General features: G+C 33.5%; 7 protein-coding genes and 2 pseudogenes across 10 annotated transcripts in view; 2 read left to right on the top strand and 7 right to left on the bottom strand.

The window, feature by feature from the left end:
- Window positions 1-4,951: 4,951 nt before the first annotated feature.
- Window positions 4,952-7,507, bottom strand: LOC119642189 (angiotensin-converting enzyme). Of its 2 annotated transcripts, none has more exons than XM_038041196.1 (6): window positions 7,393-7,507; window positions 6,712-7,282; window positions 5,600-6,512; window positions 5,427-5,549; window positions 5,149-5,364; window positions 4,952-5,069 (listed from the first exon to the last, which is right to left on the bottom strand). In XM_038041196.1, the coding sequence occupies exons 1-5, from the start codon at window positions 7,441-7,443 to the stop codon at window positions 5,172-5,174; spliced, it is 1,851 nt and encodes a 616-aa protein (XP_037897124.1). In that variant the 5' UTR covers window positions 7,444-7,507; the 3' UTR covers window positions 4,952-5,069; window positions 5,149-5,171. The 2 variants fall into 2 exon arrangements, with proteins under 2 accessions (XP_037897124.1, XP_037897125.1); XM_038041197.1 differs by having other exon boundaries at window positions 4,952-5,116; window positions 5,186-5,364.
- A 128-nt stretch (window positions 7,508-7,635) lies between these two features.
- Window positions 7,636-13,149, bottom strand: LOC119642284. Its single transcript, XM_038041380.1, has 10 exons — window positions 12,112-13,149; window positions 11,362-11,983; window positions 11,063-11,298; window positions 10,799-11,000; window positions 10,734-10,737; window positions 10,574-10,604; window positions 9,006-10,001; window positions 8,321-8,942; window positions 8,017-8,252; window positions 7,636-7,945 (listed from the first exon to the last, which is right to left on the bottom strand). Exons 1-10 carry the CDS (start codon window positions 13,093-13,095, stop codon window positions 7,730-7,732), a joined length of 4,149 nt encoding a protein of 1,382 aa, XP_037897308.1. The 5' UTR covers window positions 13,096-13,149; the 3' UTR covers window positions 7,636-7,729.
- A 2,103-nt stretch (window positions 13,150-15,252) lies between these two features.
- On the bottom strand, window positions 15,253-17,998 carry LOC119642230 (phenoloxidase 2-like). Its single transcript, XM_038041290.1, has 4 exons — window positions 16,939-17,998; window positions 16,253-16,874; window positions 15,960-16,195; window positions 15,253-15,902 (listed from the first exon to the last, which is right to left on the bottom strand). The coding sequence occupies exons 1-4, from the start codon at window positions 17,920-17,922 to the stop codon at window positions 15,690-15,692; spliced, it is 2,055 nt and encodes a 684-aa protein (XP_037897218.1). The 5' UTR covers window positions 17,923-17,998; the 3' UTR covers window positions 15,253-15,689.
- Window positions 17,999-26,883: 8,885 nt separating this feature from the next.
- On the bottom strand, window positions 26,884-62,130 carry LOC119642221 (putative sodium-coupled neutral amino acid transporter 11). 2 transcript variants are annotated; one of them, XM_038041274.1, is made up of 11 exons: window positions 62,092-62,130; window positions 60,869-61,242; window positions 47,656-47,715; window positions 40,725-41,132; window positions 38,534-38,648; window positions 38,150-38,402; window positions 34,111-34,181; window positions 32,231-32,392; window positions 27,850-27,962; window positions 27,593-27,784; window positions 26,884-27,300 (listed from the first exon to the last, which is right to left on the bottom strand). In XM_038041274.1, exons 2-11 carry the CDS (start codon window positions 60,917-60,919, stop codon window positions 27,049-27,051), a joined length of 1,677 nt encoding a protein of 558 aa, XP_037897202.1. In that variant the 5' UTR covers window positions 60,920-61,242; window positions 62,092-62,130; the 3' UTR covers window positions 26,884-27,048. The 2 variants fall into 2 exon arrangements, with proteins under 2 accessions (XP_037897202.1, XP_037897201.1); XM_038041273.1 differs by lacking the exon at window positions 62,092-62,130 and adding an exon at window positions 62,013-62,043.
- A 6,098-nt stretch (window positions 62,131-68,228) lies between these two features.
- Window positions 68,229-72,488, bottom strand: LOC119642283 (annotated as a pseudogene).
- Window positions 72,489-74,433: 1,945 nt separating this feature from the next.
- Window positions 74,434-74,970, bottom strand: LOC119642282. The gene is made up of 2 exons (XM_038041379.1): window positions 74,868-74,970; window positions 74,434-74,798 (listed from the first exon to the last, which is right to left on the bottom strand). The coding sequence occupies exons 1-2, from the start codon at window positions 74,968-74,970 to the stop codon at window positions 74,434-74,436; spliced, it is 468 nt and encodes a 155-aa protein (XP_037897307.1).
- Window positions 74,971-75,334: 364 nt separating this feature from the next.
- Window positions 75,335-78,732, bottom strand: LOC119642281. Its single transcript, XM_038041378.1, has 2 exons — window positions 78,342-78,732; window positions 75,335-76,080 (listed from the first exon to the last, which is right to left on the bottom strand). The coding sequence occupies exons 1-2, from the start codon at window positions 78,730-78,732 to the stop codon at window positions 75,335-75,337; spliced, it is 1,137 nt and encodes a 378-aa protein (XP_037897306.1).
- An 8,800-nt stretch (window positions 78,733-87,532) lies between these two features.
- Window positions 87,533-92,190, top strand: LOC119642280 (annotated as a pseudogene).
- Window positions 92,191-111,202: 19,012 nt separating this feature from the next.
- Window positions 111,203-121,721, top strand: part of LOC119642181 (protein anachronism) — a 25,702-nt gene continuing 15,183 nt past the window's right edge. For both annotated transcript variants that reach the window (XM_038041188.1, XM_038041187.1), the window contains exon 1: window positions 111,203-111,506. In XM_038041188.1, coding sequence (XP_037897116.1) covers window positions 111,229-111,506 — 278 coding nt within the window. In that variant the 5' untranslated portion in view covers window positions 111,203-111,228. The remainder of the gene's footprint in view (window positions 111,507-121,721) is intronic.

Here is a 121,721-nt window from a genome sequence, read left to right as displayed (position 1 = left end):
TTTTTTTTTTTTTTTTTTTTTTTTAATGTATTTAAAGGAAAACACGTACGGTATCCGCGATGAACACTTTTCGCAATAAACACACAAAAAGTTCAATAAATTTTAATAAGTTTGAAAACTTTTAAAAACGTATAACGCAATAAAGAAATTAAATAGAAGAATAAATTGCAAAAATTTTTTCACAAAGAGAAAAATATGACCACAGCGCTTGAACAGAGTTACCGTTTTTTTGATATATTTATATATTATATATAACGCCCTATTCTGAAAAGTCGTTATATGTACTATATTAGATTGCGTTTTGGGCTCGCTTCTCCTATAATACATACATGAAAAATATGCCTTTATATAGCAACACGGTATAATATTTGTGTTCTATAATCACAATAGGAATTGTGTTAGACAATGTGGTGTAGGGTACTTAATGGTCGGCCTTGCCCGATTATAATGTTCTTCCTTGTTTTTTTTTTATTTTCGGTTTTTTAATTTGAAAAGGTACATTCTGCAGATGTGCTAAGAACTTCAATTGATCATAAATGGTATACGCTTAAATCGCAGTATACCCTCAATATTTACTTTGGTGATTCAAAATTAACGGCTAAAGAAAAAGCTTTAATTTTAGGTTCAGTTTTTTTACTGGTAAGTTAAAAACGACAAAGCTAACGATACTCGGTCCGGATTGAATATTTTGAGGTACCGATAATTGCTACTACGATGCTTTTCTGAATCAATCTGAAGCGATCAGAATAATAAAAGAGCCCGTCTGTCTGTCCTCTTTGTCTGCGTTTTACCTAAGGGCTACAATTTTTGAAATATTTTGATGACATGTGGTACACTGACGTATTTTGATCCAAGAACGAACACTATTAAAGATGGTTCAGATCGGGCATGCAGCCCGAAATGCATTCCGACAATTTCCCACGTAACGTCTTACTTATGATATAGTGTCTTTACTTGTTTTGTATTTTTTGCTTTTCTTCTGAAGTTTTTGATAGATTTTTTTTTAATCACCCCAAACGCACAACTCATTGTCAATTCTCCGTCATGCATTCAAACCTTATCACTATTGTAGAAACTATCATTGATTTGAACATATAAGCCATATATCCCACTGATGTAGTCCATGCTTACTTTCTATATACAAAAAAAAAGAAAAAGATATGTTCAGGACATTAATTCATTTAATTTCTATGTATAACAAATCCTGATAAAGGGAAAATAGATATTTTTTTTATCGTATATAGGAATATTATTTGCGTTTGAATATAAGTATTTCCTCTATTGTAACAACCTCCAAGCTGCCGTTGCTGGATATTAGTGTGTGGGCGAAATAGGACGGACAAACATTTTGACGAAGTATTTCGTGTATGTACTTTATAAGAGCTATGACGTTTATATCGGTTTGTTCGAATGTCCATTTTTTTGGATATAAAAACAAATCCTGAAGTCGGCGACCGTATAATTCTAATCTAACCAACTTTTATTTATTCCAGGAATTTCAATATTTTCATAATAGATTTTAACAGCAAACGTCAACATAATTTCAAGGGAAAAATGCCGTTTTAGAAATTTATAGTGTTGATAGAAAACTCACCGAATCCGAGAGAAGGGATAAATTCCTACTTCCTAAATAAATAAAATCCTCGAACATAAATACGCATGTGCACGCATTTTTTGTAGCCATAATTATTTTATATTCCAGCATAAAGTTTTTGAGGGTGTACCTATACTTATATATCCATTAAGTTGTCAGAACAATGTGTAGCTTCTTGCTTTTAATTATTGCAAAAGCACTTTTAGACAGATATATCAATTGTAATTCGATCTTTCTTTAGCATTTCCTGTATTGACACCAAACAAAAAAATCAAATTTATCCTATCGTTAAATGTTAATTGTTTACCTTAATTTAATCTTTTTCACTTAACTAGGCCCCTCCTTTATCTGTTTAGGAGATGGAGAAATAAACTCAAGCTTTATAATATATTAGCGATATTCGTGATCATGTCTACCTCAGCATTAGAAGTATTTAGACCGTCCTACTCTACCTACACTTAACTCATATGCCTAGAAGTATGCATTATATAAAACGTAATTAATCCTATTATCTGAGACAGCTAAGAGAAACGACGAGGTCTTTTCTGCTTTTCGGGCTGCATTTAAAAATGAGTATCTATCATATCTATATATATATGTATAAGTAAATGACCGAACTTTGAATTTCACAACTTGAGAGAGTACCTAAATGAACGAACTTTGAATTTAGTAACTTGAGAGGGTAACGACCAATTTCAATAAATTTTGCATTTTCATTGCATTTTCAAATCTCAAGTGCAGTAAAGTTTTTTTTGATGCCAGCGCTTTCAAAGAAAAGAATTTATTCTCTGGCAAAATTTATAATAATAATAATAATAATTTTACAAGTTAGCCTAAAATTAGATTGCTATAATTTTTATCAAATTAAACAACGCCCTCGCTAAATTCACTGTTTAAAAGCAAAGCACAGAGTTGCTTTTAATAAATAAATGGTTAAATGCCCAACTTAACAACTTAAATGTTAACACCAATCAGCTATGTTAAATGCCCAACTTAACCGACAAAAGGGATTCAATTCTTTTAAAAAACAGACCAAAGGTACTATTGTGCTTGTAGTTTGCAGACAAAAAAGTAACGTTTAACTTAATACCCTGCACATTGTTTGTGGAAAAAATTGTACAGACACATGTGCACACGTATATAGTAAATATTTTGCATTATTTTCATATTTTTTCATATTTATTGAAGCAATTTTTATTTATAAGCAAACGATCTACTTATATTCCATTCCTTTTTTTCTCTTTCACATCACCTCTTAAGGCCACAAATCCCTTGCGTTATTCTTATTAAATTATAATAACTAAATCTCTATTGATATTGATATACCCATGTTACTCATGTTACATGCAGACAAGCGCGAAATCAATTTGCGAATTATGCAACCTGCGTCACTGGTGACTCTATCAGACGATATATACATGACCAAATAAATTGCCTCGATTGCCACAGAGATTTTATAGCAAGCGAAGGAAAATTTTGCGAGGCAATAAATGGAGTGCTAGTGGCCAAAGATACGAGGAACAACTTGCTGTACAGATCAAAATATCTAAATCCGACTTGCGTTTTGGTTGTCCATGATAATAAAATATAGTTTAATTTGGCATGAAAAATAAATGGAACAATGCACGAGCTAAATTAAACTTACATCCAAGTCTTTTTTTACACGGTAGATGCGCGAAATCCGTGCAACAAAAATATCCGATAAAAAAATACATGCGACATATAGTCATAGTGAATTTAGTGATACGTTCCACAACTTTATAAAATCATGTAAGATGAAAAACTTTAAATATTTTCAAAGCGAAACGCGCAGAAAAAGTAATAATGATATCTATATTAAATAAAAATAAAAAGAAATCAAAATTAGCGTACATTGAAAATTCAGTCCAGAAGCACAAACATAGAAAAATATAAGTGGAAATTAGGAATAAAAATCAATTTGGCTTCTTTAACGAACGCATGCCAATAACAGATGTGTGGGCAAAAACCGACTGACTTCTGGCCACAATATTTCTTCAATCGTATTATGTGGGTGTCTACATAAGTTTGTGTGAGAGAGTGCCAGATTTGGAATTAAAAAACTTGTTTTTATACCCATCACTCGTGGATAAGGGGTATATTCATTTTGTCAAAACGCCCAGAAGGGAGCATCAGTGACCCCACAAAGTATATATACTCTCGATTAGGATCAAATTTAGAATCGACTTAAGCAAGTCCGTCTGACTGTCTGTACGTCTATATAATGTGTATTGTAAATATTCTTGTGGCCGCAAGACTGAAGTTACGGATCTTAAATTTTACAGAAAAATTAGAAGTTCTTGCATGCAGATTAATATTGAAAACGTGCTAAATCAGTCGAAAAGCACGCCTACAATACTACGTAAATTGGGTCACCCCTGCTTGCTCATTAATCATAAACTACAGCATATAAATCTACGACAATTTGATCGTATATTCTATGGACACTTCTGTAGTACCTCTATAAACATGGAAAAAATCGGCCACGCCTATTTATTTGTAATTTTTTAAACTTTTGTAGCGCACAGAAGCATAAATTTTATGAATTCTTGACCGGCTTTAAATTCAAAACTCACCTAAGCATGTCTGCCTGTTCGTCCGTCTACCTGTCCGCCTAGGCAACTGTGTAGCATGTGTGGTAGACATTCTCCCGTTCGCAAAAAAGAAAATGGTGCAAGCTTGCCAAGGAACACACCTACAACACCCACACACGTATGCAACCAAAACTAGAAACACTTTTTCCGGGCGTGTCTTTTGTTTTATGCTTATAACGGGTACATTGTATAAATTTCTACAAAATTATTCTACAAGAATATCAAAAATCAGCCACGCTCAACCAATGTTATGAAATATGAAACTTAATATTTTTCATAGGACAATGGTGATGGTATAAATAATACGATAGCAACCGATATAATTTTCTTATTTGTTGTATGTTACGACGATTGTCTTTTATGTTCACACTGCACCTTTCTATCGCACTATCGTATTGATTTTCATTAAGTAACGAAGGTTAATTTCTTTCACAATATTATCCGAATTGTAAACCACAAAATTTGTATTTAATAGGTGAACGTAGATAAAAGCTGCAAAGTTTTCATGCATATAACTACTGTTTCTTCTTCGTCCTTTTCGTCCAATAACACTCCTACCGTGAGGTAGAATTACGCCCTAAAAAGGAGAAAAATTTGACCACTCATTCTAAAGTTATTTTTTGCTAGAATTTAAGAAAATTTCATGTGTAAATCTTTATGGTCTTCTCCCTCCCACTACTTAAAAATGGTTGCTTAAACTCAACTATCGTCGATCAAGCATTGTTGTCACTATAGACATTAACACTTTTTATTGATTAAGGCGTTCAGTATGTAACTTCTTACGACGTCTAACAATGATTTCTAAATCAAGTAAATACTTTTTGTAATCGATTTATAGTCAGTGCAACAGCGCAATAACAAGCCTGCAAAATTGGAAGGACATCTTTTAATTGCCTCATTTAGATGATTTCTAAAATAGAAAATTTTTTATATAAAACTTACTTCTTGAAAAGGTGATGTTAAAATTAGGAACCCTTACTTTTCTTGGTATTGTTCCAACCAATCTTTAATTTATTCTCTACATTGGAATTATTAATCCAGTCTATAATGGGAGCGTAATATTCTAATAGAGCATCTCCATGCAAACCGGGATTATCGGGTAATATTTTCGCAATAGTGTCACGCCAACTTTCTTTTGATCCCAATGACATCATCGCTCTGTAAATTTATATAAAATAAATCAGGATTAACTTTTAATCAGATACACGAAACTAACTCACTTTAGATCGTGGCCAACTGCGAGATTACTGAAGAAATCGCAATTATGCAAGTGATCGGCTTGACTACTCTTATTGCAAAAGGCTCTATAAAATTGGTAGCCCAGCACTTCGGAAACAAATTTCCTGCAAAAAGCAAGTTACCTATCAGGAGTTTTTGTAAGTTCAGAACTTACTTAGTTTGATAGTTTTGTTCTAAATCCAAGTAGAATCTATATGGAAAATCGATAGCTTCCTGAGATCGATCAGAAGGCGGTTCTACACCTGCATGCTCTTGCATTAAGTACCAATAGTGCTTATTAATACCGTCCATTTCGACGGTACCATTTAGCAGATCATTCATAACTTTGGTGTGCACAAAGAATATCGGAATGTTGAATATAGTATGAATACCCATACGAAATAAACGATTCATCAGAGTTGCATTTGTGAATTCGAAATCTTTTGCTAAACCGATTGCGTCCAAATGTTTAGGTGTACAAGCGGATAATATCACTGCTTCACCTACGGGATATTCTAAGTCATAAGAGCTGAAAACATAAGAGGGCAAATTCTTTTTTTCCTGAGCATAATGCACACGGCTAAGATAACCATGATTTTGCATAAATTTACGAAAATCGACTTTACGACAATATTTCATAAACACTCTTGGTGTAAGATCAAAAATATCGGCTCGACAGTCGCCACTGTTGGCCGTATCATCATGTTCTTTCAGCTGTTCATTAAGAAACTGATCGTCAAAGTCAGGAAAACCTAGAGATTTATAAAATCTTTGAACTTCATCGATCGCTTTCCGGGCATCAAAATCTTTAACAAAATCATCATAGGGTGGCAATTCTTTAAAAGGAAAATATGTCTCGATAACACTGCCTTCTTTCCAAGCTTGAGTTAAAACTTGCTCAAACAAGTGATCCGGTATAGGACCTTTGGGATCCAATACATCATTACCATATTTTTTGTGCAATTCATGCCGAACAAACGCATGAATTTGTCGATAAGCCGGCCTAATTTCTTCCATAACTTTTTCCATTTCAGAAAAGAAGTCCTTGTGATTGTAGCAGCGATACCAAAACTGTAAAACTGGAACCTCTGAAATACAAGACGTGGTTAACTATTACTTCTAAAGAGTTTAGAGGCGTATTAGAGTTGATTGAAGCAATAGGCGAAAAATTATAACACCTTAAACAGTTCCTATTCTAGTTAGCTTTGAAAAATGTTCACTTAAATTGTGTCGCAAAAATTAAGTGCACGTATTTTAACGAGTATGCTTGTCACAACAAACACTTACCCAAAATTGCAGCAGCTTTCCGAAATGCTTCGACAATGGTATAAAAATTTACGGAGGACCACACCAAATTTTTCTCTCTCCAAGTTTCCCAATAATATTTCAACTCGTCGGGATCGTTACTACTCTCAAAAATTCTTTGAATGTCCGGATAATAAGCTATAGGGCTGTCATCATGATCGGGCATATTTATGCCACCCATATAGGGTTCAACGTCCTTATCCGTGGATAGCTCTTTCAAAGACGCCAAATTTATAAGAACTGATGAGAAGTAATCTTCTCCCAAAACAAAAAGTTCTCCTACTTTACGCAGATTTTGTAAAGCTCTCTTCATTTCTGGATCTTGTACCTTATTAAGATCAAATTCAGAAGCTTCTAAAGATATCTCCACCAACTCATTAGCAATCACTTTAACAGTAGTAAGTTTTGTGAATATCATCTCGAAATCATCTTCATTCAAGGAAGAATAAGTTTCTTCGGCAATTTTATTATAAAGTTTATAATAACGCTCACTGGCCTTAGCAGCAAATATTTTGACTTCAAGATCATAATTGCTGGCTGCTGTAACAAAGAACTGCACAAACACAAATTTTATCAAAACACAAATATTTTACACTTTCTCGATATTATTTCCTGTTTTTTTTTTTGTTTTTTTTATTATTACTTTCAATGTATTCAACTTACGCTACAGAGCATAGAGGTTAAAGACAAGATCAAAATTAATCTCATTTTCATCTGAAGAAATCGAAAAATTTGTCTACGCGCAGAAGGTGATACCTTTCTGATGAGATTTGAAACCAGACTAAAAGCTGAGAAATTTGAGCAAAAGAATATTTATTAAAATTGTTCAAATGTAATTGATAAGTAAGCGACTCTTATCACTTACGAAATTGAAAAATATTCATATGTTAAAAGTAAAATTTTCTTTTGATTTAATTTGCATAATTTTTCAATTTTCGCACTTTTACTTTTCAATTTCGAGTGTATTGTAGTTATATCGAATTGTGATCTCATTCAAAATTTAGTTGGTAGCCCGTAAAACGGTCCTATTTTCGTGACGTATGATAACATTAACTACGCTCATATTAGGGGTAAGGAAATTAACCAAACGATCTGCTCCCTGGCGTGGCAGGCGATCGAAAGGATAACCCATTGCTCGACGATCAGGATAGAGGCGGTCTCGTACGCCGCAATAAGATGAGGCATCACTACAATTGCCGACCAGATCTTGTTCAATCTGCGAGATTAATTTAAAATTAAAAAGACCAAAACTTCATATTATCGATCGACATAACAACCGAAATTTACCCGATCGTCCGTATAGTTAGAAATCATTACAAATAATTCGCATTGCAAACCTTCTGACAAACCCTTTGGAATCAACATATGCTGCGGCCAACCGCAGCCACAAAAATTAAATTCTAATTCCTGTGCAGTGCCAGCAGCGGGGCGGTTTTCATCCAAATTACGGAAAGTACGTTCAAACGGTATGGTAACACTGGATTCGGTAGAGCGACGTCTTATGGTATTCATGCCAGGATTCACTAGACAATCGAAAAAAAGTTTATTGCTTAAGAAATTTGATTTTTCTCATATCCACACAATCACTTACATGACACTACAAATTTATCCAACTCTATCATTAGATTTCGCTGGTCTCTTAAGACCATAGGTTGGCCACGTTCATCCATCCTTGGGCCCAAAAAAATACGCACCGTACCGAAACGCTGCACAGCACCCAAATTATTTACGTTTATAGTGTAAGTAAATGGCGTGTGCTGTAAGTGAGTGAATCGAGCGAATACATTTCCCCGGGGTACGAAATCCATACCACGAGACAAATCTACATCAGATTGTTGCCAAAACGTTGTTAGCGTGTTTGCTTGCACGCCATCACTGCTGATTTGTACTCCAGATAACAACACACCTTCGTAGCGAAGTTGCGACACAGTGTACGCAGGCAAGCGACCCTTGTGCTCTTGAAAAATGTCATCAACGTAAGCATGCCATCTATAGAAAACTGGATCACGCATAGCGGTAGCCGCGTCACCCATAACACCAAACGTTTCCAAATGCCGATGATCCGGATCATGGGCGTACGAGATGAACACGTGTGCCATATTATGAAAATCACCATATAACGTGCGATTTGGTGAAAGAATCGACGATTCTATTATATTTCCCAGTATGTCTATACCACGCTGCTCATTCAAATCCAAACGATTGCCGTTGTCCTACAAAAAAAGTATTAGTATTATACTTAAACAGAATTTTGACGTGTCGCTATCAAAACCTACATCCAGGGCGTAGCCCAATTGAATGACCTCAAGTATACGATCTCTCCAACGTTCTAAATTGGCGACATCCATAGTAATTTGATCCGATGTACGCCTTAAGTCACTAATTTTAGTATTGTCAAAGCGTGGAGGCCACGATCTACTCGCTACCATAGAGTCCATTTTTGGAAAATATCCCTCGGCTATAGGTTGACGGAAATCGTTGTAACGCACAACACGAGGCAAACTATTGCTAAATCGTTCTAAGTTGTAACGGGCAATAACTTGTTGATGCATATAATAGAACAATTCACCACGGCGATCCTTGGCCACTATGCGGCGATCGGTAGCTTCAGTTGGATAAACTAAATGCCAATGCCAATGATGGAGGTTAACACCCATATCCTCACGAAAATACCATAAACGATGCTCAGGATTCAAATCAGAAGCTGTATAATCACGTGGTACTGCGATGGCCATGCGAGATCCTTCAGACACCACCGTAGCTTCTTCACGCATTTGTCTAAAAACCTGTGAGTCGACAAATTTATCAGGAAAATGTTGAGCAAACGATGGCAAATTTAATGCTCTAGTATCCGGGCGATGCAACAAAGCCACCGACAGACAATAATTAAATAAGTAAGGATTCAAACGATCGTGGCTAAAAACTGCTACACTTTGTAGATCGTCGATGCTTTGCACTCCCATAAAGATATCAATTAATCGTCCAGCAATTTGTCGATGTCGTGGTATAAACAAAGAAAATTGTTCATTACGCCCCAAGGACATTGGTATGCGTAAATCCGGCAAAGTGATATCCTTAACAGGTATGCGCTTTTCTGCCCGTTCACCAAATCTTGTTTGCACCTCTGTACCAATAGGTCGATATCGATCGGTTAAAAATTTATCGGGCACATCGAAGACTGTAATTGTTTTTCCCTTTTCCATAAAAACCGGTTCATTGGGATGCTCAAAAAGCAACAACAAATCATTCCTGTTAGCCATTATTATACGTAACTGGTAGCAAACGATTTATAAAAAACAAAAAAAACTACTCCGAGTAAGTTTGAAGAAAACACTGGTAAATTGCCAAAAAATTCTTCGACTATTTATACTAAATTATTCCACTCTTCTAAACTAAGGTTTTTTTTCTGGAGATATACGCATGCTATTGTTTTTAAATATAAATAAATGCGTACGTGTGGTTATAGAACTTCGTGCGGTTTTCAAATTTTTCTTATCATGAAGTGCTGGTTGGTTTTACGAATGTTTTGGAAGTTCTAATGATAAGCTCTTTATGCCCTAAATCGTTTGTTTATACAAAGATAAATTGAGTTTGCGCAATTGTATGCGTTCAGAATGCCTCGATTTAAAATGATCTATCCGCCCGTCCGTCCCATATCTGCAGATCGCAATTGTTGAGCTATTTCGAATAAATTCGGTACATCTACATATTTTGGCCCAAGGATGAAGTCTATGTAAAATGGTTCGAATTCGACCACCTTTACGACTACTTCCTACATAAAGACTTGTTTGGAAAAGTGATTATATGAATATGTGCATTAAACATAGTGGTATAGGATATTTACCGTGGACGTTTGGCGGTGGCCCAGCATAATGCTTTTGTATATTTAAGTTAAATTTTAAAAATTAAATTATTTTAACATTTAATTTTTATATTTTCATATATACTGTGTGTTATATATAAAAAATATAAAGAAAACGTAGAGATTACAAATTTTCATTTACTATTCTGTTTATATATCATGTTCATTTACATATCGAAAGGCGTCTCATTGTTAATTAATTCGGACGCACTACTGTGCGGTCTTCATGACGTATATCAACATCCACGGTGGCCATGTTGGGAGTTAAGAAATTCATCAAATTGTCAACACCACGCCGTGCCAAGCGATCAAAGGGATAACCCATCGAACGACGATCAGGATAGAGACGATCACGTACCCCGCAATAAGAAGCTGCAGTACTGCAACTGCCCAACAAATCTTGATCAATCTAGAAACAATAAACAGTTTTATTTTCATTTGCTTAATAAATGATTCCTTTATAACACTTACACGATCATCTTCGTAATTTGAGACCATAACAAATAAAACGCACTTGAAGCCTTCAGGTAAACCTTTCGGTATTAGTAAATATTCTGGCCAACCACAACCACAGAAATTAAATTCTCCTTCTTCCGGGGAACCGGCAGGAGGACGATTTTCATCTAAGCTACGGAAAGTGCGTGCAAAGGGTACACTAATCGAAGATTCAGTAGAACGACGACGTATGGTATTCATCCCGGGATTTACTAAAAGGAATAATAAACTTAAAATATTTTTATTTCATGATCTACATCGGCATTGCAACTTACAAGACACTACAAATTTATCCAATTCAATCAATAACAAACGATGATCTCTAAACGACATTGGAAGGCCACGTTCATCATTTTTAGGGCCTAAAAATATACGCACTGTGCCAAAGCGTTGTGCACCCCCATTATTGTTTACATTAATCGTGTAAGTGAAAGGTGTATGCTGTAAGTGGGTAAAACGTATAAACACGTTACCACGTGGTACAAAATCCATGCCACGCGACAAATTCACGTCTGATTGTTGCCAAAAAGTATTCAAAGTATTAGGGCGGCCACCATCTGCAGCGACCTGAAGCCCAGTGATCGTAACGCCTTCATAATTTAATTGGTTTACCATGTAAGGAGGCATGCGTGTCTTATGCTCTTGGAAGATATCGTCAATGTACGAATGCCACCGGAAGAAAACAGGATCACGCATTGTCGTTGCCAAGTCGCCCATAACACCGAATGATTCCAAATAGCGATGATCCGGATCGTGAACATAGGAGATTAAAACATGGCCTAAGTTATGAAGATCGCCATACAAAGCACGATTTGGTGATATAATTGAGGACTCTACAACATCACCTAAAACATCAATGCCGCGATTCTCGTCCAAAGTAATGCGATTTCCATTTTCCTATACGATTAAACGATGCAGTCATTTGCATTAATCAAATATCTTGTAATTATATTGGTAAAACAATAAAGATTTTGATATGGTAAGTGAGGATATTCTTACGGATATTACCTTATAATTTTACTTACATCAACAACGAAACCTTGATGAACTGCTTCATAAATGCGATCACGCCAACGTTCTAAATCGCCCACGTCGACTTTTAATTGATCCACACCTCGACTTAAATCTGTCATTTTACTATTTTCCGGACGTGGCGGATACGCTCTGCTCGCCACCAAAGAGTCCATTTTTGGGAAATAAGCCCCTGGTATTTCCTCACGTAAATTATTAAGACGAACTACACGTGGTAAGTTATTGCAAAAGCGTTCAAGATTATAACGGGCGATAATTTGTTGATGTGAATAATAAAATAATTCGCCACGTCGATCTTTAGCTACAATGCTACGATCACTAGCCTCGGCTGGATAAACCAGATGCCAATGCCAATGATGAATATTCAAGCCGATGTCTTCGCGAAAATACCACAAACGATGCTCTGGATCTAAATCAGAGGCGGTATAGTCACGTGGTATCACAATTGGCATACGTGAGCCTTCTGGTACGACGGTAGCCTCTTCGCGTACATTTCGAAAAACTTTCGAATCTACATACTTATCGGGAAAATACTGCGGAAGAGAAGGTAATTCCAGGTCCTTAGTTTCTTGGCGATGCATTAACGCCACCGACAAAGCATAATGAAACAAATAAGGATTGACACGATCACGAGCAAACACAGCTGCACTTAATAAATCGTCGACAGTACGCATGCCCAGAAAGATGTCAATTAAACGTCCAGCAGCGGTCTTGTGCTTCGGTATAAACAAAGAAAATTGTTCATCCCGTCCTACAGACATAGGTATGCGCATATCTGGTACCCGTATCTCGCGTACAGGCACACGTCTTTCGGCCTTTTCACCAAAACGGGCCCGCACCTCATTGCCAACAGGACGATAACGATCAGTTAAATAACTATCCGGTACATCGAATACAGTCGAAGTGTCGCCTTTTTCCATGAACACCGGTTCATTAGGACGATCGAAGAGCAGCAATATATTTTTCTTGTCTGTCATTATCTTTTCTTCCCGCTTTTGGTTTTCTTTGCGAAACTTAGAAAGCAATATGAAGAATGAGAGAGCTTTTTAGAGTTGTGCACTTTGGGCCTTATAAAAGACACTGTTGAAAAAAAAGAACAGTCATGACCTTTTTATAGAAAAATGCATTTTCGAAAAGAAATAAGATGTGGTCTAGGGATTTTCCTTAATTTAAAGCATACCTCATGTTGAGGTTTAATTAAAATTCCAATGTTTTTGTTTGATATTTTTTTATTATTTTTATCGGTCATATTTATGCTTGGATTAGAAAAATTTGCATTTGTATGCAATAAATTTTCACATGCGATCTTTTTAACTTAATGCACTTTTATCTATTGTGGATGAACGTGTGCTGTGGTTACGTTTGCGCGATATTTTTAAATGATCAGAAAACGAATCCAGCGGGTGTGTGTGTCGTTTGAATTTTCTCAAACCATAAATCTTAATTTAATCACTTAATTTAATGCAATGGAATTTACATCAGTCGTAGTCATAGTGACACTTACCTCCTTCTACTTACCTCCTATTACCTATTACCTTCCTCTCTTTTCTCGCTTCGTTCTATCCGTCGCCTTATTACACGAATAGGTAACTTCCCCACTGCACTTGGTCGCACTGTAAAGAAAACAATCAGTTAGTATCATGCAGATTATAAAGCTGTGAGCCAATGTTTAAAGGTTGTATTTTATTCTGCTCCTTGTTAATATTCAACCAGAAAAAAAAAAAAAATAAAATAAAAATAAAAACGCTGCAGTTGTTCACGGCCCATTAATAACTACCGTACGTTATCCCAGAGTTACTCATACAACGACTAGTCAAAATAAGCATCGTACGGGAAGTGGTCCGATCTGAACCATTTGCAGTAGATTTCACTATTTAGACAAAGCAGATTAGTGTACCAAATTTCATCAAAATATATCATAATAAATGCTAAGTCGCTCCCACATTCTTTTTCCTTTCTGGTTGTCTGCATCCGTACAAACGTAACATACCATACCATGTACCACAAGTGGTGTAAGGTATAAGGAATGTTATTATATTGGTAAAAACTGTTGAAGGTGTTCAATACTTCTCGTGGCCTAAGCATTCCTGCTTTCCGTAACATTACTCAACATTGTTTTAAAGCCTTAGGCGAATAAAAACTCCCATAGATCCCTTTTTTCATAGAAAAAAAAGGCCCTAAAAAAAGACCCCTCCCAAGCACAAAGAGTTCACATACTGTACCTAAACGTCCTAAAGCATTATTTACATATTACGACATCATATTTTTAATTTTCTTATTTTATTTATTTACATACGAGAAACGCAGCTAAAAAAGAATAATCATCCGAATTCAATTCACTTTAGGAATTAAATCTCATACTAATTATAACCAAAAAATAATATAAAGCAAATAAGGAGAAGTAAAAACAAAGACTTATAATTCAAGCACAAATAAATCAGAAAGAAAATCGCATATACACACATTGCTGATGCCAACGTCTGGTAATGTAATTTTAAATTAGGCCTAACTTTTGAAAAAGTTTTATATATATGTTTCAATTTGGAAGATCAAAAATTTGCTAAAAATCAGAAACTTTTGTAATGTCAATCGATCTCTAATTGGTTTAAAATCCAAATTGATGAAATCATTTTAATTTCTTTCAAAAAGGAAAACTTTTCCTTTAAGATTAAAAAAATCGTTTGTTTCCGAAGTGTTATCTTCACAATCTGATACTGACAGGTTATTTCTACTTTAACCAATTTTAACTAAAAATATGAAGCTCTTACTTCAGTTAGAAAACTCAGACGCCGCTGCGAAAAATTCGAAGATTATTATTAATTAATAGCTATAGTCGGCACGTTTGAATAGTATTCACTACAAACGCTGCAATATAGATCGTTTATTAGAAAAGTTCTCTTTCTAAACGTTCTCTTTCTGCTTCTTTATTCTGTTCTCTGCTTCTTTATTCTGCTCTCTGCTTCTTTATTCGCGTTCTCTTTATTCTTTCATTAGAATGTAATTCTTTCTTCTGTTTATTCATAACCTAAACCGCTTATGATACACGGTACGGGATACCCCATAAAAAGTTTCTTACGTAACATCTTTGACAAGAAAATTAATTTTGTAAAATTTGGGCCCATCAGTCTATGCTTTAAACTCCCTCTCTATAAAGGCTCAACAAGAAATAATTTTCGCCATCTTTTTTCAGGAAAATATATGAAGAATTGCATTAGGTGCAGGCTATTTAACCTAGGTGTAGGCTACTAGATCTCAAAAATACATTAGAAGAACTTGATATGGTTCTTGGAGAATTGAATCTGTTCACTTTCAACTGATATATTGGTTTTAATGTCTGACCGGTTTCGTTCAGTTTACGTCAAAGTAACTTCACGTTTCCGTTATTATGCCATAGAATAACATTTCCGCTTTCTTTTAGCACTTTCCTGCATAACAAAAGATAATCTTCAAATTCTTGTTCATGCAAAGTCTTTCCATTTATTACAATTCGTAAAGGAATTAAGTCAAAAACGTAAAATTTCGTGGCTTAGAATCAAAAGCGAAGTATTCTTTCGCATTCAAAAGCCACGAACTAGTTTTGACGTACAACGGTGCGATCGTCATGACGAATAGTAACGTCAACTATGCTCATATTATTAGTTAAGAAATTCATCAAACTATCAACACCGCGACGAGGTAAGCGATCAAAAGGAAAACCCATAGGACGACGATCGGGATATAAACGATCACGTACTCCACAATAAGAAGAAGCATCATTACAACTACCCACCAAATCTTGATCAATCTGCAAAAGCCAACCATGAAAAATAAAATTCCGAACTTATGCCAAAAGATATCTTACCCGATCATCTTCATAATTAGATATCATAACAAACAACTGACAAGTTAATCCTTCGGGCTTGCCCTTTGGTATTAACATATGCTGAGGCCAGCCACAACCACAGAAATTAAATTCAAGCTCGTCATCAGAACCAACAAGGGGACGATTTGCATCCACGTTTCGAAACGTACGTTCAAAAGGAATAGTAACACTAGATTCTTCTGAACGTCGACGTATAGTATTCATACCGGGATTCACTAAGGTCAAGAAGTGAAATAACATTTATAAAACTAAGAAAATTTTTCAAAACTTACACGAAGTCACAAATTTATCTAATTCAATCATAAATAAACGTTGTTCTCTAAAAGCCATAGGCAAACCACGTTCATCGATCTTAGGACCCAAAAATATACGAACGGTACCGAACCGTTGTGCTCCACCTTGATTATTAACATTTATGGTATAAGTGAAAGGCGTATGCTGTAAGTGCGTAAAGCGAGCGAAAACATTGCCACGTGGTAAGAAGTCCATACCACGCGATAAATCGACATCGGATTGCTGCCAAAAGGTGTTCAATATATTGGGACGTCCACCATCAGCTGCCACTTGTAAACCAGTCACTGAAATACCATCGTATTGTAGTTGCGGTAAGGTATAAACTGGCAAACGGTTTTTATGCTCCTGGAATATGTCGTCAATATAGGCATGCCATCTATAGAATACCGGATCGCGCATGGCTGTCGTTGAGTCACCCATAACACCGAATGCTTCTAAATAACGATGATCAGGATCATGAGCATAAGAAATGAATAAATGTCCAACATTATGAAAATCTCCATAAACGGAACGGTTTGGAGATATTATGGAAGACTCGATCATATTACCCAACGTATCAATACCGCTATCTCCCGCCAATGATACACGATTACCTCGATCCTAAAAAAAAAGTTGCAGTTGGTAAATTAGAGGAGTTGCCACGCGTATCAGTATAAATGCTTACATCCGTAGCAAAACCTTGCTGAATTGCTTCTATAATACGATCTCTCCAGCGTTCTAGATCACCAATATCCACTTTCAGTTGATTGGCAGTACGATTTAAGTCACTTATTCTGGTATTTTGAGCACGTGGTGGCCAGGCTCTGCTTGCTACCAAAGAATCCATTTTGGGAAAATAACCCTCGGCAATAGGATCACGAAAATTGTTAAGACGTGCGACTCGAGCCAAGTTATTACTAAAACGTTCTAAATTATAACGAGCAATGACTTGCTGATGCATATAGTAGAATAATTCACCACGGCGATCTTTGGCCACTATACTACGATCGGTAGCATCAAAAGGATACACCAAGTGCCAATGCCAGTGATGAAGATTGATTCCCAAATCTTCTCGGAAATACCAAAGACGATGTTCAGGATCTAAATCAGAAGCAGTATAGTCACGAGGAATTGTAATCGGAATACGTGAGCCCTCATCCACAGCGGTTGTTTCTTCGCGAAGTTTACGGAATATCTTGGAGTCTACAAATTTTTCGGGAAAATATTCAGCTAGCGAACGTATATTCAAATCCTTAGTATCAGGACGATGCAATAACGCAACCGAGAAAGCATAGTTAAATAAGTATGGATTCACTCGATCCCGAGCGTAAACAGCTACACTTTGAAGATCATCAATCGATCGTACACCCATAAAAATATCTATTAAACGACCAGCAATTTGTCTGTGTCTGGGAACGAATAGTGAGAAAATTTCCTCGCGACCCAAAGACATGGGTAAGCGTAAATCTGGTAAGGATATCTCGCGAACCGGTATACGTTGCTGGGCTTTCTCGCCGAAACGCGTCTGCACTTCATTGCCAATAGGGCGATAACGGTCAGTCAAATAGCGATCTGGTATATCGAACACTGTGGAAGTTTTACCCTTTTCCATGAACACCGGTTCATTTGGCCGGTCAAATAGCAACAATAGATTTCTCTTATCAGCCATTATATGAAACTTTTTATTTTAAATATTCAGACAATAAATTTTTATGCAATATCTGCAATCGTTTCGTTGCATTCAAATTTCTGTTTTGCCTTTAACTTTTTTTTACGCTTTTATACTAAATTTCTCAGTCAATTCAAAGCAGAGGTATTTTTTCTTTTGGTTTGTGAAACAAATTTAAAAAATGTGTTATCTTTTACTTAATTAATTAAAATGATATATAGCAGAACCACCACCATATCTGCAAAAATAAACTATGTTTATAGTTATGGTGAGGAGTTCACACACTGAGGTCTGACAAATGCGAAAAATGATCGGACTTATTAATTTTTCCTCAATGTTTTTTTTTTAAACGAAAATATATAACATTCAAGTATGCTTTGGAGTACCGACATACTACGTACAGTTTGTATAAAAAGTATCCGGAATTATTAAACTAAAAAAAAAAAAATGTTTTTTCTCATCCTTAAAGTAAATATTTAAGGGCGATAGTAAATACCTTGTACCATTTCACAGAATTCCCCATTTATCGGGGTAAAATATCAGAAATAATGTCTTGTTTTCCAATAAACACATATTTTTCATGGAAGCCATTATATGGGTCGAAAACATCAACTGATATGGTCGTTTAAATAAATTAGTTGCCTTGTCAAAGATCCTGTTATTCGTAACTTATACCTTCCATAAAATAATAAGATACGACCTTGTTGCCATACTATTGTCGAGAACCCTTCTATAAGATGGAGTACACAAAATAGACATATCTGGTCAACATTTGGTCTAGTTAGTCTTGTTGAAAATAAATAAAATATTAAAAATTTATCTTTTCTACAATATAAGCAGGTTTGCATTTCGTAGAAAAGGTTACCAGGTAATCGAAAACATTTTTATATTATGTGCTAAAATACCACATCCTATCCGTATAGATCGTATTAAACTTGGATCGATTTGTGGAACACCCGAAAAGACTTGAAACAAATTCGTGTTACATGTTAAATAATATGTCTATGGATTACGAGACATGTTCCACTTAAACCTTTCGCCGGTTCGTCCGCCTGTCTGATGCCTGGACAGGTATTTTTGTACTCAAACTGTTTTCGGAGTAAATTGACGAAATTTGATATATGCGCTATTAAAAATTGGATTGGATCGCAATACTTTTACTTCAACAGATCCCCTTACAAAACGCCTTTTGACCTTTTTAAATGGGACCTTAAATGGGGAAGGATCGAGGAAATGGTCGGATCCAATTCCAATTTGCAATAGCGTTTATTGAGCCAACACACCTCAAATTTCGTGAAAATATCTCAAAAATTGCAGCCTGTACATTGAACACAAAAATGCAGACAGAAGTCAGGCGGGCAGGCGGACAGACAAGCGTGGAATCATTTTCTTAATTGATCGACATAAAAAGGTGGGTTCATCTCAAGTCCTTCTGGGTATTACAAACGTCCACACAAGCGTAATATATCGTGTACCACAAGTGATGTATACTAGAATAAGTGTAAATAACAGATTTAGAGACTGTATCAGTATTACTGAAAGCATTTCTCATCGTCAAATATTTAAGTCTTTTAATTATCATAAAAAATATCTCAAAAATTGCGCGTTGTAGACAGGAGATAAACACAGATGGGCAGAGAGCACACAGGCGGAAGGGCGACAAAAGTTGCATTGATTTAGAAAATGTTTTTAAATCGATCGGGCCTATCATCACCTTGTCTGGGCGTTAAATACACTAAATACATCCTCTAACATAATGTAGAGTACAACTAGATTCGGGGCTACAGTCGTCAGTCCTTTCGCCCGTTCATCATTTGTCAAAAAGCTTAGCAGATTTCAGATAAGTATGTAATTAATTGCCGTCGAGATAGGAAACTTTAGAAGAAATCGCACGAAACGAAAGTTGAAGTATACATGAAGGATAGATCATCGTAGATCGTCTTTCATGCTACGTTATAACAAACTTGAATACATATAAGAATAATGATAGTTTTTAACAGTTATTTTAGACGATATTTTATTTATGAATTATGTCTTTCATAACATTTTCTACTTATTACATAACATATAACCAATGCATACATAGACATATAGATACGTACAGAGCAATATGTATACGTCAGTATATGTATACATTTACATTTTATTAATATATATATAAATATATATATTTGTTTACTCACATTTAATGCTTTATTAAATTCTTTCTAAGGACTTTTACTTTGATATATATAGTGATATATATACGTAATTATTTTTCATTTTCTTGTTTTTGCTTTCTTACTTTTTACATTTTTCAAATATTAATTTTGATAACGAAAATCTTTCCATTCATTTATTAACTGGTTTCTTCTCTTACCTGTAATTAATTACATATATCTTATGTTTTCGGAAAATAGCCAACAAATGCAAATAAATGTCTATAATCGTTTTGTGTTTTTTTTTTATCGTCATAATCTCAAATATATATATCAGTGTATATAATACAATATAAGTATTTACTAAAGCTTTTTCTATACAGGTTGTTTTCTTTTGCTATTTTTCTTTTACTAAATAGCTTAAAAACATTTACAATAATTTACTTTATTTGTAATCGCTTTTCTCTTGTTTTTAATGTTTTTCCCTAAACTGGATTCAAAAAAGTGCTTTTTATCCATACAATTGCTTGCAATGAATTTGAATGAGGAGCATCAAGTAAAATCGAATTTCATTAAATTTGCTTTTATTTTATCGTATAGTCATTTTAATAGTTATTTTGTATATTTATAAAAAAATAAAAATCATTTTACATTATTTTGTTTTTTTTTCTTTCTGTTTGTTACTTATATCTGTCAGAAAAAATATGTTTTTCTAAAAAACTGTTTACCTTTTTTCATAAAATTTTGTTGCTATTAAAAATTAATTCAAAAATTATTTTGTTAGTAAATAATGAGTTAGTTTTGTGTGTTGCGCGTAAACTCTAAAAAGAACCGCGTAGAGTTATGATATGTGTAAGTTGTAAGCTCTTTAACGTGTAAAGGTGAAAACAAGTAAATTAAAAAAAAAATTGATTTCGTCTTAACGCCTAGCAATCTACGCCAATTTACATCAATCTGATGAGTTTTTCTACAAGGTATATTAAGTTTGTATGCAACCGCCAGAGCAATTTGAGATTATACCGATCTACTCAGAATGACGTTGTAAATCATTTTAACCTTTTCTGTCCGTCCTTTTTAGTTTCAGCCCACTGACTGCAATTTTGGGTGAAATTTTGATGAAATTTGATTTAAACTTATCTGTCTCCCTGTTCGTCTTGTATTCTTGTGTTCAACCTAAAGACCGAAATTTTCGAAATATTGTGATGAAATTAGATCCAAGCTGATCCATCCGTCTTGTATTCTTGAGTTCAATCTATAGACCGCAACCTTTAAGATATTTTGATGAAATTGGATCTAAGCTTGTCTGGACGGCTTTTCGTCTGGTATTCTTCAGTTTCACGGACCGCCATTTTTGAGGTATTTTAATCAAAGTTTGTACACTTAGTAATAGTTTAATAGTTCGAACATTTTCCCTTATACAAGCCTTTATTGTGAGATATCGTTATATGAATCATTGCAGTGTGGTGTGGGGTATATAATAAGGCACGTGGCCCACCACAGTGTCTATACCCGCTTGTAAAGTAACCAAAAAATTTGAAAATTTATGTTTCAAGTGCCAGTTTTTGTTTTAATTATCGCCATTATTTCACGGACAACTTTAGGGATAGGAACAAGTCGATTAAGTGGACGGGAACCTTACATTGAGGGATAATATGTATATAAACGTGCATATATTTCAGAGGATATATTCCTCGGTATTCGGTGATAGATAAAATGATTAAAGATAAATAAGCAAATTTTAATTTACGAAAATTCAAAATTGGGGAATCCTTTTGTGGACCGATAAGGAAATTTATATTTGAGATAGTTCTAATAAGAACTCAAAGGCAATTAAGTGCTTTGAAATATTGAAGTTTTCCTCAACTTAATTAATTACCATTTCAATGTGTCAATAGTTCTGTGGAAATAACGTGCAGCTGAAAGATTTCTATTAAGTTTTACAATAGATTCTTAGTGAATACACAAATGAGAATAAACGGCAATTTCAAGATTGTATCAAAGTTCGGATTTTTGCACGCAATCTAATTTAGCTTGATTTTATATTAAGGCTTAATTTTCTTATTCTACTTTCAAAGTATCAAGTACGAACGATAGACGTATACAGGGACGGACTCACCTACTTATCTCGTTTCGCAGGCGTAATAGAATAGTGGATGGAGAATTATTTTCTAATGCCCAATCTATCCGCCATACTATATATCACTCGTATTTTCTACGTACTAATGTCGTATACTTATCTCCATTCTTCTCCTTAAATAATTTTTGGCCGATTTGCGCAAATATCTGAATACAACGATTGCTTTTTTTTAGTTAAAAAATATATTAAAGGAACACAGTTTCAAACTACCGCCATTAATATTTAATGCAAAAAGAAAACATTTTCTGCTCCCTTTCATTCTTCTATGAAACGTTTAAAGAGATACCTCTTGATATATGCTGGCTTATTTTAAGTAAAGTATCATAAGGGATCAATTCTCCCTTTAATTGAGTTCGGCAACACAATTTTTTAATTTCATTTCGTTAATAATATAATTATTAATATATGTATGTTGGTTCTCTCTCTCTCTCTCTCTCTCTCTCTCTCTCTCTCTCTCTCTCTCTCTCTCTCTCTCTCTCTCTCTCTCTTCATCTCTCTTTCATTCTTTCTTTCTTTCTTTCTCTTTCTCACTCTTCTTCTCTCTCTTTCTCTTTTTTTCTCTATCTCACAAATAACATAGGGTACATTTTAGAAAAATTACAAAAGAATAACATAAAATGATGTCACTTGCAAGTAAAGGATTATTTGAAAAGCAAATACTTGTGATATTATTATTATCGTATTGTGTATCATTATTATCGCATTACATTGTATATTTCTCTATTGTGTATGAATAATTTCATAATTTAGTCATAAATGTTGTAAAAACAAAAAGAACAGTTGTAAAAGTGTCTTAAATAACATACATAAATACACATTATTTTAAAGGTACTTGCTTTAATAAAACGTTTATAAAATTGGTGCAAATTCGCTTGATTGGCTAAATTTTGTAATCAGAATTGCTATAGACGTATATATAAATATATATATGTACATGATGTGATGTGTGTTATGTTTCGATTTGTAATACTTTCTTTTTTTGGCTTTCTTACAGCTAGGAACTTGATTAGCTACACAATATTCATTTTCACTTTCCATCTTTTCCCGGGTTCGATGCTTAGTTCTTGATTGCAATAATTTCTTGTTTCTTTTAGTTGCCTATTATTTAAATAATTTGCCGTTATTATATAGAAATTTATAAAGGAAAATACTTTCAGGGAATAGCGTGCATCTTAATAATTATTATTGTGTAAAAATATATTTGCTCTCATTCAGATGAGGTGAGGGGTTTTGGTAATATTTTTCTTCAAACATTCAAACGTAAACCAAAAAATAATAAATATTGAAATGATTGGTATTGAAAAATCGACAGTCGTAAGCAAGTAAAAGAGTTCGTCAATATAGATTCCTGGACCAATAACAATAGTCCCGAAGATGTAGCTCGAAAGAGAACGGGTATTTTAATATCGAAATACTTTTACAAACTTTCTTCGTGTGGGTTTTGTCTTTATAACTATTGAAAATATATTAATAGTCTTACCATTCTATAAATATACACGCGAAAAACTGTGCATAGTGTATAGATTTTTAGAAGGGACGAAAGTATGAGTAGATCCAGCGTAGAGGGCTGAAAACTCCTGCTTAATAAAATCTCCTTAGGCTCAAAATGATCGCAAACGTGCCTGAGAGCTCATAATATTTAAAACATTAAGGCGGCAAGTACATCGTCATGGAAGTCCTAAGTAAATTCTAGTAAGAAAGACAAAGTTCTTAATCAATTTTTATCTTCAACATGCAAAATATTGCAGAGAAAAATCTTTAAAAAAGTTTAAGTAAACATTTTTCCAAGCCTGCTTTGACGACGGAATTAAACGACTTTCGTAAAAGAGGGAACATACTAGCGTACTACTACCAGATCTATTGACAAAATTCCTTAAAATAAAAATAAATTCCGATACATTTGCTTTCGTCTTGTCCTTCGTCCCATTATACGTAAATATTGATTGGCCAATAAATTTCAAATTCATTTTCTCAACTATAACTATAGATATTTGTTGCTTGATTAACGCAAAGGATTTCATACGTCTAAACGAATATCGCTTTCGATTGTTTCCTTAAAAGGTTTCAATTTTTTTTTTATGTTTTAATCTCCCTTCTTGGTTATTATTTTTGGCTTATAATTTGATATTCAATAGGTCTAAAATATTCTTTCATTTATTATATATTTGGTCAGGTTAATATTAAATTTTTGGTCAAAGTTTGGATGCATGTTGTTATAATAATGTGGAAATTGCTTTAACATTTTTAGTTTTTGATTTAATTGAAAGGAAAAAAAATTTTTTATACTGTACACCACTTGTGGTAAAAAGGTATATTTAGCTTAAGCAATCACTAAGTTAAGCTTACCTACTCGTCTGACTGTCTTTTCTACTTTTGCTCAACATACATTGTCGTCATATCGTCATTGTTGATATATTTTGATAATTTGGTACACTGACCCAAGGAGGACCACTTCTACGGCCACTGTTCATATAACGACTTTTTGAGATAAGTGGATAATTGAAGGAGATGTTTTGTTTGTTTTTTGGTTGTTTTTTAAATAAATATTAAATAAATTTTAATAATATCGTAAGGTTGTTCACGCGCCATGTTAGTATAGTATATGCTAATAAAGGTGTTCCGTCTTCATTTCAATTTGTAAAAATCTCTCAATAAATTTCCAAGAAGTACACGACTCAACAGCGTTAAAAAAAGTTTGCAGATTGTTAAAATTTTTGTTTCGATCACTGGGCTATTTGGCGCTCGTTTTTGGAATACTTTTAGTAAAAAAAATAAACACAATATTGCTTATGGACACATTTGATTTGAAATAAAAGACAAAGCCATAACGAAACACTTCAGAGTTTTTTAGGAATCAAATCTGATTTTAGCTTCGAGATTTTATTTTTTTCCGAAATAAATAATTCAGATCACGTAATACTCTCCAATTAATTTTAGTACCAATTTTTATCCCCCTTACCCATGAATGCGGGGTATAATCACTTTCTTAAAACGTTTGTAACGCCCAAACTCTGGATCGGAAAAATGAAGGTATTTTCTTCAAATTTGGCGCAAGCATTAAAAGTTTTTGCACACGGATTAGTGTTGAAAATGGGCTAATCGATCGAAAGACATGCTACGTAAACTGAGAACACTTCTGTTTTTCAAGAAGGACAAAAAATTGTTTTTCTTGCACTTTACTCATAAACTACGGCAGATAAATCCACAAAATTTTGCACGTATATTCTGTATATGTATATTCTATTTCATTCTCCCTAAAAAACGGAAGTCGGCGCGTCCTCAATCCTTTAGTGTCATAGTTTCATTTTCTTTTCCAAAGCACTGACACAAGCTTCAAAATGGTATAAAATATATAAATTCTTGGTCAATTTCAAATTTGGTCTGCGCAACTGTGTGGTGTCTGTGGTAAACATTCTCCCGATCGCAAAAATTAGACATTGCATATGAATTCGCGAAAGAATTTAAAGATGCCTCAAACCGGTCTACGCCTTTGCGTGAAGATTTTTGCTTTTTACCCATTTGTAGGACACATGCACCATATAACTTTCCACTTTTACTCTCAAAATAGTAAAAATCATCCGCCCATCCAAGTGTGCAATTGTAGTTCTCTTCTTTTTTTTTAGAATCGCGGTGATGGATATAAAAGATCGGATTGTCAAGTGCTATGCGTTTACCCACCGAGCGCTCGTTACAGCTATAACCAAAGAAGACTCTGCCGCAATTAACATTTTAATCCGCGAATATTCACTTCAAGCTCGTGGGAAATTACAGGAACTTGCTGTTTTCCACAGATGCCCTTAATCAGACAGCGCCAATAATCGTCCCATCTTGGCAAGTTAATTGTTATTTAGAACGATGTTCGGTAAGCGGGCCATTCCGAACGATAAAACTCTTCGTTCAAAACCCAAAGAACATAATTTTATACTTTTTTTATCAATCACTTTCGGTTCGAAAATACTCCTCAAGTCCCCTCGCTTGGGCATTTCGACATGAACAACTTTATTATTAAAATAACATGTTTACGTATATGTGTGTACATATTTTTTTAGCCTTTTGCTTTTTTTTTTTTAAGTGCTAAATTCTAATTATTATATTTTACCAACTTTTTCTAGAACTTGTGAATATGTTTGACATCTAAAAACTACACCTTTTGGACTTCAAAACGTATTTTCAAGTAATACAAGAGTGATTTATTAAACAGTGTCTCGGAATCATAAAAAGTTGCCTTTTTTGGCTATACTTTAAATACCACCCTAACGTACATTTACATTAGTCATGCTTATCCTGTTCAACGATTACTGGCTATGTGCGCCTTACAAATTCATTGAAGATGGCATACGTTTAACATATTAAATCTGCATACGCTTATATAACATGTTTAGTTAACTACGAATTGTAAAATTTTTATATATGATACAATGACACAAATTTTAAAAACAGAAAACAATTACACTAAAAAATGGTGTCTTAAGTAGGTTAATTTAATGATTTGGAATGGTTGTGGCACCCAAACCAGAAGACTTATTAACTACTTGATAACTGAGCACTATTGAATCGTCAGCTTTAGCTACTTCTTTACGAGTATAGTATATTTAACACAGAATAAAATTTGATTTTTATAGTTAACAGAGATTCAAATTTGATTTTTGTATTTAACAGAGATTCGGAGATAATAAATTTCGAAAAAAGATTGTTCAACAAATAGAAGAAATTGAACAAATTAAAAATGAGTTTATTAATTTCATACATTGAAAAGTTCGGTCATTTCACAAGTTTCAACTAAAACGAAAAAATTGCATTACGAAATATAATCATAGAAATTATTAGGGGCTGGTGGGAAGTGTATTTGATTTAATCTCTTAAGGTAGCATTGGAAGTTTTCTCAGCAAAGTTCGGCTTACAATAATCCATTACAATATCGGCACGGCAGTCACCATTTAAGCTAGGCAGCAGAACAGCTGCCCCCAAAATTGTAACTAATGCCCCGAATACTACTAAACCAAGAGCTGGAAGTTTTTCACGTGTTAATAGGGGATGCGGATCCATTTGTATATAAGCCAGACCCGGCAATATATAAGCCAATGGTATTGCAGCCAATAGGCCCTAAAAACAAAAAAAAAATGTACTTTTCCTAACAATATTAACCAGTTAACTGCGTCAACCTCTTTAGCGATATACTTGTATACTCGTCAAACACAAAATGTGTGCAAAATGCAATTAGGTTGTACTGAAACGAATTGACAATATAGCAAAAATATTTTTTAAAATGTCTTCAAGCAATTACACATTCATAATGGTAAAATTTGATGAGGAAATCCAACAAGGACGGATGGACGAATCATCATTTAACTATTCATCACAGCTAACTGGTTAAAAAAACATTTAAAAAACTTACATTTAATTCCAAAACCGAACCCAAACACTCGGTCATAGGCGATATCACAAATGCGCTAAACACTATAGCCAATGTAATGGTTTTTGAATATTCATCTACTTCGGCACCTTTCTCTCGTTTAGGATCCTTATCTTGAGTAAATTCACTAATTGGTTCCTTTAAAACGAAACGATGCACCAAAGCCCGAACAATCTGCAAATATGTTTATCGTTATTGTTAATAATGCTAGTAAATTAAATTTAAAATCATCGTTATACCTCACGTGAAACAAAGCATTCAATTGGAAACGTTAACAATATCGATATTGAAAAGAGAATACGTGAAAAATTCATAAGGTCATCGTTCACGCAGTAATTTTCAAGCAAGTCACCTTTAAATGAAACGAAAATAAAATTAAAAAAAAAGAATAATCTTGGACTTGGATCACGCACACTTCTCTTGCTTTTTTTATTCTTTTAAATCTTAAGAGAATGTATGGTGCAAAATGTATGTGCAAGCTATGCGATGAAAAGCAAGAGAGTGAGCTTTTTATTAAGTAATTCCGGCAAATTTTTCTTTTAATTTCATGAAATCCTATTTAAAGTCCGTACCCAATTTCTGAGTTGCGCTAACTGTTTGTGGGATTCGATGTCCGGGTCGTTTTCGATTTCTTTAAGAAGTTAACATATATTGAGCATAGAGTTTGTTTTTAAACACAAAAGTAAAAGCTTATGACCAATATAAGACTTCCAACAGCTGCGTGACAAAGAAAGAAAAGAAAGATATGGTTCTTCTCACTCTCTGGGTGTGCTTCGACATAACGAAAATTTCAACAAAATAAGGAAATTGTGGTTACAAAACGTTGTGCAAATTTTATATATTTGCACTTCTGAACCATTGTCTACCAATTTCAAATAATTACGTTCATAAAAAATGTCTTAGCTGGTCATAGCACTTGGTCGCCAATATTCGCTCAGGTCCAGCATAAAAAGGCGCGCTTCACGAACATATCCGCTATCCATACAAAAGCCGTACCATTAATGCATTGGCCCAATACCACCAAAGGTATGGTGGCCTGCCTTATTTATATTATTATAACGTGGTGTCTTATGTTTACGCCGATATATGCAACGCTTACAAGGACTTAGGAAGGGCACTTTTTACTATGCCGATCGATTCAGGGTTGCATTGATTTAAGCATGTTTGTTTTTTCGCCCATCTGTCTATGCATATATGGTTCAGCCTATGGATCGCAACTTTCGAAATTTTTTGCTCTTATTTAGACTAAGAATGAATGTTATTGAGAATGAGTTCATTTTTCGAAAAACTTTTAAAAATCTCTTCGCATATAATAGTCGATTTTGAAATTGCATTGCATGAAAAAATTATCCATTTTAATACCTAGCGGCAAGATACGCTTAATTAATAATTTAGACAATATTTTGAGACCGTACAGACGATTTTAGCGATTAGGCGAAGGAAAGGGCCTTGCTCGAGCCACTTCACTTTGTAATAGTACTTTCACATCCTAAAATAGTATGAGAAATTTGGTTTGGCTTGGGACCATCTTTTTAACCCCCTCCTATATAACTATTCCGGCGAAAAATCAATCTTTATATGAAAAGATAAAGAGATATAATTTTCAATATTTTGTAGTTAAAATCGGTTCATAATAGTAAATTTGCAAAGAAATCAACCTTACCGAATTCGGAACAAAGCCCTAATTGTTTACCAAAAGGCCCTAATTATTAATGTTTCATGATGAGTGTATTTCTTGGACATCATTCCATATAAGGTTTCTAATAAAGACTAAGTCCTTCAGAGGTACCCTTCATATTTTATGACGAAAGTGGGTCCATAGTAGCGCAAAAGTTAATGAAAGGGGGTTTGGGTCACATGAGTCTATTTTTTACAATCCAACGTATAAAGATTTATCATGAAATGCAAGCTCTTGTATGGAGAAAAAGTCTGATTTCTCTTTTTTATGGCGAAATTGAATAATAATGAAATATTTAGGAAATAAATGAAGTTTTAAGAATCCTGCAATATGCGGGCTTTCATGAAAAGTACACCTTTACATGAAAATAGTGTGTGATTTTCGACGTAGTACCAAAATGAATGAATAACGGTACTGGATGAAGTGGTGCAGAGTATCTAACGCTCGGCCCTATCCGACTATAATGTTTTTACTACTAATACTTCTTAAAGTTCTTACTTCTACTATTGTTCTTACGAGTTTATGAGTAACAGAAACTATTTAAGGTTGCCTTCATTTCAGCACGATTTCAAACGCACGGAAAAACTTTTCACAAAAAAAATTTCTGCAAAATTTACACTGACTTGATGAATAATTTTTATAATTCTAATTAGGTATAAAATATATAAGCGTAATATGTAAAGACGCTTTTCGACTCTTTCCTAGGATGCTGAAAACCTGCATGATGTTTTCTTAAAGGTTTTTTTACATAATTCTTTTCACAAATATCTACCGCATTTAATTAAATGTACCGTTACTATTTATCCAGTCTCGCATATTTTTTATCGCTACAACCCTTCAACACAATTAATGCAGCCGTTGCGGTATTCATAGAATATAAAAATTTTCTTCGTCTAACAGTAACTTAAAAAAATTGAAGTGATAAGAAAACATTGGAAAAAATCATAAGATATATATACACATATATAAAAACGTAAACCGCAAACAAAAACTAAAGTGCCTACAGTCACCGGAAAAACTTTACAAACACAAAACCTCCCTAAACAATAAAACATACCTTTCAATAGAAACACAAGTAAAAATATTACTTAGCACAAATCACTTCACTTAATATAATTGTTGGAAGTGACCGCGAAAGTGCTCCGATCCACACCGTTTCGCAAAAGTGTTCCCGTTAAACCTAAAACACGTTTGTTTATCAAATTTCACCGCAGTATCTCAAAAATTGCAAACTCTGGGTTGAACATAAAATTGTGAAACAGACAGACGGGTGCACAGCCAAAGAAACTTAGGTCGTTCTAACGATAGACGACTCCATTTTAAGTGCTTCTTGGTGTTATATACATCCGTGCAAGCTTAACTTACTCTCGCACTAGAAGAGTACGTTCAAACCTGTTTTTGTGCGGTCCTTTTTGCGGTTTTATGCCATCCCTATTCACAGCATAAACAATACCTTTTAATTGCGTCGCAAGAACTATTTTTTGCGGGTAAAATCAAACCTGCTTTGTGCGGTCCCTATTCACCATAATAAAAAGAAATCGTCGGTTTAATAGTATAAACTAAATCATGGAATTTTTGTTGATACAGCGAAGAATACGATACCACGATACTAGGCAATTTGTGCCGAATTTTTTCATCTACTCAAGTGAGTATCCTTTTGCACGGCTGTCCCTCCAACAATCTCTACCTCAGTTTTTTTGTGCATTGACCACTATTTCTTTCGCTCCTTTCTTGGTACCTGAATCTATCCATGAGTTAGTGTATTCCTATAGTTCAAGATAATAGAAATATATAATGTGTAATTAAATGGAAAAAGAAAGAACTGGTTAAGGCGTTAAATAAGTGAATCGTATTTGACATAAACATATTGTATGAACCCAATTCAAAAAAAAATCTATCAAAAGATATTCTCATAAAGGCCGGTGTACTTAATTTTATCAAAATATCTCAAAAATTTCGACAAGAGGACAAGAGTATCACACCGGTAGACAGAGGGACAGACGTGTAAGCTTACACAAGGTCTAATAAAAGATGGATTTATTGCAAATTCTTCTGGGTGTCGCATATCTCCGCATAAACTTAAAACACTCACCTACTATCAAGTTACATTTGATTTGAAGGAAATTTTTATAGTCTCATTTCCCCTTTCTTACGCTTTAGCTAATTAATTTTTCGGTCAATATATCCAGCATTCAAAACTTTAACTTTAGTCTAAGTAAAATAGAAGCACTCTGTTGATCGAAGAAATCGATTGAGTTGTCTTCTTAAATAAAATAAGGCGAATATAACTTACTACATGTAGAATTAAAAGCAAATAAGAACATTATAATCGGCCTAGGCCGGGTATTACATGTCCTGCACCACTTCGCCTAATGCAATTATGCATTTGTTTTGGTATTAATACAACAAAGGTTGCACATTATTTCTATGCTAAGGCAATAGACCTACGTTGTTCATATTCTGAGTGTTACCTACTTACGCACACACTTAATACATCCTGTAACACAAGTTGGTGGGGGGCTATAATAATATAATAAACCGCGTAACAAGCATGAATCCCACAAATAATTTTTAAACGCTTGTATCCAGTCAGTGCCCAATGTGTAAAGAAAAGTTAAAATCGTATAAAGTATTGTTACAAGGTCCTGAGACTGAAGATAACAGTTTCAAAAGCCATTTACCGGTGATAAGCACAAAGATCACTATGCTTCACGCGCGGCTTAGCACCTTATGTATATATGGATTATCTTTCATCACATTTTATACGAAAGTATGGATGGTAGAAATGGAAAAATACCTTTATATCAAGCAAGACCTTTTGTGTACCAACAAACTTTTTATAAAAGCTTTTTAGATATTTATGCCAGTACTTTCTACTCATAACAAATACAATACAAAATCCCTACATAACCACGCATACATATAATCTTTTATACTTTCACCTTGTGATAAAGCACGAAATGTTGAATAACCAGCAATGCCAAAAAGCGCGGCTACCGTCCATGCAAAACCAATCGAAACATGAGTTATTTTCTCCCAACGTTCCAGCGTAGCATCACGCATCGATTGATAAACGAGAAATGTATTGTGATGGCACATGAATGCTATCGATGTGCCAGCATATAATACGAATGGAGAAAAGGAAAACAAAAAGAAGAAAGAAAAATACAACATATAATATTACATTCACCTGAATAGCAATCGATTGATTTCGTTGTTAAAGTGTTTTAAGAAAACTTTTGCAATTTAATGTTTCATGATGAAGCAACACCATCAAATGTCAAAATATGAGTGCTAAGAGTATAATTACTTAATAGCAAGTTAAATTGAAAATTGTGTTCTCCTTTAGGTGAATTCTGGTTACTAAATCACATTTCAAAATAGTTAGCAGTTTACAGATCGACTCTATTTGTGTGTCGGCTCCGCTAAACGTTGAAATTGTTATCTATCTTCTTTATTTAGGTTATTTGGCTAAGCCATTCTTTATTTATATTATCCTTTCTAACTATACTTCCTGCATTCTCGAGGGTTTTAAACACAAAAAATTCGCGGAACTACAAAGCAAGCAATACAAAAAATATATGTAGAATCTATCAAGAAGAAATATCAAGTTTGAACTGCCAACATACAATTGCGGTGACTTTTGACGACTAATAATGACGATGTTTTCAGATACTTTAGCTAATCGGATGCTAAAAGGTTTCTTCGATGCAGATTGCTTTGGTTATTGAAAGTCATTTTCACCTGTCTAGCTAGGGCAATAAGCAAAATAAGCCATTTGTGGCTTCGAAGATATAAGACAAATTATCTGAAAACTTCTCGAGTAGAGGAAAGAGTGACACTTCGGTGCAATTTTTGGATTGGCGGCATAATCGGGTCATTTCTTTTTTGAAAATGCTGCTCGTTTAACTACTTCAGAAATTAGCTGACGAAGGATATTTTCTGTCTTGAAATTGCTTCTATAGACGTGGAAGACATTTATTTTCAGCCGAATGGTGTCACGCACTACGCCTCCAGTGAAACAATAGCTCTTTGGCATAAAAAATAGATAATCGTATCTCCTGTTGAATGAATGTATATTTTATGGCATTCCTTGCGAAACGCAATACATCGGTTGATGATTGCCGGGGGTAACAAATCTTTTTTTTTTTCTTATAAAGTTCCTCCAAGAGAGGATATAACAAGTCCAAATGCAAAACATTTTGAGAACACACTTCCGCTTGCTCATTAACTCCATCATTTCTTCCAAATCTTTTTCCATAGATTGTTCTTTTGCAACTAGCGAATAAATAATGACGACTGAAGGCGAAATGGGAGTGAATTTAGTGTTTGAAACCGTTGTTCGATTCATGCGATTTTGCCATTGTAGCCGTTGACTTGCGATACCATGCTTCTCTAGTGGCCACCAACTGCACATCACATTATAAGTTCGATTAAAATGAGCAAACTACTGACAGCTAATGCCGTGTCTCGATAGAGAAGTGCTGCCAGACTATTTTTCAAGCCAATGTTTAAGTTTGAAAAGCAGTTTATCGCACCGAATAACGATATTTAATCAATGCAGAAAATTTTGATTTTTCTTTTGTTTTCATGACCTATACCTAATAAACAGATGATCCTTATGACTTAAAATTTGAGATAGATATCGTTGGAGAATTGGCACTATCTAAAATTAGTACGGATTCGTTTCTTAGAATACCGAAAATTATTGATCCATGAGTTAATACATTAACAAAATTGCGCTTCATAAGAATGCAAAAATTATTTGGAATGAAATCTATCTTATACTACTTCAAATATTGAAAAAAAAATGCACACTTACCGAAAACCATAATGCCAGTAGCGGGTATTACATCCGAATTTGCGAAAGTCCACGAATCTGCGGTATCAGTTCTTAAAGAAATTTTTAAAAAATTTATTCTTCTTTTTAATTAAAAAAGAAAAATCTGAACGCTTGTAACTAATTAAGAAAACGCTTGATAAGTTCATTTGCAAAAATAGAAAGTTCATATCGTAGATAAGCTCATTTAAGTTTACAATTTAGCTTTACTATGGGTAGTTCGTGCGCCAGCTCGGAATGAATGAAACAACAAGAAGGTAAACAAATCTGAAGAGTTCGCTTATTTCGCATAACGGAACGAAAATCACACAAATAAAAAAACTATATTGGGTTGTGATCGAATCTTATGGACCCTGCAATTTTGTCTGAAAGAAAACTCTAGAATAGTGTAATATCGAGATTCTATAATATTGAGTAATCACGGCTGACTTTTTTCATTTTTGCACAAGCAAGATCACCTATAGGAAAAACAGTTTGCGAGTAATCAACAAAGACGTCGTTTTTTTTTCTTGGTTTTGAAAACAGAGAAGTTTTCCGTTTATGTTTCATTGTAGGTGTGTCGATTATACAATTTCGAAATTTGAAGCTGATGTCTTCAGTGGTAAACAAGGCCGGGCAGACGGACGAACATGTCAAGGTCAGTTTCGCATCAGATACTTTGTATGGACACTAAAACTTCTTTTTGATTGTCACAAATGTTTTCATATCTTAATAATATTCCCATCCCTGAGTGGTAAGCATAACACACACCATCAGAAGTATCGCACTAAAAGCTATGAAAATGATTTGTTCTCTCTTTCCCTCGCGACCTCTATGACTTCCCCCTTTTTTAAAAAAAAAAACACTTATTCGCATTGTACGCACCCTCATCTACACTGTATACTCGTTCACTGCAAAGCCATGAAAGTGTATACAACAATTTTCTTTATGCTTTTTTTTTTAATTTTTTCTTGCTTATGTCAATTAAAATACAAGCTGACGTTTAACAAGCAACAATTTTCATTCACTGTAAATCTTCCCCATTTGACGATGCTTGATTTGCAAACACCCACACACTTACTCTTACCTTACTAACTGACTTTTTTTACCTGGTTCTCAAGTGCATAATGGTCGAATAGCTAACAAGCTGTAATGACTGACGCTATGCAAGTCATTTTACGGACACTCAAACCAACAGACTTGAACGATTGTACGCTGTAGCAGTTCGTTTGTTTGATTAAGACAGACTCCATTTTATACCCATCACCGAAATATGAGTGCCGTATTCATTTTGTCAAAACGTTTGCAACGCCAAGAAAAAGCACCAAAGACCCCATAAAGTATATATATTCTTGATTAGCATCAAATTCTAAATTGATTTAGAAATGGCCGTCCGCGTGTCTGTCCGTTCGTGTAATGTCCGCTGCGAACACTCTCCTAGCCGCATAAATGAAGCTATCGGCTTCAAACTAGGCAGAGGCATTAGAAATTGCTGCACATAACTATACCAGATAAATGTACAAAAATTTGGATGCGTATTCTATGGGCGATGCTGAAATACCTGTATAAAAATGGAAAAAATTGACCACGCCTACCCAACATTAAATTGCATCAGGGTTAGTTTTTTTTTCAATACCTTTATAAGGCGCAGATGGGATAAAGAATACATTGAAATGAATGTAAACATGTCCATCGGTTGATCTGTCCATCTGTCTGTCAGCGCAACTTTGTATTATTTGTGGTAAACAAACTCCCGTCAGCGAAAATGAAGATATCGCTTACAAATTTTCTAAAGGAATTTGCATTTTGGATATAAACTTTTGGGAGGAGACGCCTATAACGCCCACACGCGTATGCGACGAAAACTTTTATTTCGAAAATAGATAAAATCAGCGGCCCACGCTTGATATCATAGAGCATGGAAATTTTATTCTTTTACTTCGTCTTTTGTAGAATGATTGTGATAGGTATAAAAGATTCGTTCACGATCGAATATAATTTGCTTACTTGTTAATGTTTGCCACCTTTAAGGTGTTGTGTTAATGACATAAATTTTTTATAATAATTATACATATGAGCCATTGTTTTGGTAAAATGTGTTACATGCGTGGTCGCAGGTATTTGACCATACGGGAGTTTACATTAGTCGCTCTGACTTGAGGTTATCCTCTCAATCATGCTACGAATGTGCTATTCCAAACCACAATTACGTTAGTGATAGCAATTTTATATTTCAAGAATTTTTTTTTAAATTTTAAAACACAATAAAAATTTCTATTTATTTTAGGCTAGAAATTTTATTATCTTAACATTGACGGGTTTTAATGGATCTTTAATGGAAGAATTACGAAATGTTTCAATATGAATGTGAATTATTTCTGTTTTCAATATTTCCCTTTTTTTATATCAAGGTAAAATTTACTACTTTTGATCAGTAAACCATATATGAATGGCGTGGTAAATGGTGTTGCGAAAGAAGTCAGAAGTATTAGTCAGCGAAATGGTTGAAAACACAAACGTACCAAGGTGAACCAAAAGTTACAATTATGTCTATCTAACCCTGCATTACATTCTGGATGTAGTTTTATAAGCGCAACTTATGTGGAATATTTTTATTGAACTTTTTTAAGAATTCGTAAAAAATAACTTCTTATGGTGCCGCTGTTTCTGACCCAACTTGCGCAGCAAGTAATAATTTAATTAATGAAATTTTGCCCTATAATGAAGTTAGGTCAGCGGCGAGTTATAAACTGCCAAACATAAATCTATTGATGCAAGCGCCTATTGTTCTTTTAGTACGCCCATATTACTTAGGGGTCGGCGATTGGAAGGAAGGGACATTGGTTAGATAAAAGCAGGGAAAGGCAGGAAGAGCTTTTAAAAAAATTATCAAATGTACTACTGTGGCTTCTTCCTATCCAAAATACGAGATACCTTCCTAACTTTGAGAATATGAGGTTCTTGATAGCAACATGCGTTATAAAAAAGAAAGGTAGAGAATGGCCGCGTAGCATGTCCCAATTGGTTGGTGGTAGTCGTACTGACTGAGAACTCGCTATAGCTACGTTCAAGTATGGTCAGCGGCTTTGAAATTTGAACCCCGGGACTCTTACCTACTCGGCTATGCTACAACCTTAGTGTAAGATGACCATTCCTTGTACTCTCATATACTGTCAATAAAATACCGGAAAATATTCTTACGGAAATCCCAAATCTAGTTTCCTCCAACTAATTGATTTTTCCAGAAAATAAATTTCCGAAAGAGGGAAAAACCAAGTGCAAATTTGTGGCGCGTCACGCAGCTGCCGGCAGACGAAAAAGATTAATGAAAAAGCAGATTAACGGATTAAAAATGAAACCATAAATATAGGTAACAATAATAAGCTTGTAAAAATGTATATAAACAAAATATTTGCGTAAAGCACAGTCAGTAAATAATCCTACTTTTAAAGAAATTGATTGTAAAAAAGGAAATTGATTGTAAAGAAGAAGTGAAAACGTGCATGTGTAGTTTTCTTAAAAAGAATATCCACGATCTAGTGATACGAATCATATTCAGAAAAGAATTTCGTAACAACTGGTGTCAGAAGTAACATCGTGGAAACCCAGAGATATGTTAAAATTAGACGATCTAACAGTGGAATGGCTTAACAACAAGTAGCAACTAGAGAAGGAGGGAGCGGATCCTTCCGTTTTTGAAATCTAGGGCGATTCTTATGAAGTCTATCCGACGGGCAGTATTGTAGCAGAAGAAGATTTATATAAAAATAGAAGGCTATTTGTAAGTTTTTCGGAATATCTTCATGTACAAGAAGGTATGTGGTTAGTCTTCAGAATGTAAATATATATTGCCAAGTAATATAAAACTTTTTTTCCTCTTGTTTTCATATTTCACCCCAGCTGAACTAAAGTTTTTATCATTCAGAAAAATTAAAAACAAATCATTTCATTTCAATGCCACACTAATAAATTATCATTTATTCATATGCTAACAAAAATAGATGTGCATGTGCATGCACGACTCTATACTTAACATACTTACATTTTATAATCGCCCGACAATAGTTTAATAATGACGGCAAACAATATAAAAACCACACAGGCCAAACTAATGAAACTTGCTCGAGCTAAACGTGAAACATTTTTGTAAAGGCATAGTGGCACGACAACACCGACCGTTACGAAGAATACCACACCCAAACGAACGGCACCCATTGATGCACCCCATGAGGGGAAAAAACGCACCAACACTTTAGACAATGTATCACCCACTACCACATTATACGAAATCATGGCTAAAATTATAATGAAAATCTATTGCCATCACCGGCATTCATTTAGTTTGTGTACGTGTTTTTGTGTATTCCTGTGTTTAAAAATTGCTTTGATATTTAACATGTATAACGGTGCACGCGCCAAAACTTACCCAGAAACGGATACATAAACTGAAGTAGAGAGAGTAGATAGTAACCATATTTACCATAGGCTGCCTCCATAATGCCAGGATAACTAAACCGACCACATATATGACCACATCGGACCTGTAATATGGGAAATTTTTATTTTTAAAACATCAAAAAGAAAACAAACAACAGAACAGAACGGAAACATTTCCCCATTTAATTAAGTTTTGTATGCGTGTGGTTGTATTTGCTAACGTAATTGACTAATGAGTGTAGATGACTGGCCATAAATGCATTGTTAAAAATCGAAATTGTCGGCACATAATACAATTATATACAAGAACTGCACTTTAGGGCAGACCAGAGCGAATGTAGGTTGTTTAGAAGAATGACTCTTAACATCTTTAAGTTAATGGAACAAACTTGGAAAATTCATTCCCAAAGGCGGTTTACTAATACGGGGGAAAACTGCTTTTGCTACTCCACAAATAAACTGAAGGTTATATGTTATAGGTGATAAAGACTTTTTTTAATGATAATGATATAAAGCAAAAGTGCTCTCTTACTTTATCGAAAAAGACTCAGGCAACCCTAAGAACCAAAAATTTGTATACAGTTGCATGTCAAGAACCATTTGCGGCCTAGCAGTTATCGGGAATATGGCAAGTATTTACAGCAGAGATAATTGAAGAAGATATGGCGAATTTATAAAAATCGTTATCGCATTTTGTGTGGAAAAACATTACAAATGAATTTTATAACAAGATGATGAATATAACAGAAGTTATTGGTCTCCCAATGCAACAATAGAACAATACGTATATGATGTTTAAGTAAATAAAAAGACAGTCTTTACATTAAGAAAATTCATTAAAATAATTTAAAGAACAAAAGTAACTTAACTCCTAAAAATTCCAGTATAATGTGCCTTTCAATTTTTCCATTTCATTGGATTTGTCTAGATGAGATAAGGGATAAAGCTTTCAAAATAAAAGATAAAGAAAGTATATAACATTCGATTTTGGTGTCCTAAGGTTTGTTATAAATGCAACGCTTTAGCGAACACAACGATTCAATCATATGAAAAGAAAAAGTTTGGTAGACCTGAAACATTGGCATGCTTGTAAAGAAGGGTTGAAAAAACATTTCTTTTAGGGGGACAGCAAACTGGTTGTGCGAAATGAATCCGTGACTCGTCTATAAAATCGTGGGCCGATGGGGACCGCACGTAAGGCGGGTGCAGGTTGCTCATGGGCTTAAGACCAGCCCGTGCGGTGAGTTAGTTTCGTCCGTTTTTTAAATTTAAATCCTTAAATTCAAATCTAATTATGAATGTGTACAATACTTTTCAATTCAGTATTCAATTTCATCTTCAATTTTTACAACAGTTATTAGAATTTCCTATTAATACCCAGAAAATACTATACAGCGTTTGCTTTTTGCCAACTTTTAACAGAAGAGTGTTATTTGGCCAGAGTCATCTGTAAACACCCTTTCAATTCAAGTTCAAGAGCTTTTGGTATTATCTTTCGACATGAAATGGAAAATATTTGAAAAAACACAGAGGAAGCCAGCAGAAACACACGTACTTATTTGAAAAACACTTACTTACTTCTTATCAGCTTTGAAACCTCTTTTCATTGATGTTCGTAAACTAACCCTTTTTAAATTAATTTAAAATTTCCTCTGTGGAAATGTAATTTTGGAACAATGTCAAAATTTACAACGTAGTCCTTCTTGCAATGCATATATAAATGCTTAAACTTACGTAGATAGATGTTTGCGCGTTAGATTTAAAGTAAATCTTTACCACATTACTAAAGTTTTGATTATGATTCTGATGATGTGATGAGGTGATGATGACTATCAAAAAGGGGATTGAAAAGTAGGAAACCAACACAGAAATGTCCTTTTAGTAGTAGTAGTCCAGCAAATAGGCTAATTTGCATAGAGTTACATTCAAACGCATAGATATACACACACGTAAATTCAAATATTAACGAACTTAACCCAATGGAATATTTTATACATATTTCGGATTACAATTTGTTAGCACTTTAACATCATCATCACAAGCATTACGACTATCATTACCATCGCTATTGCACCACCACCATTGCTAGCATCCATCGTTTTCGTATTATTACTGAATATTATGTAACGTTATAAATATCCATAAAGAATTTAAGTTGATATACGTATACACGTACTCACCATTAAGATGAGCGAATAGTCGGTAATATAGGCAACAAGTATAAGCAATAAAAGCCCAAGGCCAAAGCCAGCACGATGAAAAGCATATGGAATTCCAATTACACCGCTTCCCACAATCGAGTTGATGTAGTTGAAGGACGCCTGAGGCAATGTGGACAATGCTTCACCCAGACCACCGAGGACGGCGGCATCATGAGACGTTTGCTGTTTCTGTTGTTGTTGCGGCGATGATTGCATATTCGCGGTGCCACCCTCATTACTACCGCCGCCACCATCATCATCATTTATGCTAGTGGCGCCACTATAGAAAGGCTGTTGTATTTGCTGATTATTATAATAGTGTTGCTGCTGCTGCTGTTCCTGGTGCTGATTACTCGTGTATGATTGTGACTGCTGTTTGTGGTCATTCTGCAAATGTAACATTTATTCAAGTTGAAGTGATAAAAAACTAAAACATGAATTAATTTTCCGAAGTGATTTCAAACCAAAAAAAATTACGCAATCTAAAGTTAACAAACTTCAAGTGAATTTTTTAAAGTGAGAAATATTTCAAGTAAAAGTCGTGCGCTTTAATAATGAAATAAAATCGAAACTTGCCACAACTAGTATAGGAATTTATTTAAGCTTTATTTTAATTTTCATACCACAAGATAGATTTCATTTTAATATTACAATCCCGCAGATTCACTTCTTCCTCTATACACGCAGTAAAAGCTACAGTAAATATTCTGTACAACTTTTTCAATTTACTCTTTTTAAGTAACACTTTTCTTTTCTTTGTAAGTTGAAAATTAAAAAAATTTTTTTTTGAATTGTTGCCAAATCAAGTTAATTTTCCCAACTGTTCTATTATTATCCGTCTAATTATGAAATAATAAGCAAGAACAATATTCTGCTCATCAACTTTGTACGAATCGGAATTTCACACGGTAATGAAAATTATATTCAAAATTTTATTCTTTTTTTTTTTAATAAAAAACAAGTAAAAACACTACAGGGGCCAGGGTCCGTTAATTACCCTGCAACACCCTATAGCTTTTCACATAACGACTTTTCAAAATAAGACGTTTAATAGAAAGTGGTTCGTCCGAATCATTAGCTGGAGGCAAAACATCCCGGTGTACCAAATTTCATCCAAATATCTTAAATATTTCGGACTGTAAGTTAAACACAAAAATGCATGGGCAAACATCAAGTGGACGCACAGGCGGACGGGGATACAGAGAGGGAAAGTTAGATCGGGTCAGAATATGATTCTCGATCGTTATAACTTTCTGTGTGTTATATACATCCGCACATGTTTAGTATGATCGCAAAAGCAAAAAGCATATATTTAACTAATTTTTTTGGGACGGAAAAGCAAAGAAATGAAATAATAATATGCGATGAGACTATTAAAATATTATAAAAAAAAAACGTTATATTTCAAAATGTTAACAAATGTTAGAACCGAAACATTCTCGCTAGTCATATTTGAGAGGAAAGACTACTTTGCATTTTTCGAAAAATTCAATTTTTGTATCGTATTAAATCATCCCTTAAATAGTCAAGAATCTCATAAAGATGCATTTGTGGCAGAGGTCCAATTTTAAAAATTAAAAAAATAGAATTTTTCAAACTTAATGGTATAGTAGTATACGGGCACTTGAAAATTGTAAATGTGTCTTTCTCGAAACATAATTTTTGGAGAAAATATCAGACTGAATAACACAAACAATTTTCATATTTTTCACTCAAATATTTTACAATGGTCTTGCAATATTTTTATTATTATTTATATTATTACATTATTTTCTAGTAATATACGTAACAATTTTTCGATAAATTAATTTTAAACAGCTTTACACGCTGCACTCCTTGAGGTACCAGGGCGTTTAAACTTATGCGAATGTAACCAACACCTAGAACGATTTGAGATAGACATACCTTCTATTATACTGATCGATTCAAAGCCTCTTTCTCAATCGATATAAGCTTATCTGTTCGACTATGCGTCCTGTTTTCTTGTATTGAACTACTGGCTAGTCAGAAAATGGATAGCACTTCAGGGATGTTTGCAAATAGTTCACCTCGTTTTAAACGAATTTCTAAGCAGAACCATCAGTATTAATTAATAGAGTTACTATTATCGTCTTTATAAGGGAGTAATTGAAGTTATAGAGAGAATATTCGAAAAGATGCACACGTCTCTGGTATATGACATTTATTTGGGATGAATTTACAGAATTGTGCAAGAGGCGTCATTTTAAATGTGAAATCATTTTTGAACCTTTAAATATCTTCGTCATTACAAGGACATTTGGCAGGCAAACGTTGGCAGGGACGTTTTCAAACACATTCGTTACATATTCGTTGATAAGATGTTGAGAATAGAAGAACAAGAGAATTATTTGTTTGGGAAAATTATTGTAAGTGATGAGGCTCGCTCTCGTCTGTCCAAGTAGGCACACAGGCCAAACTACTGATTTGAAGTCTTTGAAAATGCAAAAGAAATAGTCGAACAATTTTTTCAACCATAACAGGTGACAATTAAGTACAATTTTTAGGCTTTAGCATAATTGGTTTAAGCTTTTTCAAAAACGCCGTCTGACGGTTTCTAGTTTGCAATTGATGCTTTGCTATGAATGATGCTATGTGGATGAAGTTCATTTTTAGCAGAGCGGCGTCACCTGTCAAAGACTTTGTAAAAAATGGCTCTATTACGTGATTGATTTGAAATGACACTTCTTATCGAATTGATATTTCCATCAATCGTTGTTAATGTTAAGAGCGTAATCCTTAACGAAAACTCGAGAAAACTCCGTTTTTCTACAATTTCTGATATACTTTAATTATAAAATTCTTTGTGATGAGGACTCAAATGTCTAGGTAAGCAAAGTCTTCTGCTGTCCGATCATCGTGCATACTGCCATTACTTTCGGCAGATGTGCCATAATCTTAACTTAATCAGGTAAATATGGGGTACGGGCCACTTGCTGATGCTTTTTTCTAGCTAGGAAAAGTGTGCTTAAGCCGTTCTTGTCCGTAGATTAATATTGACCGAATATCAACTCTGAATTCGCTTGCAAAGTTGCATTGCAAAATCTAACTTTTTGACGAAATCGCTCAGTAAAATCTTAATGTTGTTTTCATATCAACGGACTTTGAATTCTACCGGGAACCTTGAGATGTATCTTGCTTTTAAATAACCACAAAAAATAAATAAATAACGTAAGTAAAAACACTATAGTGGGCTCGGTCCACCATTAAATAATTTACGTTACTTCCCTTAATAAATGTATTCGTACAACGACTTTTTAGAATAAGGTATTATATAGGAAGGGGTTGAAAAGTGGTCCGATCCACACGATCTTGAATAGCGGTCTGCCGTGGACCAAAACACATCAGTTTATCAAATTTCATTAAAACATCTCAAAAATTGCGACATGTAGTTTGAACACAAGATGGGCAGATGGACACACAAGCTTAGGTCGAGTCAGCAAGCGATTAGGAATTGATTGGTGTAATAATGGATATGTATGTTCTCCTAGGTGTTGCATTTGCATAAACTTATTATACCTTCGTCAAGAGTATAACAAAGAAAGAAAAGGCGGTACTGGTTGGCGAGGTTTTGATAATCAATCCTCTCAGCATGTCGTAAAACTTTTCCTTTACCATACACACGTTTCAATGAATTAAGTTACGTTGGTCGCAGTTTTTTTTTATACGAATAACCAATTTCTACACTTACCGAAAATCTTCCAATATTTACCGAAAAAGCTTTATTGTCACGGCACGATATTATCAACAAATCTCACTAAGTTTACTGATATATATTTGCTTAAAAGCGATAAGATTTAATATTAGGATTGTTGTCTATCGACATATTGATTTTTGATCATCAAAGGTGGAAACTTCTCTTAACATAATCACTGAATAGTATTGAGGATGAATTTCTAGAAAGATATTCATTTTTGTTCACGTGGAGCCTGTTTATTTTGTATCGCAATAAATAAAATTAAAGTTTTTAATCAAACAGTTATTTGAAAAAGTGTCTCAATGGTTAAAGACTATGAACGAACTTATCAAAAAAATTGTGAGTTCTTGACATATACCATTTAAGCTCAATTTCTAAGAAAAGTGTTTTTTTTTTTTTAAAGAAAATATGCAATTGCATGTTTTAAGAAAAGTTTTCCGACGTAAGTATGTGACATAAAAAACTGTCACGTAACAAAAATTGCAAAACTTTATCGCAAATTTATTTCAGAATGGGTTTAACCTATCACTGCAGTCGGAATGGAGAAGTACACCAAACGTATGGAGGCAACATTAAAATAAACCGCAAGTAACAAATGTTTGACGTAAATGTTGCTTGTACGGATCTTCTGGTAAGAATTTTTAAAAGCATAAGGTTAATAAAAGGCAAGCAAGGAGATGATTTGGAATGGAATTTCAAATTTCTTATTAGCAACATCAAAAAGACAAATGTTATACTTAAGTTTTTCTTCAATTTTTTAAGTTTTCTTATATACTTTCGAAGCATATCAGAATATCTTTTGATAATATTTTATAGCCGATACCACTTATGCCAATGTATGCAGAAGGATTTCAAACCTTTTTTACTTATATTAATCTTATCAATTAATTCAGAACCACTTCTTGTATCGTTCCAAGTTTGTGTGCCTCTCTATCTACTGTCTGTCTTATTGGCTTGAATTTAACTCGCAGGTCCCAATTTTTTAGATATTTTGGTGAAATTTAATAACGCGACTTGTTTCGGCCCAAGGACTAACGCTACTGAAAATGATTCGAATCGTAACTTGTTTCTTACTTGTTTTTCCTAAATTTGTGTTTTCAAATTAGATGAATTATGTTTGTGCACCAAGACGTATTAGTTATTTAGTATCTTAAACATAAAAGCATGAAAGTATGGCTCTCGCATACTCAGAAAGATGGACAGATCGAAGAAAAAACGCACAGTTAGGCGAATTAAACACAGACAGTTTAGTGGAGAGGCCAACAAGTACGCTAAGAGATGGGTCGATTAACTCAGTAAGAAACAGATTGGATGGCGGAAAATGACCCCTGAACACTTCCATGGATAGAAAAACAGTTTAAAATATAAATGGATGAGCAAATGAACAAACAGATCATTATTTGCTTGAATAGAAGTAAAGGAGGGAAAGATTTAGCCAATCCAACCCGACTTTTTTTATTACATCTTATAGCACTTGCGGTGCATTAAGAGTATAATAAGTTTGTGCCTGTTCATGTATACAACACACAAAAAGATTTAACGCGGGCCCATCTAAAAGTATACACATTTTCTGGATCGATTTAAGCTTATCTATCTGTCTATCCTTCTATACTCTTAATATTCCTGTGTTTAGCGTACAAGACGTAGGTTTTGAGACTTGAAAATTAGGGATGAGATTTGGTACACCGACATGCGTTGTTCCAAGAAAATGATTGGTTTCAGATCACCATTTCTATCACTCCTCTAACAATGCGTTATTTTAAAAGGATTTATGTGAGTAATTGTATTAAACGAAATGGTGCAGCCTTCACCCACTAATACTTGCTTTTTCTCTGAAACTTATTAGACGATTTCTTCATAATTGCAATATTCTTTATCCGATAACATGGTGAACGATTAACTTAAATCAGATTAATTTGCAATCAATTACAAACAGGCAATCACATCGTATTCTACAGTCTTAACAAATATTATTAGGTGTAATCGATGCGACAATATACACAAGAATGAATGAACATAAAGTAAGAAAAAGTCATATATATTTTTCTCTTCCAATATTTAGGTTCAGTTCGGATTAAAAGAAGAGACGTGCAAATAATGTAGGCTTACCAGCCAACCACTTATTCAAGTTATAACATATGATCCATATTAACATAACGTATACATTGTAAGAGTTTCAATTTTTCAATATATACCGGTACTCGTACCGGTTAGACAAACGTAAGAACCACGAAGAACGTAAGATGTTTTTTACGACTTCGTATGAACCAAGGCGTCGCTTAATTACACAGACGGTGAGTAAGCCGCGTGGACGAGCACTTTCCAATTGAATGCTTCCAGGCTCTTGCAAAAGATAACACTGTCAGCGAATGCTCTTCTTTTCATAAAAAAACTCGAAATTTTCAAAGCTATTACACCCAATATATAAAGGTTGTATGAAGGTTGTATTATTGCTTCCGGTTAAAAACCTTTGTCAGATCTCAATAAGATAAAACGACGCCGACAAACTCCAGTTTGAAACTTACATATCTCATATATTTTTCTTACTAATCTTAGATCGTATGTTATTAAAAATCCACTAAGAATATAATTTAACTAAAATGCATTCTTCTCTTTTATCAACAGTAAAGAAAAAGAAGACAACTTTAAAACAAAATATGTCTTTAAATCCATATCTCTTTGGCAGCCCAAGAAAACATATAATAGAAATTAAAACAAATAAAATTCCAAATTGCTTAATGTTATGTAAATTTCATTTTCCGAAAAACATCATCAATGTACATGCTTTTACATACACACAAATACACACACATATTCCAGTATGCATGTGTATATGCAAATCCATACATTTATGTATGTACAACTTTATGCGTTTACATTTACAAAATTTAAGACTGCAAAGCTTTGTGTGTGTTTTGAAATAATGAACGCAAGTGCAAATTTTTGATGAAATATTTTCCCAAAAATTGTGACTAAATGTTAAGCAACTCATGTGCAAGAGGGACAAAAGTGCACAATTTTTCAGAATAATTAAGAGGAGAAAAAAGAAAGAGAAAGTGGGAGAGAAGAAGAAACTTAAAACGTGAACAAAGTGTATGCAAAAGTAGTTTGCAATTGACATTAAAAATAACAAAAACAAATTAAATTGGTGTCGATAGGTGCATAGAGATGTGAAACGCGCTTTCACATGGTTACCTTCGTTAAATTGTTGAAATCATCAAATGGATAACATTCTGTGGTGGAAACATCACTTTCCTAAAAAAATTTGTTAAAAAAAAAGTAAACATAGACATAAATATATATATATGTATACATACATATTATATTTCAATAAGTTTTTTGTCTGATCCTTATACGGCAATATTGTTGACAGATTAATATAATTTCTTGATAGTATCAATATCTTCAAACGGTACGTACTAAAATTTCGTAAGATTTCGACTATTATTCTGTTAGACTATTCAGAAATCATCTGATTCCGTCCACATTATTGCCACATATATTGTCGCGTGAGTAACATCCAAATAAAACGTGTCCTTTTCTTCGACTTATAATTCCATACTTTTACTACTATATTCATGCTTTGTAGCGTGTCCGCAATACATATATAAACTAACACTCTTTCTACACGGTAGACACGTTTCCAAAGAATTCGTGTAAAAAAGATATTGCCTGAATGGAGAAATAGTGGATGGACTCCAAACCTAAAAACGCAACTGAAAAGTACAATAAACAACATTGAAAATTTCTTGTTAACTAAATTGCCTACAAAATACATTACGTCTTTACTGTATTCACAATTCTATGAATCCCACTTATACACGCATATAATCGTCATAATCTAACTGAATTATGAAAAATATAACGTGAATTTATAAGATATACTTGTAGGGAGTGAGAATGAAAAAATTCATAGAAACGTCAAGAAAAGAAATTCATCAGAAAAATTCACTAAAAGATTCTATTTATAAACATTATATAACATAAATTTAACACTGGAAACTTATTGAGTTACGTGTTCATTATTAGAGCTTAAATTCAACTATTATCACCAACAGTTCGTCATCAGTGTATATACATATATAAACACAAAAAACAATCAAATTTAAGTTACCACAAATGATTGACTATATTTAAAAAAAAAAAAATTTTTGTTTTATTTTCTTTGGCGATAAACAATCAAAAAGAGGCATAAATCATATAATACGGAAATAATTGCTCTTTTTGAAATAAATATTTATACAACATAAAGCTTCTCCATATTCCTGTTAACTCACAATTCTTGTCATTTGTTTTTAATCATTTATAAATATGATTTTTCATTTAACGTTTACTTAAGTACACAATAACATATTTACGTATATGCTGCGCAGTTATAATTAATGGTAATCATACATTTATTGCTTAACTTACACGTATACTTTATTTACACGATTTTAGCATCGATCTAATATAAGCGACGGTTTGGTTAATTCAAGTTATATCCAGAGCAACTTATCCAAAGAGAGATCAAGTCGTTTAAAACGAGTGCTCGATATAGCCGGCGTTCTCACCCACTCGTCCTGAAGTTGCACGTATACCGAACAATACACTATCGCAATTTCCCCTGCCCTTTCACCGCACTTCACACCTTTGAAACAAATTACTTTCAGTGGTCTTTCCGACCGTTCTAAATGTTTCTACTTTCAAGTTGAGTTAAACGTACGCAAATACTACTTCCCTTTATTCACCTTACCCTACCTGTAATCCTTCCTAATCACCATCACGTTCACGAGCGTAGGAAACATCTCCAAATGGCTGGTAAAAAAAAAAATAAAAATAGTAACTCAAAATGTTCACAGCACCCGGAAAGAAGCTTCAAGGATGATACACAGAATAAAATTCTGAATTGGTATAGATTTGGGCGTTTGTTTGATGCCAACAGTAAACATTTTCAAGCTCGTAAACATTACGATTGGTAAGATTTCAGCTACAAATTCGGCGAAAATGCTGGAAGCCGTTGCAAGTAAGCTGATATTTAAAATGAACCAAAATTCAAAAGAGGCAAAGGTCACGCCTAGAGTATGCATGCATTCGCTTTCTGGGGTTTTCGTTTATTGACCAGAAAGTACAACAAATGAAGTGATAAATATATCAACTATATGGTTTGCATAATCCTCCAGTATGTGAACAAAAATGAAAAAATCAGCCAAGCTTATCCAAAAACAAAATGTGTACAGTCTTGTATTATCGTTATGAAAAGCCAAGTATTTGGCATTGATAAACTCGTTTTAGCCTAACTGCGCGCCTTAATCGAATTAAAAAGGAAAGGAATCAATCATCTGGCTATACGGGATCAACTTATAATGCAGCATTACCTTTCCGTGACAATAAATACGAAGCATCTAGAATCCACTCAGTTCGTGTTTTGCCACTGTTTGTGCAACTTGATTTATCTTAAATCTCCGTCTTTTTCGCTCATTTTCGTAACGTCCTAGTGTTCATAACACTTTTCAAATGGCGGGTTTAATGTCAAGAACGACCCGCAAATAGAACATCAGTCTACTAAATATCTCAAAGATAATATAGTGCACAGGTGTTTTTATATCTAAACTGTTTCTGAAATTGATGAACTGCCATCTTAAAAAATAAAATACGCCAGACTCCCTCAGTTTTTCGAAAAATTTTGCGACTGTTCTCGAAGATTACTCGAGCAAAGCATAATCTGTTTTTAACATTGAAATTTCCAAATTCAAAAAAGACAAACCATTTGTATGCTGTTGATTCTTAACAAAGCATCTTTACAATAAGCTCTGCGTACTTTTTTATAAATCTGCGTTTTATTAACGCGTTCGTCTAGATCGAAGTGGCATTGTAAAATAGAACAATTTTTTTGGGATTTGGACCCACTTTCAAAATTAAATAGTTTTCAATTGACTAGCGTCCATTGAATTCACATGTTTTTCGTATATTTCTTTTATACCTCCTTTTGATTCGTACGTTTCGAAATATTCGAAAGAAACATACAAAAGGAGGTAGGAAAGAAACATACGAAATGGTTTACAATTCATTAACTTGTCAAAGTTACGCCACTTGAACTTTTTTGTTATCTATTATTTTATACAGAAATCTTAAAATAAATGTAATATTGAAATAAATAAAATATAATTTTGTAGTTTTGCACGATTTCTCATAAAAAACTTGCTCGACTCACAGTATTTTACCTGAAAATTAATTACTCGTTCAAGTTAAGTGACAGCTGAAACAGAAAATTCATAAAAATCCCATATTTTCAAAGCACGTAACACTAAAATCAAATTTCGATCTCTTTTTTAAATGAAATGAAAAAACGTTCGCACATTAAGCTCAATGCGGATATCAACCCAGTGTTTTCACGTTATTTTAATAGTTTTCTACAAAAAAGCAAAGTTATTCAGAAAGACAATAACAATGCAAAGAGAACATTTATGACAGCCACAAGAGTTATAACTTTTTGAACAACTGTTCACTTACAGATATCCAGACAAATGCATATATTTATTCTTATACACAAATATTGTAAACTTTTTAAATAATAAAAAAAACATGGTTCCACGATATGTGTCAATATGAGTATGCCTACGTGAGCAGATACTAAATTAGCCATTCATAGCTTCGAGAGTCAATGGCTTAGACTTTTCCTTGAATTTGCAATATGTAGAAAAACCTGCTAGCCATTCCATGAAATATAAACATTTTTGATCAACTCAAGACTCTGATTCGTTTTAATGCTAACCGTCTACCTAGTTGCAAGCTGTCTCGGCCGTAAAAATAAAGGCAGACACTTACAGTAGTATCCTTAATCGAGGGTCACTAATTAAACTTGGGAAAGGTTTTAATGCGCTTGATGAAAAATCTTCTTCATTGTATGATTTAAAGAAATCTTCTTCATTGTATGATTTTAAAAAATCGTCTTCATTGTATGATTTAAGTATGCCGTCTGTCCGTGTCGGTAGAGCAGTAAACATTCTTCTAACCGGAGAAATGAAGCAAATCAGGCAGGTTGATATTGAAAATGGTCTAAATCGGTGAAAGGACACGCTTACAACACAGTTCTTAGCATTTTGCGTGTTTTTCTCATTACCCATGAGACAATGCAATAACATTTCCATGTATATTCTATAAGAACGGGAAAAATCAGCCACACCCACTAAATATTATTAAGTATGGAGATTTAGTCCTTTCATTTTTTTCCTTAATCTTCTTTTAAGATAAAAGATTCGGTCACAGTTACAAATAATACTCTTACTTACTTTTTTAAAGAATTTTCAATGTAACATAAAAAATTACGAAAGACGTATTCATAATAATAGTACACTATATTTCACACGCACTACAGTATCCTATTGCCATAGTAGCGGGAGGATAAAGTAGTCTGTTAGGAAAAGCGCCATGACCTTTTTCTTGGATTTTTTAATCATATATTAAAGTGGAACGTAGTGGGCGAATAGACAGACGAATGAGAAAAATGAGAAAACGTATCTAAATTCTAAATGCTTAATACTTGTACGGTAAACATTGCTGTAGCAATCTACAAAAAAGAGGTTTTGATTGAGAAGGCGCTAAGGAAATATATGATTCAATAGCTGAATCCTTAACCAACTCATAAAATTGTATCTCAAACTTTTGATCTTTTTAAAGATGGGTTCAACGCGTCCGAGCCAGTCTCATCCTTGTATCTACTCATCGGCCGTATCAGTAAAATTGCGCTAATGTGTTTTTTTTGAAAATTCCATTAAATGTGGATAGGTACTTCCTAAAAGCGTCTATGAGTATATTAGGGAAGCTAGCAACAAGGTAAGACAATAAAAAAATGCGGCGAAAAATGTACATTGGTGTTACTCCTTTGCACTTTAATTGCAGTTCGTCGCAATTTTGATGAAAGTTTACCATTCTATTTAGACAGGGCCATTCTTTCACCGGGTAACTTCCACTATTGCAGTACGCTTCTATTTATTAGACATAGTTAATCTCGGTATACCAGCAAAATATCTTAAAGATAGTGATTTTTTTAAGATATATATATATATAATTCACTCTTGCCGACGGAACGATACGGTCTAAAGTCTTGCGCAAGCCGTTAAGTGTCGTATATGTTGAAGTATTCCAATATTAAGAGCGTTGTCGTCAGACCTGTCTAAAAATCCATAAAGAAAAAGTCTTTCAATGAAGTTCTTTGCTTGAGTTGTTCGTAAAAAAACTTCATAAAACTAAGAAAAAAAAAAACCTTTTTTATGCCCACCCTCTAAGCAACTTGTTGTTACGCACAGAATACAAGTACATTAAATGTTCTTCTTCATTCTTTTAGATGATTTCAAAGCTTTCATGATAATAAGAAATATAGTGAATGCTATGAAACAGAATATTGCCAACTCAAACTCCTGAAGGAACTCGCTATTTAATGTTTGCCTTCTTTAAAAAAAAAAAAGGTGTCTCACTCTACGACTCTGGTTAACTACTATGTAATCATTTTATGTTAATAAAACGATAAGTAAAGAAAGTAAGAAAGTTATTTTTGGCTGCGAGCGAAGCTTTTGTACCCATCAACCTTCGAAAAAAGAACCAAAAAAAACAAATTTGGGTGGACGTCGCTTCTTTTTTTTCTATTTTTGTAGTATTTAATACTGGAAATTTATATCACGTGTCTGAAGAAGATATCTCAAATTTAGTAACAATAAAAAGGATGACCTAAGCAATTAACGGATAGGCAGACAGACGAACTGGCAAACATCTCTAGGACGGTTCACATTTGAGATATGAAGTCTTTATAGTATTTCTGAAGCTTCCCTCTGGATGCTGCAAATTTTTTGACAAAATAGTCAAATTCTAATATGCTGTATTATAGAGTAGTTGGAGCCGATTTCTTTCATTTTTATACACGTTCTGCAGGGCCACACATAGAATCCAAATAAAAACCCTTATTGCTACATTCGCTGTGGTTTATAAATAACGAGCGAAAATCCAACTTTTTGCAAAGACAAACGGTGTCAGGTTATGTAGTGTTGTGGGCGTATCCTTTGACCAATTTGGCTTACTTTTAATACTAAACTTGCAATGTTTCCGCCAAATTTGAAACAGATATCTTCTTTTTTTTTGACAGACAGACAGACACACTGATGGACAGATGGACGTATTTAAATCGGTTCAGAATTTGACGATGATCAAGAAAATGTATATACCTTATACCATCCCTGAGACTTGTTTCAGTGATAGGTATAAAGACTATTTTCACCTGAACATTAACATTAGGTTTACATCATCCGCCAATTTGATGAATTTTTGCTTAAAATAGATATAGAACTAGATATCTCTAGATTTTAGTTCCCGATTTTTAATGGTAAAATGCAGCAAAAATATATATATTAACTTTTTCTTTTTCTGGAAAATACTCACTTTGTTATCCCTACATATGATATTATATCTATTTCTACGACATCCGCCAATTTTATCGGCCATTTTTGCGACCCACTTCCCGCGCTTGTAAAGAGATAAGATATGAAGCTAAAATTCGGCAAAAATATTCTTTGCTTAGAAATAGGAGTTGCGGGAATGTTTACCATTGACAAATGCTTAAATCGGTTTACAGATTGATGCTAATCAAGAATATATATACTTTATTGGGAACCACTAAAGCTTCTTTTTGGATGTTTCGAACGTTTTGACAAAATTCACACCCCTCTTTCTTTTGTGATGGTTATAAAAAGAACTGTTTAAGTTTCTCTAAAAAATTTTTACATTCATAGTTACAAACAAAGAGACACAAAAGTTTTTCAAAATTCAATGCAATCAATGTTATTGTTTCGAAATATATAATTGAATTGAGGCTTACGTGGTTACACGAAGCTATTAATGTTTAAACTCTCCGATAGGTAGATGATGAGGAGGAGGTGAATGTGTTTGTGAAACCATACGTTTCACAAATCTGTATTTTCTCTTTGTATTATTATATCGTTTACCACAAGTATTTCGATGATTTAAATCGGACTTCGACAGGTACTTTTATTATCATGTTTTCACCCCCATTTTATGTACGCGTAAGGATGCACACCCCCCATATAAATTGACTATATTATTACATATTTATGTGAATAAACAAATTTTTCATATTTTAGTTTTATTTTTTGCAAAATGTTGTTTGTATCTCAAAGTTTGGCAAAATATTGAATGCAATTTTCGTTTTTTTCTGTATAAAAGAACCAAAAAATATAAATGAATTAAATGAAATAAGTTGACCTGAATTTAATTAAAATTCTCCCCGACCGTCCAGCAGTCACATCTCACTATCACAACTACAAGACTTCATCTTGAAGGAGTTCCTCTACGTAAAGATAGGTGGTGAATGGACCGCTGACCTCCGTTGAGCTTTAAGTTGTTCTATAAGACTTTAACAATAGTTTACACGACCCTAGTCACTCTTGCCTTGTCTTACAATACAATCCCGGTTAGCCAAAATGTCCTTTCTCAAGGTATATATGAACTGGCGGATACTGTACCTATAGGCAAAGAGATAGATGGATTATGTCCACGGAAGGATAAGCAAGAAAGACGGACGAGTGGAAGGATAGCTACAGAGGCAAATGACTTTGAAGCTTAACGTCTGCACATGTCGTGACGGCTTAGTCAGACAAAATCCAAAAGGATTTGTGGCTCTGGCTTATTCGGATCTACATGACTTTGACGTCTGACTGCTAAATAATGAACGGCTATAGTCGATGCCTTAGCTAAAGCCAACGAAGCTTCGCGAATTAATACCACACGCACAAACATCATAATGCCATAAGCTGAAGCAGAATTTTTCGGTGATATATAGGTACCATCGAATAACATTTGTTGGTTCTTCATCACCATATGATTTAGCGGCACGCGCACATTTTTAAGACCTAAATAGCCATTGTTACCCGATTTCATCCCCAACTTTGGTCCAATTTCACCAATATCAACGCCGGGCACGGGCATATGAGTTACCTTGTCGCTTATTTGAACAATAAACGGAGCCAAACTTCGAAATTTCCGCAAAGTGTACAGTTGAGCAACTATCACCGCATAGTTGGCAGTATGGCCGACTTAAAAAGGACAAGGAATTTTCAAATAACATTTTCTAGATCATACTAACCAAAAAAAACTTACAGCCGCCAAGCCACCATTTACAAGCCGTTAATGTTGGTGAATTTAAACCGAATTCTTGAGTCTTTTCATCATAATCAGCGCGCGTCTCCAGACCTCGCAAGAAGGTCCCATGACCTAATTCGCACAAGTGGTTTGGTGTATACAAATGTAAATAATCAAAGAAATTTTTTTAACGGGCAAAGTGATAAAACGACGTAAAGCCAAAAATAATAAACCACAAAGTATAAACGCGTACCAGCAATCTCACTAAAAACGCTGTAAGGAAGGCATCCAGAAATTGAACTGTAAAATATGTGACCAGCAAAATAATGACCCTGCATATGGGAGCAATTACATCAAAGCCGAAGTGTCAGATACGAAGGTTAGAGTATGATTCTCTGCACAAGGCTACATCCACGTCCGCCTCCAGTTAATTAACGCTGGTAAGCACAAGCTTCACATGCTGCGAAGTATTTACAGCGCTGTTGTTTGTACATAGGCATCCCTAATGAAGTTCTCATAACTGCACGTTGTTTGCAAACGAGTGATCACGTAGATCGAATAGTTTATGCATACTTTACATTCGCATTATCCATATTTCGTCGATTGCGATCCATTTTTCCCTCAGGATTTTAATATACAAAGAACATATATTAACCCAACACAGCCAGACACCAAATCATACTATTACTTCTTTGCCCTTTTAATAGCTCAAAGATTTTTGCTAAATCTCGAGCCTGCAGAGTAACTGATTTCTTAGTAGCGAAGTATGCAAGCCTACGACTGAGTAACCAGAAAAGTCACAATGGCAGTTACGTGCATGGCTTGCACCTTGGGACTGCCAATTAAGAGATTAACCTGACTGAGTGATTAGAAAGCTGGGGAATGGGCAAATCTACAAATGCAGCCTGAGTAACGGGCAGATGAGAGAACTGGAAAACTGAGGAACGAAGCTTTTTTAGCGATAACAAAAAAAAAAGGATATCCGTTTATAGGGAACAACGAGAAAAAATGGAATAAATCCAAGAATGACTAAGACAATAGACATATTGTAAAGATAGCTGAAGATTGGAAAAATGTAGAAATGAAGAAGCGGAGCAGCCCGGCAATTGAAAACACAAAGGCACAGGTAAATATGAATACCCACTCAGACAGACTCAACATCCGCATCTGAGTAACAATCTGTACAAAAATTAAATGACCAAATTTGTGTATTCGTATCCATTTAAATTACAAAAGCAGCGTCGTTGAAACAACTGTAACTTGTAATTTAAGCGTCATGATATCATGAAATTTTGAAGCATTTGGTTCGAAGATAGCTACTGTAGTAACGACATCTATAAGTTACCCTACGAACTTATTAAAGGATTTGTTACAATCAACTATAGTGCATAATAAAGATGATGAATATAAATAAGTCTTTTTTTTGCTTTTTTCTTAAGTCAAATATTTCCTGCACTCTATTCATCGCAACTATAAGTTTATACATATGTATATTTTATATATCTATACCTTGTCCACCCAATTGACGGGATAAAAACATAACCGTAGGACGGTACATGAAATTTACGACAGTCCATCAAAATTTTCTCTTTTGATAAAAATTTTTTATGCTCTTAGATATTTGATCAACATATATTCACGGATAGTGAATGTATATGCTGGTTGGTTAAGAATAATTCTCACTTTATTTGATACATTGTATATGTACAATTTTTTATTCCTAATCAATCGTACATCATGACGTATGAAGTTTACAATTTTCTTGTCATATAACATGATTCGCGAAACAGCAAAAGTAAAAAAATAAAATAAAAAACAGAACATAGAGCAAAAAAAAGAATAATAAACATAAAATCGCAGAAGGAAGAGGAAGAGGACCGTAAACATTAACAACAATGGTATATATAGGCAGTACATTTTTTTATATATGTGTGTGTAGCGTTCAACTCAACGTACAATGTGCTTTATTGGTTAAAAACTCTATGTTGTACAATAACGGTACAACGTTCATCAGCGTGATACTGCTAGTTAAAATGAAATGTTGTTTGTGTTTGTTTATGCGTATGTGCGTTTATTTGCATTGTATGAATGAAATATGAAACTAATAGCTTTTGTGGTTTATATTGTAATACTCGTACAAAATTTGCACGTGTATGTATGTGTGAATTAATGATAAACGTAATAAATGTGAAATTTATGAACGCGTATAAACGAGAATATGTTATAATCAAGCTAATGGCTGTAATTTCATATAAAATAACTAAAATAGTTAAATTGTCTATAGCCTTTACATTATTGTTATTATATAATCTTATTATTATATAATCTCTCATTTTTAAATATAATATTCGTAAGGGATAAAGAAATAAAGTAATTAAAGGTAATTGTTTACGATATAGAAAATTTCTGTTCTTAAAACCACCATATAGAAAATGTTATGCCCTTACTTTTACTATACACTGTACTTACTTCACTGTTACAAGTCTTTTTTTTTTCAATGTACAAAAGTAAACTTGATCCGTTATCGTCACCACGCATTATATGTGAATTGTGTCTTCATTACGCAATTAACATCAAAACCAATTTAACCAATAATGAGCCAGGAAGAAAACTGAGAACCTTATTACCTCTTGAAAAGCCAGACAAAAAAGCTAAGTGTTCTTTCCTTGACTAACTCACTATAAGACCTAGCGCCTACCTGTTATAGGTCTAGGAGAAAATTACTCTTCCCCGCTGAAGGTTTCAGTAGCGATATTAAATCAAGTCTCTTTTCTCTTTTCTCTTTTTTTCTTGTCCAATCAATCACTTAGGGATTGTCTCCCATATATGAAGATGTTGAAGATGTTGTCGTGCATTTAATCAGATGAGACCTGATTATTGATTTATGAGTTATATGCAAAGTGTAGCTTACGCTCTTCTGCTTGCAAGAAAATGTTGCATTATTTAAAGGGCTTATGCCAAAAGTAGCGCACCAGATGTGAAAGTTTGGGTGTGGTCCAAACCCTCACCGCTGAGCAAAGCGGGACCTATCTGCACCGCTAACGATGGTACGCCAGACATCCACTCAATCAACAATTTCTGTGACCCTTTTAATAACTCACAAACCTATGGTAAATCTTGAGACCCTATAGCAGTTAACTGCCTGCATGTCGCAGCCATGAGCACCCAATCGTTAAGTGCTGAATACTTCAAGCAAATAGGGTTAAGCCGCACGGAGATTTACATCCACGAACACCGACTTGGTAGTCGCGAGTCTTATTTACTCGGTTATGTGGCAGGCCGAACGGTCCTTTCCTCGATGATGTTCAGGTTCCCCCAGGTTCTTATAAACGTAGGAATTATCACAACAATGTTTGCCAACAAGAATTAGGAATCTGAAAAAAATCGTAAGCCTCTCTCTCTCTCTTTACTTTTTAATGGTTAACTACTTGATATTCATAGTTACTAAAGGAGTAGCATTCAACAGACTAAACGTCTACTTGACTCTGTGGTCAGAAGTAATTAATAATGTTAAATAATAAACTCAAGATAATTTGTAAAAGTCGTTATGCGGAAATCACTTCCCCTTAGCATTTCATTTAATGAGAGATTACTCCTTATTCCGTATTAAATGGGCATACTTAGTTCTGTTTTGCGGTTTAATATTTAATAGTTGTTTGTTTTGTTTCGTTACATTTACAAAATATCTGTTGCTGCGATTTTTCTTCTTTATTAAGTTAAAGTGTTCAAATGCGGACCACGTCACATTTAGCGACCTGAAGGCAGAAAACAATAAAACGTTACCAATAGTATCAAAATTTTTATATTCTAGATGTTGTCGTTCGCAAGTAAGGCTAAACAAAAACTTATTAAAAAAACTCAAAATTTTATTGTCTAATATTATTTTAAAGAGACTTCAGAAAAACAAAACTCATAATTCATTTATTTCTTACTTTTAATACAACCATGCAAGATTTACTATCTCCATTCTTTCTAACGTTGATTCATTCTCTGTACTCTCTCGTCCAAAGATAAAGATTTTCTATTACGACGTAGTATATATTCAGCTGCTATTAAGTATTGTTGCCGAACGACGGTGAAAGTGACCCCACAAAATATGTATATTCTTGACCAGCATTAAATTCTAAAGCGATTTAACCATGTCCGTCTGCCCGTATTCCCATCCCTGTGTCTGTCCGTCTGTGTAATGTCTGTTGTAAATATTCTCCTTGCCGCTAAAATGGAGCTATCGACAGATAGCAGTAGTATTGCAAGCCATAGAATGTAACTGTAGCTGTAGAAAAGTAGACTGAGGATAGCGACTTTAACGCAGCTAAGTCTCAGATGTTCTCTCAATTTTTTTTTTTATTATTTAATGTGAACAATCACTCAATAGACGTGTAACACGCCGATGGTCAGAAAGGCCAGAGGTAATAGAGAAAGCGATTGGCATCTGATTTCATCGGCGTACATAATCAACACTAGGAAAATCACCTTTTAAAATCAAAAATTTAACATGAGAATAAATATTGTGATCAAGATGAGAGGTCATTAGAGGAAAAAGACAATAATTTATTTTCTCTTTCGATCAAACAATATCGTAAGTCACGCACTAAACCTTGAACCCGCAAACACGGAAGTGGTAGTCGCGACTTTTACTTCCTTCGCTGTAAGGTAGCTCAGATATCTGTAGGGCGAAAAGGGAGAAGTTTAGTGCGACGCAAATCTCTTTTTTCTTTTTGCTTTTGGATTTGAATTTTTTCACTCCTTGAAAAAAAGAAAAAGGAACATTGGCCTACTAACATATCAACACACATTTTTCATTAAAATTTTCTTTTCATGATAAAAGCGAAGCCTTGGAAATGCCATACAGGATCCTTCCATCTAAAGGTAGAGAAAAGACGGATTCCAAAAAGTGCCTATATTTTAAGTCCATCTTATTCTTTTTCTTATTGAAGGAATACTCATGAAGGGAAAGATTAATATGTTATATGAAAATGCAACTTTGCAATTAGACATCCTGTTGATGACTTTATACGTTCATCTACGAACAAATTTTCTATAATTAAAAAAAATTGGGGAAAAAAATACAAAATGCATAGACATTATTGTTTGGAATAACGACCAGACCCTTCCAACTGAACAAATTGAAATCACATCCAGAGTTATTAAAAAAGAAAACCATTGCGCTGGTTATCCAAAATTCGAACTGAGGCGAACACAATTTTTTGTTTTTCTATTTTTTCGTTATCTTTTTTTCAAAGCCATTCATCAATTTCTCATTTATTATTCAGGTACTGACCTGACGTTGAAGGATATAACTGAATTCGTTAGCCGCAAACCTTTCGCTCATTTTGCTTTTTATTTTTTTAGTTCCGGTGTCTTCTTGATGATTAAGTATTTTTCAATTATCCTATTAGAGCACTTCGCTGTAAGAGTAAGAGCAGCCGTATCGCAGTAAGAGAGACTGTTTTCCTTGTGATTAACAGAAGGTTCAAACTATTGCAGACTTAATTTAGGCGTACATCTCGGGCTTTTATTAAACGCTGGGTCGTGAAGTTCGAGAAAATTAACTTAGCTTGCCTTGTTTTTGTTGCTTTTAAGTTAATTTAAGTTCATTATTTTAAACCGGTAGCGCGAATACAGAAACACAATCACTTTTTAATTTTGAGAAAGCTGTGTAAAAAAAATTAACGAAAGAAAAAATAATAATAACAATAATAAAAAAACTTTGAAAAAGAAAAGGAAAATTTTTCTTTTTACTAACTTCTAATTGGGGTTTTATTATACGAACATGTATGCAAGATGTGTAATTGTTATTATTGTTTATTTATTTAATTTAAATGTTTTCAAAAATGTTCTTAGCTTGTGGTCTCTTTTATATATGGTTGGGAGAAACTAGTTGAAGTGTTGCTGTTGTATGTACTTTTCTGAATTTTGCTTAATAGATAATGAATTAAATTAAGTTTTTCTTCTTCTATCATTTTTATCGTTTATGTTACATTGTTCTTGTTGCTCTTGTCGTTGTTGTTGTCTCGCTAACAAATCGTATCAAGTAGAGCAGAAAGTAAAGACGAAATTAAAAGTAATTGATTTTCAGGCGTTTGTCATGATAAAGTACGCGCTTATGTACACAACCTTAAATGTGTTGGTGGTATTGACATTGCCTTCGTATGTGTTTCTTCTTGTTTTTGTATTTCTGTTTATTTTTTGCCTTTATTTGTATCTAATTAAGAAATTTTTCATGTTTATGCCCCAAGTTACTGCAAAAAAAAGAAACATGTTGTTTTACTCTCTAGGACATATATATATATCTGTATATGTATATATATATATATGTATATGCATATGTGTATATATATGTATATATCCATGTATATATCTATGTATATGTATATATACGCATACGTATATGCGTCTATGTGTATATATGTATATATAATAACCTTGAAAGTAAAAAAACAAAAATTGTTTAAAAAATATTTCCAACACTTTTCATTTTTTTCTATTCATTCCTTTTTTTACTTTCTAAAGGAATTTCTTAGGGTTATAATTAAATTTTATATAAGGATAAAAATTTGAAGATTTGTTGTTGTTCTTATTGCCGCTCTTTCTTTTTTGCTTTCCTCTTAGTTTAATAGATAACCTTTACCGTCAACGTTATATTTAAAACTATTTGCACAAGTATTTATTACAAAACTTTCGACAGGAATGTTTTCTGATAGCTTTAGCAACTGCTTCGAATATACTCTGTTATTCTCTGCTCTGTTCTGTTTACTTCGTCATTGCTCTCCATACATCATATGCTTATCGCTCTTGTTGTTACTATTATAGTCTTGGTTTTGTCAAATTTTAAATCGTTGTCCTGTGCGTCCCTTTTTTTTTCTTTTACTGTATGCATTTGTATGCGTTCATGTAAAGCGACTGTAGGTGATTAACATTTATTCTCTCCAAAAATCTTTCTAGTACTTGTATCCTTTAAATTATGCATGAATTTATGAGCGCACGCACACCCGCACATGTAATTGTTGTTTTTATATTATGTAATGATTACGTTTCTTTTCTTTGTTTTTTCCTATTTAATTTTTGACTTCCCCTTCGCAATTAGTTGTGAACATGCCGCTGTTAATTGCATGCAATCAACCGCATGAAAAACCATAATCTACTAAAATTTTTGTATACAACACAAATTTAATTTTGCGTGGGTGTGTGGGCCTCTGTTCGTGTATATATATTTATTTATTTATTTATTTATTTATTTATGTATGGTATCAATGTTGACTTAATTATAACAATTGAAGCCGTACGGAATTATCAGAAAAGCTAGAACGAAACGTTTCTAATAAGATAAAATTATGTATTACTTTTTTGACAATCATGGTCGATATTATACAATCTCATAATAAAGAAAAGTAGTGTGTTTCTCAAAAACGCGTTTGCACTTAATTTTTCTACACATACGCACGTTTTCCAGTACATTTCTTCTTTACTTCTTTCTTCAACAGCTGATTATCAATCGATAATGTTACTAGCGGTTGTAATATAAATTATAAGATTCAGTTAATTTGGGAATTTCGTTAACACCTCCTTCGTCACTGCAACTACGAAGTAGGCAACTCTATCATGAATATATCGATAAATGGTGAATATCGTTTGCCGTCTCAACGTACCGGCATTGTGCAAGCATGTATAAAAAATAAACGAGACTAATCGAATCATATGAAGATAAGAATATTTTCATAACACATTAATATTACTTATTTTTGAAGGCAGTCACATCAGAAATAAAAAATAAATTTGCAAAATTTTGGATTACAACCAATTACAATGTTCCGCGAAAAATGTAGTTACTTGATAAGCCTCTCTGCAAGAGAAAACTGTGAAACGTTTAAATTCGAAATATTAAAATAGTCGCACAGGAAGATTTTTCTCCTTCGCATTTTATACACCCCTCTATGAAAAACTTTCTCTAAAATTCATATCATATTTCTTAAATTTGATCGAAAGGTATGACGCAAACTCTAGTCTCTCAATATTAAAGTCCAAATCTAGACAATAAATAAAATTCATTTGATCTTGCATATTTAGGAACTTTTGGTAAACAGTTTAAATTAATTTCGACAAGCAATTTTGTGAATATATTTCTGTGTCGTATTATGCTTAACTTTTCAAAGGAAACCAAAAAAAAGCATAGGATCATACCTATAGGCTAGTGAAAATAATAAATCCTTGTCGAAGACAATTTCGGAGATATATTCTCCGTTCAAATCTATTTAAAGCAAAACAAAAAAAAAAAAATATGCAACTTAAGGTTTGTGCTTATTGTGAGCATTTGTAGTAGCTTAGAAAAGTATAGCGTACGACCAGAAAAGTATAGCTTACGACCAAAAAACATTTCTCATTGATAGAAAAGTATAGCGTACGACCAGAAAAGTATAGCTTACGACCAAAAACCATTTCTCATTGATAGAAAAGTATAGCGTACGACCGGAAAAGTATAGCTTACGACCAAAATAATTTGACGACTTTTCATTGCTATTACCGGAACAGTGTTTATCCGCTTTTAATGATTTGCTATCATTTTGCTTTGCACTAGATTATAAATGTTACGCCCCATTGAACTTTTTATTGATATTTTTAGTATCTTCTGCTTCACGACGTTCAGCTTCCAGGCATTCAGCAGCGGCAGCCTCTGCCAATTTCTCAGAAGCCTCGGCCGCAGCTATTTTAATAGCTTCGAGCTGTGATCGTGACGTCACCGAACTGACAAGTAACAACAATCATGATTGGTAAGGAAAGTACTATCCTCTTAAGAAAATACATTCCATCTCAAAGCTTTAATTTCTTACCTCGTTAGATAGCAAAATTTCTTAAGACAAAGGTTAATTACATAAATTTGGGTCTGTTCTATTCAACGGCGACCGGCAGACTAACCTAGGAAGCCAAGTAATGTTAAAATGTTGTTGGTTTTCTTTTTAATCAAGGGCTTACGAATATATTGATGCTCCAACTATTTACCTATCTCTTCAAACGATAGACGTAATAACTTCTCGTTTTTGATTAATTTATCAAAGTTTTTTAAAATGAACGTCTGATTGCATTCGTCAACTTCTGTGTGGTACATGTTCTTATAGTAAGCGTCAATTAAGTGAAATGTTTATTTATTGACTATTGAAGAAGAGAGAAAAAAATCTTTTAATTTTGGAAGAAAATGGCTATATGATAATGGTTGTTTTTGGTTATTGGGAGTTTTTGGAGTAATAAAATGTTTGCTTTGTTACTTCTTCTCATTTAACAGAGATGTGAACGACTGGTTGTTACTTTTTCCCATTTAACAGATGAGAGAGATTTTTTATTCATCGTTTCTCTTATTTATTGGACGCAACTCTGTGCTCTCTCTATTCTCCACGCATGGTACTTTTTTTATAAACCTTTTAAAAGCTTAGGGTTGCGAAATTTTGATTGTTTACATGAAGACCATTTACGTTGTAAGCTGTGTTTATTACTCGAAGCAATTCTGGGAAACATTATAATTTCAATAATTTCATTTCAATAATCCCGTCCATTTACAAGTGCAGCTCAGAACTCAAGCTTCTGTACTAAAAAGGGCAGTATTAGATGAGCAATCAAAAAGTTCTGGATTGCGTGATCAGCTAACACAAAAGGAACCTACTTTAAGAAGAGCTGAACAAGAGGTCGATTCTTCAGGATTCCGTAACAAACAATTAGAAGGATAAAGGCAATAAACAAGGACAAAGGCTGGGCAAGCCAGCAGTGCAACAAGTGAATCTTTCTGCAGGTCTAGACAGGGATAGAGCTCAAGAAGCTTTAATGTTCGCGGAGTTGCAAAAGTAATTGAGAGTAATTGAAAGTAATTTTGGACAAATTAAACATTTACATTTTGTGTAAACTTTGGGATTTGCTTTTACTGCTTAACTTTGATCAGAAAGGAGTTGTAAGGCGAGCTTCTTCAGGTCCGGAGTTAGCTTGTGGATGTTGCAACATATGCTCGTAACTATTTTGTATAGTACGTAAGGCAATTACCTCCTTTTGAAGGACCTCCGTGTCCTCCGGCTAGAAATGCCAACAAAATCTGGAAAACATATCACGGTGGTTGGTCATTCTGGAGCAGTGTAGACTTGTCTTTTAGAGGCTGCAGAATTGGCCACACCGTCAGTCAGTTAGTTCTGCATACCATAAAATTCTTCTCACGGTTTTCCAAACCACCCTGGTACCGCAATAGTTTTATACAATTTTTATAGGCGTGCCATTCAATTTTACCCTATTTTGAAAAATTTAATGATAATTCTTTCCATATATTCATACAAGTGCTTGAAATATAATATATAATCTTGTTTATATAAATGTATAAAAAATATGCATTCATCTCCCCTTGTACGTCTCCTCAATAGTTTTATACAATTTTTATAGGCGTGCCATTCGATTTTACCCTATTTTGAAAAATTTAATGATAATTCTTTCCATATATTCATACAAGTGCTTGAAATATAATATATAATCTTGTTTATATAAATGTATAAAAAATATGCATTCATCTCCCCTTGTACGTCTCCTCAATATTTTTATAAAATTCAGGATTTTAAACTATCTTTACAAACCTGCTCGGTCACAAGCGCCAATTCTTTTAATCAAACGAGTCCAGTGTTCTAAGACAAGTACGAACCTTTTTATATAAATTCCGTATATTAGATGAAAGGTCGTTCCTTATCCTGTCGGCATGGAGTTCCTTTCCTGACTCTGAAAATGTTTTTAAAAGAAAATATGCCTCGTGCTTGAAAGCCTGAATTCGCCCGCTACCGTCAGTTGACGATTAAAAGGTTGATGATAGCGCAAGATGATTATTTTATTAGTCTTTAGTTCTTTGTAAGCGCATGATTTAGATTAATTTTAACTATGCATGTTTGCCTGTAGCTTATAAATATAATATAAAAAAAAGAACCAGTAAGAAAATTATATTTGGCGGGGGCCGAATCTCACGTACCTACCATTATATTTTTCGCAATTAATCGCGCCGTGTACCATATTCCTTTTAAAATTAGCCCATTTTTAGGCAGGTAATATACGTTTCATTAAAGAGTGTACAATATAGTTTTAAACATTCTCTCGTTTGGCTTATGATAAATGACCCTAAAACCTCAAAAAAGAGAGAAAAATAAATTTAATTAATCGTAACTTTGTGTTGACACGGCCGATTGGGTCCATTTTTGGACTTGAAAAGTAAAGTGTCTCGTAAAGCAAATGCGGAAAATTTCAGCCTTGTAATTTTAATAATTTCCCAGTAACGAGCAAAAATCCAAAAATATTTATTAGAAAAAACTGAGTTGCGTTCAGTTTACGCTCCACTGTGTGCTTTTGCTCTGACCAATTTGGATCATTTTCAATACCTACCTGCGTGCAGGAAATTCCAATGTTGATGTTTCCATTTTTGCGCCCAGCAGAGTGATTACAATACACAGCCCACAGAAGGACAGACATGGCTAAATCAAGTCGGGATTTCACGCTTTTGCTTCCTTTTGCGTGTTACAGATATTATGATAAAAAAAACAAAACGAGTATACCCCTATCATACAGTGGTGGGCATAAAAAAGGACTTTAATACATCCCATGTTGTACGGATAGCCATTAATCAAATTCAAGATTCGTTGTAATCTTGAAATTCAATTTTATTTATTAAATATATTTTCATATCTTAAAAAAGGAAAAAAAAATAAAACAAAAAATTTTTCTAAACTTTAAATGGCAGCCATTATTGGAAGGCAATTAGGAAATATGTTATACAAAAATCTTAAATGAGTACTAAAAATAAAATGTTTAGAAGAATATATTGAAAGTAAAATATTAGCGAAAGTATAGAGTTTTCAGAAAAATCGATTGCTTTCCTATTTTCTTTTACTAAAGATATGATTGATATTATGATAAGTAAGTAAGTTAAAGCGATTGTTTAAGTCTTTTAAAAAATTGTTTTTAGCAACAAAGCAAAGATCTTCGAAAATATTTAAAACGAAAGTTTGTGTATGTATACGGTATGGCAAAAAAATTCTGTTTAAATTTATACTAAGTATGTCATTAATTAAGGCATGAATTTGAAAGTACAATATATTTAATCTAATTATTATATGTATTTAAGTGAATATTTTAAATATTCTAAAAATAAAAATTGATTTAATTCTTCTTCTTCTTCTTATTTTTTTTAAAGTTGTGTAAAAATATTAACATTTGTAATTGTTTCGTTGATTTTTTTCTTTTTTTTTTACTTTGTTTTCTGAAATTTCGTTCCATACATTTTATTGATGTAAATTTGTCCGATTGTTTGTTGCTATAAAAAAAAAATGCGTTTTTACCATTTTTTACTTATAAAATTAATGGTTAGTGGATAAGCCAGCAATGCTTTGAAATTTTCATATTTATATTGGGATTGCCTTTTCCAATTTTGTTTTTCTTTTTTTTTTTTGTTTGTTCTAATTAGTTTTATTAGCCAAAAAAAAAAAAAAAAAAAAAAATGGTTAACTAAATTTAGGCAAAGGAGGCAAAGGAGGCAAAAGATTACAAACTTATTTTTTAAAAACTGGCTAACTAGTCGAAACTTATGCAATTTTTATAAAGAATGATAAATTCTAAAAAATTTCTGCCGCTTATCTCTCTTAACGGTTACAATTTTTACTTTTAGCGCTAAAACGTAATGTACGCATCAGCATCGATGTAATGCACGGTATTTGTTTTTGTTGATCCATTATTGGGCGAGTGGGAACACAGGATTCATAATCCATGGCAACGCGTTGATTGACAAATATCAGCAAAGTTAAGATATCGTATTCCTTGCCATGTGTATTCAACTCTTCTACCAAAGATTCTATAAACCAGGAACCATTGGAGGTGTTGCGCCAAGAATAGAAACCTTTTTTTTTTTTTAATTAACAATATATTTATTCATCAATTTATTGTCAATAATAAGAAAGACTTACCCGGTATTGTGGAATAGGATATAAGAAAATCAGCATGTATGGGTATTTTATAACTCATAGAGGATATTGATAAACCATCGTCATCCGTTTCAGTCTTTTGTAGTTTAATGCCTAAATGGATCTAAACGATCGCCACGACATGCTTGTGTAAAAAATAATTTTGGTTTGCCAGCTAACGTAGGACAAGAGATGGCAGTGAAGTAATGCCAAATAGTATCAATTTTGTACATGATATCCTTGGCATATAAGTAACCTTGTTCACCATGCGATAATATTGCTATGGCTATGCAATCATTATCGCTATGATCTTGAGTAGCGGCTGAAAATTGAATAAGAAGAACTCGCTTTGTAGCTTACATTTTCTAAATATGGATATGTTTTCTTACTCCTTTTCATAATTTCTTGCACCTTACACCACTTGTGATACAAGGTATATTAAGTTAGTTCAGATGTGTTTTAGGTAGAAGAAGAAGGTCTTAAGGTAGAACAGGTTTTTTCTATCATACCGTTTAAGCTTGTCTGTCTGTCTGTCCATCTCCTTTTCTCGTGTTCAACATACAGATAGAAAATTTTTGGTAAATTTCGATAAATTTAGTACATCGATACGCTGTAGCTCAATAACGAAACCTATTGAAAATAGCTAGTATCGGATCACTTTTTCGAATATTTCCCATATAATACTTTATTATGAAAAGTCATTATATCAATAACTGCTTTAAGCGAACTGGCGTAAGGTATTCAGTGATGAACTCTGTGTTCCTATTTCTTTTGAATAAACAAAATTCTTCTTTTTTAAATGTCGCCGAAAGCTATTAATTTTATTTTTCCATTTCGAAGACTCACCTTTTTAGATATGTGCTATTAATTTTGTCAGTCCAAGCAGGCGTGCTATTTAATAGATATATTCTCAATACGCTTTTATATATCCAGGTATAAAGTGGGGGTTATGGACCCAAGTTCGCACGATCAATAAAGGGAAAGTTTTAATAGGCAATTTGTGGCAAATATTGATATGAAGTTGCGTATTTATTAAGACTCTCCGAAACTTCGGCGACAAATATAAATGTTGTATAAAACGCTTACAAAGATGTTCAATCTGACTTAAAACCGCGGCGAATATCAGAGATTCACTTTTGGGAGTTTTTAAACTTCTTACCTTTCTCAATACACTCTAGAAGCTCTCTTAATTTGCAATCTTTATGATCAGTTACTTCGAAGTCTAATTATTTTTAAAAGCTTTCTTCAGCTTCTCACAATCCGCATTAGTACCCTTGCGACTCTCCAGCGATGGTATGTCGAAGAATTCATGGTTGAATATTAGGGCTAAGCCACGTCTTTTATGGTTCATATTACATTCCATTGCATTACGTTCGGTAGGCATGCAAACGACGTGAGCCACAGCGTCTACAAAATTTTTCCATTCAGCGAAATTCTTTGTTCTACGTTGTATCATGAGATATTTCATTTTTTTACTCAAGGCGTGGCCAAGAACTAATAGCCAACCATGTTTATGTTCCACTGAACGTTGTGGTAAAACCTCCAAGCATTCTTTAACATTAGCGTCCAATTCTCGACTATCGAGTCCGTAAGCCCATAATGCAACTTGAGCTACTTGTATATGCATTATTTCCGCGACATCTTGAAGCAACGAAGACGCTAACAATTCTGGAGCAGCGTTTAGTAAATCATGTAAGCACAAAAGATTTGATTCGCCTGCAAAAAAACAAAAGGATTTCCAACTGAATTCTATGAATAAAATAAAAAAATAAATTAATACATCTTTTGGCTTCCACACTGGAATGTCTGGCGATTCATAGTGGCCATCCGTGGACAGTAATGTTTGCCTGCACATAAATGATTAAAGGAAAGTCAGAAAAGTTATTCATCATATGAACATGTCCAAATTTAACATATATAATTTATTTTCCAAAAATTTTATTATTGTGCATTTTCCGTCATAAAAACTAGTAATTAAATGTTCTCTCCATGTAAGGACTTAAGCTTGTAGCGAAGACATAAACTGTGCTGAGAATTACAGTGGAAAACTGCTCGAAGCGGACTTTTCGCTTGGAAAACACTGCTTCCAAGCTCAAAAGGTAGCGCAAGTTTTACGAGGAATGATGGGGATATTACGATAACCCGCAAGCAGTCATGGTACAGATCATTGGCGATAGTTGCTTAAGCTTTTGTTCCCACTGCAATGTTTTCACTTGTTCTTAAACGAATACGACATTAGGTTATTCACAATTATTAATAACGATTAACGCGACACAAAAAAGCGTATTGTTCTACTTATCTAAGTTCTCTGTAAGTCCACGTACACGTGAAAGGTAGATTTGTGCCTTTTTAGCATTTATATAAATCAGTTGAACAAAATTATGTATAAAAATGCTAAATACTTTCATTGACGTTTTTCGCAGAATTAAAAAATTTTGATTAAAGGATCGTTTTTAAAGACACAAGACATTCAAGTAGTTCTTCTTTTTTTTTTATTTTATTAAAGGTTTACAAAACTTTCAATATTAATTTTTCCCTATTATGAATATTGCATTATCAGTCGTTCTGTTTTGGAACATCACCACATATCGTCTACCGCCAACTTTCACATGCTTAAGTAAAAATACGTGATGGATGATTCCAAAAAAATTCTGTTGTCTAATCTATAAAGTCCTTTGAAGGGACCTTAACAACCACAGGGATGGGGTTCGTTCCATTTCCACAATGTAATTCTAAAGACTTTTAAGTCAGTGCAATGTATAACAATATATCCCAGATTTACTTCTTATATGTTTGAATATTTTTATGTTGCGAAGTTGTTAGGATTAAAGATTATAAACTGGTTAAGAGTGGGGGTCATGCATTCGTTAGTCGAAGATTATTCAATGCTAGCGAGTTCACTGTCGCATGCATTTTAACAAGCAACAGTGTTTCTAATTGAAATTAATAAACTTTTGCCGGCTTAAACGTGACTGGTGAACTGGGTGAAGAAACCGTGCAATTGATGTCTTTACCGAGATGCGGTGTAAGAGATAAAGTGGGTTTGTGTTTAATAAACGATTAAATTTCACGATTTTCCGCACCACCCTTGGAGTACCGTGATAGGCGCGTTGCCAACTGTTTTAAATGGCTGGCTCCCCTTTAGACCTACACCATTATAAACTTAACTTAAAACTATCACAATACTTACAATAATTATAATATATAGTAATGCATAGTAATACATATTAATACGTAATAAATAAAAATCCCCGCTAATACATACATAATGATACATAACATACACATATATAAACAAAAATTCCTGCTATGGCGTTGCGCTGACATCTGCTAAAGAAAAATATTGTGATTAATAAACTTTATATAAAAAGATGACCACACTTACCATTTGGCCTATGGAAATATCACATGCAGAAGTGCTAAGTGCAGGCGTATGCTTAGTTTTAATCTAAAATGAAATAAAAAGAAATAAATACATTGTAATAATAATAAGCAAAGGTAAATGCAAACCTAGCTTTCGTATGCAGCAAATCTTCATCGATGTGTGGCGATGAGCGGAGAGTTTGACTTGATGTTTATTTTAATCTACAATAGGAGAAATATATAAGCAATATATAGATATAAATATATAATAATATATTTACCTTCACTTTACCGATTTAATACACGATTCTCTTTGCTTGTATCGTGGGCGGGCCTTTTCTACCCTGAAATAGAAAATAAGAAATAAGTAATTTATAAGAATTCATTTAAACAACACATTAAGTAAACATTCACACTTAAGTAAAGCATTCAGGTTACACACAACGTGTCAAGTAACCTGCGAAAAAAATAGCAAAATTTATTTCAAATTTGACATTCCATTTTACAGCTGATCACTTGACATTCGCGGAAACCGTTACCTGCTTTAATCATAGAACAACTTCCTCGAAAACCTTCCATGGCTGTCGGTGATTATTGACCATTGGGAAAACGAATTCTGAATGGTTGCTAGTGCTTGGGCAGGATGCAAAAGATTGCGTAAGCGTAAGCGCAAATCGATCAGCGATCTCTAGACTTGGTTTTCGTGGCAATCCCTATATACATTAAGGTTTAAAAGATAGACCTGTGCGATCTAAATTCTTTACCGTTAATTTTTTACACATTGCTGCTACGAACCAATCTTCAATATAAAATAATATAATAAGGGGTGGTCTTCAAGAAATAGACCAATGTGGTTCAAATTTGATGCACTTATGTCAAGATACTATAACTTTTCATCAGAACATTTATATTTCGTGAGAACTCTACCTGCGTGACTCGACTTCGGTGAAATATACACAATTATATCTTTCTATTAGATAAAGATTCAGCTGTTTTTAGGTTATATGAGAGGGGGTTCAAAGAGTTGTCCCAGCCGAAGCAAATCTTGCATGCCAATTTAAAATGTCTCGGTCATTAGTTCTGCACCATCAACCAGCAGCGCATTAATTTTAGCGTTTCGATTTGCATTGATATTTTTGTTGCAAGACCAAACCGATGAACATTCAAGGGCGTTAAATGACACTTAAAGAATTAATTTAAAAGTTAATTGCATTGTAGATCATTTGCAAGCAAAGTATCTGTACTGGCATGATCCCTCAACAATTCACTTCTGAGGACTGATTGACTCTGCAAGATACGCCTTTTACTTCTGCGGATTATATTTAAGCCAGTTCATCATAGTGTTGTACGGACTATCTTCCCATTTTACTGAAAACCAATCATCTTTTAGTAATTCTCGAACCTGAAAAGAATATTATATATTATAGTGTAATGCGGATGAACAGAACTAAAAATAACTATCAAATCTAGTCTTGGTAGTTTTGTATGCTATTAACATGCGTATCTGAGGCACAATACCTTAACATATTAAAAAGTCAGCTTTTTAACATACATAGGCATAAAATAAATGTTTACAGTACCGTTCACAGTTTTCTCCTTAAACAGAATAAAAAGAAAGGAAAAGACTTCACTAAGAGAACAATTTTTAAATATGAGACGAAAGTTCTCATAAAGCTCTCATGAGCTTGTGAAAAGCTTTTTTTAAATAAGAACAGGGCCCTGCAAGTTTTTATAAATTCATATATGTATATATACATATATATATATATTTTTTATTGAAATATTTTTATTATATATTTGTACTCTACAACACTTGTGTTATATTATATTATATACATATATTAAGTTTGGGCTTACAATATGCACACCTTCCAGCTTTTACAACCTAAGATTGTCCGTCAGTCTGCCCGTTCGATATCCACCCGTGTATTTTTGTGGGCAACCTATAAGTCGCGCTATTAAAAATGATTCGGTTTTGTTCACTTTCCAGTTCCATATTCTGGAAAGTCGTAATCCAAATGTTTCAATAAAACTCGCTGTGCAACAGTATTTCGACTTTCTAAGTTCGAATAAAAAATTTATTTAGACTGGGACAACTGCCTATGTTACTAAGAATAACTTAAGGTCATAGAATATGAAGTATTTTCCGAACTTTGCTTATAGCCGAGTGGAAATTGAATGAACAGTTGCGCAGATTTTCTTTATAAAGAATAACTTCACATAATCAAGAAGCAGCCTAGAAGAGTACATGTTTACTTTCTACATTTAAGTGCAGTGAACGAACGTGCACATAATATATGAACTACAGGTTTCCTTATCGAAATGAATAGAGAAATAAATTCTTCAATTTTTCATTATGCAGGAAGTAGACCTCGCTCAATAGCCTTCACGCCTATTCCTCACCATTCTTTTTTTTTAAAGAAAACAAAGGAAAAATCAATATAAAATGAGGACTGTGACGATTTCACATAAGCAGATGTAATTTAATTTATTTTGGCAAATACTCCAATACCATACTCTATATCTACTTGCGAGATTTCCAGTCTTCGACTTCGTAATCCCATTTTGAGGCGAGACCGGTGATAGGATTCATTTCCAAAGCAATCATACGTTTTAGCCGAGCTTGACGGTTATCTTCTTCAAACGATTCGGGTGAAGCCTCGCTAAATTGTGTTAATACTGTCATCAAAAATGCAATAGCCATCGCCCAAAATGCTATGCCTACAACCAATTTCCATTGACCAGTGGGTGCGTGTATTTCCGCAAATGTTTGACAAAAACTACCGCGATACAATTTCTTTATTTCATCCAGCGTAAGTTTATTCCAATCGCCCTTTTCCTTTTCTCGCAATGCGCAAAGTTCATCGCCGCCTTCGCAAAAACGTATTGCCGGCATAGGATATTCCGGTAAATCCATATAAACTGGTGATCCATTAATACCATAACCTACATACTCACGTTTACCGCTCATTTGATTACAATAGTCGCTAGTGGTGCTGCGTTTCACCACCAACTGTGGAACAAATCGTAAAGGTTTGTATAAGTGATGATGAATAAACATTTTACGTTCGCAGTTATTTCTTTGAACAATTGAAGATTTCATGAAAGAATGTGAAAAGTTTTGACATTTACTTCAAACGTTTGTTAATTTTATTTTCAGGAAATTTTAAAGTACTTGAAAAAATTTTTTGTTTTCTTTGACATTTTGGTTTTTACGAAATATTATTTAACACTTAACCAACTATAAGTGAAAGAAAAAAAACTTGAAGCTAAAGCTCATCGTTTTAAAAACTCACATATTCATATTCATACACACATATACAAATAAAAAAAAGAAAATCTATACAAATATACATAGATGGATGATAAAAAGCTTTTAATTTGATTTTAACGGATATTAATAAAATTTTTATAGAAATTTCTTTTTACGACCTCCATGGTATGACACGATAACCGGGTATAGTATCATCGAAAGTCACCGTTAAATCAATATTATCCTGTAATAACACGCCGGCACCCAATAGACGTCGAAGTATGTTACCAGTCTTTGGATTATATTTATTGCCATACATTTGGAGTTTATGTAATTTAATCGGTTTCTTCATAGTTAACAAAATGCAATTAATTGCCGCCGAATTAATATTATTGAAGCATATATTCAAATACTGTAACGTATAGCATGAGCTGATATATTTGGCTATTAATTCGCCGCCATGATTTCCCAAACCGCAACCATTCAAATCGAGATGGGTCAGTGTACCACTAGAGACAATTGCTTTCAACAAATAAAGAGCGCCATCTGGCCCGATCTTATTATTGGCAACATTTAGTTTACGCAAATATGAGCATTTATAAGACATGTACTCTGCGATAATTTCCATATCTTGGGCTACAAACTCGCATTGTTGCATTTCAATTTCCTGCAGTTTATTTTGCCAAATCATCGAAGACACGGTATAAGCAATTTTTTCCGAATCCAATGATAGATTCTTTCCTAAGATGCGATTACAATTATAACCAACAATAGACTCAGATTTATGAATACCATCGGCTAATTCAGCAAAATTGTACTGAGTTATTCTACAATTGCCCACATTGATGTAACGCAATAATTTCGATTTAATTAATATAGAACGCAAACATTGTACATCGTCTTTTGTCAAGGGTGTACCTGAAATTAGAATTTCATTATATAGTATCACGATAAACAAGTAAAAACATTATAGTATGCTTCACTTAGTACAGATATTCGTATAACGGCACCTCAAAATGAGGCGCTATATGGGAAATGGACGAAACGTTGCACGTTCCCAACTTCACGTTACCATCTTCAATAGAATTCTTCCCTGGGACAAAATACGTCGATACACTAAATTCCATCAACATACTCCACTCTAACCTGTGGTTGAACGCAAGGTTAACACATTGTCAGACGGACAGTCAAGTTTAAATCGATGCAGAAAGTAGTTCAGAATCGATAACCATAATAAAACCTACAAAAACATATTTCTGGGTGTTGCATACACCCGCACGAACTTAATATACCCTGTACCACTTGTGATGTAGGATGTAAAAAATAAAAAGAAAGTCTAGCACTAGTGTGGACCATCGACCACATTAAATGCCCTACATTACGTTGCAGTTAATCAGATGACATCTTCTCAAAACAAGGCGTTATATGCCAAGTGGCTGAAACAGTGATCCAATCCGAATCATATTTAATAGAATTCGCCCTTAGGCGAAGAGAGGTCAACAAATTCTATCGAAATATTTCAAAAATCTCCATTTCTAGGTTTAACAAAAAGAGTATAAAAGGGACCCTTGGGCAACCTTACAAACAAGTTTCGATCGAGGAGAAAGTGATTTTTCTGAAAGTGAAAGATTTAGATCGAGAAAGTGATTCTGAGGATAGATCTATCTCAAGCTCTTTTGAACTCGCCCGATATTGAACCACAAGTCGTGTGAAAATTTATATCGCGTTTGCAGATGTTTGTATTTCATAGCCTTCATTCGAACTTCTCTAACGAAAGCGCTTCATTCAAATATAATTCTTTTTTTTAAGCCTTAGCGAACATTTGTTGCTTGAAATTTTTTCAATTCTTTTACGTTGAGATATGCAAGTGCTGACTAATAATATTCGGATACTTCTCGAACAAAACGGAAAGATTTAAGTTCTTACTACACAAACAAGCCATGATTAAAAAAAAGGAGAGTAATATCATACCACACTATAAAAGCTTTCGAGCCCTTATAATTTACGCTTGAATTATTTTCTTCATTTCACATTTTATTTCGTTTCAGTTCACATATTTTCTTTTTTTTGGAATTGAGCAAACTACAGACTTCAAGCGTTAATTTCCAGGAAGCGATTATTCATTAGACATTGTACGCATAGATATGAGGTTCTAAGTTGCGGGGTATGATAGCGGTAAACATCTCTGCGAAATTCATTAACTAAAAGAAATTGAAAGCCATCATCCTTTCTTGTGTTCAAGGCATAACTGGCAAGATTAATAAATAATGATTCGAATCTTAACCAAAGAATATAATATCAAGATAAGAAATATTTGGGGTTATAAAAAAATTACACAAATGGCCAGTTATTAAATAAATCAGATTTGTCTAAATGGCAATAGCCCTTCTCTGAAATCAGGAACAGCGAACGTTAATTGAATTTCCACACCAATGGCAAAAACTGCCTTTTCTATTGCGTTTGGCGATGTAAAATGAGTTGCCTACGACAGCAAGAACAAAATTTTTAATTACCATGCACAACATCAGCTGTTAAGTGCGTCGATCTCTTTCAGAAATGCGCAATTAAATTGCATCGCTCAGCGGTAACGTGTACAATCGTCATGCAATGAGTATGTATAACATGAAAGCTAACTGGTTACGGCCGCTCTGTCATTTCAGAGATCAGTTGGTAATGTATGTTTGGCGTGTCTATCTGCTGTTCATATATAAGAAATAAGTTTTGTATTTGTCCCAAAAGTTAAAAGCGAAACGTCTGAAAATACGACTTCCAAAAAGATAACGGTATTCCAGTTGTTGTGTCTAGCACACTAGTCAATTGCATGGAATGCAAACCACTATGATTCTTCTCCCAAAGATGTTAAGAATGTTTATCCTTAATGCGAAACAATCTGCCTATCTAAAGCATTTCGTAGACATTAGAAACTACCACGATATTTATTTATTATTTTGCCCCAAAAAAATTTCTTATGAAGTGTGCTTACTTACAAACTCAAAAACAAAAAACGAAAAAAGAGTACCATCTGTCGACAAAGAAAACTTCAAGTTTCTTTATAAACAGTAATTTTTTTTGCATCATAAGTACTTCAGTATGACCATTTCTTTTTATTGGAGTTTCCGTTGGGACGTTTTTAGGGCAAGCTCATGTATATGTATACATATATATGTGTATATACCTACCTTCTAAAATTAATTCTTCAACGTGAATATTATGGACGTTATCTCTGAATAGTTGAAAAAATAATAAGGGCAAATCCATTAGTTTCAATTCGATACGTTTAAGATTGGTTAGGGCCTCCACAAAACCATCCAACATTGTAAAGACACGAAAACCCACCAATTTAACACTAGATAAACGCCGCCATTGCATAAAGTATACAATATAGGGAAAATCCCTAGTTGGGTAATATTTGCGTTCAAAACGTTCTTCGAAGTGCAAACGATCAAAGCGAAAATTCCGATATGGCCGCTTATCGTATTCGCGCTGCCAGCAGTCCAGCATGAGAACGGAAAGTCCCCGAAATTCTTTTGGTGGCGGCTCACGATAACAGGAAATATTACAATCGCACATTTCACAAACATCACAAAATTATTTGAGAAAAAAAAATACTAATAAATTGATTTAAAACGAATAAAGAATACGACTAACGAAACTTTTCTATTGTAGTTTCAATGAAGTAAAAATCCAAAGTCAACGAAAACGTTACATGCATACAGCCGTACATATTTATATATAGATAAATTGTAAGGTATAATAATAATCGGTAATCATACGTTTGCAACGAATTTACAACATCTGCAGTTAACTGATAGATTTTATGCTGAGCTTTATCGATTTCGGTTTTAAGTACAGTGACTCTTATTAATATTGGATTTTTTCGCTCAACAAAAAGTAAGCGCTTGTTAAACCTAGTCCATTGTCCAAACACAAAAATTTTTTTCACTATATTGTACTAACATCATATTAAATATTCGTATCAAAATATAGAAAAAATAAACAAAACATTATTTCAGTAGACAAGAAAATTAAATAATTTAAACAATTTCAAAAACATAGCGTCATTTATATTGCGTTTTTATACCCTACACCTGCGGTACAGGGTATATTAAATTAGTGCGTATGTATATAACACACAAAAGGGATTAAGATAGGCCCACCTTTTATTATACCGATTCAAGCTGCAGGTCGATAGGATGAAATTTGATACAGTGATGTGTTTTGACAAGAACGAACGGTATTGAAAGTGGTTCAGATCGGTTCAATTTTTCGATCAATCCCCATATAAACTCTTTTCAGAATAGGGCGTTATATTTTCAAAAGGACATTGTAATTTTCAAAATTTCTCGGCAAAAGTGGCTAAGTAGTAGTATTTCAAAAAAAGGTATAATTTTCATTGCTTCATGATGAAAATTTTATCATAATAGCAAATTTAACATAAACAAATTAAATCTACCGATTTTGGATCTCGGCCTATTTTTCGGATCCTATCCTGCTGATGAAAATTTACCCATAATATTGTAGTAATTTCATATAGAAATGAACTCTACAAAGTTTGGACTACCTACGCCTGTTTTTGGAACCTGTCCTATGTAAGGATTGAACGGGTCCGCTTCCTCATAAATACGCACTTGAAAAATAAGCCTTTATATAGAAACAAGATGTAATTTTTGTGTTCTCTAATAAAAGTAACAATTACTTTTATATTGAATACCCTACACCACATACTGTAGCACAAATCTTCTTCTCTTCGTACTCTTCCTTATATGAAACCAGTGTAAAATTGGCATTTCAAAACTTAGTCCATTGAGTTTTTACGTGAAATTGCTATCATGAACAAATTTTCATCATAAAACATTAACAGTTAGGCTTTTTTGGCATATAAAGGTTTTCTGAGAATCCCTATATGCACTGGGTCCAATTCGGTAAGGTTGATTTTTTTGTCAATTTATTACTATGAGCCAATTTTCATTAGGAAGTATTGAAAATTATACCTTCTTACAACGTAAAAACTCAGTTTACGTACGAATGGTTATATGAATTCAAAAATATCCAGAAGCTGAACCAGACTTTTTGTGACAATTTAGGAGGTCGAAGTACTATAACACAGCGAATTTTCTCGAAAAATTTTAAATACTGCAATTTTTCCATATAACTACTTTTCACCATTTCCCATCAAAATATCGCAAAAATTGCGATCTATAGGTTGAACACAAGAATACAGGGACAGGTATCTGACTGACAGACGGGCAGACAATCTTATATCGATCAGGAATACGATTCATAAAATGATTCCGAATCGATTGGTATAATAGAAGGTATAAAAAGAGGATAAGCCATTCTCGAGTGTTACATATGTCCGTATTGCCATCTGTATCGCAGTTGGTGTAGGGAATGAAAATGCCGCGAACTCTTTTCTTTATCTGTCACTTTTTTTCCCGATATTTTATTTGGAAATTAATTTTCTCTCTCTTTCTCTCTCGCTGATAATTATGACTTCAATGAACACACTCTAAATAAAGGAATTCTAAAAATGTATTACATTTAGTTAAACAGATCTGTGCAGTGCACCTGTGTATTGAAAGCACAAGAATGTATTTAAGAAAACAGTCACTTTAATCTGAAATGGTTAACAATGAAATAAATATCTCTTTTATTTCTTGAATTACTAATGAAGAACATCGAATGAAGTCAGAGTAAAAAGTACTAACGCGAGGGTAAGATTTGTATTAAAATACTATACAGCACAGCTCTCGGCAGTTTGCATTGCAATTTTTGCGTAAATGCGTTACTTGTAGTTGAGATAAATATTGTAAGAAGAAACAATTACTTGCACTCTAAAAAAAAATTTGAAATCTTATACAAGCGAAGAAAAAAGCAAACACATACATTTCTATAAATGTAAAAAAAAAAAATGTTACTTTCTTTTCTTCAAAATTTATAATAATTCCTAATGTCTGTCTACTAAATTTCCGTTTATAATAAAGTTATGTAAACAATCCCAGACGTCATTTAAAAAAAAAAAGAAATGAAAAAAATATACCAAAAAATTTGCTTCAGTATGTCTGGACACAAAATTCACTGATTAAAGAGATATGTACGGCTACATAACATTATAAGTGTAAAAATTTTGAAAATATTTGTTTATTTTTACAAATGAAGCGCTTCTCACACTTTTCCTCTTGACGATCCACGAAAAGCTTACAATTTGCTTAGGTACGAAAAAACATATAACGTATTAACGCGTTATTATTGCTTTGCTAGGTTGACGCGCGGAATGTAAAAATTCCAGCGAAGTCGTAAATTGATACCTAAACTCATTTTAAAATTATGTATAATATCCGATTAAACACATCTTCTAAGGCCAGTTAGAAAAACATTTTCTAAATAACGAATGCTATGCGTCGTTTTGAATCATCTTTTTCAACTGAGTTGATGTAAATGCTACAGTATTCATATAAAAAGAAACTAAAATAATATTGGAGAACCTACACACTTAGTTACTCAATACTTTCACAAGTGCAAGAATAACCCGCAAGGTTTCATAAAATGAAATGAAAAGCAATTGCCTTTGAAATTGAAATGCTATAGCATCGGAATTAATTACTGTAACATAGCAAATGAATGCTGTAGCATCGCTTTGTATCGCAATCCAAACTAAAATTACTTCAACATTAAATTTCTGGCTTTTGCGGACATGTTTTTATATGGATAGCATTGATTTTTAAAGAAACTATGCACCTAATCTTGAATTACATGTTGTCGCTGTCAACTATCTGGCTTAATTTTTGCGGCTTTGGATTTTGGGATTTCATGCGGAGAATATATAAAAATTTTATTAATTTTAAATTGCTTTCGTAAAATCGTTTTTCTATGAATCTGAGTTAGAATCTCTGACGTTCAAAAAAATTGATATACTCAAATCGAGTCGGATGTATGTAATTTTTGGAATGTTTACAGTTATCTTCTGCTCACATTTTAAAGAGTAAAGAAAAAATTAGTGATTCTTGCATTTAAATACTATTGCACTTTCGTTCGCGAATATGGTACTGTAACACATATCAAACAAAGTGTTTATGTAATAGCTTCGTTCTCCCACTTCTAGGTTAGATCCTATCGATTATTTTGTTTAGAAAGTTTCTTAAAAGTGCCTTCATCATTTTAGTTCATGCTTTCGTCATTCCATTTGCTATACGATTGAGGACATTTTATATTGCAATGAAGTCAGTTAAAAGTGACTTACCATTCTTAATCACCTAAGCCATGTCTCAAGGCAAGTGTTAATACCATTCCTAAAAGAACAATAATTGGAAATTGGAATCGAGCTTTCGTAGTTCAACTCTATCAAAAGGTGACCAATCAAGAAGAAAAGTCTATTCGACTTGGACTGAGGCACCACTCTTAACCCTTAGATGCATATTATTCTTTACATTCCTAAATTGTCAAAATAAAATTAATTTTAAATATTAATGTTGTTAATTGGAAACAATATGCGAACTGCTTCTGGTTTTTAAAATTTTTTCTTTAAAATTGGGTTTTTCGGGTTTTTTTAGTGAATATTAATTTTTAGTTTATGGACTTCAGGAGCTTCACTAACAATCCACCAAGGAACGAGGTTTTCACACTTAGGTAAATTATTCTAGGTGTGAAATTGATCCTGAACGAAATTGAAAACTTTTTTGAGATATAAAGTAAAGCTAAGTGCCAAGGATTATTTTGTTTAGCTTAGCGTTTTTCTGACTTTGGGGCTTTACTAAACGAATAGATGACTTGGAAACTCGCACCAAACACGAGCGTATATGTTCGATTAAATTTTCTGCATATCTCTTGTACATTTTTGACTTTTATAAAAGATGGACAAAAATCTGATGGATGTAATAAATTTGAAAGTAAGTTCTAACCTTAAAATATATTTGGTTGCTATTTATTAGAGTTAAACAAAAATGTAAATGAATCGCCTGCTGCTCTTGCATTTATACAACATTTGTAGGATAATTGACTTAAGTAACAAACTTCTGAGTTTCCTTCAATTTTTTCACACAATTTTTTCTCACAATTTTTTTAGAAACCAATTCGATTCGTTTCGTGAAACCATGATTTTGACAGTCTAATGTTTGTGTCGCACTATAGTGAAGCACGTACATTAGTGCATGTTAGACTGGTTCAACATTTAGATTATTTGATTACCTTTGGATGAGAAAATCAGAATTAAGTTTTCTTTCTATAGTCATGATTTTATAATCCTATACCGAAGAATATTAATAGAATCCGTTGGGAGACACCAGAAATTTAGAATATGTTATGTAAAGCAAGAATGGCGGAAATTAAAAATTTGCAGACTTTCGTTATATTTCCAACAAGACCAGGAAAAACAAGAACAAGTAAAACAGTTCGCTTGATACGGTCATTCACATAATGACCTTTTGAAATAAGGTATTATATAAAAAGTGGTGGAAAAAATGCCTCGGTCCGAACCATTTTTAATGGCGTTCGTCCCCATGCACACAAGAAAACAAAATGGACAGACAGACATTCCAACGGACGTACGAGCGGACAAACAAATTTAGATGAATTTAGAAAGTGACTCTAAATCAATAGTTCTTATACAAGGTGAGTTTGTCACAAGTCCTTCTAGAAGTTTCATACATCGGCAGATACTTAATGTACGCTTGTAGCACAAGAGATGTAGGATATAAAAACTTGTCACTACTATTTAAGGTACAGGTGGAAATTCTGGCGATATTTTGATGAAGTTTGGTGAAGTGACGCGTTTTGACCCAAGGGCTAACACTGTTGAAAATTTCGTCCACTCCCCATTTGAAGCCGAACTCTGAAAAGTCGACGAAAAAAATTGTAATTTTCAAAATTTCTCGGCAAAAATGGCTAAGAAGTAATATTCTGGCATTCGACACATTTTCGACATAAACGCAATACTGTTTATGATGTATCTTTGGTTAAAGCAACGACAAAAATCGCCAATGCCAAGTAATATCAATCACCAAAACAAAGTTTCGGTACATATACGTACTGAACCAAAAAGAGCAGTAAAGGAGAGAAAAACAATGGTTTCACAGTGACAAAATGCCAGATGTATATACGAACGCACACTTACAATGTAAATGAACGCGAAAATAACAAACACATTTACGACCTCAAGCAAGTGCATTTTCTAACGTTAAACTGCAAAGTCAAGGTCAAGTCATATCCTTAAAAAAGTATATTTTTAACATTACGTCTTTCAGAAAAACACTTCGTCAATTAGGTTACTTCTAAAATATTCTATGGCTTTTCCTTTCTTTTTCCAAAACGGCTACAGTACAGTTATTATTATCTTTCGCTTTCCTCCGCATAATTAAACGGAAATAATAATTGCTTGCTTTTTCATTATATACTTTCCTAATATTTCAATTTACTTTTGTCTCATTTGCAGTTGTTGAAAAATCTCCAATATCCTAAATTATGATCAACAAAAATCCATGAGAATCTTTCCGATATATTTTCAAAATTTTTTCTAGATATTTTTTTTTTTATTCTGATATTTCTTCGGAGGGATTTTTTTTGTTTTATAGAACGAATTTTTTTTAGAGTAAGTTATATTTCTGGAATAACCAATCCTCCCCAAGGCTTTTACCAATTTTTATACGCTACACGATTTGCGGTATTATAGTATAGTTTGTGCAGATGCATATACCTTCCATTATACCGATCGATTCAGAACATGTTTTTAAATCGAAGCCTGTCTGTCCAGCTATCTTCCTTATATTGGTTGTGTTCAGCCTCCAATCCTAAATTTTAAGATATTATGATGAAATTTGGTATACTGGAGCTTTTTGGCCTAAGGACGAACTCTTTCGCAAATGGTTCGGATCGGCCCACTTTTTCGATCAGTTTCCATACGACGTCTTATTTTGAATAATTGTAGGTATGCTGTGGCCCACGATACTGTTTTTACTTGTTTTTCTTATATTACTCTGCACATTTTTGGCAGATCGGAAAACCTTTGCCTTTAAACATCTAAGTATTTATAACAAATTTTTGTTTCAAAAAGCACCTAAAGGACCCCTCGGGACATATTTCAACTATTGAGAACAATTGTTACAATAAATGTTCAAAGAAGCAGAGATTTAGAATATTTCTAAAATAAGGATATGCGATGGATATCAATGCTGTGAGAAAAACGTTGTACGCTTTGGGAAAGATGATCTCAAGCCTGTTACAAATTAGATGTGGAATCTTGATTTCCTTGAGACGGCAAAATTGTTCTATTAGTCACGCTTGCTGATCTGTTAGAATCACGATTCCAGCTTTCAAATTTTTCTGAAAGATTAATTAACAAACACAATACAACGCAAGAAATTCAAACTTTTCCATTGCTTTATAAGGGCAAAAGTTGCATCATTAAAAAAACTGTGAATTGTTAGCTAATAGAACGTCATGAAGTTTCGATACATATCGTTCGTACTACCCGAATGTCATATGGATTCGTCAGTAGTGGCAACATATATGTCATTCAATGAACTTATTGAGTGACGTGTTATGTATATATAAATATTAATATTTGTGTACAATATAGAAAGATTCGCAGAATCTAGACAAATACGTTGAAGCCTAAAAACAAAGCGCAATTTGTTTAACAAGTATTCGTGTGAAAGAACAGATGTATTTCCAGTGAGTGAGTGTATACTTTCGAAAAGTTCACGCCTAGAGCCTTAGAATTTCTTTTTTATATTTATTTTCATGTAGTTTTAGTTAAGAACAAGGAGTAAAAACCATCTTTATGCCGAACGCTGGATTTTTGTCTTCAGCTTGCAAATACCTGCACGAATGCATTTGACACCCAAAGAATATATAAAGTAAATCTGTCTTTTATTACTGGTGTATGTTCTCTGTACATGCCTGTCTGCCCACGTGTTCTATTCCACCAATGGATCGGAGATTTTTGAAATATTTTTATAAAATTTTGAAAAATAGCATGTTTTTGCTGAAGGACATTATTAAAAATAGATTGAGATTACTTTTATTCATTTGAACAAAAACTTGTGTGGCTCGTTCAAACAAAAATCTTTGTATAAAAAAAATTAATATAGTCCATATTTCTCAAAAAAAATCGATGACAAATAGCATTTTGTCATATTAAACCACGTCCCGTTTCTACGCAAAGTAATTCTTTACATAACAAAAAGATATAATTTTTTAAACTGGATGATGAAAATTCGCTCGTAACAATTTTTTGACGTATTAGTCAACTGTACCAAATTGGGATGAACTAGGTATATTTTTGGACCGAGACCCATATAAACTTTCTCATGAAAAGTAAGCGTTCGTATCGAGTTATGTAATGTTGAGTAGTTCATGAGTAGAATATGTGAAAAATGTCTCACAAGAAAATTAATTTCGCTAACTATGGACCATGGCAGTTAAAATTTTGAACCTCTTTTCATATAAGGCAAGTGCAAACAAAATGCATGTTTTGTTGTTTTATCAGGATGATAAATGAAGAAGTGTTGTATATGGTATTTAACGATCGCCCTGCTCGACTGCTTTTGTTGTCTTCTTCGGGATATGTATATATATATACGGGGACCCGGTTAATGGATGAATTTTTTCTTTTTTTACAATGCAACCCCTTGCCGCGGTCTATATGTTTTTTAAAATTTAATACCATAAGTCAGCAGATATATACTAGTGTGCGAAATAACTTTACTTTTAATTACTTTTGAATCACTCTAATGCAATACGGCATTGTCATAAAGAAGAAATATATTCCGTTTCTTACAGATTGTGAAAGACAGACATTTGAATGGTTTGTCGCTGGCAGTGGACACGAGTATACAACAACTCTCATCATCTCTTATTATCAAAAAAAAAAAAAATGCACAATTTAGATTAATGGCTAGAAATAATTGTTTGTCAACAATCAACAATACTCAACTCAGACACTGTACATAAGCAAACACGCAAAAACATATACACAGATAAACCAGACGTAAGTGAAAAGCAAGACCCGAGCTTAGATGAATGTAAATGGGTCAAATTTATCTAAAGCGAAAATTCGAAAAAAAAACAAAAAAAAAACAATTGATATAAATCATATATGTACAAGTAAAAAAAAAAAATTCTTACATTTGTATGTCTTCGGCAAATAAGGACGATATATTAATATTATATTCGGTTGGTAACATTTGAAAAGCGTGTGATTCTTAAATTTAGAAAAACATTTAAGCATGTTCGTTAATCACTAGTCCGCCTGTTAGTCTGCCCATCAATCTTTACATATGTCCAATCGGTTGCAAGTGACATCTACCTATAATATTCTTATCATATAAGCGATGCGAGAATAGCGTAGAGCTCTCTATGCTGCTTTGACTTCACGATGTCCACCGACACAACAATAATAGATCCTCTCCAGTAAGTGTGGTAATGTCTATAAGCTGAAATACCAGATCGATTTAAAGTGCATGGCCAGGCGCGACATCTTTATGCATCTCACTCTCTATATTCTTCAACGTCTCACAACTATCACAGCCCATACCTAGCAATCAGAACTCAACGGTGCTCGTGCTCATGATGTCGACTTGGGACATTATATCACTCCTGTACCGACATCTCTTAAAGGTGGACACATTGACCTGGTGCTTTTAGAGCTGTTTTCATAACCATAGTCACTCTTCCCTTTGTATCTATGATGCAATCCCGGATAGCCATCCTAACTATTTCTTCACAAAATACTAACTTGTCAGAAACAACTGGCATGGTCTGTTTTATGCTTTCGGCTGTGCCATGTGAATGCACTCGATCTGCTCACCAAGTTTGGAAGACCTCCATAACAAGTCGAGGAAGTTGAAAGGGATATTTGCCCGCGCCCAAGAAAAATAAAGAAAAAAATAGTTCAAATAAGATCTGACTATTACATTCTATTTTTCAATACAGATATCTTAAGATCTCGACGTAATGTACACATGATCATCATAAATCTGCCCGTGCATCTCAACACACTTGAATTCCCAAAAAGCGTGCTTTTGAAATTCAGTCGGTAGTTTGAAACTCAATTCAATGAACTTCTACGAATCGAATTTGAAGCAAAATATCCACAAATTATATAAAACTTAAAGAGGAGAAATTTAGAGAGCTTTAATGTCTTCGGCCTGATATTTCATAGGAAAACTTTTACGATACCCATCTAATTCTTTTTTTGTGAAATCATCCCTATTCCGTTAAGTAATATGTTAAAAATTACCAAAAAACAAGGAACTTAAATTGCTTGCTTTCTGTTATTCGTCTCAAACAAAAATCTTCGTATAAAAAAAATTAATATAGTCCATATTTCTCAAAAAAAATTGACAAATAGCATTTTGTCATATTAAACCATGTCCCGTTTCTACGCAAAGTAATTCTTTACATAACAAAAAGATTTAATTTTTTAAACTGGATGATGAAAATTCGCTCGTAACAATTTTTTGACGTAATAGTCAACTGTACCAAATTGGGATGAACTGGGTATATTTTTGGACCGAGACCCATATAAACTTTCTCATGAAAAGTAAGCGTTCGTATCTCATGGCGATTGTAGCTCACTTACTTGTTTTTAAAAGTTATCAAAAATTGTTTCTTTACGCATGCCTATCTACCCATGCATATATTATGTTTATTTACAACTTTCACACACTTATCATATTTAAAATTGTTAAGCACAACTGCTTAAGATTCTCTTAAGTTTCTATTGTAAAAAACATTCCAACTGATAGACACAAGCAGCCTCAGTTCAATGACATGAACATAGTTTTTCAACAACAAACCTATTTGTTGTATATAACCTTGAAAGTTACAAAAAGATAGTTTAAAATAATCTACATACGAGTTACTCTCTAATACATACAGTCAAGGACAAAAATGAACTTACTTTCGTGGTTTGTTCGATATTATGCAAAAAAAGAAGTTAAAATGAAAATTATCTGCCTGAGTGCCCGAGTAGACACACAAATTTCAATTTCGATAGAGCTTTTCATAAAGCCGATAGACTTAGGTGCTAGCGCTTTAAGACTTTGGTCTTCAAATTTATTTCCCTGTCTAAAAAATTAATAATAAAAATAATAAAATGACAATTTTTCTAGCCAAATAATTAATAATAAAAAAAAACCTATGTAATTCAGAACCATAACCATGGACATTTGTCAGAAATTCATAAATGCATTCTTCAGGAAATGGACAAAATAATTTTTACACTATTCCATATAGGACCATATAATGTTGTTTTTTTGTTTTTGCGTAACCGGCCTATGTATTTTCATTCTGATTTTCAAATTCCCCATTTCTTTCCTTTCTATGCTTGCGTTTGGAAGAACTCCTTATTTTTTAATATTTTTAATATCCTCTCCAATGTTATAATTAAATTATACGCTTATTCTCCCATTTTTCGAATTATTGAGAATCATTTTTAGTTGGCGGCAAATTTTTATACGCTTACTCTCGCATGCACGCAATTTTTATACAAATACTTGAACAATTATTGAGAAGTGTAAACAAATTGAAGGCTTATTCTCACATTTTTCGAATTATTGAGAATATATATGCTTACTCCATAAAGGCAGCAAATTTTATACAAACAAATGTTTCGAATTTAATAGTCCGACTAGATTCCTTTTTCAAATGTAACATATTGGTTTTTTTTATCGGAATTATCAGAAAAGATTCCAATCCTTCACAATCGCCGCGCAGTAGTCGACACAGCTTTGAAGGCAATGTTAGTCCCGATCAAAATAGTTTCCCTGATTTTGTACAACAATTTACAACATTTTTGACAACTTGGCCACATCATGTCAAAAGAACTTATATTGGTTTGGCAGCGATCTTTCGATACTTTCGCACTTCCCCAATTTTGCAGACCCGCGTACAAGGCTAGCCAAGCTGTACCGATCTAAACAAGTGGTAATCCGGAGGCGCGATGTCTGAACTTACTTTTTGAGCTGCAACAGTGTGTCCTGAACAACTTTTGCAACAAATGATCAAAAAATGGTATTTTCAGTCAACTCGTGTTGCCACTTTTAAATCCGGGTGGAACCAAAACCGACAAATGGGATGTGTTGGAGCAGCATCTTCTTAAGCATCTGAACGTTGGAACCTGCAAGAAGCGATGGAAGTATTTAAGAGAGCGGTATGTGTCTCAACGTAAGCAAGGCGATCCTCCGGTATATGAGCATCTATAGCGACCGTATTAAGAAAAAATGAAATTCCTAGATCAACACATACAGCGCAAATCGTACATACCCTGGCGGAACATACCATCCTTTCCGAATAATGAGATTGGGCTTCGGCAGCAGATTTCTTCAAATAAACAACAGAAGTAATCAATTTGGAAGAAGGATGAATTTTGAGCGCTGACTAAATCAATAATATTAAATTGAAAACTGATATTTTATGTAAAGGCAGATCGAAACCATCGTATCCAACCGTTATATACACTGGTATTGCCCATTTCTCAAGCATTTTTACCTACAGAAGTCGTTGACCAACATTTTTGCAAACACTTAACGTATGAGGAAAATTGTTTTCAGTGGATAAAATTTATCGAGTTTTGATTTAGCTTTTCCCAGACTAAACTCATATTTTCTAAGACTCATATTTTCAAGACTTCTAAGCTCATATTTTCAATGAGAAGAAATGATTCGAGATGTGCTTGTTTTAGAATCCATTATACAGATTTTCAAGTGCCGTAGTGTAAACATAGATCACGTGCTGGAAAGTGACAAACTTAACAATCTTAATTTGGAATCGACAATGATATAACTCTTATGTTCCCCATCTCTTTATCTTTTTTTTATACGCACAGAAAAAGTTTATTCATACAAATTTTGTTATTTTGTTTAATTAAAGCTTTTTATTAATAATGAATGGCACAAAAGCGTAACTGGTGAAACGTTCCCCAGCATAAATCCTACGACTGAGAAAGTCATAGCTGAAGTGCAACGTGCTGGAAAAGAAGACGTAGATTTGGACGTTCAAGCTGCTAGAGATGCATTTCAGTAAGATGAGCTTAAATAAACATTTTTTTGGTTAGAAAGAAAAGTCAATCCAAAGTAATGCCCATTAATTACTGAGAGAATTGTTCTTCTTTCACTTAATGATTCTCTACATAGACAAAAATAGACAGAAGTACGTGCTCTCATAAAAAATTTGTTTTCATAAATATATTTAGACTTGGCTCTCGGTGGCGTCGCATGGATGCGTCGGACCGCGGTAATTTAATCAATCGTTTGGCCGATCTTATAGAACGTGATCGCGTTTACTTGGCTGTAAGTATTGTCAGTTTGTATACGCTCGTCTTTACTGTTTTGATCATTTTTTATATGCTAACTTAAAGTCTGGAAACTTTGGATAATGGTAAACCGTATTCTATGTCATATAACGTTGATCTCTATAATGTGGATAAAGTGGCTTTTACTGGTTCCAAGGAAGTCGGCAAATTAATACAACAAGCCTCAGGTAACACAAACTTGAAACGTGTAACTCTGGAATTGGGTGGCAAGAGCCCAAATATTCTTTTAGCCGATACGGATATGGATTATGCTGTGGGGATATCGCATCTCGGTTTATTTTTTAATATGGGTGGAAGAGAAAATTTATGACGAATTTGTCGAGCGCAGTGCCGAAAGAGTACGAAAACGACGTTTTGGTAATCCCTTCGATTTAAATGTTGAACAGGGTCCCCAAGTGGATGAGGAGCAATTACAAAAAATTCTGCAATTAATTGATAGCGGTAAACAGCAAGGTGCTGAACTGATTGCAAGCGGTGCACGTCCAAATGAATTACCCGGCTATTTTGTAGAGCCGACTGTTTTTGCTGATGTTCAAGACGATATGAGAATTGCCCGTGAGGAAATCTTTGGTCCTGTCCAACAAATAATACGTTTCAAAAAACTGGATGAAGTTAAGCAATCTGGCCAGACATTCATACCTGTGGCTAGACTGCCTAGCTTTTATGCACATGCATATTCATATCCTTTTGTAAACTACTCAAAGCCATTAATTAAATGAGCGACCACTTGTTGCAGTGTATTTGAACTTCGAATTTGTCAACTTGAGAGAGTAATTAAATAGGTCAAATTCGAGTTTGGTAACTTGACAGAATAATTAAATGAGCGAACTTCGAATTTGGTAACTTGATATTTAGAATTTCTATTTTTTACTTTATTACAGTCGAAAAGACGCAAAAATGCATAATGAAAAAAGTGTGGAAAGAATAATCAAGCTGTAGAAGTGGAGGAAAAGATATCAGGGCAGATTTAACTTTGACATTTAGGACAGACTTGACTTGAACATATTGAGAAAAGATTTATGGTGCACGCCTTCCTTAAAAAAAAAACCGAAATTACCTACCGTCTTACAAAGCAAGTTACTTTACTTTCAAATCTTTCAAGTTGTGCAAGTGCAAATTTCTTTATTTTCAAATCTATGAATAATTATATCTAGTCTGAGGTAAAAGCTCACCACAGAATCACCCATATAATTTTCTTTTCATAGGAACTTCCCCTTCGAATCTTCATTAAAGGGTGCGTCACGGTATTCTTCTATTGAAAGAGCTTCTTCCAACTTTTTCGTTTCCACGCCGTGCAAAACGTGATATTTTCATCACTTAACAGTTTCGCTTGTTTACCGTTTACAACTGCTTTTGTAATTACATTTGCTGCAATGCAGTTACGGTAGAGAAAAGCTCAATGGGATCAGGCAATCAGAAGCATAACCTTCATTAATAGAATACATTTTTCCTTTCTCTGGGACGCGCATATTGGATTCAATCAGAATAAATTCGCCAATTGGATCGTAAGGTAAACCGTTTACGCCAAACTGAAGACAACAGCTGTAGCAGAACCATATAAAGCATCACTGATTTGGCTACCAGTTTTTATTTACTTTTTTGCATTTTTTTTCACTTAATTGTTTGACATGCTGTCGATTCTGAAGATAAATATCGTGGTAAGAAAAACCAGAAATTGAAAAGAAAAATTAAACCACACGACTGGTGGTTAAGACCAGAAGCTAATTTGTTTTATGTTTTATGTATGTTAAGTAGGCGTTGTAGCATCTTAACGATTTTAAACATATATACATGTATGTATGTACACGTGTGTATATATACTCGAATGTGGAAAAGGTGCAAGACAAAAATGAAAAATAACAGAAAATTAACTCAAAGACACAAAGCAATCAAATACTGAGTGAGTGGCCATAAGAACTGAAAGGAACAAGTGCATGTCTGGTGATCGTCTAGAGATTTAGCAGACATACAAACAAACAAATAACCAAACAGATGGACGGACGCTTGAATATAAACAAGAACAACAACACCAGAAAAAGATACATACAGCAATACTTCAACAACAAATAAAATATGAGGAAGATGAGAAGTAAAACTTTTAGATATGAACGAAAAGAGTGGTTGAACGAATGATGGTCTAGACTTACAGACATAAGCTTGAAGACGAGCGTATAATGTGCGTTTAGATGATTCTTGCTTTTTCTTTTATATTCTTTTTTCATTTTTTATCACTTTTTTTGTTTGCAAAGAAAGCACTACAGCTACTTGTGCATACGTTCATGCAACGAGACAAAAAAACATACGAACCTAACTTGCATAATGTTGCATACTTTTGAGAAAACAGAACAGACAATACAAAAAGACGGACAAGTTGTTATTACCTGTGTTACTGTTGTTATTGTTGTTGTTATTGTGGTTTTGCTATGTTAAATATGCGCTGGACCATGGCCAAGCGTGCCTCAATTATGACACACAAGCAATCTGGCCAGACATTCATACCTGTGGCTAGACTGCCTGGCTTTTATGCACAGATATATGTGTTTACTTGCTGTGTGTTAAATTGCACTTATATATATAAACACATACGCACACATAAATATAGACAAGCGCATACAAGCGCAAGGCTTCACTAGGCCAAAGGCACACTTACGCTTTAACAGAACCTGACAGACAATAACTGAGAGGCCAGACTAAGTCACACACAGACTGAGAACATCAGACTAGACAGTCTGACTTGAACATGATTGTCTTTAAATGCATATCAACTTTGCTCTTGTTGTTGTTTGTCGCTGCATTGCATGCATGCAATCATATCCTTCCAGTCACGATATAGAGGACGAGCATTTACGTGCATATGTATATATATATATATATATATATATATACTGACATGATAATGGCCCTGTTAATGTTGTGATCTGTACATTTCTGCTTTGTCTGTAGGTATGTATATACGATTGTATACATTATACAGCAAATACCATTACAAACAAGTAACCAAACATATTGTACAATAATAATGCACTTTATTATGTGCTTTAAACGAAGGCTTATGCATATATGTCTGCATCTACCTACATATTAATGCGCATCATGTTGCATCCATTACTTCACGTCCGGCTCATTCACAGTTTTCTTAGCAGCCACAGCATCACAAGGCATCACACACAAACACCAACAACATCAGCAAACTATGCGGCAATAATAATCGACTGGCCTTTGGCTTTTGTTGGCTTTTTTTTTTTTTTTTTTTGCTTATTTCTTATTATACAACAAGAAGCGAAAAGGAAAACAAACCCCTTTTTTATATTAGGAAGACGATAGATAATATGACGAAGTGTAGGAAAGGAAAAAATTTACCAACTAACACAAATATTGTTTAAATAAACACAACTACACTAAATCATCATAAATTTTGATGTCTCAGTAATGTTCACCAATCAAAACGTACACAATTAAATGTATATATATTCGCAACCAAAACTAACCAAACATTCATTTTGATTTCCCTCGTTTCTTGAAATATGTAAATGCTCTTAGGTACATCATGTACATATATACTTGTGTGGATGTTTGCATGCTCATGTATACATATATGGACGTATTTTATTGTGTTTTTTAGGTTATAAATATTTATATTTTCTTTCCTTTTATTTTTCCAAAGCCAAACCTCGTCTAATTAATTTGATGACAGGGTATCAGGTAAGAAAAATTTATGCAGATAAACTCAACTTTAAGTTAGGTGAATAACTTAAGACTTAAGAATTTTTATATGGCTTCCTTTTCGTTATGATGGTTATTCCTTTTGCTCCCTCGTAAATGTAATAACGACCAATTAGTGTTTACTGGACCGTTTGCCTCTCTACCCAACTTTCTTATCTCCTATATACTAAAATAACCGAACGTTCACTTTTTAAAGGCTTAATATTTTTTAAATTCACTTTAAATTAATTCTTGAGGGCTTTATATTTTTTTTTGGTTAATTAATATTATATATAAAGCGTATTTTGGACACATGGTGCGTGGAGAAAAATATGAACTCCTACGTTTCATACCGAAAGGCCGTATCGACGGGCGCAGAGCCGTAGGCAGAAAACAAATATCGTGGCTTGTGCAGTATTCGAAATTGGACAAGACTGAGAACAATACGTGAAATCATGTATGCAGCAAGGAGACGAGATGATTTTTGGGCTTTAGATAATAAAATAACTTAGTAAGCAATAACATCAAGAAATGTAAAGAAAAAACACAATGTGATCACCCACATCCAGCAATGGACGGGTAATAAAAGAAGAGGATACATAAGGCCTCGATCACCAAGGCTGGTAAATTTCCTCCTAATCCTTCCTTAATTCGTTCTCTATTGTCACTTGCAATTGCTTCCAAAGTAAATAGAGACAAAGAATACCGAAATCTTGTTCTTTAATAATCTAACAAGAGCAAATAAAGGACGTTTCACTAAAGGTAAAAGACTTTCTTACTTCTCCATTAGCAAATTGAGAGCGTAGCTTCAGCTGTGTGGCTTGAATTTGCAATGACACCTCATACAATACTTGTGGGTTCTTCTCGCTCAAAAGATGACGATTTTGCGAAGATGACTTTTCCACTGGAAAAAATAGAAAATAAAATGAATGATTTCTAAACTTTTAGGAATTCCTGGATCGTTATAAGCTGTACCTGATAGCACAAAGAGAAATATATTTGAATGTTGAATTTGCAATTTTAAAAAGTATTGCTTTCAGTGAAGCAGCGTTTGTTACTTTACTTGATAGCTTTACAAAATCCGCAATGCATATGCAGTTAACATCTCTTTAACAATCAAGTATCGAAAGAATTGCGAGCAGAACTTTCTAATCTTCTAAGAAAACTTACGTAACCTTGCAATTTTCAATGCACAACTCTTAAAAGTGAATTTTTTCATATCAATGCACTAAAGTTTAAAGCGCTGGGTCGATACATTTCAATACAAATAAAACTTTCGAATAATCAAAACAACTCTTGGGAAGTTACGAAAACAGTAGAAGTCTTTGCTAAAGTATTCACATATGTATGCCTGCGTACATTGGATTCAAATATTAAGTGTATTGACTCAATTGCTCCTGCTTAGGGATATGGACACCAGAAACTAGTTTATGCTATTTCCATTAGTGCGCATAATATCTTTTAAAATATAAAATTTGTCTTTTTGGTTTTCTTCCTATTTTCGTCTTCCTTTTCTAAACCATATGGCAAATGACACAAACTACATATTATCCGCTTTGATGTAAAAAAGTGTAACGCTTTCGAAACTCAACTAACGTTCAATTAATTTAATTACACCTAGAGTTATGCTGGGGAAAATTCAAATGGAAAACTGAAACTCTTCATCGCAAATCAACTCTAGCAATGAGATGATTCATCGACAACCATGACATGCCACGGCATTAAGAGCGAAAAATTTTTGTTTTTCTAGAGGGCATCTCTTATAATTTATTCTGTCAATTTATTCTTAGAAAAAAATTATGAAAATAAAACAAACAGCATTTAATGTTTTGAAACTGAAAGTAAGTTATAAATTTTTTTAATGAAATAAAGAGCATAAAAACAATTTATGCATAACATTTTAAGGTTGAGAAAATACAGTAATATGCTCATTTTATTTGCAGCTGTCCGGTTTATTCATATTCACAAACTAGGCGATATATATGCTTATTCTCAGTTGCTTGGAATTTCTATACAAATTAAAGTCACCAAATTTAAATGCTTATTCTCAGATTCTCAGGCAAATTAAATTGCTTAGTCCACATAAAGCTGCATTTATCCAACACACATTTTTTCGAATTATTCAATCTATGAAATTACATTGATTAATTTTTATTAAGAGATCTTCGTTTCTTTATGAAAGTTGAAGAAATTGAAGGTAAACGTAAAGTTAATATTGATGACGGTGACTTGGGCAATGCGTGAACCAATCTTGGAAGAAGGCACGTTTAGCTCCAGTTGTTAAGGCGTTACAGTTTTGGGCTACAATGAAGAGAACTCTTTTGAAAGTGAGAAATACAAACTGAGGGCATAGAAGCATTGTTTAATTGGCGTTAAAAGACTTTTGCTCTTTACATCTTTGCCCGGCGGTTTCGGATTAAGTCGAACGAACAAAGGTGCAGAGGATCTGCGCTCATTTTATTGACAATCTCTTTTTTTCATCCGTCGTTCCTTTCCTATGGGAGTAAGAGTAAGTGTGTAAAAATAAAAACACTTTTGAATAGCTAATGTCTTTTCTGAACTCTTCTTATACGCAAATTAGAATTAAGCTAATTACCGCTGTGCATATCCGGAGTGATTTACACTTGTCGATAATAAAGATATTTAACAATCTGATATACAGCGCTAAGACACGTTTGAAGTTTTTCCCAACAACCTACATATCTATTACCATCTAAAGTCATAAGAATTGAGGATAACAAAAAGTTATTATACTGTTTTTCATCAAACTTTTGATACATAGAAAGAGATAAAAAAAGAAGTGTTAGATTTTGCTTAAAACATATACAAGTTTATAAGTGAGGGGATGCAAAGTATTGATTGACTTAACAATTTTCAATGGATTTAATGTTAGACTCTAAGCATTTCAAGGACGTGTGTGAAGCCAGAACAACTAAAAAAAAGGACCCTTTGATACTTCTGAGTTAAAATCAATACATAACAGATGTATTAGCTTGGTTGTAAGAGCTTAGATTTCTGTTAGATTTCTGGTATCAGTTGTATGCTCCGTTCTGAGATGGCCCTGATAAGTATGTGCCTTGGATTATAGTTTGAACAATAAACTGTAAGTAGATAGAAAAATAGGAAAATATGATAACAAATTGACAAGCACAAATGTACATAGAGGTTTAATATTAAAGATCCTCGCCAACTCACTCTCACTAATCTGTCTGTGGCGGTGTGTAGTAAACTTTCCTATCGTCCTCAATCAAGGCGAATGGTTAAGGGGCGAATATGAAGTCTTACAACGAATTTGATTCCAAAAACCGTTGAAGTTTTCCATGGATTAACTGAATCCTTCATAGTAACTGAAGCGTTCATAATATATTTCAAGAGAATTTAAAGAAAACGCCATAGAATATTATGTATTGTATCTGATGTGTACAATATTATAACGGTGGCCCCGCGACCCATCAGTGCCCCACGTTACCCAACAGTTATTCCTCAAAGGACGGTTAACCATAAGACATTATATTCTCTGAATATGTGATGCTATTCAAACCAATTACGATGGCCTTCGTCCTTGTGCAAAACAAGTCAGTGTAACAAATTTGATTAAAATAACTCAAATATTGCAACCTATAGGTTAAACCAAAGAAAAAAAGATGAACGGATAGAAAGATACGCTTAGATCGATTCCAAATAGACATTCTGATAAAAAAAAGGAGAAACTATTTCACGTCCTTCTGGGTATTGTATACAGGCGCTCAAACTTAATACGCTCTCGTATCACAAGTAATGTAGAATGTAATAATATGGTAGATTCCTATACTCGTCGGGAAGACTTAGTGAATATGCTTGCACTTCACTAAAATTCCAGCCATTTTTGAACGCGCAGTTTTTGTGTGACTTGAGCTGTCACTAACTATCGGCCTTTGAAAGGCAATACGCCCATATAAGTTAAAGACGTGTTAAACACTGTGCGCGGAGATTCCGCATCATCTTCATTTACCACAGTTAAATTTTAAGCAACTGAACAATGTATGTGCCTTGATAAATCGTTCTATAGTAACATTTTCAAGGAGACTGGGATGATATATATAGTCGAATGCTGCAAACCAAAAAAAAAAATGAAGTTTTTCTACTTAAATCGAAGAAATTTCAAAAAACCTCCGTAGAGGCTTTATTATGCACGAATCACATGCAATGAACAGAGGTGTTCATACCGTTTTGTAAAGCTTCAAAAGCTACACGGACAAAGACTTTCACAACGTCGATAACGCAAGTTAAAAGTTTTACAATGTGTGCAGTGACTCAAGATCTTCCCTGCCTATTTTATGTAGTGTAAAGAAACTCAGCAGAGATTAAACTTACAAAAACAAGGAAAACTTGGCGTGATCGCTTCGTAATTTTGAAGTTCAGTCGTCGAACTACATGTACAAGTACCAGAGAGATTATAAATGCCTGCTTTTTCAGCTAATGCCCACAGTCAGCGAACTTATAAAAAATAAAATTATAGAAACTTGCGGAAAATCTTAAATATGCACCATCTCGAATATACGTTAAGTTAGTGCCGTTGTTGCTTATCTTCATTTTATTTCCACTAAAAAAAGAAGCAAGTAAGAAAATTATATTCCATCCCATCACCGATATTCTAAAAAAGACGACGAAAAGTAGAAGAACTATATTTTCATACTCTATAATATCGGGTAGGCGCCGCTGATTTCTTCTATTTTCACAATAAATGCAGAAATTTGTGTGATGTATGTGTTGCACTTTACAAGTAAGAAACAAAGGTGTTCACAGTTTTTGTTACATAGGCGTGTAGGCGTGATTTAGTTAGGAATATCTTAATTATTGTGAACGGAAGAATGTTTACCGTAGATAATACACGGTTGCACAGATGGACAGATAGACATATAAACGGACAGAGGTGCTTAGGGGTATTCCGAATTTGAAACTAGCAAAGAATTTGTATATTTTTTGCTTATTACTATGCGTGATAAAAGTTTTAATTATAAAATTTTTTATTTCTTTTGAAAACCAGAAGCGTCCTCACTTTACTGGCTGCTTTTCAATACCAACCTGCGTGCAAGAACTTCCAATGTTCTTGTCAAAGTTTGCAGTTTGCAGTAGACTCCACACAGACGGACGGACAGACAGAAATGGTTAAATCGGTTCAGCATTTGATCAAGAATGTATATACTTTCTAGGCTGCTGAAACTTCCTTTTGGTGGGAAGATAGATAAACGTAAGTGGCTTTTTACAAGCGGCCATCGTGAGACTTAAACCGTGAAATTGATTTATATTTGATATCGCCGCGAGACTTGAAAATTCAAAATTTCCACATAACCGGTGTAAGCCTCGTTAAATTCTATTCGCTTTGGGGCGAATGTTTGAAATTCAAAAACATCAACAGTTCTCCATATATCCATATATGCTATTATCGCAAAAAGGGCATATTTTCAGCAGTATTTTTAGATGATTCTCAATCATTCAGTTCAAGTTATTCTTTCAAATTTCGCATGGGTCATAATTCCTTTATAGAAAGACAATAAAGATTATTGACTTTTCTCTGGGACAGTAATAAATATTAATTGGTAAATAGGTGATGCTGAATCTCGACACTCGGATCAATCAATACGCATATAAGTTATTTTCAATTCTTGCAACCTCCGGACAGCGAATAATGAACAATTAGAAGGTAATAGGAAGGAGGATGTATTTGTATAGCGCTTTACTTATCTATTTTCAAAATGTTTATTATTAAAACAAATAAGCATAGTTGAGTCGATCACGGCGCTTTTTTTATACTGAACGCATAGATGAGTCTAGAACATGTTTATACGAAAGTTTAGATTCCTATTTGTAGTGCATGGTAAGCTGTTAGTAGGTTTTGAATGAATCATGTTCATTGTCATGTGTAAGCATCCATAAAGAATATCTTGTGACTAAATCAATCTAGAAACTTTTTATACCCTACACCATTTGTGACACTAGGCAATATTAACTTTGTGCGGAACACCCAGAAGGGCTTCAGAGAGACGCACCTTTTATTATACTGATCAATTCAGAAAGTAATACCGATGTTCCCTTTTGGTTTTGGTTAGCGTCTCATATTGGTTGCACTTGTCTTCTCACTTGGTCAGAATCACTTTCTGAATCGATTTAAGCTTCTCTGTTCTTCGCCCATTATTAATCGATTCAAATGTCCTTGAAACTTCTGTCGTTTCAGTAGCCATTGGCAGATAGAAATTTGTGTGGTAACTATATATCAAATTGCTTTTTGTATCCGTTGATGAAACAAACATTGATGAGTGATATTTTTTAATCTCTTTTTATACACTACGCTACTTGTGGTACGAGGATATATTCATTAACTTTTTGCGAATGTATACAACGCCCAGAAGCAGTTAGCATAGATGCACCTTCTATTATACCAAATTGTGCAGAATAACTATCTCATTCAATTTAAAACTGTGTGTCCGTCAGACCGGCTTATGTAATTGTGTATAGACCGCAATTTTTGAAAAATTTTTTAAATAAAATCTGGTACATTGTTGTATGTGACCGAAGGGCGATCATTTTTGGAAACGGTTCAAATGGGACCCCTTTTTCGGCCACTTCCCATATAATGTCTTATTTTGAAAAATCGTTATATGAATAGCGGTATGGTGATGTGAGGTATTTAATGGTAAGCCACGGCCTCTTATAGTCTTTTCACTTTTCTATATATATAAATTTGAAATTTTTTCTACTGAAAAAAAACTCTGTAATTAACTGTTTTAGCAAATTTTGCTATTGTCAACAAAGTCTATATACATGGGTTTTCCTAAAAAGCCACATTATGGTTTCATCAAATCTCCGGTTCAAAAAAACTCCTTCTTTTTTTTTAAAGAGAAATAAAAATCGCTGTTAGAGTACACGATAAAGTATTAGAGTCTAATTACCTTAGCAGCACTTTGCCCATAATCAAGATATTGAAACTTGAGTTAAAGAATAAGCAGACGATTATATTTATTATATATCAAGAGAATGACGTGAAAATTCTATATTTAAATAATTATGTAGCTGCACATATACACAAGACAGCTAGCATGAGAATAAGAAATGTTTAATATACTTATGTAAATAAGACCAGTAATGCTTGACCTTCATAATTTAATAGCTATATACGCATATAGTCCAGAAAGTCATTGTACTGATTTGCTTATGTTACATGCCTAAGAATATTTTATGCATGGTCTGGTTTAGGTATTGACTGACCGATTGGCAATCTGTCTGGTATGTTTTATGTATCTAAAGTTTCCAATTCGACATATATTTCCATTTAGTTGAAAAATGATTTCGTATGCGTCTTTTAGTTACGCCAATAAACCGTTTCTAGTATACGCGTGCATTTGTGTTAATAGTCTAAAGCGAATAAATGTAATGTAGGAAAGAATAATATTATTCAGTTATTATTGGTTTAAAAATTAATTGACCTTGAAAAAAAGATAATTTTATAATTTTTCGAATAAAGCCGTGATTTCATCGTTTAAAAGTACCATAAATACTGTATTACATATTATATATTAAATAAGCTTAATTTCACGCTACGCAAACATTATTTGCGGGAGAACTCTACTTTTCTTACCTAATTGGAAGAATACTGCCGCAAGATCTCCCCTAGCAAAGAACAGTGGATGCTTTACAATATCTAAAGCCCAAAAAACCGTGAAGCCAAGCAAGTGACTCTTTAACATCGACGAGATTGGGGGAAGCTATGGTTTGTTTAAGCCAAATCGAATCATCATTACCAATATGCCAAAGCAATATCTAAGTCTCGATAACGTAAATTCTCAGTATGAAAAAAACTGGCTCAGGAAATTTGTGTTGTTCCAACTTGAAATGTCTCGCTCCCTCCCCCGCTATTATTAGCAGACATCGCTGTACTAATTTGATAACATTTAATACCTATTTTTGCTTTTTTCGTTGTTTTACAAAATTTTCGAGCTTTGGTAACTCAATTTTCACTTTTAGTTTTACCAAATGCTACGATAGGACATACTCCACCATTAGATATGCTATTAATGTAGTTATCCATACAGGGAAAGGGTAAAATTTTATTACTACAATCGATTCAGAGGATGATTCTAAGCTTATCTGTCCATCTGTCCTGTCTATACTTTTAGTCTTGTATTCAATTTACAGGTTGCCATTTTTGAGATATTTTAATGAAATTTGGCACACCGAATTGTCCAAAACCAAAAGCTCTTCAAAATACTTCGTGTCGAACCACTTTTTCGATTATTCGTTACAAAAAAATATATGGTTGTTTTTCAAATTTCTCGACAAAACGTACAGAGTATCGGATGGAAATTGGTACTTAGTAGTAGGGAATTTGGATCACATAGATCTATTTTTTAGACCGCACCATGTGCAGAAACTCTAATAAAGTCAAATCGTTCTACGGCGGCAAAGCCAGCGTTTGCTGTGATAGTAGCAATTGGAGAATAATGAAATCTTTGACAAGTAAAGTTCGCTAAATTGGGATCATATTCACGTCCGAGTATTCTTCATGAAAATTATGCATTTACATAAAAGTAATCTACGATTTTTGGTGTATTATTAGTGAGGCGCCTTTGTGCAGAACTTCTAATCATCAGTCTTGTCCGTCTCGTTTTGTTTTTGGATTACAAATGGTAGGTAACAGGGCTTACCTAATCCTTGAATTTTTATTATTGACCAGTTCAGGATTACTTGCTGTAGCGGCGGTATTGTCTAACTACTCAAATCAACTACAAAAAGAAGAAGACACTAAACCTTCATGATACATACCCAAAATAAAAGATTTCTTCATTTTTAATTTTCACGGTCACTTCTAAGTCTATCGAGTATATCACCCCAAGTTTAATGAAATTTTAAACTTAGAAGACAAAAATATTCCATAAATTTGCTTTATCTTGTTTTTTTATTTTCCAAAAAGCATGAGCGGATACAAGAAGAAGAATACATGCTCTTCATTGCGGCTAGCCTAAAAAGTATGCATTTTTGATGATGGCATGGTGCGGTTCTTTTTCACCACTCTTAGATTAAGTTAAAAAACTAAGCAACTCAGCCCAACCAAAAGCGTTGCTTGCATATCGTTACGTTACGGTATTAAGGTAATATTTGTTTTTATGTGAAGATCACATACAGCGGCACAATTAGTAAGTTAAGTTACTTAAAGCATTTTCATATATTTGCAGTAGCGAAAAATTTTGATGTCCTGTATTTATTAAAAGAAGTAGTATTCTTCAAAAAACAACAGAAGCACATTAATAACGAATGTCAATTTGTTTTATCTTTTAAAATTATTATTACCTCAGAACTTACAAAAGCGCACATTTCGTCGCAAATAGCTCGTTTACATTTTATTCAGGTTAAAATCAACAAAATTGGTCTATGAGTTCCATGGAAAACCTGTATACGTATCTGCTAGTGAGACACATTCCGTCATGGTCGATTGTAGCATCTTATATTCCGGGGACACTATTTATATATTTGTGGTGTAATAAGTGTATTTAAGCTGACTTCTATTAGGACGATGCAATCAGATGCTAACATTTGTAGATCCTGCTTCCTCTGCACTATGATCGCATGTTCTTGTGGTAAGAAAAGGTAAAGTAAAAAGAGCTAGGGCCCACCATCTCGCAGCTTTTCGTAATAACATATTATATGAGAAAGTGCTCTAATCCGAACCGTTAACATTAGGTTTCGCCCTAGAGACAAAACATGAATATGTATCAAATGTCGTCATAATACGTCAAAAAATTTCGACCTGTAGAATGCGCGATGCGCGAGACAAATTCAGAAAACCCTTTCGATTCGATCAGTACAATAAAAGGGGTATCTATCTCAAATCTTTCATCCGCACAAACTTAATATACTCCGGCAGACGTATGATATGGTAATAAAAAATCGTAATCTGTATGAAAAGTATCTTTTAAAATCAACTAGGAATTCTTGTTTTTGGTTCTTCATAACAATGTAACCCAAAATGTAATGTTACCAGAAATTCCGTAAGAAACAAAAAATATTTTACGATGTATGACGGTCCATGCACAGAATGTTTGTTGAAGTTATGGTCATCTAGTTGTTCTGTTTGTTGTTATCATTAAAAGTACGCCACACAGACCTCGTTAAGTATATAAAGCATATTCTTGATTAGATCAAAATTGTAGCCTGGTTGTTAGTTAATAAAAGACTCGTATAAATCGCTTGGTTCAGAGTTCTGGAGAGCGATGAGAAAAATTCATCTGATTTTCGTTTCAAGAATATATATAAGTGTACATATATCTATAGAAAAGTAATTAGATGCTTCAATGTATTTTCGTCATTTTTTCACTTGAAAAATGGTGAAGATACGCTGCATCGATCTGAACAAATGGTAATCAAGATGTGCTATGTCTATGTGCTACATCTGGCGAATACGCTGGATGCAGCAGAACTTCTTATTCGGGCTACAATAGTACATATTTGACAACTCTTGTAAACTGTGGCCGACGCTTGCCATGCAAGAAAATGATTCTGCATCTGTTAACCTCTATTGCTAATCTTTCTTGCAACGATAAATCGATCAGTTTGTTGAATTGACGTCGGTAGACATCTGCGCTCGGTTTCACTCGGTTTTAGCAGCTCGTAACACACTGCATCTTGGCGATCACATAGTATGCATAGCGAAACTTCATGGCCATGGCTTCCGTGTCGGTCCCCTTGGACTAACGCATGGGTTTTGCGCTTAGGGATACACTTCGCACAGAAGACACACTTTTCATTGTCAGTCACAATACGCTCCAAAAAAAATCTTTTTTTTTTTTGATTGACAAGCAATGATGCCGCGTTATTGAAAAGATTCGAAATGGTATTTTCAGTCAGTTCGCATGGCAGCCATTTTCCCTCTTTTTAGATCTGCCTCATCGCATATAAAGTATTGATCCATCAATTGCTAAGCAGTTCGAAGTTCGTTTCCCTGAAAAGTTGTCGTTGATCTGTTACATATACGTATATCATATTTCAATCACATAATTCATTACAATTCACAATTTTATGACGATCTAACTATTAATTAACGCAATATTTTGTAATAGTATCTAGGAAAAAGAAAAAGACGAAGAAACATATGCTTAGCTAAAGAGTTCGTCACAATTTAGTTGATAGTTAAAGGTATTAAACAAATAAGAGAAATGCGTATACAGATGATTTGATTTGAAGTGTGCATATAATATAGAAAATATAATGAAACGAATGAATTTATTACGATAGTAATAACAATGCAAAGTGGGGTACCTTTGTAAGAATCTTTTAAACCCCAGCGAGAAAAACAGCATTTAATCAGGAAATGCTTTATAATATAATTTATAAGAAAATAGACACAAGCATAGACGCACTCACACGCAAACAAAAGACAGCAAACTGTCAAGAGTGCAAGTATATGTGTACGTGTTTGCAATTATTTAGTAGCGGGTGTATTTAGCTGGTATTGTAAACATCATTGAACGCAATTTAGTTATTATTGCTGCCTATTTTATTATTATTGTTGATAATGCAACTGCTTATACAGCTGACAATATCAGTAACTAATAGGCAGTAGTTTCACGTTCTACGCGAACGCTTTCGGTACAAAAATGTGGATGTATGCAACACCTAGAAGGACTTTAGATAGGCACACCTTTTATTAGCCCTTAGAGAGCGACTCTGAATCAATTTATGCTTGACTGTCTGACGTTTTTCTTGTACAGAGATCGTATTTTTTTAGATGTATTGATTAAATTTTGTACACTAATGTGTTTCAGCCCAAGGAAGAACGCTATTGAAAATGGTTCGGACTACTTTTTCACACACTTCCCATGTAGCGTGTTATTTTGAAAAGATCTTATATGCAGTGGCGAAGAGAATTTAATGGTGAACAATGGCCCACTATAGTCTTTTTACTGGTTTTTATAATAAAATCGCTCGACTCCATGAATGAATTATATAGATTGTGTTTCCAAAGGGGAGAAAGGGAACTTTGAAAAACCTTGTTTTTTGGTTGGATTAAGAATACGTTTGACAAACAAAATTTACTTATTTTAGCAACGTACTCTAAAATCCATCCACATAGATTGTGGCGCTCGTATTTTTCTGTTCTGTATCTGTTTCTTGAACAATAGCATTCGCTTAATTAGAGCGTTAGAATATGTATATATATAGGCCAAACAGACTGCACTACTTGCTCGAGCATGTGTTTTAACATCTACACAAATATTGATGAATCATTTTTGAAACGTCTTGATTTTAGCCTTTTTTTTTAAATTGCTGTTTTAGAGAAAAAATTCCTAACATTTTTGTCCTCTTTTGATGATTAACTAAAAATTCAACAAAGAAACATTAAAATGATTAAAATATGTTTTTCTCCATTTACCGGGTTTTGTTTTTAGGAACTGCAAGCAAAGAAATTTCATGTTTTACAGAACGACTTTACATAGAGCTAACTTTTATAATGCCAATCGAATCAAAAATTTGTCTGTCTGCTTGTCCGCTTGGTTTTCTTGTGCCCAACTTACGCACCGCAATTTTTAAGATATTACGATGGTCCAAGGATGAACGCTCTTGCAAATGGTCCTGATCCGACCACTTTCCATATAACGTCTGATCTTGAAAAGTCGTTATATAAATAACGGTAGGGTGATACAGATTTAAATAATTTATTGAAATTGGGTTTTTATAATGGCATCTTGAGAAGTGACGCGGCAGCCCAACACCATTGCCGTCTATTGAGATAAAAAACTATTCACTTCTAATTGCTTCTGATAGTTGTTCACTTCTATAATGTAATAGCTTAAGCCTTTTAACAATAGCGTTGCTTGATTTACTTTGTAGCCAGAATAAAATAAATAAATAAATAAATCCTTCTCATATAAATATTCCTATGAAAAGTAATCCTTTATACGCCACCAAAGTGTAGTTTTTGGCAGACCTTGACAGAAGAAAATGAAATTCACTAAATGAAATTCACAACTTGTTTTATGAGCTCACATAAGGGAAAAGTAATGTGAAATTCTCTACGTTATTCAAAGATCAACCTTGTTTGACCATGTTATTTATTGCAAGCGAACGTGTGGATTGGTTTACTTAATTTTCGAATTTCGACGACTGAAGTAAAAAATAAAAAAATTAATATTAAGCTCGAAATTTGTCGCTACAATCGTCTTTTCACTCTTTAGCACAAAATCTTATAGCTAAACAGATTCCACAATTCGCACCTCTAACTACCATCTAAGCGACTATACGCTATAAATTTTTAGTAGGCTCAATAGAATCGTTGTTAACATTATAGTCAATCGCAAAGACTTCTGCGTATTAATAAAATCGGATTGAGAAATATCGCAAATGGATAAAGATAAATGGGAGTCACTCTCTCTCTGCAATACACGCTTATTTTGATCACACTAAAATGGAACTGTTGCGTAAAGTAAATGCGAATCTCTTTTCCGAAAGACTTATTTTCCTTTTATTAGAATAATGAAGACAATTATAAAACGAGATTAGATCATTTAAAGTGGCCTCAAGCGAAATTGAATTTGGTAAAATATTTGGATGATTTTTCATCTGCGAAAAATTTCGCAATCTCAAAGTGGAGCAGACAAAAGTGGGAAAATTGAGTGCTACCGTGTAAAGAACTTTTCTTAATTTGCCTTTAAATAAAAAATAGTCATTCGTAAAATGTTATAAACTAAAAAGGAACGTCATGGCGTAAGTTCAAAGAAAAGAGACGACGATTGCTTTTGTTATAAAATTACATAACCAAAAAACGCTCAATGAAAATTGGGGGATAATATGAGAAGATCCATCATCTTTCAAATATCGTAATTTTGAAAACGTAAAAAAATTATGTTCGGGTGTGACCCGCAAAAAATTGAACTTCGGTACGCTGGTCAGACGTAGTCTATGTTTTTCCTATTTTGTACAGGTATTCTAGACTTACATTTGAAAATTGGGTAAGAACTTTTATCGCTCTAACTGTTGTCCACAAATTTAAGGTGTTGTCGCCGTGAGAAGAAGAGATTTGAAGCCGATATATTAGTTTTCGGGAGCAACCTAATGTTTGCTGCAGGCATTATGCACATAAAGGCTGACAGAAAGACAGATGGACATGGTTAAAGTAATTCAGAATTTAATACTGATCTAGAATATATACTCTTTAGACGTTCCCTGAAGAATCTTTCTGGATATGCAAACCCGTTGACAAAATTGATATTCTCCGGTCCTTTAGTGGTGGGATGTAATAGGTACTTTCTCCACTACAACAATGTCGAGATATAACCTTTCAAAAAGCAAAACGAAAGTAGAGCGCTTTTAAGATTACAACTTAATACTAAAATGAACCTATTTGTTCGCTTCCAACAAATGCCCCCAGTTGAGAACTGTCAAAGCAAAAAAAATATTATCGTAAATAGTTTTATCATTAAATAGCTATCGCTTTAATAATTTTGGTATTTGTTAGAAAATAATAATTTTGATAACGACGTATTGAGCAACTTTCTAATCTCTTCATGTGTCATTAAACTTTCAAAATGAATAGTAACGGTAACATTCAATTTTAAAGCTCGCGAAGAAAGACGTGTTTATATAAAACTATTAAGGAATATTAATAGTTTTACAAAAAAATTTTTTATATAAAAATTTGTTTTATAAATTTCGTGAGTTGTTTTTATATATATATTGTTATATATTTATTTATGCATACGTATACGCATGAAATTATTAACTTATTTAATATATGAACACAGATAGATATTTCTTCTGATTCATATATACACATCGTAAGGCAAAACGATGCATATCTGTTGATTGTTTCCACGGTGTCGCCCGCTAGCAGGTCCGCCTCAAAGGTTGTATTGAGGTATTCTTGGCGTCGTATCCTTGGTTTAAGTCGTGAGATTTCTTAAAAATTGCATTTAAAAGATTTAAATAGTCGTACATCCGTGCGTAAGCGTATATGTTTGTTTACACTTCTCAGTAATTAAAAATGTGTTTGTTTATTAACAGTTGTCGCATGTATAAAAATTGCGTCCATTAGAGAGTAAGCGATGCGTTTCTGTGACATATTAACTTGCAATAAAGTTATAAAGTGTTCATACATACACAAAAGTCACACATGCCCATATGGACACACATACATAAATGCAAGCACAATGAACAACTTTGTATATATATATACATACATGCACACATATGCAAAATGGAAGAGAAGCAACCCCTTCGAATTATATGGAAATGGTTATGTATTCACACAATATAAATTACATATAGATATGTGCGTATACGAACACAGCTAAACAATAATCAACCAATCGCCATAAATTATAAACGTTTCAGTGTGTAACAAACACAGTAGCGTCGTGTTTTGGTAACACGAATGGCTTCACAAACTACTACTAAACATGTACAAGCGCACACACCGTTGCAAAGTCGCAAAAATGTTCGCAAGCTAAACAACACAATTATAAAAACTAGTATTAGTAGTAGTAGTTGTTGTTATTATTGTGGGTATGTGTTGTCTTTTTTTTTTCTTTTTTCTTTTTTGCTTTCTTTGTTCTGTACTCTGTTACATTAACATTCGATAGCATTGTATTTGACTCTGTTAACGTTAAGTGATGTCGATGTTGTTTTGTTGTTTGCTAGTATGTTAAAAAATTTATTTAAAGTCTCTAAAGTAAATCGCGCAAATTCATTTTGAACCAAGAGTTCTAAGAGTGTGGACAACACAACACCTCAAACGAAAATTCATTATTAAAAAAATTACGTTTATGTAAAAGCAAAAAGTAATAAAAAAAAATTTATTTAAAATAAAATAAACATACTTTAGATCATTACAAACAATAACCAAAACAGAAGTGAAACTGTTTTGAAATTTTATTTTTATATATAAAAATTTTGTGAATTTTTGTTTTATTTTTTTAAAAACATATTTTTTTTTTTATTTCTCTATTTAAATTATAATTGCAAAAATTTTTCACATTTTTTACTTAATGAAAAACGAAACTAATAAAAAGTAATCAACGCAAAGAAAAATGTCAAAAATGTATCGTTTTATGATTTTGAATTTGATGGCCTTTGCTATGCTTAATAGTGTTAATGGTAAACGTGCTAAACGCCATAATTTACCATTTGGCGATACTCCTATACATACTGAATATGTGGACGCATCTAATTTGGCTCAAGTGCGCAAAATGTTTAATTTAACTGAAGATCAAATGAAACGCATTTCAACGGGTCTAAGTGCCGCGAAACAAAATGCCGAGAACAATAACAATAGCACTCAATATTTTCGTAATGCGAAAGAATACCGGTAAGTGAAATATTTTTTTATTTAATTTTGCTATTTTCTTCTTTTTTTTGTAAACATTTTTTAACATTATTTAGCTTACATCATTTATAGCTGTTTTGTACCTTTATATTAATTTTACATACTTTATGTTAAGTACTTACGCCTAACAATCGCACTGCTAAAGAATTTCTGATTTGTGTGCTAAGTAAATAAAAATTCATCAAATCATTCTCATATTTTTCTTGAAGGATGTTAGTGTTTGAGTATTCGATTCATGAACTGATTAAATGATTTTTCAACAAATGTTTATTTCTTGTCAAAAAAAAAAAAAAAACTGTTATGTGCTAGAAAAAGAAAAGTGAAAAAATTAAGTTCACCCTAAGCTAAGCTTAAGCTTGCACATTTATTTAATAAATGTATTGGCAAGACAGTAAAGTGATCGTACACAAAATTTGATGCAGATTTTTATCACTAATGAAATTCCTTTAGATTCATTATTTAAGGTTAGTTTAAACGTATTTTTTACCATATCACAACGAATTTCAAATTTTTGATCTGCATTCATAGAAAACATTAGGATGAAATTTATGATAACCATTTCTATTTAGGAATTTAGCGACAAATAAACAGGGTAAATAAACCAAAATAGTGGATAGATGCCTGGACATAAATGGCTCAGCAGACAGACATACGTTCAAATAAATGAAAACATAGGTGGAACAATCTCACCATAAAATAAGAAAACAGCACATAGGCTCGAAAAAAAAGGAATGTGAATAAAGTAAGGGACAAATGTACAAACCAAGTAACAAGTGCAGAGCCTAGGCAATGAATGTGAGCGAGAAAGCCGATCAACAATTAAGCGCACGTATAGACAAGCCTTCAGAAGAAGTTTCAGAAGGTTTTAAACGGAACAGCACTATCGATGATAAATACTTATCGACCTAATAGCAAATAGGGCTGTCTTCGAAATTAATTATGTTTAACTTTCAAAAATTTGAAAAAAGATATCTTTGGTAAAGCTTTTAAATTCTTCAGTTAATAGATCGTAAAATAGCCAATATTTTCAAAATGTTTCCTTTTTATAAAATATGTACGGATGTACCATAAAAAAATAATTTTCGATAGGCCCACCTTTTATTGATATCACTCACACTTACACATATCTGCCCGTCTGTCTGTTTCAAGTAAATTGGTCTATGAAAAAATATTTCCAATATTTACGGCCGAAAAATAGTATTTCGTAAAATAAAGATTTCTTATCTCAAAAATCGATCGATTTTCGAAGTCTCTATTTTTATGAAATTCTAAAAGTCAACAAAATTGAGGAAAAATGCTGACATTTGAATGGGTTGCAAAAAACACATGATTCTGCCAGAAATATCAAGAGAGACAAAAATCGAAGATTTGACACATTGTTTAAAAAGCCATTAGAAGTTCCGCCGTGGGTGCTTGTCCGGAACACAGAATTTGATATAAATTCAAAAAACAAGCAAGCAAGAAAACAGGAAAACTCTTTGTTTTTTCTTGTGACTAATGATCGATCACAATGTCAAAATACGCCTGCTAATTTACTATCCATACATAACTTAGCATTGTAAATTGTATATTATTTTTTTTACAAATAAAAGTAAGCAAGAGTTTTCGCTAAGCAAAACTCGACTGAATAACTTTTTTGGTCAATTGGTTCTCCTTTAATCTAGACAGTTTTCAGAGTTATTCTTAGTTAAATAGTTCTGGATATTTCTGTTCGTAAGAAAACCATTTATAAGTCTTTTATCGCATAACCAAGGTCTTACAAATAAAAAACTTTCACACGGGAACAGTATCTAACTTGTAATATTTTATGATAGAACGGTGATTTGACTAAGTTTAGACCACGGAGATCTAGTTTTCCATATAAGGCTCAACACATAAAAGTGTGGTGATCCAACAAATCAGCTCAAATTCCTCCCTGAGCAGATATAGAGAGTTCTTAGTTTTTATACCTAATGTTAACGTCATTATTCCGTAAATAAAACTCAGAAATATATTTAAATGATCTCACAGATAGACTAAGTGCAACGTTCGAAGTTTGCTTTTTCAAAATTCTAAAAATCATCAGAAAAAGGAAGACAAATACTGCGATTCTTTCTTAGTAATGAGTTGGAATTTTTCTTAGGAATGAGTTAGAAAATGCTTACAAATAATCCTTTCGGAAATATAATAATCTAATAGATTTGGAAAGAACATGAAGGCTCTAACTTATGATCCAGACATAAAAATAAAGTTAAACAATAACTAATATAAGTTGAGAAAATTCACCTGAAAATGAATTAATACCCTCTCTCTCTCTTTCTTAGTTTTTCCGTTTTACGTCAATTAAAAAAGTTTCTAAATTTATCCATGAAAGCGTTTACGTATGCTTTCCGTAAAAGAGAGACTTGAAGCTTTTGTAAAAATATCTGAAAAGACGAAATTAATTACGAATGTTCAGAATCTAACAGATTATGTCCCAAAGGTCTAGACACTCTTAAAATGAACGTAATGCTCATCATAAATATAAAAATTACTTCCAAATGTTACCATTAGAACGACTAATTTCCACATACCATGATAGCAATTATAAAAGTCAAAAAAGTCTCAATACTTTTTTCACAAACACAATCTTAAAATAAAACCGCCACAAACGCTTTCGCCATTCAATAAAACACTAAACAAATTGTTTATAATAGAATAGAAAAATATTCCGGAAATTTTGCAAATCTCTTACGTATGTATTTAAATGCATGTAAAAGGGGAAAAAATCGAGCAGCCTTCAGATTAATTGCCATTTCACTTTTCAGGCATTTAAGTGATTACGTGTTTGTATGTGCATACTATGTATATGTATGTAAGCAAATTTCTCATTATTCTCTAGTTTTCTTTTAAATAAAAATTAATATAAACAGAAAACATGACAGATTGACTAACTAACTAAATAACCTCTCTGTGTGTTTATTGTTTATAAGAAATATTTTCCAAATAAAAGAACAAAAATTAAACACATTTTTTTTGCACAAACGCAAAATTATTATATTCCAAAATACGCGTACCTATACGTATACAAAATATTTCGTTGTAGAAATAACCACATGTTGATAGGAAACAGGGCCAAACACATAAAAATATCACTTTAAATAAATTTTGTGTGTTGCAATCTTGTTATAATTTATATATTAAAAATTTCGTAAAATTTCCTTTTATTCTGCGTATGCTCATCAGCATTATGTTGGAAGCATCCAGATTCAGACTACGTGAAAAGGAATACTTCAGGTTAAGGCAAGAGTAGCAAAATGGACGAATTTTACTTTTTCCTTTCACACCTAGCTCCATAACCTGGCATTAAAATGAATAACTTTAAGTTTAAGGCATTTTAAGAACAAAAATAATAACAATAGCAGCGACAATCGCTTTACAAACAAAAGGCGGAAAATTACTTACTTTAATTTGTGAATAACGACGAAGTCACATAAAAATCTTATTTGGTGCGTCAATATTTCTCAGAAGTAGTGCTTAGACGTCGTTGCTGCTCGATAACCAGACTATTTTTACAAAGTGCTAACACTGAAAGGACGCCTATCGATATTCTAGACAATTTTGATCATTACTTGTGAGTTATACTAAAATTTAGTGACACTAAGGTTCTTGTTTTCAAGACGGTGGGAAAATACAAACTTCTTTCCCCGACTATTTAGTCGTTGCTTGTTGATTGGAAAAAAAATTGAGAACTGTTATGGTAACTGCTTTCCATCGAAAACAACAATTTCGCACCGGTTTGCTAAATTCAAGCAAAGTCGTAAAAGAGCCAAGAATCGTGGGTTATATGTGTGTGCACTCAAAAAATTCTAGAAAATTATTGAAGGCGACAAATTTTCCTTTATTCCAACCTAAAAATGTGAACTGTCATCTGCTTGTGACTGTCATCAATCACTCTGTTTTAATTAGGGCTACCAGGTTTACTCAATGTGAGTCAAAAACGTCCATGCACTACGTATGTAAAGCACTTTTTAGCGTTATTTAACCGCTATATAAATGTCTTTTTGACCATAAAATGGGTCCATTACAAGTCCCCTAAATCGAATTTACAATGCTGTAAATAGAAAAGTCTTACAAAAAGCTTTACAAAAGAATATTGTAAATAGCAAGAGTTCTGGAATAAGCGTGATATTCTGTTAATGAATTACTTTGGACAAGGAAATACGATAAATAGCTTTTTTTTGTACTTTGACGCTTATGAATCCATTGGCGCAAGAAATTGGCAAGTGTGGCTCACTGAAGGAGACTATCTTGATGAGTCAAGTCGAATATCGCACCAAAAAACCCGTTTTTTTTTTTTTTATTTAATGCTCACAATTATTGACCCTTGTATTATCCATTGCGTTATGGAGCAGCATCTCAAAATATTTCAGTTTAGTCTAAGAACTTTAGCAGGCAGACAGTATGCGGATAAATGTATTCGGAATTTCGCACTTAAGAAAGAAAAAGGCAATAAGATCTCTCCCTCTTCTTAATTAATTTTAGTAAATTTAGATAGGTAAACGACACCGAAAGTGAATTATATTATCTGGTGCCTGTTTGTAAACATGGTTGGGGAAGCATTCTTTTTTCTTTCCAATTTGCAAATGCATAAAAACTTTTCCAACATTCCAAGATTCTTTTTGAAAGTACTTGGATAACACGTTGACTACCTTTTCTAAAAAAAGAAGCTCCGATAGTTTTGCTAATAGGTTACTAATGGTTATCGTACGTTTTTTTTGTCTTAGAATTTATTTCTTTGGTCTAACTAAATATTTTAAAAAATTTATCTTTTACCGTTCGTGAAACTTCGATTTTTTGTACGATCGTGACAACAGGAACGACCAATCAGCATCTTTTTAGTTAATAATATAAGGTTTCAGTTAAGTTGAGGCGTACTTAGTAAAGCACATTTTAGGACACTTATTTGGTTGTTATTTACATTCTATTAGAAAACTTATTAAATTCTCAGTAGATTGGTTGCAGACCGAAAAAAGCAATTAGAAAGTGCAACAAACAATATTAAAAAGTTATTGTTGAATTCACTTAAGAATTTTTTTCGTTCTTACGTATTTAACTCATTAAATGCATATAAAATAAATTATACTTTAAAAAAGCAAAGTACATTGCGTAAAAAATACATTACGTCTATACTCTACTTCAGGAAATCCCACTCATATAACGATATAATCGACATAATTTAACTGAATTGTGAAAAATATAGAACGAAGTAACAATGCATATTTGTGACATGTGAGAACTAAAAAAACTAACAGATCATCAAAAAGATATTCATCACAAAAATTCATTCAAAAATCCTCTTAAAAAAACAATTCGTCTAAAAAGAGAATTAAGCATATATTCTTGACGACTTTTCACTTTCTGCTGGTGGTTTGTTTTCACATGAAAAATTTCGGGATATACGTTACCGTTTTTGATATCTCATTGCCTATAAAGTCAAAGAAAACTACAGATGAAATAAGACTTCGGTGAAGTTTTCACTATTTTTAGTTTTTCATTGGATTTTACAAGTTATTTATGATTGAATGCTTCAACCATTATCTCTTCAATGATAACGTTTTTAACGCTTTTTTTAGTTATGTAAATAGCATTGTGGTGTGTAATAATATTTCCGGTTCTGGTAGATTTTCCAAAATAGATCGGAACTCGTAGCTAAACCACTCCGCGTATATAAATGAAAAATGTTGAAGAGCTCTTTAACCAGTTTTTCAAAAAGAAATCTATTGATCAAAACTATCAGTTAAACTTCTCGGCGTACATTATATTAGTTGTGAGTTTGCATATACTAGCGGATTGTAAGAACAATCAGCGGATAGAATGAAAAAGCCGATAACTTCGAATTGTTTTCCAAGAGAAAGCTTGAACAGATTGAAAAAATTAATAATTGCCAACAGTTTCTCTCCCAAAAAGCCGATTTCAACAAACTGCAAATGCCAACGATTCAGTCTGTCCAGTCAGTTAACAAGCCAACTGAAATTTTCGTCTGTTCAACTTGGGCATGTTTGACTTTTCAGATCTCTGGGACTAGAACTTATGCCAGGTAACCTTCTAGCGATCACGTTAATGGGCAATGGGAAAGATGAAAGAAATGCCACGATATGAATGCTTCGATATTAAGCCAACTGTGAAAGCGACAACAGAACCTCTAATTTTAGGCGAGGTGGAGCTAGGGTGATGTAACGAGAATCTAGAATCCGTTAGAGTTCATCTCGAGGTAAAGGCAAGAACGTTTACGGAATTGCGTTGGCCTTTGTGTAGGACCACTAGTTATCATAACGCTGCCACTACGAACGCCAGGCGCACAGATATATCCAATATTATAGTCCATTTCGGTTCTCATGGTTTGGATTGGGTAACTTATGAAAATCCACACTAAAGTTTATAAAAGCTACACAGTCTCGATTCAGTCAAAATTCCTACTCATGAAGGATTTCTTGCCTTTTAATTATGTGCGCATTGGGTTTTTGCAGCCGGTTTTCGTTTTTTTTCTTTTTTCTTACACAAAATATCATTCTCTTCATGAACAGTAGCAGATCATGGTGACAGCCCTTTTACCACAAAACGAGCGCATTTTAATTAGTAAGACCATAAAAACGCCTTCCAGCACACGATATAGCCAGACATCTGCGCAAGAAAGGCTGCATATAATCGTAAATAAGTTTTTTTATTTTTTTTCTTCACTCTCAGTCTTAAATGGGTGCAAAAGAAAATAAAACAACCTCAGCAAACGTCAATACCAATAACAACAACATTAAAAAAGAACTTGTTATTTCACACGCCTTCCTTTGTGTGTGCATCATGTCACAGACAAGGCAACGTACACACATACTGGGCAAATTTGATTTGCGCATACAGTAGTGCATGCACTCTAGTAGACATAAATGCATAAACAAACACACAGTCACACGCAATAAAAGTGCAACAAAATGCTTAAGCATGTAGCAAAAAAAAGTAAAGAAATAAAATGAAGAAATAAAATAAAATAAAAAAAAAGAACGAGCAACAAAACCAGCGAAAAAATAATCACTTACACTAAACGCTGATGTTTGTTAAAATCACTGGCAAGTTAAGCAAACCGAAAAATGCACAACAAATGCATTAAAACAGCGGCAATAATTTTCGGTTAGAACCATGTGGTACCACAACACAATGTGCACATATACAGAATCATACATATAAAAAATGTTAGTGCATGCCTACTCGTGCGATCATCATTCAACGCAAGACATTGCATTGCCAGGCAGGCAATCATTTCAGTTTAAACATTTTTCTGTTTACTGCAACAGTGCACTTTAGTTGAACATATACAAAGGCAGAAACAAAACAGCCAAAAATTGTTACCTTACTCTTCGACTTGAGTCAATTGTTCAACAATTTACTAACTTTATGCCTGTCTGTCTGCCTGTCTGTCCTTACATCCATCTATTCATTCAACCAACAGACTGCATGTATGCTTAGGGGCTTTGCTTCTTATTTTACTTCTTTTTATTTATTTATTTTTTTTTTACTTTTTAGCCTCATACTTGCTTACTTATAAACATCTGTACAAACTCTGTACGTATAAATAGTTTTATGCATATATATTCGTATTTATGTGTTGCACATTCGTACATATTTTTGTATTTGTTTGTATATGTATGCGTGTGTGTTTATGAGCGCGAATTTGCTGGTTTGTCTGCAAACTGTCTCGTGCATGTCTAGTGTCTCCGTTAATGAACTTTTTGTAGGTCGTTGCTATGCGAATGTCTTACCAAACAATTTTTATATCGGAATGTATGTTATTTGATTGTTCGTTTTTATGTTTGCCTATGTGTTTGCTTGTTTGTTTGCCTGTCTATGCGTCCGTCTGTCTGTTTACTTTCTGTATGTCTCTTTGTTATTACCATTGTTGTTGTTATTGTCATTGTGGTCTTATCATTTATTTTACCATAACTTTACGTACATATAAAATTCACAGACGCACATACTCATACATGTAAACATAAAAGCAACGGTAGCTTTTGTAAATGTTGAGCATTTACATTAAACTGTTGATTTTTAAAAGTGATTTATTTAGATTGACATTTCGATTATTTTTAATAAATGCTCCTTACATACGTATATGTTATATGAACACTCTCTCATTATTTGATTATTACACGCAATATATTTATAATAAAAGAAAATCATTAAGGCACCAATGAATTCCTAATGCTAATCGACAGTGACAAAGCAAAGATCTGAAGCACTAATAAGTTTTATTACTAGTGCTAGTAGTCATCATCGTAAGTTGCTTATATATGTTTGGAATGATATAATGGAATAATGATATATATATATGTATATACATATGAAATGTATGGTACATATATATGCACGGTAGAAATGTACATACACATTTACGTACATATTTACGTATATGTGGTACATATATATCTACAATATATATATATATTAGTTTGGGGAAAAAGAAATATATATATATACTTATATATATATATATATATATATTATATTATATCCATGTTTAAATTAATATGCAAAAATATTGACCACCACTAACGACGAACTATACATACATATACATATATAAATAATAAACAATGATAAACGAAAGACATGAATCTCTGTCTATATGTAAATAAATATGTAAAAATATTTACTACAACTAATGAATTAGTTAATAAAAGAAGCATTAATTAACCAAACTTTTGAAACAGAAGAAGCAGCACAAACTTAATGATAAAAAAGATTACTTTCAGTAAGCGATTTAATACTAAAAATATAAACACTAAAAAATGAACAATGATGTTTCGAATGATGAGATGTTTTAAATATGAGATTAGTTACAAAAGTAATATTATCAGCAGTACGTTTAAAGCAATGATGAATACGTTTACCAAGAAGCAATAGATTATATGCATCAAAAGACAATGTCTGAGGAAAAACTTAAGCAAATGGGAGTGAATGAAAAAAGTGGCGAAGATTAAGCCATCTTTTGATCCACTAATGACATTAGAAATTAATATTAGAGGTAATCACTTTAAGTTACTATACTTACAGCATTGGAATTATGAAGGATCACAAGATTTAGTAAAGTACAAAAAATTGCTTGGAAATTTATTTGTTATCACTACATATCTCCTAATCAATTAACCGTGTTGACCGCTTTAGCGATATATTCGTATAGTCGTCAAACACAAAGTATGTGTAGTATGAAACGACTTGACAAAGCAACGAAAAATATTTTCTAAAATTGTTATGGCAAACACACACCCATAATGAAAAATGTTATGAGGACGGGTGGACGGATCATGATGTGTTTATTCGTCATGCACAGTTAACTGCTTAAGTATATCTCAGAACGAATTAGTTGTAGAAATAAGTTCTGTATGTTATAATTGCTTGCTTTATAAAGCAGACCTGGTCCGTTTATTTTTTCCGGAATTTTGGCATAGAAACTAGTATTTGTATGGTATAGATTTGTCAAAGCGTAGAGAGATGGTTGTCAACATGCAGTATTTAAAGCACTGGATGTTAAACCGAAAAAAATGCAGCTGAAACTACTGATACGATTAAGTTGGTTTGGTGTGAACATACAACAAGCTATGAAACGGTTAGAAAGTGCTTTCCGAGAAATCTTAGCCTTGAGGACAATGCACGCTCTGAAGCTCCGTTTGACGGTATTGAAGCGGAATCATCTACCTTTGAGGTCTGACGAATCTGTTATATTTGGAAAGTATGAAGCTCAAATTGAGTGACGCACGTAAACAAAACAAAGGGCAAGGCAATCAGGAAGCGACCAAAGCTTTTATGGCGATGCACCTTGACGTGAATCAAAAACACTCCAGGAAGTGACCTTCGAGTTTAGCGGTTTAGTTCTCCCGATATTGAGGATTATTCTCTAGGCTTGGCTCGTTTTGACTGTCACTTGCAGTCATGCTGAACAGACCGGCACAACAGTTGCAGATGTGGCACTGTCTCGATGACTCTTTAACCTCGAAACCACGACCGCACCGGCGCTGGTAAACTACCTGATAAGGAAGAAAAAGTCATAGATAAGAACAGTGCATCACTACTACACCTGATGACTTATTATTATTGTTATAATTAATGGTGGTCTAAGACCAAAGTCTTAAAGCACCGTCATCCAAGACTATCGGCTTTATTGAAAGTTTTATTGCGCTTGAGATTTGAACC

This window comes from Glossina fuscipes, unplaced genomic scaffold (genome assembly GCF_014805625.2).
Source record: "Glossina fuscipes isolate IAEA_lab_2018 unplaced genomic scaffold, Yale_Gfus_2 221, whole genome shotgun sequence".
NCBI classification, from domain to species: Eukaryota; Metazoa; Arthropoda; class Insecta; order Diptera; family Glossinidae; genus Glossina; species Glossina fuscipes.
The sequence above is the reverse complement of the archived record's forward strand: the minus strand, read 5'-3'. Positions and strand labels throughout refer to the sequence as shown.

Coding starts and splice junctions, on each gene's coding strand:
- LOC119642189 (XM_038041196.1), bottom strand. CDS start 7,443: ATGAAAATGAGATTAATTTTGATCTTGTCTTTAACCTCTATGCTCTGT. Junction 7,283..7,392: donor TAACCTCTATGCTCTGTAGC/GTAAGTTGAATA, acceptor GTGTTTGTGCAG/TTCTTTGTTACAGCAGCCAG. Junction 5,550..5,599: donor GAACAAAACTATCAAACTAA/GTAAGTTCTGAA, acceptor TGCTTTTTGCAG/GAAATTTGTTTCCGAAGTGC.
- LOC119642284 (XM_038041380.1), bottom strand. CDS start 13,095: ATGACAGACAAGAAAAATATATTGCTGCTCTTCGATCGTCCTAATGAA. Junction 11,984..12,111: donor ATCAAGGTTTCGTTGTTGAT/GTAAGTAAAATT, acceptor TTAATCGTATAG/GAAAATGGAAATCGCATTAC. Junction 11,001..11,062: donor CAAATTACGAAGATGATCGT/GTAAGTGTTATA, acceptor TATTGTTTCTAG/ATTGATCAAGATTTGTTGGG.
- LOC119642230 (XM_038041290.1), bottom strand. CDS start 17,922: ATGGCTGATAAGAGAAATCTATTGTTGCTATTTGACCGGCCAAATGAA. Junction 16,875..16,938: donor AGCAAGGTTTTGCTACGGAT/GTAAGCATTTAT, acceptor CTTTTTTTTTAG/GATCGAGGTAATCGTGTATC. Junction 15,903..15,959: donor CTAATTATGAAGATGATCGG/GTAAGATATCTT, acceptor TGGCTTTTGCAG/ATTGATCAAGATTTGGTGGG.
- LOC119642221 (XM_038041274.1), bottom strand. CDS start 60,919: ATGAGCGAAAGGTTTGCGGCTAACGAATTCAGTTATATCCTTCAACGT. Junction 38,403..38,533: donor GTTTATGTATCCGTTTCTGG/GTAAGTTTTGGC, acceptor TTATAATTTTAG/CCATGATTTCGTATAATGTG. Junction 27,785..27,849: donor AATGCTTTGTTTCACGTGAG/GTATAACGATGA, acceptor ACATATTTGCAG/ATTGTTCGGGCTTTGGTGCA.
- LOC119642282 (XM_038041379.1), bottom strand. CDS start 74,970: ATGTTTATTCATCATCACTTATACAAACCTTTACGATTTGTTCCACAG. Junction 74,799..74,867: donor TAATCAAATGAGCGGTAAAC/GTGAGTATGTAG, acceptor ATCCTATGCCGG/CAATACGTTTTTGCGAAGGC.
- LOC119642281 (XM_038041378.1), bottom strand. CDS start 78,732: ATGTGCGATTGTAATATTTCCTGTTATCGTGAGCCGCCACCAAAAGAA. Junction 76,081..78,341: donor TGAAGAATTAATTTTAGAAG/GTAGGTATATAC, acceptor TTCTAATTTCAG/GTACACCCTTGACAAAAGAC.